The sequence below is a fragment of the Megascapheus bottae genome, chromosome 36 (genome assembly GCF_031878675.1).
Source record: "Megascapheus bottae isolate mThoBot1 chromosome 36, mThoBot2.hap1, whole genome shotgun sequence".
In the NCBI taxonomy this organism is placed as follows: Eukaryota; Metazoa; Chordata; class Mammalia; order Rodentia; family Geomyidae; genus Megascapheus; species Megascapheus bottae.
In genome coordinates, this window is record NC_143544.1 from 188300 (window position 1) to 332478 (window position 144179).

At 40.5% G+C, this 144179-nt stretch overlaps 1 long non-coding RNA gene and 2 pseudogenes across 1 annotated transcript; 2 read left to right on the forward strand and 1 right to left on the reverse strand.

Moving 5' to 3' along the window:
* Positions 1-25726: 25726 nt before the first annotated feature.
* On the forward strand, positions 25727-33360 carry LOC150042156 (uncharacterized). Its single transcript, XR_016533629.1, has 3 exons — positions 25727-25837; positions 28558-28660; positions 33198-33360. It is a non-coding gene; the product is annotated as an uncharacterized LOC150042156 (long non-coding RNA).
* Positions 33361-37265: 3905 nt separating this feature from the next.
* LOC150042157 (histone-lysine N-methyltransferase SETD2-like) lies at positions 37266-111570 on the forward strand (annotated as a pseudogene).
* A 22557-nt stretch (positions 111571-134127) lies between these two features.
* Positions 134128-135005, reverse strand: LOC150042158 (histone deacetylase complex subunit SAP18-like; annotated as a pseudogene).
* Between the last annotated feature and the right edge of the window lie 9174 nt (positions 135006-144179).

A 144179-nucleotide genomic window follows, 5' to 3' on the forward strand; every position in this document is an offset into this window, starting at 1 on the left:
AAGCCAGGTCTGATTCTGCTCAAAAAAGCCAAGAGAATTTCCACAAAGAAAGTGATGCTTTTAGTAAGTCGTGCTGTAAAAGAATCAGTATGGAAATGACTGCAACTATGAAATCCATAATTAATCTGAGAATTATGCAAAGTCCAATATTAGAAAGCAGAAGGTGAGAAAAAGTGATGTGGCAACTGTAGAGTCAGAATTGGTTGTCTTGTTTCAACTATTTCATCAGCTAAATCAAGATATAGTGGTTTAAATACCAACTCAATTTGAAGTAGAGGTAAGTAACATTCAAGGAGCAATCGATATGATTTTAATTGTCTACTGGGAAAGAAGAGAAAAAATTGAAATTAAGGGTATACTACTTGTTCTTTCATAAAGTGTTACCATCATCCAAGATATGAAATAAAGGGAATTGGAAGGAAATAGTGAATTTTATTTTTACCATTTTAAGTTTTGACTCAAAGAATTAGGTGCTCTGAATTACACTGAAGTGAATCCCAGGAGATGGGTGCGGGGCAGGGGACATGTGGTTGGAAGAAGCAGCTCAAGATGATCATTGAAATTTTGACAGTACCATGTGGGAACAAGGGCCGAAGAGGAGGAAATGGCAGAAGAGAGAACCAAAGATACTAAAGGTTGACAAATAGAGAGAGATCACAATGTGGAAAGGAATGAAAGGTGTAGAAGAAAGGAAGAGACAGGAAGTAGAATTGTTTTCTGAAAGGCAAGAAATAATTCCTTCAAGCATAAAAGTGAAAGGGCTTCTTCAGACTGTGAAAAACGGAGGGAAGTTAATTCAAAAGAGATACTAAAATTGGTCACTGGATTTAATCTATAAGCCACCAGACATGCATTGATGGCTGAATAGTGCGAAGGAAGTGGTGGTGTGGAAACTATCATACTGCAGCGATGGAAGATGCTGGCTAAAGGAAGCCTGGCCAATCGTGTTAAATATGAGTGGAGGTTTTCTGTTAAGCTGTTCCTTTTTTCCAAAGGACAGATAAATAGGAACATCGTAGTGTGCTTGTAAATAAACATGATTTTAAACAAAATGACTACAGAGAGAAGTAGAACACATAATGCTTTAAATAGTCAACAATTGATGCTTCATCTTAGGAAAGATCCAGCACTGTCACTTTTGCTACAGTGACACACTGAAGGTGAAGTGTATTTGAAAAGAGGGAAAAGGCAGAACTTGTATTATTACACCCTCTAATTCCCTATAAATTTGAGTCTCTTCTGGGTGGTAGAGATCAAAATATGAGGAGGAGAGGAATCATATGGCAGCAATGTGATTTCCAAATCTAGCAATTAGAATTCAAGGATAAATTGTTTGCTATTTGGGTTTGGAAATTTGTAATATTCAAATTTACCCAGAGTAACACAGTTAAAGGTGCATGTCAACACTTGTGAGTTATTTCCTCATATCTAAATGGTTGCCATTTGCAACCACTTTCAAGTGTATTTGCTCAACAAATGCATGCTATTTGAGGAATCTACAGTGCCCAAACCATTCAAATCTGAGAAATAGGAGCTGGCTCAACCTACTGAAAGACCGCCAGGTACTAGGTTGTATTTGTAGTCATGTGGTACTTAAGAAAATGAACCTTATTTAACCAAGAAGTCTCAGTAAAATCAAGAGCTGTTGGCTAAAATTTTGCATACACACTAGTCTTCTTTTTAATCAATGTCTTTTCATCCTTTTAGGTGCTGTGATCTTTCCCATAAAGAAAACTTGGAAAACTATTCCCACAAAGCAGAATTAAATCACCAGTGAGAAGAATTATTCATGGAAGGAGTAAGGGTGATTACTGGAAATCATTCTGGGCCATGCTCCATACTGTCTAGTGCACTCTGGAGGGATTATTACATCCATAAGCTGACTTCTTACTCAGCAGGCTATCTTACAGTTCTCTAATGGCAAAAGCTAACTTGAGAACATCTGATGGTAATGCAAATTACACCATAAATAACAATGCAAATGAATTTTAGTTAGTGGAGAATCAATTGATTCTCCTTGTAGAATTCATAATAACCAAGACATTCATGTCATATTTGATATTGATAACTTTCTGAATTGATTAGTAAATTATTTCTTCATTTTTACATGTACTGCAGTCATATGCAGACACACATCAATTTTTCAAGTTGAATCAGACCTCATTTAAATTTTATACTGTTCCTCCATTACCAGTAAGGGAAATGAAGAATTTGATATATTATTATATGTTAAACTTTTAACACAGTCATGAATTCTGTTTCTAAAACACTGAGTAGTTGGGCAATTGAAATAAGCACACTTTTAAGACCAGCACACTTACAATTAAACCTCATTTTAGTAACATCACAGTATTAGTGAAAAAAGTCTTAGTCTCTCTTTCAGATAGATATACTAATTAAGTATATTCACTTCATCAAACAAAATAGTGGGATTAGATCAATGCTGTGCATATTTGTACAAATAATATAACCTTCACTTTTTGTGAGGAAAGGAATGCTCTACCAAATGAGGACTAGTTAAAATGTGGGAGAATATACCCTTGGTCGTGGTGTAGCTATTTTTACAATGAAAACTGAACTTTGTCTAACAAGTTCCCTGGGGAATTAAGAGAAAAACACATTGAAATAGAGAATATAAATTTTAGCACAAAATTACATGGACTAACTTTAGACTTTATAGTAAATATTCACATTGTATACAACAGGACTGAATTTCTCATGAATAAAATATACAAAGTTATCAATACTTAATTTTGTCTAGAAAGTAAAATGCATAATTGCCCAAACATTTCTCACTGGTCTTTTAAAATGTACATGATACTTCAGATGATGACAGTTTTTGGTATTGGAAATGATTATACAATAAATTCTAACTGGTCTGAAAAAAAAAGAAAGTAAAGTGCAGAGGAAAGCAATTCATGAGGGGCCGAGAGCATGGCCTAGTGGTTGAGTGTTTCTCTAACACTCATGAAGCCCTGGGTCATTGAGTCATTGCTGGTGTAGTGCTTGGATCTAATATCCATATATTAAGGATACCATATGCCTTTTGTTCCTTTGGTCTTGACTTATCTCAATCACAATGATTTGCTCTAATATGTTTCTTTTTTACTATTTTTATTGTAATTGATAAAAGGGTTACATGATATTGTGCATTAATTCACATACATTGATACCCTTTCACATGTCTTGGTCCACATTACCCTCCCCCCCACACCCCATCTTGGTTTTCCCCCCTTCCCTATCCAATTTCAAATAACCAAATACAAATATATCCAATATATCAGATTACAAAGTGAGGTACTATAATAATATGATATAACCAAGGGACAGCAAAAGAGATGAGAGATAACATAGTACATTAAGGACAACAATCATTCATTATATGGCTTTTGTTTCAATATCATGGAGGTCCTTTCAATTAGCTTCATACTATATGGCCTTTTGTATCAAGGTTTTGCTCTATTACAAATCTCTGCTAGTAGAGCCCAAGGTTTCTACTGATTATGACAAATGAGGGAAACCATTGAGCCTAAGTTCCTTTGAGTCTGGCTTACTTCACTTAATATGACTTTTTCTAAGTCTTTCCATTTCATAACAAATAGGTCTAATCTGTTTCTTAAAGAGAAAATAAACGGGTTTACTGGGCTGTTGTTTTCAGTTTTTTAATAGGTGGGTCCTGCTTGAAGTAAGGCCTGGTTGCTGTCTATGAGCTTTTCATTCAAGGTTAGTGCTTGAGCCACAACCCCAGTTCTGGTTTTTTTTCTGGAAGAGATAATAGTCTTATGGATTTGCTGCTGGGATGGCATTTAACCACAATCCTCAGATCTCAGCTTCCTGAGTAGCTACGATTACAGGTATAAGCCAGTGGCACCTGACTTAAACAAGTTTTAATCTAAATTTTACGTATTTTATATAACTAAACATAATGGCATTTCCAACAAGAAAAGTCAAAAGTCTTATTAAGCAATGCTTTGCATACTGTTACATCTATAACTAACCATGATTTAATTTCAGGTAATCATAGTCTCAAAAGATCAGTTACTTTATAAATATTGCTGTAAATTAAAACAAGTGGGAGTCAAAGAAGAGAAACAATCCAATAGTCAAGGCACAGAAACCGTAAATTCTCTTTGTTCAATTTAAGAGAACCTGGAAAACATGCAATTTTATAACATAAGCCCTCCTGAAAAAGTTAACATTTTTGAACCTACTAATTAACGCTGATACTTAGTGCAAGCTGTATAAAATTGTTAAGAATTAATTAACTAATATAGTCTAAATAGGATCTCATTATGAACTGTAAAAACACAGGGAGGCACCTGCAAAAATTGCCTGAGGCTTTTCAAATGTAAGAGTGATAATAAGTAATCAGAGAAAGAAAGTTTCCTTAAATTAGTCGATTTATATTTTAGATTTGGGCAAGAAAGTTATTTTTAACATTATTCTAAAAGCTTCAATATTTTAAAATAGAAAGAAGTCAATGCATTTTAATCATCTACTGTGAAATGCCCAGAAGTGAAGTTGTTCATAGATATCTGCAAAAAAATTAGACTCCTGAATATGCTAGAAGACCAACAATGACATGAGGCAAGAGGTATTCTTAACAGAGCTGCCAGGTCTTTGCAAAGGCTAAGTCAGATGCTACCATGGCTGTGTCCAAAATCCAGGCATGCATAGTCTCTCTTCATTCAGTCAAAGCCAAACTCCCGGAAGAGAGTGTCAAGACCTTCTGTTATCTGCAAGCATAGCAGCAGCCCTGCCTGCCTCCTCTCTGATCCCATCTTCTCCTCGCCCTTCACTCCCACCAAGTGCAGTGGTGTACATACTTGATGTTACTTCAGGGTGGCAGGTGATCTCTAACATGAAACAGCTCAGATCATCACTTTCCTCTGCCTGTGTGTTTCTCCCTGATGGTCACCAAACCCCCAACCTGGACACTTTGCTCATAGGTCACTTTCTCAAAGACCACTCAGCCACTGCTACCCTGCCTCATGCATTTTCAATCCTTATTCCTGTTTGAACTTTTCTCCTTTTATCCTTCTGATGTCATGTTCCTATGTGCAATATAATTTACTACTTTATTATGCTGAGTATTTATTATCTGGTTCCCTCTACAATATAAGCACTGGAGACTGTCCTAAAAGCTGGATGTAAATTTACAATGAAGTTTTTAAATTGTATTTTATTATCAGGATAAAGTATAGAGGGATTGCAGTTACATACATCGGGTATGGGGTACATTACTTCTCAAACCATGATAACCCCTTCTCATATTTTTGTACCCCTTTCTCTTCCTCCATCCCTTCCCAATCATCTCCTAACCAGGAATTGTTAATGCTAACTGATATTTAAAGGCTATGATATAACTACTCTTTTTAGACAACTGATGTTTTCAAATCATTTGGAATAAATATAATTCATTCAACTTCTTTTCAGACTTCCGGTGAGTACCAGAAAGGATTTACTAATGGATATTTAGCTTCCTAACATGGCACAAGCATTCAATAAGGTACCAACTAAACTGGAATTATAGTAAAATCACCTTCAGTAGCATGAATCATAAGTAATGATTGACAACAGATAACTACCAAGGCTTTTTTTCTACAAGAGCCTATAAATGATCTCAATCTGTCTCTTAGAAGAAACAAACACCAATAATATCAGTGGAGATAGGAAGGTTGGGGCAGAAAAGCAACCCAGAAAAAAACTCAAACTCTTAGAAAGGAAAAAAAAATAACTAAAGCAGAAAGGGCCAGGGACATGATTCAAATAGTATAGCACACACAACTCTGTCCTCAAAAATCATGAGTACAGTATTTATCTTTCATTAATTCACACAATAGAGTTGCTAAAACTTTTTATAGGTACTGGCTTTATGAAAATTATTTAGTACAAAATGAGGGTCAAGATTTAAAGACATTGCCTAAGCTACCAGAGCTTTGAAAATATCTGAACACTGCACAGATAAATATTAAGGTTATTCTGTGAAGGATAAGGGGATACCTGGTATGCTATGACAGCTCATAAGTGATGATGAACCTTCACTGAAACACTGATTCATGAAGACACTTTGGGCAGTAGTGCTCCCTGTAACTACTACTCTGGCTGTTTCTTTCACTTCTTTCTAAGGCTAAATAATTCCTAGAATTTCATGCCCTGTCTTCAAGTGAAATTAAATGTAGAATACTACAGCAGTGCTTTTACTTGGGAACTTGTGGCAAACACATTTGTCCAGCCTTGTCCAACAAACAGAGGAGGGACACTGGCATAGCAACTCAGGCTTAGGGAGAACCTAAGCATGACATTTAGAAAAATATTTGTGAAAAAGAAGGGTTTTGTTTCCACAGCAACCAACTTTCTCAGTCTTCTGAGCTCTACTAAAAATAAAACAAATGAAAGCTGGTAAGAGAAACAGAGTAAGGTCTAATGTAGAATGGCACACAAAGCAAAAATAAAGGACGCTGAAGCCAAGTTCATTGGAAGAAGCATAGCAAATCCTCAGTTAATCATGAGTGTCCTAATCTGGTCATGACCCTTTAAATCTTCATTTCTTTATTTTTTGGTAACTACTGGCCGTGAGATTCTTCTCTCTCCATAAAGCAGAGCCTCCAGAATTTATTCATCTTGTACAATTGGGTTTCAGTGCCCAGGATCAGTAACTCTCTTGCCTCTGTTCTCGGCTACCCATCACCGCAACACCGTGAGGCTATTTTAGGTAACTTGTACAAGTCTTTGTTGTCTTGTGATGAGGTTACTTTGCTTAACACAACATCTTCAGAATTCATCCCTACAGCTGCCTGTGGTTGAACTCCCTTCTTTTCTAGGGTTCAATAATACCCAATTTTGTGTATATAACACATATACTTTGTCCATTTACCTGTGGTTGAGCCCTTACCACTTCTTGAGTATGGTGCACAGTGCTTCAATCAACATTGGGATTTGGGTTTTCTTTGAGGTATCTTAACTTACCCTTTAGTCAATGCCTGGCCTCATAAAATGAATTTCTTTTAGTTTTTGAAATAACTAAAGAGTCATTATTGATTCTCCTTTAAATGTTTGGTATGGTTCATCAGTGAACTGTTATGGTTTAAGCTTTTCTCCTAAATGACTGTATGTCATTCTACATTCCATTTCTTCATGATTAAATGCATAAGTGTTTTATGTTTTTAGGACTGTTTCCCAGTTCCCCTAGGTCAATTATTTTTCTTTCAGATAATTGTTATAAATTCTAATGGTCCTTTCTCTTTCTGAAGCATCCATTGTAATACCTCCTCTCTTTTTATCTAAATTTATTTATTTTTATATTGTTTATTTCTTAGTATAGATGAAGAACTTTAATTTTTCTTTTTTTTTGCCAGTCCTGGGCTTGAGCTCAGGGCCTGAGCACTGTCCTTGGAGTTTCTCAAGGCTAGAGCTCTACCACTTGATCCTCAGCACCACTTCCGGCTTTTTCTATGTATGTGGTACCGAGGAATCGAACCCGGGTCTTCATGCATGCTAGGCAAGCACTTTAACCACTAAGCCAAACTCCCAGCTCCTGAAGGAGTTTAATTTTTATAAGTTCACTGATTTTTGTCTTTACTGATTTTCCATTTTCTTTGTTTCTATTGCTGTTTTGGTTCTACATTAAATACTAATTTCTGCAAACTAGACTTCATTTGTCCTTTTTTTTCAATGTCATTATAATGTGTAATGTATAATATTAGGTTACTTATTTGAAACACTTCTTGTTTCATTTTGACTGTCCTGGGTTTTGAACTCAAGGTTTTATGTTTGCTAAGAAGGTGCTCGGTCACTTGAACCAAAACTCCAGATCTATGTTGCAGTTATTTTTAAGATAGAGCCTCAGTGATGGACCTTGATACTCCTGTTCACTCTTCTCAGACTAGCTGGACTACTAGCACATGCCGCCATTCCCAGCACCTGTTGAAGTGGGATCTCATGAAAGCTTCTGCCTATACTAAATTCTGATTTTCCAGATCTCTGCCTCCTGTACAGCTGGGGTGATAGGTGTGTGCAATTGGTTATGAGAGATCTTATGACCTTTCTCCCTCCAGGATGACTTTCAATGGCCTGGGCAGTTTTGCTTTATATATTTACTCTTATGATAGTGATTATGTATTTACCACTATTATGATTTCTTGGTGAATTGGAACTTACATAACTACATATTGTTTCTGTTTATGTCTTAGAACAATTTTTACTGAAATTCTACTCTGTATGATATAAATATAGCCACTTCATTCTTTTTTTTGATTGCCTTTATCATGGGATGTCTATTCTTTTCCTTCACTTTCATCCTACACATGCCCTTAAATGTAAAGTAAGTTACTTATAGCCAACATATAGTTTGATTTTAAGCTACACGTGCACATGCACAAATACATATAAAATTTTTGAACTCAGGCACGCTTACTTGATTTACGTGGTTGGCCAGAACTCTACCATTTAAATCAGTACAGCCCTGCTCTTTGCTCGTTATTTTACAGATGTGGTCTAGAAAACTCCTCACTGACCGGCTTGGACCACAATCCTTCGGATCTCAACCTGCTGAGTAACTATGATTACAGGCCTGACACACCAGTCTCCAAACTCATCCTGTTTTCCATGTAGCCTCTCTAAGACAATAGTAATTTAAATGTCTCTTGTGCCATGAATATTTCATACTTTCTTATTATCACATTTCTCTACCTTCCAAGGTAACTTTCTTTGTTTTAAAGTTCATGTGATCAAATGGGGTCTACCTAAATTTTACAATGGAGGAGAGTTTCCTTATTTTAAAACCTGGTCTACAAACTTAATCCTATCTGTAAGGCCCTTTTTCCTATACAATTCAAGATATTCATAACTTGTAGAGATTAGGAATCATTATCATACCTACTACAGTCACAAATCCAAGAAACAAATACTCATGAATACTACTTACGCCAAACAACACAGATCTGTTGTCCTAATCATAACTCAGGGATCTCTAGGAAATAAATGTCATCAACAGAATATTACTCTTAAAATAAAGCTCTTAAATTAACTTAATGAAGATAAATACATTATTTAGTTTTACAATCTTTATCGCTGTATGCAGTCGCTAGTACTACACAAAGGTCAAGGTGCTGTGGTGTGGGATATATGAATAGTTAATAACCAACATTTGTTCTCAGTCTTCCTCCATTTGGAAGAATAGATGGAGTCATTACTATTGTGTACAGTGCCTTGAAGCCAGTTTAAATAAGTCACTTTTTTACTGGGCTTGATTTATATAAACTATTAAACATTTTCAATGGATCAAAAGACAATATTGCCCCACAGAGTCATCTGTCATTTGTTTATTCTCATTAGCTGTATGAAAAATAAACCATGGAACTGCATAAAAATATATTGGAATCAAAGCTTTCTTTACTGTTTAAATTATAATTCAGAACTCTGAATTTAAATGCTGGCAATGTAAAAAAGCAAGCACACAATGGCATTAAACAAGGCTGGAAAGTCACTACAACCTCTTTAACAATTTGCCTTTGGAGTACATGGCTGTCTGTAAATATCTCCTAATGTAATAGTAGACAAGGGTCAAAAGTACTAACCCCTGAGATTCACTATTCTCCTCTGAATAACAACCTGTTTTTCATGGGATGTTTTAAAGATAGAGGCAATTCACAAAAGTGCTTTAACAATGTATTTGCCTAGGATACTTTCAAAATATTAACCTGACTCTGGTTTCAGATTTGGTATTATATCTGATTCATACAGTTTACTACTATTTATTCATTTTATTTCTAATTTCTAATACACAGTCAATAGTACTGATGATGAGTTAGGCAAGGAATTAGGAAACCTTGTGTTTGAGAATGATGTCTCAGATGTTAATTTTAAAAATTTTTACATATCGGCTACTGACATTAGCAGAATGGATTGTGATACACAGCATTGTCTTACTGACTCCCACAATCCTTGCAAAATCTGTTTGTATATCCAAGGGTAAACACTATTCCCCAAAAATTCTGTCAAGAGTTCATGAGATACAACCCATTCTACAAGAGTTAATAACATAAAATAGTGTCCAAACCTCCTCTTCTTGAAAGGAATCTACTAGTATTATCACTGCTATTTTTTGCTTCACTTTATTTTGACATTTTAGCACTAGGAATTGAACCTATGCCTCCCACGGGATAGACAATCATTCTACCTAGTAATTCTTGGTGTTCTTTGATTTGCATTTGTATTTGGTGTTTGAGAAAGAAGCTCACTAACTTTCTTTTGTTTGGCTCCAGACAACACCGTCCTGCCTCCTGAATAGCTAGCTGAGACATCAGTCATGTGCCACCATATTGGGCACATCGCTTAATAAAGCCACACTAGGTATGATCAATGGCAAATAAAATTTCAGTGGCTGTGAACTACGAAGTCACTAAGCTAGGCAAGTCTTACCCTGGACACAGAAGTGCTCTTAGTGGTCCTTTGAGGCACCCTGGTGCAATTACAAAGCCTTCTTGTCATGCTATGTAGAACAACACAGCCAGGCACCGGGCTTCACCTATGCTGTCTCCACTGGTACAGTCTCATCTACATATGGCTCATATATGTTTAAGTTCAGTTTCAAAAAATGTGTGTCCACTACTTCAGGAAATAAACAGCAAAATGCAAATTCAAAATTCCTTCACATGAAAAGACCTGAAACAAATAGCGCATGTGAACTCCTGCGTTTCTGATATGGAAAGACATGTAACAAATAGCACATGTGAACTCCCACGTTTCTCAGCTGTCTTACAGTTTAGCTTGCCGAGCAGAGATGGGAAAGAGAAAAGGGTTAATGATTGCATCTTGTTCTTGAAATGGGAACCAAAGGGGGAATGTGCCACTTTGAGACAAGGAAATCAAAAGCTAGTCCAGAATTCTCCAGATTCTCATTTTTCCAAATATGAGGTAAATGGGCAAGACTGTGTCATATGGGTAGAGCCCCAAGGAGGGAAGCCTCCATCTTCCACTCCCTGGGAGGCTGTGAGAGAAAGCCAAGGCCTCTGCTAACCCACACTGGACATGCAAAATGTATGCAGTGGATACTTTAGTTACATTGTGTGTAAACACAAGAAGGAGTCTGGGCTATACACAGTATAAGCAAACAGGTCAAGGTTGCTGAGATGAGAAGGTAACCCCCAGTCTCCTGACATGTAGACCTAAGTTCTCATTACAGTCACTACTCTGGTTCCATTGACCACAGCAGAATAATAAACAACATCCCTGAAAATGGATTTAAAGACCACTCAATCCAAATTCTCTAAGTTCAAGGTGACAGCCCACCATCCAGAGGCTATTAAAAGCCAGTGGTGGGCTCAGTACCCAAGACTCACACCTGTAGTTCTGGGTACTCACTCAGTAGACTGCATCTCAGTTAAGCAGTGACTGGCGTCTGTGACCTGGATCAGTATAATAACAAGCTATAGGATATAAAGGTACCAGGAACATGAGTTTGGGAAGCCGACTCTTAGCCACTAGCCATTTGGCTACTTTATGTCCCTCATTGTAGTTATCTACCTAAACAGGCTTTTTGTGAGGTTTTGTAATCTGAAGCAAGGTCACTGTCATCTAGTTATCACCTTGTCTTGGGTCCGAAAAATAGAACACAGTCCTGTAACAAGTTCTACAAAGTAGGTTTATTAGTTACAAGAACAGGAGTCCAAGATCCACTGCAAGCTGGTTCCTAACGCTAAAGAAAGCTCTCCACAGCAGTCGCCTCACTTGCACCACAGGTGAAGGATTCCCCAAAAGTTTCATCTTAAGTTTTACACGAGAACAGATGAGTTTCTGTGTTAAAGGGCATCTGTCTCCTAAATGGGACTAGAATGAGCACAGATGTTTTCATCATGACAAATTTATCATCTTGATAAATTGCATTCCTATACAATACAACCTACAGTTAATTTTGAGCATTACAAATGATGCAAAGGAAAGAAATGGGTCTCTCTAAGGCCACTCAGAAAAATGTTCCACAGAAATGAATTTAACTAATTGAGAATTTATTTACATGTGCTTTTGAAAGTTTAATACCTTCATAACCCATTATTTTATATAGTATTTTGTCTCTTCAAAGTAAAGGACAATATAACAGCTTCCATGTACCAGCATGGCCCTTAGTGTTTATGAATATCTGCTCATCTAATGTTCACAGAAATTTGAGGCATTTACTCTTAATAATCTCGGAGGTTTTTCAAAGAAAACAGTGAAGCACAGAGTGGCTTGTTCAAGGTCATCTAGGTTGTAAATGAATGTAGTAAGTTTTGAAGCTAAGCAGCAGCTTTCAGAACCCATATTTACATCCATTAAGCTACAATGCCAAGGATGAAAGCCTAAAAAGGGGTAGATATACCCCTGTACTCCAACTACCATTTTTAAGGTCAGTATAAATGTTTGGAGGTGTGTAAGCAAAATTGCAATTGTGCCTTTCTTCAACTACACTAGATATAAAGTGCATGCTATAAGTAGAAATGGCAGAGAAGGGTAAGAGATGACAGGAGATTAGGAAGAGGAATGAATATTTTGACTAGTTAGACAGGCTGGTAGCGCTAAGAAATGTCTGAAACACAATGAACTATATATAATCCCGGAATTCTAGCTCTGCTGCTATTGTGGGGCACATCTTCAACTAAAATAAGAAGTGGAATCTAAAACCCAGACTAAATTAGACTCATAGTTTCTAAAGATTATCTAATTTAATTGTATTATTATATAAATTACAGAAACACTGCCTTTGGCCACAAAGTCAATTTACTATTTTTTTCATCTTTTTAACAAGATTCTCTTAAATGAATTTTTTCATTAAATTAATGAATTCATGTAATTTTACTCAAGCCAAGAAAACTGAATAGATATTATCATCTAAAGCAGGGAGTCTGGGACCACAGTGTCCTGGACCAGTCCATTCTTGTCTGTAAAATTCAGTGTTTCAACCAAAAGGGATTATTTCCACATTCCATTCTGATAGAATGTTTTGCTCAGGGTCCAGTAAGAATTTCTGGGAAAAGGTATTCTGTTTAGCCATTTATTAAGCACCTTAATTCATGAATAAAAACAACCCCCAAAGGATCAACAGTTGGTGAAATTATGTAGGACAGATATATAGACACGAAGACTCTGGGCATTACATCTTTTGTAAAGGCTCATGGATAAATAGTAGCTAAAATCTCCAGGATTTAGCTTCCTGTGTTTCTGATTTCTCTGGATGGGGAACTTTCTATGACTAATAGCACCCTCTGGCATCTGTTTCTCTAGGGGGAACAATACATTAGCCATAGAAAGATTAAATATAATGATTATGATTTCCATTTCTGGGACAAGGCCTTTTCATCAATAATTATGATTCGGTGCCAAACTGGCAATCTTTAAGCACTGGCCCTATCGTTCATAATAATGAGCAGATTCATAACCCATGCTCCTTAGCTGTAGAAGGCTAATTAGGACTTTAACCAAAAACACCACTCATGTGAACTGCTCACAGAGGTCACTGGCTACAGAACACCAGTTCTGGCCAAATGAACTCCATGTGCTGACCAGGAGTAAAGAGTACCTGCACTAGAAAAGGAAGTTACAGCTCAGAGTGTAACCCTGAGAGACAGGCAAGTTTTAATTCCTGCAGGAGTATGTGCTTAAACATGCAAATGGAAATCATAGCCAAATCAAATATTCCAAAGGGCAGTGAACAACTATGGATAAAATATGAAATTATTGTCCTTAATGTACTATGTTGTCTCTCATCTCCTTTGCTGTCCCTTGTTTATCTCATATTGTTACAGTATCTCACAATTCGTATCTTTAAAGGGCATGTGTTCTAGTTGGAAGACAAAGAGGTGGACTGGAGACTTTTCTGTTTGCTAAACATAATACAATTACATAGGAGTTACCTAAAATCCTGTGAAGAGCCTAAGGTGATTTGTCCAGGTATCCAAGTTAGGCAAGAAGAAGATTTGCTTTTACCAGCAAAACCAGTCTTTGTATAAAGCCTAGCATTATTTCCTACATAAAAATTATCTCAGGAGTTCTCCCCTCTTAGGTCCGCCTGCATTATTGCCTCAGAGTCCCTCTCTGTACACAAGCACTATTCAGCCATGGTTCATAGGAATCATTGGACATTTAAACACTCAATGTCCTTATGTCTTCAGCCACTGAGGAAACTGAAGTACAAGTCTTTACTGCCCTTCTCTATATAGACACTTGAGGAGGATTTAAAAAGCCTTGGGTGGTCATGTTAGGATATGTAAGTCTCCATTAACTGGTCTCATGACTCCATACAGTGTGGTCAGAGAGATTTCTATGGGATTATGCAGCACTTTTCATTTAGAAGCAGCTGCTGTTTCCTGAGATAGAGAGAGAGCCAATCACTTATGTATACTACCAAATGCTTTAAACACTTGAAATCTTCATACAGGGATGATGTTTCAGGGTATCCTGCCAACACCAATTTTTGCAGTACTTTAGACAACAGCAAAAGAAAAAGGAAATTCAGTGCTCTTGGCTATTCACACATCAAGGCACAATGATTTCAAGTTCCAATTATTTGTGGGGTATCTGAGACGGCAGTCTATGTTGCACCGTGTTCTCAGCCTGTGTTCAACACCCAACTATAGCTGTTATCCTTTTCCACAATAGAACTCTTTGCTATTTCCATAAGTGATTCTCCTCTCTGATTAAGTAGAACAATATACATAAGAATCTCCTAGCAGAGATTTGCAATAGAGCAAAAAAACCTTGATACAAAAGGCCATATAGTAGGACGCTAAATGAAAGGATCTCTAGGATATAGAAACATAAGCCATATAATGAATGCTTGTTGTTCTTAAGGTACTATGTTATCTCTCATGTCTTTTGCTGTCCCTTGGTTATCTCATATTGTTACAGTATCTCACTTTGTTACCTGATATATCGGATATATTTGTATTTGGTTATTTGAATTTGGATAGGGAACGGGGGAAAACAAGATGAGGGGTGGGGGTGAGGGGAGGGAAATGGGGACCAAGGCATGTGGAAGGGTATCAATGTATGGGAATTAATGCACCATCTATCTGGCAAATATCATGTAACCTTTCTATTAATTACAATAAAAATATATGAAAAAAAAAGAATCCCAACTTGTGCCACTAGTTGTTACACAAACAAATACCAGTTCTGCTATACTCAGCTGGTATTTGTCTGGTATACTCAGCTTTTGCACAGCTCATTTTCCAACCTAAAAAGAGCTTCTCTTGCAAGCAATCTAAACACTGATAACAGATTGAAGCCTAATCTGTCTCATGCCTAACCTCTGCCTGCTTTCACTACCCTCCAAAAACACACTTTCATATGAGGAAAAAGTAACTTTAATTTTAGATGATTCCAACTGTCTTAAGGTTCCACCAGGTTACTGCTGGCTTGTTTTGAAGCTGATTGCTTCATTACTGCTTTCAGGGGAATTAATATCAACTGCCTGCTTGCTGTCCTTGTTAATATCTTTAAAACTTCTTGATTTGGGCCCCTGATAGAAAGACACCCAATGATGGGGCAGTGATTTCTCTATCTTCCCGTAAGTGTCTGATCTCATTAATTAATGAGGTGACCAGGGAGCTGGACTCACTTGTCACTATTAGACAGCTAATATAATAATCAAGACTCGTGCGGGCAAAGTATGAGAACAAAAACCTTTCTGCTCCCCTCCTTTGTCAAGCTGACAAATGACCTATCCTAATGTGGGCCTCTTTTAATAGTAAATATTTTATAAACACAAATGCTAAGGAAACAACAAGACAAGTTTATTCCACTCCAAACAATTTGGAATGACATATATACAAGGCCAGAAACCCAGCTCTAGGAGTTCCAACAAGTGGAGTCTTGCCACTTACCTCAATTTCCCAAATAAAGGGCAGAATGGTGCTGAAGGGCAAGAAGAGCAGACTTACTATGCAATGTGAGTACAGAGTAATGTAGGAAGAGACAAAGTAAACACTTCAGTTAACCTTTACAGAGATGAACTTTAGGTTTAAAAATAGGAAGAACTGAGGCAGAACACTAGGGGTATGTATAATTATTCAACTGTCTCAGATAAAGTTGGGGATAGTATCTCAGGAACTACCAGGGAGGACCTGGGCTCAATAAAAAGTAATTTATATATGAATGTATGCTTTATTTTCTCCAGGGGTTCACTCTCCTAGGAATTAATGTAAAAGAAATAGTAGTAAATTTCAACAAAATAAAGTTAGATTGAGTGATGTGTATCTCAGTGTATATAAAGAAGCAAAGGAAGACAGCAAACTAAATGTCCAAAGAATAGGACAGATATAAAATGGCATCTGAAATACTAGTTTAAAATTTTATTCATTTATATGTTATTTTTCATTTTTTGTTGAGTTTATTGAAGTTTTGTTTTTGTTTTTGTCTTGCCAGTTCTAGAGCTTGAACTCAGGGCCTGAGCCCTGATCTTGGGCTTTCTCAAGGCTAGCACTCTACCAATTGAGCTGCAGCACTACTTCCAGCTTTTTCTGTGTATGTCATACCAAGGCTTCATGCATACAAAGCAAGCACTCTATCACTAGGCCATGCTCCTGGCCCTAATTAGTTCTTTACATGTTGTGGTTACTAACTTTTGGTCTGGTAATTCACAGACGGTATCTACCTAGAAGAAAGGGGATGCTAAAAACACAACAAACACAGGCCTAAAGGTCAGTAAGAGGGACAGTACAGTGGGAGAAGGGAAAGATCGTTGTGGTATATAAAAACTGAGAGAAGAAAAAAGATATTATAAAGGGGTATCATGGAATTAGAGAGCTCTTATTCATACATAAATCCTTCCAAGGGTATCCTGTAACATCACTTCCCATCATCTTCAACATCCTTTCAGTCTCTGAAGGATACAGGTTTACAGAATGAAGCATGGGTGTCCACCAGGGAGATGTGGGAATTTTATTTCACCTCTGTGGACTTCAGCAAGCTGCTAGATATTCCAGAGATGTAAATTCCACGTGCAAGCCACTTCATGCACTAAGCATGCATTCGTAGGCATTAATTAAGCTGCATTAAGTCAGTCAGCTCAAATAAGGCTGGACATTAACAAGGTGGACTGGATCATTTTCAGAAGTTGCTTTCTGCTCCCATTAGCAGACTGATTATACTCTAGCTCTCATTCAGGGGCATGTCACCAAACTGTCTACCAAAAGGTACATTACAAGAATGCAAAATTTTAAACACTGAATATCTGAGGAAAACAATAAGAATATTGAACACTGGAGTCACGCTTTTTTACCTCTTCAGCAAAAGTAGTAATCAACACAAATGTTTACTGTTTGGAACTGCTGAACCTAAAATATGTATGTGGATGGAAATGCAATGTCCACAGGATCTGTTTGCAATGTACTAGCTATTACACTGCAAACAAAATTACTTCTTATTTAAAATGTATCCCACATGCTCAGAATCCATCCCGATCAACACACTGAAGTATAACTTATGATCCAGAAATGAAATTATGTATCTGACTTGGTTACCTGGTGTATTGTATATATGTTTATTTGCTTATTTGAAATGGGGAAAGGAATGGAGAAAACAAGATGATTGGGAGGGGGTAGGAGAAGGGAAAGGGGGCAAAAACATGAGAAAGTGTATCAAGGTTGGAGAAGTAATGTCCCCACTACCTGACAAATATAACTGTATCCCCTCTGTACCTTATCCAGACAATAAAATATAAAAAAAAATCTTTAAAGAATAAAAGAAGAAATTATGGACACACTCCAATTAAAAATAACATTTCATAGAACATAACTCTTATTCATTATGCATCTACCAATGCTTCAGAAAAACACTGACAACTCTTCACAGAGAGCCTTGATCTACTTCACCAAACAACACAATGTAGGTGAATTAAAGAGAAACTATAGGCAACCTTTTATGACTTATATAACAACTTCCTGGAATAACTTCAAAAGTTAACTGTACAAAAATAAAATGGTTAATGTTAAATACTAGCTCTAAGATTTAAAAGATTTTAAATTACTTAATATTTCTGATTCATATTTTTTTCATTCATATATGTATTATTTGCCTTTTATATATATCAGACACTATTTCAGGCTCTGGGACTACAGAAATGAATAAAAGATACTACAATCTCTGCCTTTATATTGTTTTAATTTTATTCTTAATTAGAATAATATAGTAGCTATTGAAGATGAAGGCAAAAGATTCATTGCCTATGTAAGTATTCTGTCACAAAAATTAATAACTGAACTTCAAAGAAAAAGACAACACATGTCTTCAAAACTTTACAAGAAGTGAAATACATGGTATTTCTTCCAGTAAACAATAGCAAGTTTTAGCCTGGAGCCATGGCTCGTGCCTGTAATCCCAGCTATTCAAGAGGCTGAAATCTGAGAATCCTGATTCAAAGTAAGCCCAAGCACAAAAGCCTGTGAGATTCTTATCTCCAATTAACCATCAGAAAACAGGAAGTGATGCTATAGCTCAAGTGGTAGAGTGCTTGCCTTGAGCTGAAGAGCTCAGGCCCAGAATTCAAGTCTCACGACTGACAAAAAAAAGAAGCAAAATTAGTAAGTATTAATAACTTAATAATTTAAAGATATATCCTGGCTTTTCATTAAAATTTCAAAAAATCAGATAAACTAGCATCTACAGTAAGGAAAAGGCAAACACTAATGAGTTATTTAAAAAATACAAGAGAAAAAAATATTAATTAGTGCCAGTTAGGTCAAAGAAGTGACCAAAATTCAAATGCTATTAATATTCCAACTGGACTTCTCTTTTCGTATTATTAGGAATTGAACTCTGAGCCTCGTACTTGTTAGAGAAGCACTCTACCACTTCAGCCAAGTCTCCAGCTGCTTTTTATGTTCACAGTTTTCCAGGTAGAGTTGCGTTGTGCCCAGTTAGATCTGAGCTGTGATTCTACTTGTACATCCTCATGTCCTGGGCCACCAATCCCCATTTAGCCTGTGGGCTATGGAGAGGGAAAGCAACAGAAAACTATCTATTGGAGTTCCTATAAGTATCACTGTGGATGTCAATGATTTCAAGAAAATTCATCAAATATGGACTTCAGAATTTTGTTTGAGAAAGTGGTCTCATAGTACCTTACATTCATATTCTTATTTCCAAAACAGAAAGCTATCCATTATGCCAACAATGATGTAAGAAACAACCCTGGTACTTTTCTCAAATGTCCTACAGGCTTAAGTCTTCTCTGTTTTGATGGCTACTTGCCGCAGGAATATGTGCTACATTATAAGATAAAAACAGAATCGGCCAGGCATCGGTTAGAATTTATTATTGTAATCAACATGATAAACACATTGTTGATAACAAGCACCATAAACAATCTGTTTTACACTTAATGTAACACTAAAAACATATTTAATTGCGTCACTATTATTCTAGGTGTTGAATTGTTTTCAATTTATTTTGTAGAGCCATGACAATGAAACTGAACTGCAATCACAGATGCAACTATGAATTTTTAATTTTTCATAAATCATAAGTAATATGTCCATAAATGCATAGCTGTCCTTGAGATGATGGATTTTTTTATTCTAGAAATATAGTGGAATCTGTTTAGAGTGCAAACTTAGCTAACTCAGCAGTCCTGTGCAGCTGAGTGACAATGGACATGTAGAAATTTTATTTTCTGTAGGACAATTTTTTGCAAATTATCAGATGCTTATTTTTTTCTCTTTTCATGGTATTCTGACAGCACACTCATTGAAAATGGTAAAGTAGTTGAGCTCCAACCATTTAGCTTCAGGATCAATTTCTCAGAGGAAAGCTGAATTGGAATGAAAGAATACTGATACTGAATTTCTCACTATTAGCATATATAAGCTAATTTCCATTCATAATGACCAAGAATGTTTTCCTCCCCATTTCTGTAACTAGGGCAACAGCCATTTTGAACTGTAGTAGAGGGCATAATGGAAACAAAAAAAAGTAGAAAATTCTATTTAAGTAGAAGCTGCAGCATTTGAGTATAAACTGTATTTGCCTGGCTATCTATCTACATAAATATTCTCTGAAGGAGGAACAGAAACAGATCCCACCACCAGCCATATACAAGGACGTTACAGAAGTCAATAGATGGAGCAAGCAAGGTGATACACTTTATAAAAAGAACCCATGGCTATATAACTGTCTGTTCCAATATATTTTCTTATCTCTGATTTTTATATGTGGGAGGAAGGCAAGGAGGAATCAAAGCTTGCAAGGAGAATTTTAGCTAGTTATTTTGCTAATTTAACGTTCAGCATCTGGTCCACCTGCTGCTGAGCACAACTACAAGCAATCCAACACTGACCATGAAATGCTTACTGAAAAATAATGAAGACTTGACTTTTGACTGAAATTCTTTGCAAGTGAATTAACAACATTCAGGCTTATTAAAACCAGTCAATAACTAACCACACTTTTGCTTTTGAACTATTTTAACAGATAGCTGCTTTATGTGGTTTCATATATCTCCTAAGCTCACAAACATTTGCATTTTCTTTATGTCTTAAAAAATAACTGCTGTGGGTTTTTCATTCTTATCCTCTTAAGCACTGAAGTTTCCCATATGAAATTTTAGTCTGGACCTTTTCTGTTTTACAGTGGTAAGAGAAGAATAAGTTACTAATTAACTCTAAAGTAGAGGCATATATATTTTTCAACATATTCTTTGGAAATTCAAATTGACTGAGGAAAACACTACACTTATTTCTTGGGCTGAAAAATGTGAGACTTTGCCAAGGTAAGTGCTTGCTTATGCATGAAAAATTTAAGTTAGAAAAATTTGATGCAATGACGGGTCGTCTTCCAATAGCAACATGACTTTTTATTATTTTTCTGGAGGTACTGTAGGATAAAGTTTTCTAATATTCCCTGCAATATGCACACAATCCTAAATCTAGGAGTCCTTGAAGAATGCCATAGTTCTATATGGCACATCATACCCATATGGAATTTATGCCAATTAGTAGATATTTTCTTTTCCTTTGTCTACCAAAATCCACTTCTAGAAATACTGGAAAGAAGTTTTTCCTCTCATTCAGAGGCTTCCTTTTAATCAAAGACAATAACTTCTATATGAAAGGAAGAATAAGGTTTGGCCTATGAGAAGAAATATAAAGGCTTGTATTGGGGAGAAGTGCCAAAGTAATTACAATATTCATACAACTTCTCAAAACATTGGTGACAGGTCCAAAACTAATTACCGATTGAAGAAGCAAACTAGACTATATACAAACTAGTTTGATAGTTCTATGGGCAATCAATAACACTGCAACCAATGTGGCCTGAAGTCTTCAAAGACAGAGCCTATTCTCATGGTCCCTAAATAAACACAAAAGTCTGTTTTAGTAGATTAACTGCATTAAAGATTCTAAATTCCAAATAGCGGTTATATCACATCCATGGTGTTTCCCCAGAACTGTGTAGTCCTCTCCCATTCGGACTGTAGGCTTGACCATGTGACTTGCTCTAGCAAATAAGATACTAGTCTATGTATCCCAAGTACAGGTTTTTTAAAGTATGCATATTTTTGCTTTCTTTCTTTTGTTAATGAGCTGACTCATTCCTAGATCCTTACTATGACCAAAATAAAGTGAGCTAATCTTGTATGAGTGAGGGATATGAAAGAGATGGAGTGAAGCTGAGTTGTCCAAGCTAATATCATTCTAGTCTAGGCTCCTTTGTTAAACTGTCAACTGACAACAGATATGTAAGCTAGCCCAACTTGGATTACCTTCATCCTACACTGTTATATAACCACTGAGATAACACATAGACTCATGATAATAATGTGAATATTCTAAATCTCTTCATTTCATGATTATTTGTTACACAGTATTTTAACAGCAACAAGTAATAGGATTGCATTTGGTTACATTCTGAAAACTTTGTTAGATTCTTATGAAAAACACTTTTTTTGACTGAATAGGCTGAGTAACTGAACACAATAATCTTACCCGTTCTTTTCTCCCCTCAGTACTTGTAAAGGAAATGCTTTATAGCTTTGATAATTTCCCTATAATTATGACTGCTTGCATTTAGGTATGATATACATATTAATCAAACTTACTTACGGCCCTTATTCAACTTCCATGTCAACATTTTAAACTGTTACTTAAAAGTAGTCTTTAGACCAGAAAAGAAACAGCATCCTAAAAAATTAATGTTTCATTTGGAAAGTAAACTATCCTTAAGTGATGGGTAAGCAATTTAAAAGGCAAATCCTACTCCAGCATATGAAACAGCTTACTCAGGCAGTCTTTGGCTACTAAATTTCTCTTTACATATTTTCAGTAATAGCTAGGTGGAAAATGAGAATCAGTCAATCTAATTATTTATTGTGTTAGAACTCAAAGATCATTCTATAGGTATCCTTCATTTCTTTTTTTTCATATATTTTTATTGTAATTAATAGAAGGGTTACATGATATTTGCCAGATAGATGGTGCATTAATTCCCATACATTGATACCCTTTCATATGTCTTGGTATCCATTACCCTCCCCCTCACCCCCACCTCTCATCTTGTTTTCCCCCGTTCCCTAATCAATTTCAAATAACCAAATACAAATATATCCGATATATCAGGTAACAAAGTGAGATACTGTAACAATATGAGATAACCAAGGGACAGCAAAGGAGATGAGAGATAACATAGTACCATAAGAACAGCAATCATTCATTATATGGCTTATGTTTCTATATCCTAGAGATCCTTTCATTTAGCGTCCTACTATATGGCCTTTTGTATCAAGGTTTTGCTCTATTCCAAATCTCTGCTAGTAGAGCCCAAGGTTTCTACTGCTTATGATAAATAAGGGAAACCATTGAGCCTAAGTTCCTTTGAGTCTGGCTTACTTCACTTAATATGATCTTTTCTAAGTCTTTCCATTTCCTAACAAATGGGGCAATGTCATTCTTTCTGACAGCAGCATAGAATTCCATTGTGTGCACCTGCTATCTGGCAAATATCATGTAATCCTTTTACTAATTACAATACAAAAAATTTTAAAAAAAGTTTAAAAAAATGGCCTATAGACACATGAAGAAATGCTCAACATCTCTGGTCATAAAAGAAATGCAAATCAAAACAACTCTAAGATTCCACCTCACTCCAGTTAGAATGGCCAGGATCAGGAAAACGAATAACAACAGATGCTGGAGGGGATGTGGCCAGGAGGGATCACTACTACACTGTTGGTGGGAGTGCAAATTCGTTCAACCACTATGGAAAGCAGTGTGGCAGTGCCTCAAAAGGCTAAACATAGAACTCCCCTATGACCCAGCCATTCCACTACTTGGCATTTATCCAACCAACCAGAAACAAGGACATACTAAACCCACTAGCACAACAATGTTCATTGCAGAACTATTCACCATAGCATAGATATGGAACCAACCTAGATGTCCCTCAGTGGATGAGTGGATCAACAAGTTGTGGTATTTGTACACAATGGAATTCTATGCTGCTGTCAGAAAAACGACATCGCCCCATTTGTTAGGAAATGGAAAGACTTAGAAAACATCATATTAAGTGAAGTAAGCCAGACTCAAAGGAACTTAGGCTCAATGGTTTCCCTCATTCGTCATAATCAGTGGAAACCTTGGGCTCTACCAGCAAAGACCTGCAATAGAGCAAAATCTTGATACATAAGGCCATATAGTATGAAGCTAAATGAAATGAACTCCAGGATATTGAAACAAAAGCCATGTAACGAATGATTGTTGTCCTTAATGTACTATGTTGTCTCTCATCTCCTTTGCTGTCCCTTGGTTATCTCATATTGTTATAGTATCTCACTTTGTTATCTGATATATTGAATTTATTTCTACTTGGTTATTTGAAATTTGATAGGGAAGGGGGGAAAACCAAGACGGGTGGGGGGACGGGGGGGAGGATAATGAGTACCAAGACATGTGAAAGGGTATCAATGTATGTGAATTAATGCACCTTCTATCTGGCAAATATCATGTAACCCTTTTACTAATTATAATAAAAAATTTAAAAAAATAAAGAATGAATTCTTGTTCTACCTACATCATGACTCTCTTGGCATCTTCAAAAGCAAATGCCCTAACAAACTGGTCAGAAGCACATGAGCCAAAGAGCAAGGAGGGAAAAAAATCACCTTTACAGCAGATCCAATGTTTTTAAGCAGCCTTTGTACCAAGTGTTGTTGTGAAGGAACCCTCGCTCTCTGAAACAGCTAATGAAAATTTAAAACGGTATAACCACGTCAGAAAACGTGTTTGCTGTTTCTCCAAACCTTAAACACCCACCTACTGTATGATTAAGGTATTCATGCCTCGCAATGCATTCCAGAAAGAAAGAAAAAAAAACAGCATATACTGCTACAAAGACTTGTGCACACATGTTCACAGCAGCTTTATGTGTGGGGAAACATAAAAATAAAACAGTAATAGCCAACGGAAGCTCCACATTTGTGCACCAGTCTTGAGCACGGACACTCAGGCTGCCGGCCCAAGTGCAAGGGCCAGGAAGGCACCGAGCGGCTGAGCTGTGGTTATAACTCTTCCTTATCTGACAGCTAATGAAATGTAAACAAAAGCCGTCTCACCGTGACTCCCGCAAGACACAGACTCAACAATCTTCACGGCAAAAACCAAAAAATGAAAAATCCCACTGGAAGGCTTCACGCATCGCACGCTTCAGGCCTGGGAAATGCGCCCAGGGGCAACTTCGCGCATGCGCAGATCCTCCCGCCTGAGAGACACGCGCAAGGCGCAACTTCGCGCAGGTGCAGATCCTCCAGCCTGAGCTGCACAAGGCACAACTTCGCGCATGCACAGATCCTCCCAAAACCTACCAGCCCAGTCAAGGCCCCTCGTTCCTCTCAGACCATGAGGCCCCAGCCCCATGCAGGCCCCGTGCAGCCCCTGTGTCGCCCCAACTGGGGTCTCTACTCCCTGGTTCATTCACCTGCAAGCCCCGGCACAGATACCTGAAAGACCTGGTCTCTTTCTTCCTCAGGGTCAGGGGTGTTAGGGGTGGGGAAGAGGACGCCCTTGTCCTTCCTGGGGTTCTTTCTACTTTGAGCGGCTAAACGCGGCCCCTGGTCACTTACCGGGCTCCTCAGCTCTGGGAGACACGTTTGAGGCAATGGCGGGTGTTGAGCTTCGCGTGTTTGTGGGGAGAACGGCATCAGGGCCACCTGCTCGCGGCTGCCATCGTGGGCCATGAGCTGGGGGCGTGGCCTTGGCAAACACGCATGCTCACTGAGCACCGAGGGCCGTGGCCCAGCGAAGAGCACGCATGCTCAGTGAGCACGAGGGCCAAGGCCCAGTGAAGAGCACGCATGCGCAGAGGGAAGGAAGATGGCCCGAGACAATAGGGACGCTGCGTAGCTCTCTCTCACAAAAAGAGAGAACTAAGGAGTCCCACGAGCCAATTATCTTAAGAAATCCACAACAACAAACTCAAAAGGCAACGGAGAAGGACTCAAAGTGGAAAAGAAATCCAGATAAAGCTCACATCCAACTTTCTCAAAGAATTCGGAACGCGAGGACCCCTCCCCCACCTCCATCCGCCAGTTCCAAGCCACAGAAAGCGCCGGCGGGCCGGGGGGGGGGGGGGGGGGGAAGCGGCAGCAGGCCGGGAAAAGCGGCTGCGGGCGGAGGGGGCCAGCCTGGGAGCCCGATTGCTGCAGAAACCAACATACAACCGGGCCAGCGAACGGCGGAAGCAGCAGAACCCAGACGCGGAACCAGAACAGCAAGCAGCGGAACCCAGACTCGGAACACAGGCGACAGCGGAGACCCGAGGGGAGTGAGAGACTCCCCACCACCGTGCAGCACCCGCAGAGGGATGCAGAGGCGTGAGTAATACAGCGCGTCCCCAAACACAAAGGGAAAGCAGAGCGGTGCCAAGCAATAGAACTTAACTCAGACCCCTCCACCCCGCCCACACAGGCCTAAAGGCAAAAAGAATACAAGGACGAATCCTAAAGTTGGCTGTGCCTCCACTACCAGATTTTTGTAGACTCCAACTTACAGGCCAGAAGTTGAGAATTAATGGCCCAGTAGATCAAATTAGTCCCATTCCATGTTGTTTAAGCAGCATAGTATTTCTACACATTTGAGCCATCATTTAACAAAACAGAAGACCTATATCAGGCACCAGTATCTCACACTTACAATCCTAGCTACTCAGGAAGCTGAGATCTGAGGATCACGGTTTGAGGTCAACTTGAGCAGGAAAGTCTGTAAGATTCTTAAACCTAATTAACCAATAGGAATTCAGAAGTACGGGTATGGCTTGAGTGGTACAGCACCAACCTTAACACCAACCCTTAAATTAATTAACATACATGTGGGTCTGTGTATATGTGCACACATATATATTATTGTATATATATATATACATCTATTATGTATGCTGTATACATGCACATGTGTGTGTGTTTGTGTCAGAAGACTTAAGTTTAAAATTTAAATTTCCTTAAAACAATGAAACAACTGACCATTCTAGGCTTACAGTCCTGCCTCATGATGATAAGCTGTAGCAGAGTAGAGGCTTCCCCTCCAGATAAACTACTCAGCTGATCACAGCCCCTGTTACTCCCACTAGTCCCCACTCTAGCCTGTTTTCCTGCCTTAATCCTGTTGAAATCTTGGCTCTTCCTAAGGTGGTTCTTCAATTACTCTGTGTCTGTGTCTGCACAGTAATTAAAGACTAAACTCAAGTTGGGCATGGTAGCACTTGCCTATAATCCCATCCTTAGGAAATGGAAACTGAAAGATCTTAAGTTTGAGGCCAGCCTGGAGTACATATGTAGTTATTTCCAAGCCAGCCTAAGCTACATAGCCAGATCTTGTCTCAAAAAGGAAAAAGGAAAAAAAAGTCAAAAATCAGAACAGAAAAGAACAAAACCGATTCGGCTCATTTTGGTGCTCAGAATGAGATTTCTACGTTTGGACCTTTTTCATTTTCTTCTCATATTTTATTATAATATTCCAAAGAAACTCTCAGAAGGCAATGATTATATCATATATTTTGCATTTCCCACAGCTCTCCATATAAAACGAAGTACAAAGTAGATAATTAATGATTGTTAAAAGAATGCATGAGTAAAGAATACATATATATATAAAAAATAAAACAGGAATTACTTGAAACATGAAAGCAAGATTATAACAACTGCTTGTTGCTCATGTTTTTAAAAACATGAAATGTCAGTAGTAAAACTATTTGCTTTTAGAGGGGTGGGGGCGGGGGGAGGGAAATGGGGACCAAGACATGTGAAAGGGTATTAATGAATGGGAATTAATGCACCATCTATCTGGAAAATATCATGTAACCCTTCTATTAATTACAATAAAATATATGAAAAAATATTCATTTTTGAGCCAGGTTTGAGAGCTCATCTTTATAATTTTAGCTTCTTGGAAAGTGGAGATCAGGGGGTTGAGCAATTCAAGGCCATTCCAGTCAGAAGTACTCCCAACTCCATATCAGCCAGGGGCCCTGATGGCAAGCACCCGTCATCTCTGGCTGGGCGCACATGGCTTTTGCCTTCATCCTCAGTGACACATGGGAGCACAGCTAACAGGAATGTAGCCCAAACCTGTCCACCCCAGGCTAGTCCCAGCCTCAAAAATAACCAACATTGAAAGGGCTTGGAATAATATCTCAGTGGTAAAGCACCAGCCACCAAGCATGTGGCCCAGAGGTGAATTCAACACCTCCAAAATGAATGCACACACACCTTACACAGAACAATACTAGTAGCCTGCTTTTCAGTGCATTAGCTTGGGGAACGATTGTGCCTGAGGTTATTTTCTAATTGATCAGTAAAGCTTATCCTTATCACAGTTCTATCTAGTTGATTCTTTTTGAGCTTTCTTTCAGAACTGCAAATCAGTCATTTCAGGACCAGACTAGAGGTACAGCAAAGATTATCCTGAGGCATGTAATTTGTTTTAATTTCAGTGAATCCTCAAGAAAAATTTCTGAGACACCTTCAGTACATTTTGACAACCCCTATTATTCTCAATGCCACAAATCATCAGGAAAATTCTAATATTAATATAGTGTGGAGTTATGAAATATTTGCCCAGAGAATAGTTCATATTAAAATTAATATTTAAAATGGCTTGTTTTCTACCAAATGGATTTCATTAATATCCTACTAACATACAAACATACAGGCCTTTTTCCTGTCTTAATTGTTTAGTAACTAGCATTTCTTCTAATCAAGTTAATCTTAATCCCTTTAAAGCACAACTTACAGTAATTCCACAACAATGCAGCTAACTAGTAGGCGAGTTTTAGAAAAGATGGAAATAATGGCTCTGTGAGGGTTTTTTAAATCATTTTTCATGTATTTTAAAGCCTGCAGGATTCCAAAATTTTTATGACCTTAAAATTATCTCACTTTTTAAACATATAATATTAAACTTGAAATTGTCTATGAAAGAAGAAAAATATGTAGGAGGCTGCAAAACATAATAGTATCCCAGAATCAGAGAAAATGTGGACTGTCTGAGCTTAACAGAAAGGCCATCGCAGTGCTAAGTCTTTTCCTCTTACCTACAGAGACCATGCAGTGAATTTTAAGAGTGCAATCTGATGAAAGAGGAAAAGGAAAGATGCTTAGAGAATATAAACTACTCAGAGCATCAGAGTTTCATGGGAAAAGGTACTGTGTTTTAAAATCATATTAATAACACATATGGTCTCTCTAGGTAACACAACATGCATAAAGCTTACTGAGTGTTGTACATCTAATAATCCATATGCATAACAATTGGCATTGTTCTTTACATGCCTCTACAAAGTGCCGCTCGGGTTCATCTTTCTCTGTAAGCTTTTTACTACCCCACACCGAGGAAAGCTGCAGGAAAAAATAATAAAATAGCATATAGGATAGTTGTGATGGACAGCAGTACCTTCCCACAGAACTGGATGTCTGGTCGACCTCGGTGAAATAGATATTGTTACTTCAGGCCAAGGTGTTAAGTAATTTTGCTCTGTGTGTTCTGAGTACTGGGGAATCAAGTCTCAGTCCCTGATGGCATTGTAAGTTAAGGTGTAACTGATAAATCCAACAAAATCCAGCCGAAAGAATAGGCATTGTTGATCACACATTGCCTGCCAAACAGCCAACAGGCTTGATCCGTGTTCTGTTATTTAGTCTGTTGAGTTTTGTGGATGAGTGGTTCAAGTGAAGTTTCCAGTGTTGTTTCTCAGTCTTGAGAAACGTGGATGGTACCATCAGTCTCTTCCTCACTCAGTAGTCAAGGGCACATCTTAGAGACACCATTCTGGTTTCTTTGGCAACAGAACAGCATCAAAACAGGGAAGCAACCAGCAGGACAGGAAGAGCTCTTTCAAGTTCACATCTAAAAACACCACTCCCAGTCATACATCTGGAAAACAGGCCAAGGAAGACACATTTGAAAGATACTCTGCCTCAATGGGAATTTTGAAAATTATGTAAAGGAATAGGACATTTCCCTTTTGTGGGAGGACAAATTAATACATCATACAAAATCCACTAGCATAACAATGTTCATTACAGCACTATTCACCATAGTAAAGATATGGAACCAACCTAGATGTCCCTCAGTCGATGAGTGGATCAACAAGTTGTGGTATTTGTACACAATGGAATTCTATGCTGCTGTCAGAAAGAATGACATCGCCTCATTTGTTAGGAAATGGAAAGACTTAGAAAAAATCCTATTAAGTGAAGTAAGCCAGACTCAAGGGAACTTAGGCTCAATGGTTTCCCTCATTCGTCATAATCAGTAGAAACCTTGGGCTCTACTAGCAGAGATCTGCAATAGAGCAAAATCTTGATACATAAGGCCATATAGTATGAAGCTAATTGAAAGGACCTCCAGGACATTGAAACAAAAGCCATATAACGAATGATTGTTGTCCTTAATGTACTATGTTGTCTCTCATCTCCTTTGCTGTCCCTTGGTTATCTCATATTGTTATAGTATCTCAATTTATTATCTGATATATTGAATTTCTTTGTATTTGGTTATTTGAAATTTGATAGGGAAGGGGGGAAAACCAAGACGGGTGGGGGGTGTGGGGGGGAGGGTAATGGGTACCAAGACATGTGAAAGGGTATCAATGTATGTGAATTAATGCACCTTCTATCTGGCAAATATCATGTAACCCTTTTACTAATTACAATAATAAATAAATAAATAAATAAATAAAAGAAAAAGCATGTGCACTGTTTTGCTTGCAGGCATAGAAATTACATTATTCACAAATATTTTCTACATAGTAGGTAGGGTAGCTACACTGGACATGAAAGGGCGGGGACAATTAATATGGATGAAACAGTCCTGTTTCATTAACTTTCTACCTTATTGTTCATTTATTTCTTCAAATTTTGGGTTTGTCTGAGAGATGAGAGATTCTCTTCTCTCTTTGATTATATCAGAATAAAAATAGATATTGGTCTGGAGGTTTGGCTCAAATACTAGAGCACCAGATGTGCAAGCAAGCTCAGCAAATATGAAGCCATAAGTTCAAACCAAGTATTTTCTAAAATCATCATCATCATCAATAAAAATAATAAATAGCATAAGCTGGGGACAAGGCAGAAAAGTTCATGAAATGTTAATTTCTAATTAATCAGCAAAAAGAAAAAATTCAGAAGTGGAGATGTGCCTCAAGTGGTAGAGCATGAAATAGTTGAAATAGCCAAGTGAGAGCTCAGGGTCCTGAGTTCATGTCCCAGTGGTGCTTCTCTTAATCAAATATGAATGCACACATACTGAAAATGTACATGGTATACACTGCCAAATACACAGCTCACTCCCTCCAGCAGCTCCTAAAACCTGTTATTAGGTTGCAGGTTTGAAGTTTAGCAACTCCACATATCTTAGGCACCTTATTTCAACGAGGATTGAACAGAGGGACCAGGAAAAGACTTAATTAACTAGGGCAGTATTTCTCGAGATATTTGTTGTTGACATTGCAAAAGGGACAACATATTATATTTGATTTCCCATTTTCAAAGCAGAAGGAAAGGCAATCCACAACATAGGAAACATTTCACTTTCCTTCCTATTTTAATCAATCTTCAAAGAAAGACTGGGGTGGGAACACTTAAATCATAACTCTGCGGTTATTGAAAACCCCAAGAATGATGAACTTCATGCATATGATGTTGAAATAACACACAATGAATTGTAGGCACTCTGAACGGCAGTGAAATTTACAACTCCTTTCCTCTGTTCCAAAATAAAAAAAGAATTTCTATCTTCCCAGCAAGTGGTCTCCAAAATAAATGCTGTTCTCACACCCATGAGCAAAGAAATAACTTGGGGCAAGAAAGCACAGTGTGTTTTCATTTACAAATTATATACATCACATCACTTTACTAACATGCTGCCAAATATAAAAATTGAAATATAAACTGTATGAGATATAAAATGCAGTATTTTTCCCCACATTGCCTGACATACTGTTCCACATAACTCAAATACTGACTATGATGATGTCTCGTGCATAACTATAAATATCTACCTCCCTAAATATCCCTTCCACACAGCTCAAAACAAAAAACTTGAAGACAACTCTTGTTGCTGGCATGCCTCTTTTAGAGAGCCTAAAAGGACAGAAAAAAGTTGAGACCATAAATGATGCTCTCAATTTGGGTAGGTACGATACTAACTGAGTGCTTTCCAGGTGTGAGGCATTGTAATGTCTTGTGTTTAATTTTCCCCAAAACTCCATGTGGTAGATCATCTTCCCAGTTAACAGCTAAAGAAACTGAGGACTAATGTACCTTAGAATTGGCTAGTTAGAAAACAGTAGCAAACTGTGTAAGAATCCTTTCTTGACTGAATTTATTCTGGGTCCATGGCCCGCCAGAGAGAAGCTTTGGATTCCCAAGGGGATCCTTAGCAACATGGGAAGGAGGGGGAAATTTGGGTTGTCTGGAGGCACAGGGAGATGTCAGGGTTCCTCTCATCTTTTGGTAGAAGCGAGGGATGCTAATATTCTGACGTGGACAGGACAGTCCAAGAACATACCCACAGTGCTGTGGAGGGAGAATCAAGAGGTATCAGAGATGAATGACGAACCAGATATGTTCATCACAGTGCAATTTGTAATAGCTGAGTAGTCCAAGACTCAATAAATTACAGTGTATCTATTTATCAGAGCTCTGTGGCTACTAGCATGACGTTTTTTCAAAAGAATAACCATATGAAAAAAATTCACACTTCCTATTTACATGTGCAAAAGCAATATTCGCCAAAACATTCATATTCACAAGTCCTAAAAGTAATCTGGTTAGCAGGGTTGTTGTGTTAGAAAAGTATTTATATGTTTATGTATGCACATGGGAAATACTTTGAAAGACATCAGCCAAAGTATTAATTACTATTTGTTGCTGAAGTATAGTAGAGAGTCCATATAAAATATTTTATGACAGAATCATTATAAATAGCCACACATACCACTGTAAGAAGGAAACACTCATAAGTAATATAATCTATTATCTCAAAGTCCTTATGAATTCCGTAAGCCAAAGATTTGATACCCATCTTTTCAGAATGTGTCACTGGCAGCATTTTATTTCATTTTATTTTCTGACATCAAGTTCTTTAATAATAGAAAAGAAAAGCACCAGGTATTTCTCACCAGGTGCCTTTGCAATGGCAGCAGAGTTCACTGGTATATTTTTTTCAGAGCCAAAATAGCACCTACTATTCACATGCCCTATCTTTAAAGCCTTCATTGTTTCACTATGATTCAAAAGTGAAGTTACTCACTCCCGCCCACACAGCAAGAACAATACAATCACAACACTGAACTGAATAAATGCTTGAAACTTCATAAATACTAAGTATCTCATCTCAGAATGTCTTATGAGTAGAAATCATTATGATGCTGTCTGCCATATAATTTATCTTTATCTTTATCATCATCATCATCATCATCATCATCATCATCATCGTTTGGGTTTTTGTTCTGGTACTGGTGATGGAACTCCATCACCTGAGCCACACCACCAGTCCAACATTTTGCTGGTTAATTGGAAATGAAGAATTTTCTGTTTGGACTCGCTTCAAACTGATCCTCCAGGTCTCAGCATAGTGAGCAGGTAGGATTTCATATGTCAGCCACTGGTGTCTTGCTCAGAAGTCTTACTTTATTAGAACACAGTCTAACAAATTACCCTTTATTTTACTGACCAGTACCTCATTGTGACCTGGAAAAAAAATACAACTAACATGGCAGCAAACCTTCAAAAATACCATGAGATTTATATCGGCCAAAAAAACTGCTAAGAAAAAGTTTATTCCCCAATACAGATGAAAAATTTGACCTACAGTAGCAAGAAAAACAACAAAAAAGAAAGAGCTGGACAAACACAAAATGGAGAAAGAAGATAAGAATTGTGATTTCTTTCAAAATTGTAATCATTAAATAAAATAAAATTTGCTTATTTTCATCTTCAAGGAATCCAAATGGTTTACATTATATCTAGCATACAGACTATTACTAAATAATAACAGTTAACAATATCACAAAGTATAAAGGTTTTCAGAAACATAAAAATGTTAGAAGGTATTTCAGATACTTCTTTGATTCAAATTAGAGAAGATATATCTAATTATGACATGATATCAAAAGGAATGCTGTATAAACTAAGTAAGCAAAGATATTGGCCAGTAATATTAAAAGTAATTCCTGAATGTTTCTCAAGTATGTGAAATACACAGAAAATCAATGCCTAGCATGACAGTGCCACTTGTCAAAACAGTCTGTTAATTATCTTTATCATGCTCATGGCAAAATAGGATACTGTTGGATAAATAACATCTTCACATAATTGAAATCCATGCTATGTTTTATTAATTTAGATCCTCCGTTTACCCCAAGAGGGGGTGAAGATGACTGGCTACATCTTCTGTTGCAAATATACACAAAGCCTTATTTGCAATGGAACAAAAACACAAATTTAGAATTGGATTGACGAATGTCCAAAACCCAACTCTACTACTTCAGTGCCTGTCTTTGCACAAATTATATCATACTACTGACCTACCGTGTCTCTATACATTAAAAATAAACAGTGCCAATAATCAGATCCCTCATAGGGTCCAGTAAGAAAAACAATGAGATGTTATTTGTGAAGTTCTGGCAACACAGCAGGGATTTGATTGCTGTGAATTTTTTTTATCTCCTTCCCATTTTTACCTTTCTTTCCTTGCTTTCATACCTAGATCTTCACAAGGAAAGTTGATCTGGAGGGAAAACAGAAAGAAGGAAGAAATAAAGGGGGGAGAAGGGAAGGAGGAATAGAGAGAAGGAATGGAGGGAGGGAGAGAAGAAGACAAAGAGGAATTCACCTTACCAGAGGCTTACACCTGTAATCCTAGCTACTCAGGAGATTGAGATCTGAAGATGGAGGTTGGAAGCTAGCATGGGACAGGAAAGTCTGTGAGACTCTTTAACCACCAAAATTCAGACGTGGAGCTGTGGCTCAAGGGGTAGAACTACAAGGAACAGAGCTAGGTCCCTAAGTTTAAATCCTAGTGCCAGCACCAAAACAAAGAAACTCACCTTAAATTCAAAGAATGTTCTAGGGAAAAGGAACTATAAACAGCAACAGGCTCAAATCCCCTGATTATACAGATTGTGAAACTGAGACCACATCAGGATCATTCTATAGAAACATGCATGCACAGGGACCATTTCCTCTTATCCTCCAGAAATGACTAAAACTAGAGGCCATTGGGGAAAAAAAACCCTTCAACTTCCAGGGCTCAAAGGGCTGATTGTTCCATGGCCACAAAGTTCCCTTTTACCCAGTTTATACAAGATGTGGAAGGTGGTAAACTAGGAGTTAAAAAATATAAGCAACATTTCTTTTCTGGACTGTCCTATGTCCTTGTGAGAATTGCATAAACAAGCTTGAGGAGTGACTGCAGAGAACACCCCTTGGACACAGCACAAGGGCTCCACCTTCAACCTCAGAATGAAGAGGAACTTTTCAAAAATGCTATCTGAATCTTTAAAAAGCAGATCAGAAATGCAGTCTCTTCTTACAAAACGTGAACCATATAACATTTCACTTTGCAAGCTTTCATCCCAAGAATTTTATTCTTCACTGGTGAAATCACACAGGTAAAATTTTAAAATAGGGTTTTAAAAAAAACTATTCCATTTCCTTTTAAGTTCTTCATCATTCATGCTGCTGTGTCATTTTCTTTATAGTTGCAACAGAAGCTGATGAGCTCTTGCATTCTAATTCTCCTAGAGCTTCACTCCAGTGGACTTAGGGTTTTGCAACAAAGAAAAAGGTTAATCTTTGCTCAGTAGATCTATTCATAAATTATTCTTTATATTCCAATAAATACTTGGCAGTTTGGGGAAGAGAAACTTCAATCATGACAAAAGAAAAGAAAATTCAGTGCTATTCAGAGCCATTACTTAGACTTTGAAGATTAGTTTTTACCAATCACATTGGTGAGTGATATAGTTTATATTAAAAACCACATAAAATATTCTCTTAATTCACAGAGTAAAACTCCCAAATATAGGTTAACTCCTAAAGAAGGTGATATCGTGACATCCCAGAATGGAAGGCCATCTTTCTTCTATCATATACTTATAGATGTTGGTATGTGCACCCTGTTTTTTCTTTCTGACTCTACCACATTCTCAGATGTCTAAGTCTTGATAAAAAGTAGTCACAGATACTCAAAGGAAAGGGACTATCTAGCTAAGGAAAACTAGAAAAAATTATATCCAGAGCTCTTACCTTTCCTTTATTCTGATTACAAACCTGAACTCAGAAATGTGAGTTTGGTGAGTCCCAAAAATGTTGGAAAGGGTTGATTACCCCCATCGGAGCAAGGATTAAAAGCAAGTCCTATTTTCGTTGTATTTTTTTATTCAGCACCCAAACTTTTCAATGTGCCTTGCTCATTTATAATCTCCTATATTTGAAATTCAAAGAGCAGTTGTTAAAAGCTTAGTTCCATGGTAGGTGTTCTTAAAATGTATTCTATCCTCTATAATGATGTGGTGGCTTAGTTATTCTATTATGGTGTGTTTATCATTGAGAAAACAGAGTCTAAAGAAATTAAATAAGCCCAGAGTTGAGTCAGTGGACCAGAAAACCTGAACTCTTAATCCCTCTGCTGTATACCACAACCCTCCCTATAATCCATATGCAAATGAGTACCCAATTCAATTCAACAAATATTTCAGAGCAATTTATACTTAACAAGACATTGTACTTTATGAGAATGAAGGATAGAAATATTAGAGGACTTGCCTGAAATCTCAGAACACTTTCACAAATGTCCATACTAGAACTCAAGTACTAAACGTTGGGCCTGAAGAGAAAGCAAGAAGACAAGTTGAAAGAGAACAACCTCTGGAAATGAGACACATTGGTCCTCAGAATCCAGGCCCATCACATCCAATGTATGACATAGGTCTAAAGTGAACCTTACTTATTTTACATCCCCACCAATTAACTAAATTAAATATTAGGTACTGCTCTGCAGTTTTATAGAACTTTTTACTTTGTTTAACACATTCTAGTCTTCTTCACTGCAAATGAAGTAGATACTCCTCTTAAAAACAATGTGAACACAGTAGTGGTACTTGCCTGTAAAACAACCTTTTGAAAGGTGAGACGGGAGGATCATGAATTCAAGGGTCACCCTGGACTACATTTTGAAATCCTCTCTAAAAACCACAAAGGAAAGAAAAAGAAAATATGGTTTCAGAAATATAAAAGCCACATATAGTTTTTCAGATAAAATAAGGGACACTCAACTAAATTGGAATTTCAGAACCAATTTTTCAGTACAAGGATGTCTTAAATATTGCATGTTTATCTAAAATTAAAACTTTACTGGGCAGTTCATATATGTTTGCTAAATATGGCAACCTAAAAATGGCTGTGCTTGAAATAACTAAGAATTTCTTGGAATATCATTCAAAACAGAACAAAAATTTCTTCCTCCTAGAAATTAAAATATCTTAAGATGTCAATAACAAAAAAACCCATAAGGAAAAGAAAGGAAGGACTGTGAAACTAATTTCCCTTGGAACACATAGCCACTGTAATTATCAGAAGCATTTGGAAATGACCCATATATTGCTTAGAAATTTTGATCAATAATACTTCTAATCTTTTGCCCATTCTCCTCAAGATTTAATTTCTGGAATCCTATTTATTCAAAAGATGTTAGACATTGTCATTTGATTGGTTTATTTCCACCTGTGAACTTTGAACCATAATGGAGACTTTTGTTTTGTACGGTCTGCTCTCCTCCCTTGACCTACAAAGGAGACCCTTTGGACTGGACATGGAGATCAGAACAGATGCTCCAGTGCACAATATCCAGACTCGGAACACAGATTTATTTCCTCCAAATCAGTTTTGTTCAGTGAAGTTTCCCCAGACTCTCAACCACTGCCAAGGTTAATGTAGGCCCTGACTCTGCCTGCTGATTCATATTAATTAAGACAATCAATGCTCTTGTTTCATACAGTGTCTGTTTTTAATATAACCTATTTGATGAGGCTGTATTAATTTAGGAGAAATATGCACTGGCATTCTGGCATGCACTTTTCCTAATTATCTCACAGCTCTCATTCCGCAGTGAAATTAGACTGTGGTTATCACGGTTAATGGAAGCCCATAGCTCTTAGCTAAGTGATCTCCTCCAGTGGAAAGTCATCGTTTCTTGCTCCTGGCTACATAAACATGATTGTTCTATCTAAGCAATCCCCTGTGGCTGTGGATGTGAATGTTTTAACAAAATGTTCTGCTTTAGAGCTAAAGGATGGCACCTCATTTCTATAAGTAGGAGGATAACAAGATTGGAATGGGAGGACTGTGAAAGGAAAAGTTACCCAATAACAGAAGTGAGACAGGAGAAGCAGTTTTCAAGGGTGTGCAGGAAATAGGAAGCCTGACCTGGTAGTTATGTGTTCAGGTTCAAAAGAAATCCTTTATATGTTCCCTTATGCTTCTCTTGAGTTCTACATCACCTATCTCGCACTGCCCATTTTTCTTTTAAGAACTCAGTAGAATCTTGGTCCAAATGAGGACTTACTCTTCTGTGTGCCTATCCACTCTTTTCAATCATTCACTTACTAAGTGCCTACATCCCTCACTAGAATGAAACCAGTCACTTCCTGCATGAAACATGAATCCATGAGGCAGGCAGCTCCACAAGATAATTTAAGTCAATCATTACAAATTGTAAATACACTAAGAATTTTTAATGGATTGATTTGATACAAAATGATCTGGCAAAACAATTTTTGAAAGAGGGACAACATCTGGGCTGAAACTGTTGTGATTACAAATATTCAGTTATCGGAAGAACCAAGAAAAGAAAATGAGCCCGTGAAGGAATAGTACTCATGAAATCCTGAAGCAGGACCCTTTCTTATTCTAGAAACCAAGCCAAGGCTAGAGTATGAGGAGTCATGCAGAGAATACAAGAGAGACTGATTATAAGCTTCCACCAAAGGAGCCTTTTGCCTTCCCATGTTCCTTCTACCAGTGGACCGTGAAAAGGGGTTGACAGCACATCATTCCCCTGGCCTACTGGACAAATATGTAACTTAAAAGGAAGTAATGACACAGTGCTCATCTTGTATTACTGACTATGCCAGTGAGGATGCCTGGATCAAATAGAAATGTTAGAAAGTTGAGCCAACTGTACTTGCATTTATTTAAATGGACTATGAATTCCAGTTTTATCTGTGAAAACAGGAAGCCAGTCCATTTCTGAAAGACTTGCTATTTACAGTAGGCAGTGTTTGTTAAGCTATTTTCACCAACAAGACACTGCTCATATATTTCCACTTCTTTAAGGCTTACAAACATTCAGAGTAGATTTATTTGTTTTCATTCTAAAGATAAAAGACTCAGGAACAGATATAGCAATGAACTAAAATTGGGAGTATTAGTGTTTGAACCCAAGGCAATCAAGTCCAGAATACATATCCTTAATCATGATTACTAGCAGCCAAAATTCATCTTGGGAAGCTAATCAAACCATTAAGATGCATCAGTATTTAATGCACTGAGATGTCAGCAAGATATTTGACATGTCAAAGAGTATACTTGCCCTGAATATGCATTAGGTAGACGATATGAAATATATCTTTAATGAATTTCCATATCTCTGCTTTCTTAGTTATAAGAAAAGATTATCTAGTCACACTTCAAATGGTTCCACTGTTGCTATAGAAACTGCTTTCCTTTAAGTTTTTGAGGTGACTGTCAGCTTGTAAAACACTCAGTGCTAGCAGCAACACAGCACTAATGGATGCCTTTAGGAAATTCTAATTTCCCCCAATGTTCTCCATTCTCTTACTTTTTTTCCCCAAATCAACTTACATACGGAACCTAATGAGAATCAGTGTACTTGCTAGGCAAACATAGTTGTAAATCAAACTGTGGGTCTCAGGCCAGGGCATAACCCTGGGAAGACCTCCCAAGATCCTTCTGTAAATGACCTATTTCCCCTGAAGTTTCTGGGTCTCTGAAGGAGAAAGAAGAGGAGAAGGAGGAAGGGAGGGAGGAAGAAGAAAAGGAAAAGGAGAGGCTTCAGCGTGGAGGAGAAGGAGGAGGAGGAGGAAGAGGAAATGAAGAAAAAAAGAAGAAGAAATTTACCCACGTTTATTCAGCAGTGTTAAGAGCCTATTCGCTACCTTCTCTTTCTTCTGTCTTCAATCCTCCACTTCCAGCACACAGGGGGACTTTACCTCTCTCCTCACATTTCTATTCCAGATCCAGAACACTATTTCTTCCCCCCCTTTTTGCTTTTCCTGCCACCTCATTTTTAATATAAGCATTGATGATTTTAATTCCTAGTGTATCCTACACATGCCCAATCTCTTACTTTTCTATTCTTATTATTGTTTCTGATATTTATTTACCATACTTAAATGTATAGTTTGTCTTTGAAGTACTGTCATTGTAACCATGGTCTTCTCTCTTCTGAGTGGTAGTGAGGAAATGGAGATTTGTGTGTGGCACATAAACAACAGGCTTGATTTTGCAAGGGTAGTATTTTGTGTTCTCATATAAAATCTGAGATTAGAGAAGACATAGAAAGGGAAAGGGGAGTTAAGAAAGAGGTTGATACATAAAGTGGCAACTCCTTTTTTGTACAACTACTTAAAGATAGTTTTTAAAAAAACACAAAAATTAACTAGATCTAAAATACTTGGGCATAAGAAATTATACAGGTCTCTAGGCATTCACATATAGTGAAACCAAAGGAGGAGACAGGAGAAGAACAGAAAGGCACACTGCCTATGTGCATCTGATCATCCAAAATAATATATATCCACATGAACTCCAGGAAATGAAAGTGAGGGTTTTTTTTTCTTTTTAGTTTCTCTTGTCTTTCCATTTTGTTCTGTCTGTTTATCTGTCTGTGGGAGTTTGAAGGGAGGCACAGAAATGGAGAGACAAAGGATAAACAAATGCAGCAGTGGGGCTCACTGGACACTATGCTGAAAATTGTTGAATACAAGTGGTGTACAACTTGTGAGTGGGGGAATGGGAGGGAAAGCCTGAGAGAGAGCAAGGGAAGAGGTGACATTACCCAAAAAAGAAGTGTACTTTTTACCGAACTGTAGTCCCTCTGTACATCCCCTTTACAATAATTTTTAAAATTACAATTACTTTTAAAAGGGAGTTGACATGATATGAACATTCAGAATGTCACAGCAGAACCCATTGCTTTGTACATTAATGTGTATCAATAAGAAAATGACAAAAGAATAAGCTCATGATAACTAAATGAAACTATTCTTTCTGGAGAAAGAAGCTAATAGGAGAAAAGTGAACTTAAACGTTATATGCAGGAGGAAATAAAAAGTATTTTCAAACTTATGGTAAGAAATAATACTTTGAAACTTTTTTTCACTGCTAACAGAATTCTGAAAGGCCATGGGGAAATTAAAACATCATCCACATTTTGCTGGGGGGGGGGAATCTTTTATCCAGACAGAATACTGCAAATGCAAAAATTTTAATTGCATTGTCATCATATCTAATCGAGGAAGGTGTTCCTTTCTAATTTTTTTTGTCTAAAGCATCCTCTCAGAACATTTTTGAGGAGAAAAAACTGCATTTTTAGATGCTCAGCTGGAAAGTCATAGGAAAGTTTTTGTTAATAAAAAATGCAAGCGGTGATTTAAGAAGCCTCTGTGGGGGCCAGGAGTTTGGCCTAGTGGTAGAGGGCTTGCCTAGCATGCACAAAGACCCGGGTTCAACTCCTTGCTGTCACATACATAGAAAAATGCTGGATGTGGTGCTGTGGCTCAAGCGGTAGAGCTCTAGCCTTGAGAAAGTCCAAGGACAGTGTACAGGCCCTAAGTTCAGTCTCCAGAACTGGCAAAAAAAAAAGAAGCCTCTGTGGCACCCAGATCATCCTGATCAAACAGGGAAGAAAGCACCAAAGGTTCAAACACTACTGGCAGAACTTGACATAGAACTGTAGCGTAAGACCACATACTCAATAACCAATGTGTACAGGGGAAAACGACGTCAGGGAAAGCTTGATTTTATTTTCATGTAAATTGCAATGTCATTGAAAAACTATTTCAAATAACTAAATTAAGCAAGGGAAGAAGTGGGCTGGGTGGAATAGGTAAGACACATTGAAAGGGATGACATTGATTAAGATGCCCTGAATTTATAACTGCTTTTAAGAAGAGGAACAAAATACAGAATGGTCAAGTCTGAAACATAGGAGTATAATAGGAAACCATCCCCATCTCTTTGAATGACTCAATGAGTCTCTAAGCAAAGTCTGCCAGCAGTTGTGAGATGTGCAGTATTAACTTGCAGTATTAACTTGCAGTATTAACTTTCAGAATTCTACAAAAACCTATTTCTTGAAGTCAAATATGATTATACGTTACAAGCATAGAAGTTAAGGTCAGATTGTGTCAAATTTATTCACTTTTCCAATTATCTTTCAAATTAGGTTTATCATTCATTTTGAAGCTTTCTTCTGATTTTTACATAATAAAAATTAGTTTGAAAAAACTTCATTTAATTTAATAAAATTCCAACTCAAAATTATTTCATTAGCTGAGTAAAAATTTTTTTAAAAAATTTATTAACATTGATTTTTAAATCATATTTCAAATGACATGTTTAACAAACAAGTATTCAAGAAAGGAATCTCTATATCACTGGCACTTAGTGTTTAGAACATAATCAAAATTAGGGTAAGGGTTCATATATCGTAGATACATATTATTATGTAATAAAACATTATGTCTATAGAATCATAGGTTTTTATATCTATGTAGTTGTGTTTACAATATCATGTCCATAGCATTGGGTATGCAACTATTGAGTCTTTACTCTTGTACTGTTTGGATCTAATAGCCACATATTGAGGATACCATGCGCCTTTTGTTCCTTTGTTCTTGACTCGTCTCTGAGTAAAAATCTTTTATCAATTTTAAAATACTGTGTAACAAAATAAAATTCCAAGCTACTGAAATACAAGTAACATTTCTTCATGCTTAAATAGATAGCTTGTGCAAAAACATAAGCTACTGCTAGAAAAAGCCAGAGGGTTATCAAGGAGTATTGTTTATTGTTTTTCTCCGCCCTGCTGAGCTCTTCTCAAAACCTCTACTAAAGGGTGTTCAACCCTTAGATTCTGAGTGCTTTTAGAAGGTCTCATGTACATTTTCTCACTGCAATTTATTATTAATTCTGACCTTCAAAAGACTTTCGCAAGCAGGATGTAGCCCAAGAAAATAATGGGGGAAAAAAAGCAAACTGGTCTTCAGCATTACTTATATAATTTTCTTCAGGATTTGCTAGTCAAAGCTCTCACCCAAATTTCTGTTTATCTAGAATCCTGTTCACTGTTTAGGTCATTGCTCTGGTTGAGATTAGCCTAAGAAAGTGGTTTGGGGCCATGACTCAATACTTGTAATGTACTTGAGCATGGAGGTCTCCCAGCAATCCTGCTAAGAGCAGGTATATAGCCTCTCAATTACTCAAATTTCTTCATTCATAAAATGGGAGGGGGAAAAAGCTAGCAAACTATTTCAGAAACAGAGAAACTACTTAAAATTACTTCCCAAGGAAAAGTCTGATGAAATCTACTCTGTAAATAGCTATTTGAAGGAGTTTAGACTCACTCATGATGGGCCTGTTTCCAGGTACAGCAAGTTTCTATACATCACACAGAAGCAGAAACTTGAGACTTTGTCATAGTTCAAGCTGAAAGAAGATATTTCTGAGGGCTATTAATTCCATTTCTCAGGTGACTATCCCTATATTCAAAATACCTTGAATAAAAATGGCCATCTGTATATGGAAAGTTTTATTTTCCCCTCAGAATCCACTGGATATGGCAGCTGCTTATTTACTGCACAGCTCTGGCTTTGCAAAGCAGATCTGATGATCTGTTAACACCTAAGTTTCAGCTTCTCTCAGAGGAAAAATACCACACTACCCCAGTCTCATTAAATTCATCTTCTTTTGCATAGGTGCTGCAAATAGTATTCCTCACCTTTATTTGTCAGCTAATGAGAGAATTCTTATGATTAGAAGGTGGAGGAATTATTTATACTTGCAGAAGGTGTTAAGTAGTTTTCCCAATGGCAGTAATTTCCATTTTTAGGACTGTTCTTTCACAACATTTTCCTTGCAAATGTATTTTTAATCTTTACTTTCATTCTTGATTGCTTTGTTTTAAATTAATCATTCTTTTAAAAAAAATCTGTGGACTACTTTTCAAAACAATGGAATGCCCACAAGCTGGCAGTTATGCTATGGTTTTACTGATAAGTAAAATGAGGTGAACATGGTACCTTCTACATTTCTATAGCCAAATATAGGTCATAAGAATACCAGAGAGGTTTATTTTGCATTTTCCAGTGTAGAGACAAATTTCAAAGGACTGATGCAAGAAGAGATTCAGAAACAACAATTATTAGGTAAGTTAAATAGCCCAGTCACACTTAGACTTTAGCAGCTGAGTACAATAACTTCTAATACAACATGATAGAGTAACAATTAGTCATTTTGCCTAAATAAACAAGTGGAATAAAATTTAATACTCATGAATGCTGAATCTATAGAAATGACACCTGTTTCAAAATGGTTTGGCTAGGAACATTTATATTGAGACCTGTTTTTGCAAGCTACTTTAATTGTTCTTAGACTGTTCTGAGGAAGTTGTACCATCGTCTCCAGTATCCAAACCCTTCCTTCTTTATAGAGTACATTGGTATTCTTACTGGCTTCATAATCTAGTCCTGGGTTCCATATGCTGTGTCCTTTCAGCCATTTATCTCATCTACTGAATCTGGGTGGGGCCTCAGGGCCCAAGGGAGAGCGGACATCATAGTAAAGAAGCAAGCTACTTGGAAGTCTGTTCTCGCTGCAGGGGTAACAGAAGCAATCAGTCATCCCAGGAGGTTTAGTAAGGTCCTTGAGGTCTCTTGTTGATATAAAGTTTCTTGGAATGAAAAAAAAACAACTCTACAATATTTAAGCACTGAATCTATTTCCAGAGAAAAGTTGGTATGGCAAAGGAACATAATGTATTCTTAACTGGAGCCAAACTTCTTAGCTCATCATTTTAGTATACATATAAAACAGATTCCTATTATACCCAGAGACAGTTTAAAGGGTATTTTAGCCAGTAAACACTAACTCCTCACAAAAACTCTATTTTCAGCAGCTTGCTAGGATTCTATCATTTACCAAGAGGCCTTGAGGAGTTCTGTAACTGGGTACTCTGTGGGAGCCAACCAATCAATAGCAAATGCAGTGCTCCGCTCACTCCTCCACAAGTCTATTAGCAGTCCCGAGTCATTTCAAACTCATAGTATTTACTGAGCTTATAATTACTGCTCATGATTTGTGGCCACAAATTTCTGTCAAACCGCATTTCCTCCATCAACCATTATATGTATCTTTATGATGGGCCTGGTGGTTCACACCTGTAATCCTAGCTACTCAACCTTCTCTCACTGAGCATAAGAAAGTAGACCTGAAGCATTTCTTTTCACAAGCAGAATGTACAGTTATTCCCCTCTCTGAGCAAAGTCTTGCCCAACCAAAACATTTTCAGCCTCTCTTATTATGAAGCTTTCTGTTAAGGATTTTGTGGGGGGAGAGGAGTCAAAATGTGTCTTACACAGCCACTGCAGTATTCACTTTTGAATGAATCCAAGGAAATTTTATTAGGTTAAAATTTATTGAGTATATCCAAAGTAATGACACTGCATGCTTCAAGTACTTCAGAGGAGTTAGTAATAGTTCCTACATCCATCTTATTACTGGAGACATCAATCCACAATTTGTTTAAATTAAAGCACGGTGTTCCAAATAGCATTGGCTCTGACTGATGTGAGAAGCCAATAAGCACATCAAGAAAGGTCAAGGGTATTTTGGGCGCCAATCTTAAGACTTACTAGAGTTTAAAAGATGAGTCTCAAGGCCAGAATTGCTCCCCAATTAATCCAGCCATAAATTTTAAGTCTAAACCAAACACCACAATTTTTCTAAGACTAAATAATCAAGTCATAGAAATATCTGGAACTGAGTTGGATTTTCCTTGTGAATAGCACTCCATATATACCAAAGAGAAACTAGTTAATTCTGCATTTTAAATTAAAAACAAGTAACATTTTATGATATGTATGTCTCAAGTGTTACCTGCAACAGCCACACTAAACCAATCATCATTTATAGGTAATTCTGGTTTGACTGCATTTTGTGTGTCCTCATTTGCCAGAACCCTAAAGCCTATTATAATACCCAGCATTTGCCATTTCAGGAATGTTAGTAATATTTTTAGAGCCCTGATTAATTATTCAAAAATTTTTTAAGCGGTAAGACATTTGAAATATCCAGTGTACTCACTCTGAATCTTAATTACATATATGTGTTTTTTTCTGAAATTATATATTTTTCTCCATAGCACCAGTTGTTTTAAAAGCATTAATACCAATCATTTATGTGAGAATGCATTCCTTTGAAATATTTATGTATCTTTATGAAGTAGTGGTGTAAAGGGGCTTCAATTCCAGAAGTCAGGTTCTCAATTATCAGTGTGCTGCCCAAGCTCCATTTTCAACTTTGCTTCATGGGATTAGGTTCTGCTTCCTTTCTGCTAACATAATATTTTATTGATATATTTATTTTAATGTATCTTAAGTAGTTTCACAGAAAGGTTTCAATTCTCCATGTCAACTTAGGAATACGAGGCATCCTGATAAATGTCACACCTTCCACCATTCTGCCCCGACCTGCTCCAACCCCACGTCTTCCCCTCCAGTTATTTCATACGGTTTCCAAACATGTACATTAAATGTGAGTACTGTTACTACTGTGACTCTGCTACCATCTTAAAAGTCAAAACTAAACCTTTAACTCGGTAGGCTTCCTATGTTTTATATAGCTTATCCCACTGTTGGTCTTCTCACTAAATGATATGCGTTGAGAAAAACAAGTGTTGGACCTCTGCACCTATTCGTGTATGCATTCCCCCTTTCCAGTTAATCAGACTCAGAAGGAAGCTGTGGTGGAAGAGCAGCTACACCCGAAGGCAGCAATCATTCTGAAATGGCAGAAGGTAACTATGCAGCCCAATCCCTTAACAGTCTCTAACTGCTTGTTCGGTCAAGACCAAAAATAAATGGAATAACAGATGTTCAAGTGAAGCCTTTTCCAATTTATGGGGCCTTTGGGAAAATATGTATTTTTTTCTAGGCCATGGAAAGTAGTTGAAATTGCCAAAGTAGATGATATTATCATTATAACAATGTCTTCTAAAAAACTAGGGGAAACTTTGGGGCCTGTTGACTCTACTCAGATGATAACCTTTAAATATTTTATCCTCCCTTTATTTGAATTTCAAGAATGAAACGAAGAACTGAAAATGGCTGTTTTTAAATTTTCACATAACTCATAGGTATCTATAGTAAATAAACTATGTTGAAAATATATTTTCTGTGCACTAATTTTCAGACTTTTCTTATTCTGAAACAGATGATTGGCTGTTCAGTACCTGAACAAAATTCAAATTTACTTTGAATTATTTCAAACGGTGTTAATTTTTGCCAAATGTTTTATACCCTATATATGGGTCATGTATAATATAACCCAAGTTAATTACCAGTATGAAATAATAAACTTAAACTGTTTTACATCGTCTCTATTTAACATCTGTTAGTTTTTCTGGTTAGGAAATATTGATTTTTTTTACTTCATTTTAGTCTTTATCTAGAATTTTCGTTAAACTGTAACTTAGTGTCCTCATTCTTCTCCCAGGGGATATAAGTTCTCTACTTTTGAATGAGTGTAAAGGAGATACACAAAAAACTGAAAATACTTTTGAACCTCTTAGTTTTATCTTCCCAAATCCTAACACCTTTCTATATTCCTGTAGGAGGATAATACTATGAACTTTTTCTTTTATTTGAAGTTATATTTATTATATTCCAGCATAATTATTTAATTGAATGGAACAAAGTTGCTTGAAACTAAAGACCTTTGAAATACATGCTATATACATTCATTGAAACTTAGGAAGAAAAAAAGAAGATGTAGACAGTATGAGTTGGCTGCCATGACAATTCTTGGCACTAGGTGACTGAGTTCAGGGGTGTTCAGGACAATTTTCCTCTGAGGCCTCATTTTAGTTTTATAGACAATTTCTGAACCACATGGTCTTCCTCTGTGTGTGTTTATGTCCTAATTTTCTTCTCTTATATGAATAACAGTTATATTGGAGTAGAGCTTATTTTAATGACCTCATTTTAACCTAATTATCTCATTAGAGACCATGACTTCAATTATAAAGGCTTCAAAATATAAATTCAGAGGGGGAGAAATACAGAGATAAAAGAAAGCTAAATGCTGCTGCATGACCACATTACTGGAGACTTTGAGAAAAGGTAAGAAAATTCACCATGACAAAAGTGGTAGATAAAAGTTGAGGTGTAAGAAGACAGCATGTTCTGAAATCTATACAGAAATACAGTAATTTTTGATATTGCTAACAAATTTAGTAACGCATTGTAAGAAAAGCTTGAGAATGTCTTTATATAAGTAACATGTACATTCCTAGATATGTAATAAAATAGCTCTTATTCCTTGGCAATTGACACACGGTGCATTCCCGGGGGGAAATCAAGATGAGCGGTGGGAGGGGAGGGAGGGAAATGGGGACCATGACATGAGAAAGGGTATCAATGTTTGTGAAGTAATGCACCTTCTATCTGGTGAATATAATGTAACCCATCTATTAATTACAATAAAAATATATGGAAAAAAGCTTACAGAGATGCCCACCCTATGGGATTTTTCTATAATTACTCTGAAACATTTTTAAATGTGACCCTCAGTAGGCAATCATTTCACATCACAATTCTATGATGTAAAACCAAATTAAAAGTTTAATGAGACAACGTTCGCTCTATTTATACATGATGTACTATTCTCATTTGTCTTTGATGGAGTTCTAATTTATTTTCTTAAAACTTACCATTATAATGTAAAGTGACTTCATAAAAACACTAATAGGTCACAATATGCAGTTTGAAAAATACAGCAAAAATGGCAGAAATGGTACAATCATGTATTTATTGCAAACTGTCATTTTTCTCATTATCTGTAAGGTTCTTCTGTCCTCTGAAACATCCCACATATAGATAATCCTGAGAGAGAAGCCATATCCCAACTACATAATACTCCCATATAAACTCTGATAGAAATCATACAACAACATCCCCCTGGATCTATTTGCAAGTTCTAATATCAGGATTGTCTAATAACACTTCAGCAATAGTAGAAATGCTTTTAAAAACATATTGTCTAACATGGCAGTCAAGGGAAACATGTGGCTGGTCGATATTTGACTAGGATACATACGCACCACGGGGATGTAAAGTTTTAAATGTAATTAATTTTTACTATAATTAATCTTGAACACAATTAATTATTTAGTGCTTAGTAGTTCCTATACTATTAGAGGGCACAGTGACAGGGATTACTGGACTGCCAGAGGGCACCAACTAACATGCTAACTGACAGGTAAACTCTCGTCAGTCTCCTAACACAGAATTACAAAAGAAATATCTTACTTTTCCTCTTCTCCAATATACATCCTTGAAATATTGGCATATGTTTAGTTTAAATGGATGTATCCATGGTGTGTGTGTGTGTGTGTGTGTGTGTGTGTGTGTGTGTGCGTGCGTGTGTGTGTGTGTGTGTGATGTGTGTAGGCATGGGGCAAATTTTAATTTTTTCTTTCATGTGTAGATATCAATAGAAAAGGTTAAAAGAAATAAAGTATGAGATTAAAATACATCCTATTAATCTTCAGAAATTTGAAGGAAAATCCCAAAGCAAATGAGGGCCATAGATCTAAACTGGCTTAGAAGAGATAAGAAAGAGTAAGTTGCTAAGATGGGGGACACACAAAGCATGAAGACAGTCATCATGCTGGGAAGAGGACAGCCTCGGAGGAGGATACAAAACTCATGGAAGTCGCTCAGTTTACATCGGTATGTCATCATTTTAAACATGGTGTAATTGGTTATTGAAATATACCCTTTCCTGATGTTGAAATTGAAATAAGTTTAGGCAACTACCCCAAAGTCACATTTGTTACTGAGGTGAGAATCTTGAATTCTAACTATGCAATAATGTTATCTTCATAATCCCAACCTTATGTGAGAACTTCGCCTTTCTTAACAAAATTAAACAAATGACCAAAAGAAACAAGGAGTAGACCGCACTCAAACATCTGGTTTCAGTGGACAGATCTATTTACCCACTAGACTGAGACCTATATTTTCTCATCACACTATTGTAGTGTGGACTGAGTTGAGCCTTCACATTTCAGCCCCATGCTCATTTCATCTTATGATCTATCTGTGGACCAATATTCTTGATCGTCTATTGTTCTCCAGGCATTGTTCTCATAGGCCCATATGATGGGTTAGAAGTTAAGTCCTTGACTCTTAGAAGGATTCTGTGTCATGTACCTTTGACATCCTGCTGCAATGGTCCAAGCTGCTCTTTTGACCCTATCCCAGTCACACTGCATTAGAAGCCAACCAGTGTGTTCAAAGTATAGCTGAAGTTCAGCAAATGTCTTCTGAGAGAAAAAAAAGAAAGCATACCGTATCAACATTTGCCTTGGGAGTCAGGTGATACATTTTCAAATAATGTAATGGAAATTTTCTAATGAGTATAAAGCCAAGACAGAAAAGCTTAATAATAGATAAATATGAATAGTTGCTTGTCACACATAGAGTATACCACTGTCAAGAAGCAACTGAAGTTCATGGATGAATAGTAATTAATGTTTATGGAAAACTCCACAAAATCAATTCCTTTCCTACAGTCTCCCAGGAAGAGTTTGGCTTCAACTCACTATTGATGGATAGGCTTTTTGAACTTGAAAGAATTGCACTGCGATTATGTGGGCTTTTGAAACTGAAAATGTTTCCCTGGGGATCAGCTATACTATCACCATTTTCCTGTTAGGGAAACTACTTTGATTTTGATTAATCATTGCAGAGACATAGAGCCTACAGTGAGAAAAAGGCTGTATGTGACATAAAGCTCAGGGAGTCATTGCAGGATATGAGATAAGTCTAGAAGAAAGTGGTGACTAGATGCCCTCATGACCTAGTCACACTTCTGTGCCTCAGTATCTCCAGTGATTTCAATAATTATTCTGTGTGGTAGCCTATGATCTCTCATTTGGATATCTTGGATACACAAAATATCTAAATACTGGGTAAGGGATTTCAGTGTCTGAAGGAGCTTTTGCGTAAAGTGTCTTAACACTCCATCTCTCTGCCCTCAAGGTGAAGTAGGAAGAAAATTTTGTAAGCAGAAATTCTTCCCAACTGCAACTCTGCTAATGCTCTGAAGGGATTCTTGGCATTTCCCACATTCCAGGCATTTGGAGTTCAACTTTCCCTTTTGTCAGACTGAGTTTGTGTGAAAGTTATTGAGGATGGTTCTTGTTTTTGGAGCCTAGTTTGGCATTTTCTGTAGAAATCTATTATGGCATGGCCAAAGGCTCTATACTTCAGCCTTCAATTTTTCATGAGTACAGATAGAGTCATAATTAAAGTTAGCTGTAAAATATCACATAAATTGGCCAAACTCTTATCTATTAGGCTTAGGTTCCTAGAACAATGTATTTTTGGTTTATAATATGTAAGTCATTAAGAAAATGGAAAAGAATGAAAAGAGGGTGTGACTGTAACTCATTTATATTTTATAAGACAAGTGTTTCAGCACTTACATTTTATGTAACTTAATTAAATCATGCATACAGTTTTATACAACTATTAATAAGTCAAAGTATTTCTATGCAGAATGATTATCCCTCTTCATTTTTTTTGTGGGTCCTGGTGCTTAAACTCAGCCTGGGTTCTGTTGCTGAGCACTTCAGCTCAAGGCTACTGCCCTACCCCTGGGCCTGGGTGTTGTCCCTGAGCTCTTCAGCTCAAGGCTACCACCCTACCCTTGAGCTAAACCCCACTTCCTTTTGTGCCTGGGCTGGCTTTGAACCTTGATCCTGAGATCTCAGCCTCCTGAGTAGCTAGGATTACATGTGTGAGCCACCTTGCTCTGGTGTCTCTTCAATGTTATACTATTAATACTCTCAAACTTTTACTAGGACAGGTTCCCTAAGATGATTTTGCATATAAACAATATTACCCTGACGGGCCTAATTCTTTTTTTGTTTGTTTTGCTAGTCCTGGGGATTGAACTCAGGGCCCAGGTATTGTCTTTGAGTTTCTTTTGCTCAGGGTTAGCACTCGACCACTTGAGCCAAACCACCACTTCTAGCCTTTTCTGTATATGTGGTACTGAGGAATTGAACCCAGGGCTTCATGCATGCTAGGCACGCACTCTACCACTAAGGTACATTGCCACCCCTGCCCAAATTTTATGCTTTAAATTCTAGTCCCATTTGGCTGGTAGTCAACTCTACTTTCCATTACCAATTACAAATAATCTAAGCTTTTCTGTTTAGTTTATAGGGTACCTTATAGCCTAGCATTTATTCAGCATGTTTTCAGGTGACACAATTAGAAACAGAATGAGAAAAATAGAAAAAAAAAAGAACAGGCATAGACGGAGGAAAAATAGAAAGCAGGAAATAAGTGGGTGATATTAGATGCAATTGGGTCCAGAATTGTAAACTGTTTAATCAACTTGCTTATTTTCCTCATCCCCCCAACTTACAGGGGTTTGACAATAAACTGTCTTAGGTAAGTCACTGAAAGAATGACTCAAAAGTAGCTGTATGTATTAGTGACGAGAGTACTCTACTTAACATAAAAAATATACTGCTGCATTTTGGCAGTATATATTAATGTTTTGATGATATAACTCCTTATAGATGTTTCTGACCAGTAGATGCTATTTCCTTCCTTAGTCTAAACTTCAATTATGTAGCTCTATTCTTTTTCTGTCTCTTTCTCCCTCTCTTTCTTTCTCCCTCCCTCTCTCTTTCTTCCTCACTCTCCCTGCCTCCCCCTCCTTTTCCCCCCCTGGCATAGCTTAGAATCCTTTGTGTTAGACAATCAGATAAATTATGAAGAAATGTATGGAGAGGGTGCGACTTACTTTCTTAATTTACATTTTTCAATTAGAGAACTGAAACATCACAACAGTTCCCACTCCTTTGGCAACAATCAGTCATGTAGGCCCACTTATACAAGAGGAAAAAAGGGAAACATGGCTTATAAGCAGCCAGCAACTGCCCAGCCTCAACTACTGTCCAGCCCCCACTACTTGCAGCACCAGCAGTCTGGAATATAAGAAAATGTTTATATACAGCTAGTAATGACTTTGTCCCCATCACTGTATCTGATGCAATTCCAGCAAGTTCATTTCTAAGATTAAAAAGCCCTGATGCTTATTGTGAATAGCACTGGTAGCTACAGGAACAATTTCAGCAGCCAATTATTTTTTCTTTAGTGAAAATGAAATAAAATAAGCTGCAGAACACCAAACCCACTGACCTATTTTCTTTTCTTGTTTCTGGCACCAGTTTATTACAGTTTAGATTAATTTCTGTTTTAAAATTGTGCATGTGGAAGGGTATCAATATATGTGAATTCATGCACTTTCTATCTGGCAAATATCATGTAACCCTTTTATTAAATACAATAAAAATTATTAAAAAAATAAAATAAAATTGTGTGGAAATACAGTCTCAGCTAGGATTGTATAGGTGATATTATAGGCTTCTGTGATTTTTGATTGTTTTTATTGTTTAAAATATTTTATAGAATTTAAAGCTAAGTAGGAATACTGATGTTTATGCTGTTAGGTAGGAATAAATATGTAAAGTAGGATAATTACAAATAGAAAGACTGGATTTTTCAAAAGGATAAAAGAAAGAATTATGAATGCTTTTTATCATACACAAAGATAAATTTTAAGACAAAAAGGTTTAAATGGATTTAAAATTACATAATATATGTGTGAAAGTACCTTAGTATTATATGTAATTTAATGTGTTTTTAAAAATAAATGCAACGTAACTTAAAATTATTTTAGTGATCAATTTAAAAGAAGTGATGGTAATGAGCAGACATAATAAAAATGCCAGGATATTGAAACAAAAGCCATATAACAAATGATTGTTGTCCTTAATGTACTATGTTGTCTCTCATCTCCTTTGCTGTCCCTTTGTTATCTCATATTGTTACAGTATCTCACTTTGTTATCTGATATAATGAATTTGTTTGTATTTGGTTATTTGAAATTTGGTAGGGAAGGGGGGAAAACCAAGACAGGTGGGGGGTGTGGGGGGGAGGGTAATGGGTACCAAGACATGTGAAAGGGTATCAATGTATGTGAATTAATGCACCTTCTATCTGGCAAATATCATGTAACTCTTTTATTAATTACAATAAAAAAACCTACAAGTAAAAAAAATGCCTGTATTTACTACACTCTAGCTTGTCAAGGTGAGGCTAATTAATTGCTTGTTTAATTCATTTATATTAACATTGACGCATACTCACAAAACATGAGGCTAAAGGGTGAGTGTTTCATCAGTGGGAGACACAAAAAGCAGGTGGCAATTACCACAATAGTGTGTCCAGTGCTAGAACCCTGGAAAATCAGGACAACTCATCAGCAGATACCACATTATGCTACTTCATTCCATTTTGGATAAATAATGAGTCTAACCTCTCTCAAACAAGCTGCAAATAGAAAAGAATATGAACACATATACATATATTTAATTTATTGGGATCTATTCCTAAGGGACACATGATGCAGAATACAAACAGCAATAAAGTAGAGAATTAAAGTCATAGAGTCAGTGCTTTCCATAATTCATGCCTGTGCTTTTGGTCTAGTGATTAAAATGCAAATCAAAGACATCTTCCAGGGGACCTGACTAGGCAGCAATCCCTCAGGTTCACAAGAGTGTCTTTCAGACAGCACCATCCTTTGGTGAAATAAGCGGCTTTTTGGCAGGTCTGTAAGAGTATGAGGAAAATGAGAGGATCACTCATTATAACTGCCCTCCTGGAGTCCTTTCAAGAATATGCCTCCCTACAGACAAAGGGAATTCAAAGGCTAAGAGGCATTCCACTAAAATTTACAGGAGGCTTTGGCATAGATCCACATGAAAGATAAATACAGAAGTGCAAAGGATAAAAGATGTGTCAGGTTGACAATATCCTTCATGTGCTGTGGAAAGCAGTGGTTCTGAAGATGCAAATCCAGCCTCTTGAACAGTCCTTGGCAATGACATTTTAAAAGAACATCAGGAAACTAGACGACCTATAGGGAAAATGGCTTAGAATCCAAAATTAGAGAAGCTGAGCACTAAAGCAAAACATGCACTGCCTTCTAAACCTTATTGTTCAAAGATCACTGCCATTTGTGGTGTAGAAATTACAAAGTTGAATCACTTCCAATAATTTCTGTGCTAACAAATGATGTATAACCAAAATTTATGGTATCACAATATTCTGCTCTCCTTTCTAAGGGGTTCTTTCTCTCACATTTAACAGGATTTTACAAAGTAAAATAGATACTTTTCGGTAGTGCAAGCTAAAGATTCCTGTAATTATCAAGTATCCTGAAATCAGCCATATTTTCCAATGTAGAAGAGAGAACTTGAATTGGAAATACAGCCAATAAAAATATAAACTACTGGCAGACTACAGAAGAGTTGGATCATTTCAGAGATGCTGCCAGCAGATGGCAAATGCCATAGGAGATAATGCCAGGAGCCAAGCAATGGATGTATGCTGGGAAATCATCACTGCTTTCAGTGCAAAGAAAGAGAACTCTCTCTCTCTCTCTCTCCCTCTCTCTCTCTCTCTCTCTCTCTCTCTCTCTTTCTCTCTCTCTCTCTCTCTCTCTCTCTCTCTCTCTCTCTCTTTCTCTCTCTCTCTCTCCTGGAAAAACCAGCCATGAAATCTTTAGAAATAAGGAGTGATCATGAGGATGAAAATATTCTATTGAAAGTAATAAAAATAGGAAAAGTATTGCAGATATGACTAGAATAAATTTATCAGTAAGTCAGTATTAATAATGCCTAGCTTTAATAGCATTCAACACATAAAAATGGCATAAACTTGATTTTATTATAAATCTCATTGTACAGAAGAAGAGATTGGAAGATTATGAAATTAAGTTCTCTTCCCAAGGTCACACAATTTTTAAGAGATAGAACAAAGAGCTGTAGACATTCTAATCACAGAGTCCTCACTCTTAAGCAGTACACTAAGATTTGGGCCAAATGTTGCATGTAAACATCTGACAAGCAACTTAAATGTATGTTTCAAGACAATCCAACTACCCAGTACTCATGCTGTGATAATAATGTTACTCTGTATACAGAAGCTCAAAGACCCATGGATCCAAAACTTTACTTCATATCTTCTCTGCCAAAAGCATCATACTAACCTCTAAAAAAGAAGACTTTAATTGCAGCACAGGAAGGGTTCACAGTGCAGTAGGGCATAAAATATGCAAGCAAGTAATCATAAGGCCAAGTAGAAGGGGTCATGACAGCAGACACATTCACAGGGTCTAAGGTGGAGATTTATCACACAATTCAATCACATGATTTACTACATAAATTCTTTCATAGGCAAGGATTAAAAGATGAGTAACAAAGACACTTGTAAGGATTAAACATAATGGCTAAAGACATTCAACTGAAAAACAAATATGGAAGGTAGACTATAACAAGTCCATCTAACTGTACTTAAAATCGTATTTAATGCTACTTTGTATTCAAAATGTCAAATTTTTCAAATAAAATGAGTGTGATATTCTGTTAAAAATACGGCAAATTTTACCATGATGTATCAGCAGTGTATTGTGTGTACCGAATTGTTGATTAATGTCAGGGTTTCATGAGCCACAATTTTCAACAAATCCAATAGGAAGAAAAGCTTTCAGATAACATCATTTGAAAATCTCTCAAACTCAGTTCATAATATTAAAAATCACAAACTCTTAGGTATTAATCTTTTCTTAAGCAACATCATCATTGAGAGGTAAAATGCATGCTTATGTATGGTTTCAAAAGACTTGCCTGCTCATTTAAGGTATCGTGACTAATATATTTTCCTACATGATACTATATTTAAGAATATTTCCACCTTTAATTTTAGTCATTTTGATGCTCAAATTCTCCAAAGTATGTATGTATTGTTAATATATAGTCAAAAGTGATGCTCTTTATAATAAAATTCCCACTTATTTGTTAAACATGTCATTTGAAATATGATGTAAAAATCAATGTTAATAAATTCTTTTAAAAAATAAAATTGTATTTAATAATTTGATTGAGAAGTGTGAGGACAACCTGTACACAACTAAGTAACTTTAAAAATGAGTGAAGACTGTTAATACATGCAACAATAACTTGCCATTACACTATATTGTTGACAAGGTTGTTTCCCATTGGTTATCAGTTAACAATTCATGAACCATTTTACACAATATATTAAACAATAAAATTATGTATGGTAAATGGTAGAGGCTGTGTGCTTTGCCAGGAGGCAAAATTAGAGTGATTCATGTGGTTCATTAATTGTGACAAATGTACCATACAAAAGTAAAATATTAATAGTACAGGAAAGCAGCTGTAGACTACTTGAGAACTCTCTGTACTGTCTTCACAACTTTCACAAAAATCTAAAACTACATGGACTTTAAAAGTTTATTACAAGTAAATATATATCACATGGAGTTAAAATAACTCAAAGCCTGTAGGAAAGAAATGGTCAGAAACAGCAATATGAACTTCCATACATCTTAAAAAACACATGGAAATGTGTCCATCCATGCAAAAGATACTATTTTTCACCTTGTTCTCTCAGCTACAAAGAGCAACACACAAAAACGTAATAAACATGCCTAATTTCCAGATCTGGGTTTATACCATTCTCCAATACAAGGAGACAATAATCCTCAGGGAATGCCTGTTTCTAACATTGTGACCATAAATAGTTTGTACTAAAAATAAAAACTGAATTTTAAAAGCAAAAATATATTGGTAATCATGTGACAGAGTTGTAGCACAGAGCTCATAGAGCTCTAGAGGCAACTAGGTAGTAATAGATTTGTGTTAGGTTATCACCACAAGTATAAAACGAATGTCCATCAATTCATTCTCATCTAAAGGGCAGGTTGAACAGAAGGAAAGAACAGAGAATCTCTCCTTCATAGAGATTTCCAAACAACTTATGAAGGTACTCCAAACTCAATGAGGTTCAGAAACAACTCCCTACATGTGCATATACATTTTGCATAATGATTTCCTTCTAAAGAAATACATAATACCAACAGTGATAACATATCAACAGTATGTCCTTATAACATGGCATGATAACAACAGTGTCTTACTTCTATGTTCTCAGAATGCTAGATATTCCTTCTGATCATCAGAGAAGAATTATGACAGTGGAACATACTATCTAATTCACAAAGCATGCTCCTTAAAACCAGGAAGGGTAATCAAAACTGAAACAGAAGTCTAAGAGTCTATACAGACAGGAGGAGTCAATGTCAGTTGCAGGCTTGAACTCAGGGCCTGAGCAATGTCCCTAAGCTCTTTTGCTCAAGGCTAGTGCTCTACCACTTTGAGCCACAGAGCCACTCTGGTCTTCTTGTGGTTGATTGGAGATAAGAATTTCAGAGACTGTCCTGCCTGGACTAGCTTTGAACCATGATCCTCTCTGATCTCAGCCTCTACAGTAGCTAGGATTACATTCGAGAGTCACTAGCCCACAGCATCAAGTGCAATCCTAAGTACAACTCTGAAACAGAAGAGAATTAGGGGGAAAAAAGGAAATGGAGTAAAATATATGGGCTTTTGTTAAACATAATATATCAGTGTTGGTCTATTTCATATAATAAATGTATCATAGTGCTATAAGATATTTATTAAGAAGGAAAACTAGGTGCAGTGTATATGAGAATCTTCCCTAGAGTCTTTGCAACTTGTGAATGAGTCTAAAGCTACTCTGTCTTGAAAAGCTTGTTAGAAGTAAATACCTATCACAAAGAGCTAAAAGTGATTCAAAGAATGTGGAAAAACTGAATCTTTTTACCTTTCCGAGCTTTTAGAAAAGAAAAAAAAACTATCCTACAAATATGCACCTCTGACTATTAAGAAGTTAAGCAACTTACAAACATATATGACAAATATGTGTCTCTCGATATAAGAGATTCCAAGAAAAGAACAATTCCTTCACAAGTTCCAGGAAGTAGAACTTTGGAAAACAAATAGACTCCAAGTGTTGAAGGACAGAGTAATCTGACCTTCCTAAAGTGGAGAGAATTGGTATCATTAAGGAATAAGATTGTCTCACTGAATGGCTCTCTCTCAATTTCAAGGAGATTCTTTCTCATTTCTCTTACCAAAACATCCAAAAAGATGAGTCTGAAATGAACTACTAAAGACTGAATAAACTGTGGTCAATTTTCGCAGCAATTGAACAAAATAGGTTCAAATGGAATCTTGAAACTAGGCAAAATCACCAGAGTCAGCCCCTCACTGTGAGGAAACTGAGACCCAAAGATATTATGAAAGTGTTTTGTTCTAGAAAATATGTGCAGCTGCTGGCTCGGTTGGCCTGAGCTAAGTTACCTCTAACTCCAGAGTCCTGAATTACCAGTGACCAACAAATGACTATTCTATAAGACTTACTGTTTTTCAACGCCATTTCAGTTTCCCTCTCTCCATCTCTCGGTCACCCATCCTTTTCTATCAGTATCAATAGTGCTGCTCTATCACAAAACATTTTCTTACTATGACTATATAGGGCTTAAAATAGTAAAAGTAAGGAGGGAGTCAATCTGATTCAAAATGTTGTATTCACCATTAAGTGTAATACTAGCAGTAGGTTTCTCATACACAGCCTTTATTACATTGAGGAATGTTCCATGGATTCCTAGTTTCTCCAGAGCTTTTAACATAAAGGGGTGTTGGATCTTGTCAAATGCCTTTTCCGCGTCTATTGAGACAATCATGTGATTTTTGTCCTTGCTCCTGTTGATGTGTTCAGTTATGTTAATTGATTTGCGTATGTTGAACCAGCTTTGCCTCCCTGTGATGAATCCAGTTTGATCATAGTGCATAATTTTTTTGATGAGTTGCTGTAGACAGTTGGCCAGTATTTTGTTGAGAAGTTTTGCATCGATGTTCATCAAAGATATAGGTCTATAGTTCTCTTTCTTTGATGAATCTCTGTCTGTTTTGGGGATGAGGGTTGTACTGGCTTCATAGAATGAGTTTGGTAAGGAACCTTCATTTTCAATTTCGTTGAAGAGCTTGAGGAGTATTGGTGTGAGCTCTGCTTTGAAGACCTTATAGAATTCAGCTGTGAATCCATCTGGCCCTGGGCTTTTCTTAGGTGGAAGTTCTCTAATTGCCATTTCTATTTCAGAGCTTGAAATAGGCCTGATGAGTTGGCTTAGTTCTTCTTGGTTCAGTGTGGGTATGTTAATATTGGCTAGGAATTCATCCATTTCATCTAGATTCTCAAATTTGTTGGCATAAAGGTTTGAGAAGTATTCCCTCATGATATTCTGGATCTTGGTAATTTCTGTCGTGATATTACCATTTTCATCTGCGATTTTGTTTATTTCGATATGCTCTCTTCTTTTTTTGGTAAGATTTGCTAAGGGCTTGTCAATTTTATTAATTCTTTCAAAGAACCAACTCCTTGTTTTGTTGATTCTTTCTATAGTTTTTTTGGATTCCAAATCATTTAATTCTGCTTTGATTTAATTATTTGCTTTCTTGTACTAGGATTAGGGTTGGTTTGTTGCTCTTTTTCCAGGAGCTTAAGGTGAGACATTAACTTGTTGGTTTGCATTTTTTCCAACTTGTTGTTGTAGGCACTCAGCGCTATAAATTTTCCTCTGAGTACTGCCTTTGCTGTGTCCCAAAGGAGTTGGTATTTTATGTGCTCCTTACTGTTAAATTTCATAAACTGTTGGATTTCTGTTCTGATCTCTTCAATGACCCATTGGTGATTCAACAATGTGTTGTTCAGTCTCCATGAGTTACAGGGTTTTTGTTGGTGGAGATGTGTGTTCAGTTCCAGTTTGATGCCTTTGTGGTCTGAGAGTGTGCATGGAATAATTTCTGTGTTTCTGAATCTGCCCAGGTTTGTTTTATGGCCTAAGATGTGATCTATTTTGGAAAATGTTCCATGTGCTGCTGAGAAAAACGTATATTGTGTTGTTGCTGGGTGGAATATTCTGCATATGTCTGTTAGATCTAGTTGTTCTATGTAGTTGTTCAGTTCTAAGGTTTCTCTGTTGAGTTTTTGCCTTGTTGATCTTTCCATAGGTGAAAGTGGCGTGTTAAATTCACCGACAATCACTGTATTTCGATCTATGTATGGTTTCAGTGTAAGTGAAGTTTGCTTGATGAATTTCAGAGCTCCGGGATTGGGTGTGTAAATATTTAGGATCGTTATGTCTTCCTGGAGGAAAGATCCCTTTAGTAGTATGTAGTAACCTTCTTTGTCTTTTCTTACTAATTTTGGTTTGAAGTCTATCTTATCTGATATGAGGATGGCAACTCCAGCCTGTTTATGGGGGCCGTTAGCTTGATAGAGTTTATTCCAACCTCTCACTTTCAAAAGATGCTTGTTTTTTGGGGTAAGATGTGTCTCTTGAAGACAGCAGAACGATGGCTCTTGCTTTTTGATCCAACTAGACAGCCTATGCCGTTTAATTGGAGAGTTGAGTCCATTGATATTGAGAGTTAGGATTGAGAGATATTTATTAGGTCCTACCATTTTTAAAGGCTTTTGTTTGGGCCTGTGTCTTGACAGTTCTTGTGGTCCTTAGGTCGTATGCTGTTTAGGTGCCATTTCTTTCCCTATATTGCATTTATTTTGGTTTTCTATGTATAGAACATCTTTCAGAATTCTCTGTAGTGTTGGTTTTGTTGCGACATATTGTTGCAGCTTTTCCCTGGAATGGAATGTTTTTATTGTTCCCTCAGTTATGAATGAGAGCTTAGCTGGGTACAGTATTCTTGGTTGGTAGTTATTTGACTTAAGGGCATGACATATATGCTTCCAGTCACTTCTTGCTTGCATGGTCTCTGCTGAGTAATCTGGAGTTATTCTGATTGGTTTTCCTTTATAGGTTACTGAACCCTTTTCCCTGGCTGCCTTTAGAATCCTTTTTTTGGTTTCTACTGATCCAGTTCGGATTACGATGTGGTGGTGAGATGTTCTTTTCTGGTCAGGTCTGTTTGGGGTTCTAAAAGCTTCTTGTATCTGGATGGGTCTGCCCTTCTGGATATTTGGGAAATTCTCTGAGATGATTCCCTGAAGTATATTTCCAATACCATTGACCTCTTTCTCCAGACCCTCCTCAATACCAATTAGCCTTAAATTAGGCTTCCTAATTGTATCTTGGACCTCCTGAAGCGCTCTCTCATTTTTCCTTGATTTGGATTGACTCATTTTCTGTTCTTTCTCTATAATAACTAAATTATCTTCAGCCCCGGAAATTCTCTCCTCTGCATTGTCTAACCTGCTATCAAAGCTATCTACTTTATTTTTCATCTCCCTTGCTACTAATTGCTCATTTTTGATGCCTTGCATCTCTTCTTTTAGATCATGTATGGATTTCTTTAGCTCCTTGATTTCCATTTGAGTGGTTAGCTCAGTAGCTTTATTTTCTTTGAACATTTGCTGGAGTTCGGTCACCTTTTTATTTGTTGATTCTATGAAATCATCCATCTTTCTTTGAACAGCTTTTATTATGACCTCCTTTATGGCGTCTTCTTTTTTACTTATCACCTTGTTTATGGTTTCCTCTTGTTCAGCTATGGCTTCCTCCCTTATCTCTTTCTTTATATTTTCACATTTTTCATTAATGATGTTTATCAATTGCATTTGTACAGCACTTGGAAGACTCTCCTCTAGGTTTGCCAGTGACTGTTCCATTGGCTGTTTACATTGGGTGGGGGAGATGGGAGATGTTGTTTCTTGATTTGACATTTTTCTTGAGTTTCTTGTTCTGCCCATTTGAAAATGGGAGCAAGATTAATACTAAACACTATTATAGTTTTTCAGATATAACCAACCTAGACCTCTGTAGCTGGCAGACTCTAGATGTTCACAAGTTTTGATTGGTGTTATCACTCTTTCTTTTTGTGCAGTTACCGACTAGTCTAATTATTCACTGATAAGCGATTTATATCCAAAACAATAAGCCTCTCAATCCAATCTCTATTGTCTTTAAGTCCCTCTGAGCCTAGAGAATGAATAAACACCTAGAAATAATTTATTATACTTCAAATCTGCTCAGCATACACCCACACACACTGTTAATATAAATGGTTGTGAGATACGATGGAAAAGACAAGGAGGACATTGAACAGACTAAGAGTAATCTGAGACATTGAAGATCAGTAACTTCAGAAAGGAGAAACATGATAAACTAGGGGGAAAATTCCTTTTTCAAGCAAATCTAAAGGCAGGAATCCAGAATAATGAAATAACATAAGTCAATCTCATAGCACGAAATAGCTAAAACTGCAGTTTGCACACAAGGAACAAATGGAATGCGTCACAGTGGATTAGGTGTATAAGGAACTGGGAATTCTTATAACAATCGCTACTTGTATATATCAGAAAGCATTTTTAAAGGAGAAGGTGCTGTGAACCTGTGCAGTCTTTCCTTGAAAAAGGTAGTAAAATAAAAGTTAGGAGCTTACAACTTATGGCTAGAAAGTGCTGTACATGATTTTAAATACACTTTTATATTTTAAATGTAATACTTCGTCCTTTTAGAGAACAAGAAAAAGATATGCAAAAGAATATTGTCTTACTTACTTGGATCTAATTCTTAAGCTTGTTTTTTTTCCTGAAATAACATCTCAGATATCTGAGTAATAGAATGTCCTGGAGTTACAATTCGTATCTTTATATTTTTTCTGATAGAAGAGTGAAATTACTTTATTTTTTTTCAAAATCGTGATACATAAGGCCATACAGTATGAAGCTAATTGAAAGGACCTCCAGGATATTGAAACAAAAGCCATATAACGAATGATTATTGTCCTTTGGAAGAGTAGTAGGCCATAAAATCAACCCTCAAAAATCAACTGCCTTCCTTTACGCCAACAGTGAGAGGAACGAGGCAATAATCAGGAAAGAAAATCCTTTCACAATACCCTCAAAGAAAATAAAGTACCTAGGAATTAGCTTAACTAAGAATGTAAAGGACCTTTTTGCTGAAAACTTTAAAACCCTAAAAAAGGAAATTAAAGCAAAACTAAGGAAATGGAAAAACCTCCATGCTCCTGGATTGGAAGAATCAACATTGTGAAAATGACAATCTTGCCAAGAGCTATCTACAAATTCAATGCAATACCCATCAACATCCCAATGTCATTCTTTAAAGAAATAGAAGAGGCAATCCAAAATTTCATATGGAATAATAAAAGACACCGTATAGCCAAAACACTTCTTAGCAGAAAGAACAGCGCTGGAGGAATTTCAATTCCAAACTTTAGACTCTATTACAGAGCTATAATTCTCAAAACAGCTTGGTACTGGCACAGGAACAGGCCTGAAGACCAATGGAATAGAACTGAGGACCCAGATATTAAACCACAGACCTATGGCCACCTAATCTTTGACAAGGGAGCCAAAAAAATAGAATGGAAGAAAGACAGCCTCTTCAACAAGTTGTGCTGGCAGAACTGGTTAAGCACCTGCAGAAAACTAAAGCTGGATCCTTCTTTGTCACCTTGCACTAGAATTAACTCCAAATGGATCAAAGACCTGGAGGTAAAGGCTGACACACTGAAAACTTTACAGGAAGGAATAAATTTTTTTAAAAGAAAAGAAAAGAAAAATCCAGAAGTGGGGCTGTGGCACAAGTGGTAGAGAACTAGTCTTGAGAAAGAACGAGGATGGTGCTCAGGCCCTGATTTTAAGCCCCAGGATGGCCAAAAAAAAATCTCACCTTCCTCCCAGGTGCAGTGCTTATGCCTATAATCCTAATTACTCAGGAGGCTGAGACCTGAGGATCGCAATTCAAAGCCAGCCCATGAGAATCTTATCTCCAATTAACCACTAGAAAATTGGAAGTGGCACTGTGGCTCAAGGGGTAGGGTGGTAGCCTTGAGATGAAGAGCTCAGGGACAGCACCCAGGCCCAGACTTCAAACCCCACGATGGCAAAAAAATAATCTAAAGCAAAAAGTACCTGAACGTGTAGTTCAAGTGGCAATGTCCAAGACCCCTAAATTTAAAGCCATTATCACCTCAAATATACAATACAAAACAATGGACCTCCGTTTAGAAAATACCAACCCAGTTATTAGTAGCCCATGTGACAGGAACAGTTCAGATTATCTTTGGTGAAAAAAACACAAGAAAGTAATTTACAGAAAACAAATTTAAAGAGAATCCCAATTGTTCATGTGCAGAAATTCCTCTGGATTTTGTGGATAAGAAAGGTAGATCTGATGCTCCTCAGTTGATGAGTGGATCAACAAGGTGTGGTAGTTGTACTTGGTTATTTGAAATTTGATAGGGAAGGGGGGGAAACCAAGACGGGTGGGGGGGCGTATCAAGACATGTGAAAGGGTATCAATGCATGTGAATTAATGCACCTTCTATCTGGCAAATATCATGTAACCCTTTTACTAATTACAATAAAAATTTTAAAAAAAAGATGTGGTATTTATACACAATGGAATTCTATGCAGCTGTCAGAAAGCATGACATCGGCCCAATTGTAAGGATATGGAAAGACAGAAAAAAATCATATTAAGTGAAGTAAGCCAGACTCAAAGCAACATAGGCTCAATGGTTTCCCTCATTTGTCATAATCAGTAGAAACCTTGGGCTCTCCTAGCAGAGATTCACAATAGAACAAAATCTAGATACATAAGGCAGTATAGTATGATGCTAAATGATAGGACCCGCAGGATATAGAAACAAAAGCCATATAATAAGTGAATGTTGTCCTTAATGTACTATGTTATCTCTCATCTCTTTTGCTCTCCCTTGGTTACCTCGAATTGTTATAGTATTTTTACCTTGTTATCTGATATATTGTATATATGTTTATTTGGTTATTTGAAATAGGATAGGGAAGGGGGGAAATCATGATGAGCAGGGGGAGGGGGGAGGGAAATGGGGACCATGACATGAGAAAAAGTATCAATATTTGTGAGATAATGTACCTTCTATCTGGTGAATATAATGTAACCCTTCTATTAATTACAATAAAAAATATACGAAAAAAAGAAAAAAATGGTTTCACGGAAAAGTGACATTTGAAGTAAAGATGATAAGTCAACGTGGATTGAAAATCACTTTAAACAAATTTTGGAAGACACAGATCTGCACTGCAGAGATAGAAGAAAAGAAAATAGAAGATAGAAGACCTAAAAGGCAAAGTGAAGGCCAGATCATAAAAGACCTGAGGGGCTACGTTAGAAGCCACAGTTTTGAAAGAAGGGTAATGAAAACCCCTGAAGGCATTTAGAAGAGAGAATATGTGGTGTGTTCTGATACACAACACATCTTACATGGATTGGTGTAAAGAAATACAGGAGCAAGAAATCCTCATCAGAAGTCATAAGGGAGGTGGACAAAGAACTCTAGTTTATACTAAATAATCACTTAAGAATTTAAACATAGATGAACTGTTATAAAATTGTGTTTTGGTTGTTTGCTTATTAGTTGGTTGGTTTGTGACAGGTTCACGCTATGTATCCCAGGCTGCTAATACCCAAGGTATTTCTGTCTCAGCCTCCTGAGCACAGGGATTACAAAAGCATGCACCACCACAGAAAATTGTCAGGATATAGCAATATATTCGAAATAAAAAAGAGGATTTCCATGAAGATACTTACATTTCTACTTGTTGCATTTGCAAATTCATTCTCAAAAAGAGGAAGATATATGTGCACTCCTATACTATTACATAGTATAGTATAGTATAGTGTACTATGTAATAGTATAGGATCATAGAACATATTTGGATTTTTTTGATAAATATTAGAAAGAGTCTTAGATAGAGGATATTCTTTCTCTATGGACATGCCTTTGAGACATCCAGGTAAAGATGTGTAAGCATGCAGAATAGTAAGTCTATTCCTGCAAGGAGGGTACTGTCTGCAGAAAGGAATTGGGAATATTCACATAGACTTGGAAAGTAAAATGCTGGACATGCCGGAGATTGCCTGGAAAGAGAAGTTAGTATGAGAAGACACTCTGGCAGAACTTAATGGTTCACAAATTAAATCTAATGTATAGCTGCAAATCAGTCTCTACTAGGAATGGAATGTATATGCAAATTATCATAATATATTTTATATTTTTATATAAGTGAATAAGAAATACAACAATTTGGGTATTGTTTATTTATTTGTTTTGTGTTTTATACTGTCTTGATTTCTCAAACTCTCAAGAGACAATTTTGGGTTTTTCACAGTAATACTTTTCATCAAGACACAAACACACCAGTGGTTCTCACATTTTAATTGTCTATGGTAAAGCTCGACGTAGATCATGCTTTTATAAATAAGAAAACTATTCAACAGTGCTCTCAAATGGCTTTCTTTAGCTTTTAAATTTTCTACAATGCAGAGTTAATTATGTAGTGGGCCATAACAGCAAATAAAATTAAATGGAAAGCAGACAGTAAGGTTGCCAGTAGATAAAATCCTAGAAACAAAACAACTGCTTACTTATCAGTCAATAACGCAAAGCAAATAAAACCTCTTTTTTAAGGGTCCTTTTAAAAAGACAAGAAGCACAACAGCATATATTTTATCTCTAACAATACTATAAATATACAGATGAGCTTTTAATCTCTGGAATTGCACAACTACATCAACTAGGTTAAAAAACAGTGGCTAAATGCTCTTTATAGAGTTTCTAAAAAGCAAAATAAATGGAAATGAGAAATTCTTACTTCAAACTTTGTTTTCCCTGACTTAGGTTCACGTGATATTGGGTAGAGGATAAATACTATCTCAGTTAAATGATATCCCCCAATCCAAAAAAAAAAACTAATGAAGATAATGTCTGGTATTTGGATTATGGTGTGTCTTAGACCAGGATTAGAGTGTGTCTCTTCACTTTACCACATTCATCCATTTTTACCTTCCTGTGAGAGTTCCTCTGTTAAAATTAGTGTCCCTTGTATTAAATAGATTCACCCAAATGTCATGATTCTAAAGCAAATGAAGTATTATGTTGAACTTAACATTGAACTTTACGGAGTCATTGAACTGAAGAGAAAATGATGAAAACAAAAACCTGGGGTCCCTAAGTCTCGTACACATGTAAATCTGTCCATCAGCCTTAAGCTATCAGGGATGATTTGACTACCACTAATGAAATACCCACATGGGGGTAACAAGTAACTGACAGTCTTACTGCATCTGGAACTAAAACTATACATGACAAATATCAAAAATCAGAGCCATTTAATTTTATATCTTAAGGAAAATATAGTTTTAAATTCTGATATATAAGTAAAATCACCATAAGTGGAGACTGATAGCATGATTTCAGAGCAACAAAATTAAAATGTGAGGATTTCTGTTTCCAGAAAACTCATTACTTTGGTTACCTAGACTGAAAAATAAACATTTCTCTGCTTTCTCTATCAGTATCTCTCCCAATTTTTTCTACAAAGATAATTATGCTAGGACATGACCATGCTTTATGTAGTAATACTTAAATACCTATGTATTTGTCTACCAACATACTAACATACAAGTGTAGACTTGCACATGAAATAAATACAGGAAACACTGACTTCATCTGAGTTCAACAGGCACATAATTGTCTATCTTCTCAGAGCCTTAATTTGTGAATATGATAATAAGTTTCCAAATTGGAACACACTACTTAGTACTTCTAAACCTATTTGATCCCGAAGTCCTTACTGTATTATTATCTTAGCAAAACATTATTCTACAGAGCAGAGTATAAACAAGGCTTGTCTAGAGAATATGGAAATGTAAAAATTCAAGAATTTTTTAATTGTAGCATCAGACCGTCTCAAGAGAACATCTCACCAGCCTCTTTATCAGATGCCACAGCTCAAATTCATCTATATGTCTCTCAGGTAATATAAATGGATTGGTCAAGATACATGGAGACAATGATAAACTGAAAAGCATGTACCCAACACAAAAAATAATGGCCTACTTTCAGCTTCAATGTCAAGTAATGACATTGGCAGAACTGTTATGCCAGGTATTTGATTTTCAAAAAAAATAAACAATCAATACACTTGGAATTTATGTTAAAGTTTCATACAACTAGATACTCATAAATGGTTCCAAAAATGCTTATTGAACACTGTGCTGACCAAATAAATACACCTGTAGACCAAATTCACTCCCCTGACTCACAGAGTGCAATCTGATTTAAAATACCCAACAAAGACATTTTCCCCTCTCATGTTTGGTAATTGTGCTCTCAGTGATAGTACGAACACCATCACATTTGTGCCTGACTTGCTTTTCCCTCTGGGTCTCTCTAAGTTCTCCTGTATGGCTCTAGAAAGAAAAAAACTAATTTCAGAATACTCAAATGTCCTTGGCATATATCACTAAGAAAGGAATAGATAAGTGTAAGATATTGCAGTTGCTATGAATATTACTATGGAGACACTTCAAAAAAATAAAAACATATGGTATAACAATCCCTCTTCTAGGTATTTTTATGAAATAGGGGCAATAAATTATTGAAGACATTAGCATTCTCATACTAATCAAAGTGCTACTTGCAGTAGCCAAGACATAGAAACAACCTAAAGAACCACAAGTACAAAAATTCAGTTTAAAAAAATAAAAACTGCAAGAAGAGCTACGTATATATGTCCATATAGGATGAGACTAACGAACTCTAGGATATGGATACAAGAGGTTTATCTTAGTGATTGTTGTTTTAATGTACTTTGTGAAGTTATTTCTTTTTTCTTTTTTCCCCCTCGTGGTTAATCTCATGTAGTTACCATATCTGACTTTGTTACCTGGTATTTGTATATACATTTATCTGTTTATTTCAAATAGGAAAGGAAATGGTAAAAACAAGGTAACTGGGGGAGGAGGGAAAGGGGACAAAAACATGAGAAGGGGAATCAATGTTCAAGAAGTAATGTACCCACTACCTGATGAATGTAAATGTCACCCCTCATTGCCCCGACAATAAAATACAACAAAAAAACTGCAAAAGAAATAATAAAATGTGTGTATACATAACCCATCTTTTATGGGCTAGATGATTTTTAGCAGGAATTTTCTCATCTCTTGATGTCAAGTTTTCATAAATAATTAAGAAAGATAAAAAGGACTTTTCCAAAATATTACTGACAATTTCTTTTCTATAGCCTGCTTAAGGACTTTTCCTTACAGTAATTAGAAAGAATCCGTGTTGGCAGAGGGTTAAGATGGAAGCATGAGACTGGGGGTAACACGCAGGGATTTACAGGTCAGGGATGGCACTGTTATTGTGAGGATGGAAAAGAGCAACTGGTACACAGATTTTACAGAATTACTTCTTTTCAAAGCCTAGCTTCCCTTGCCACTGACTGTCACCAGTCCCTTGACATTATCTTCAGGATCATCCATTACTCAAGTTCTTGCTTTACTTTAAAGGGTTGCATAATTTACTATAAATGGCAAACTGAACTACTCCATCTTTATGCACTTTGCTATTAATGATGTTTGAATACATTGAGGTGACCAATAGCTACGATACATTATAAATAGCTTTTTATCTAATTATCTATTTTAATTCATCACAATGCTTAAGCAAGAGGCAAAAATAAATTGTGATGAATTTTTGTGGACAAGTCAAAAAGACTTTCTAATGAATATAAATGTTCTTCCCGAAAACCCTGTAACTCATGGAGACTGAACAACACATTGTTGAATCACCAATGGGTCATCGAAGAGATCAGAACAGAAATCCAACAGTTTATGAAATTTAACAGTAAGGAGCACACAAAATACCAACTCCTTTGGGACACAGCAAAGGCAGTACTCAGAGGAAAATTTATAGCGCTGAGTGCCTACAACAACAAGTTGGAAAAATTGCAAACCAACAAGTTCATGTCTCACCTTAAGCTCCTGGAAAAAGAGCAACAGACCAACCCTAATCCCAGTACAAGAAAGCAAATAATTAAAATCAAAGCAGAATTAAATGATTTGGAATCCAAAAAAACTATAGAAAGAATCAACAAAACAAGGAGTTGGTTCTTTGAAAGAATTAACAAAATTGACAAGCCCTTAGCAAATCTTACCAAAAAAAGAAGAGAGCATATCGAAATAAACAAAATCGCAGATGAAAATGGTAATATCACGACAGAAATTACCAAGATCCAGAGTACCATGAGGGAATACTTCTCAAACCTTTATGCCAACAAATTTGAGAATCTAGATGAAATGGATGAATTCCTAGCCAATATTAACATACCCACACTGAACCAAGAAGAACTAAGCCAACTCATCAGGCCTATTTCAAGCTCTGAAATAGAAATGGCAATCAGAGAACTTCCACCTAAGAAAAGCCCAGGGCCAGATGGATTCACAGCTGAATTCTATAAGGTCTTCAAAGCAGAGCTCACACCAATACTCCTCAAGCTCTTCAACGAAATTGAAAATGAAGCTTCCTTACCAAACTCATTCTATGAAGCCAGTATAACCCTCATCCCCAAACCAGACAGAGATTCATCAAAGAAAGAGAACTATAGACCTATATCTTTGATGAACATCGATGCAAAACTTCTCAACAAAATACTGGCCAACCGTCTACAGCAACTCATCAAAAAAATTATACACTATGATCAAACTGGATTCATCACAGGGAGGCAAAGCTGGTTCAACATAGGCAAATCAATTAACATAATTGAACACATCAACAGGAGCAAGGACAAAAATCACATGATTGTCTCAATCGACGCGGAAAAGGCAGTTGACAAGATTCAACACCCCTTTATATTAAAAGCTCTGGAGAAACTAGGAATCCATGGAACATTCCTCAATGTAATAAAGGCTGTGTATGAGAAACCTACTGCTAGTATTACACTTAATGGTGAAAATCTAAAGCCATTCCTTATGAAATCAGGAACGAGACAAGGATGCCCACTCTCTCCACTCCTCTTTAACATAGTACTAGAATTCCTAGCCAGTGCAATAAGGCAAGAAGCAAGCATAAAGGGGACCCAAGTAGGGAAAGAGGAAATAAAACTATCCCTCTTTGCAGATGACATGATTCTGTATTTAAAGAATCCTATAGACTCTACTCCCAAGCTCCTTGAGCTGATTCAAAGCTTTGGAAGGGTAGCAGGCTATAAAATCAACCCTCAAAAATCAACTGCCTTCCGTTACGCCAACAGTGAGAGGAACGAGGCAATAATCAGGAAAGAAACTCCTTTAACAGTAGCCTCAAAGAAAATAAAGTACCTAGGAATTAGCTTAACTAAGAATGTAAAGGACCTTTTTGCTGAAAACTTTAAAACCCTAAAAAAGGAAATTAAAGCAGAACTAAGGAAATGGAAAAACCTCCCATGCTCCTGGATGGGAAGAATCAACATTGTGAAAATGACAATCTTGCCAAGAGCTATCTATAAATTCAATGCAATACCATCAACACCCCAATGTCATTCTTTAAAGAAATAGAAGAGGCAATCCAAAATTTCATATGGAATAATAAAAGACCCCGTATAGCAAAAACACTTCTTAGCAGAAAGAACAGCGCTGGAAGAATTTCAATTCCAAACTTTAGACTCTATTACAGAGCTATAATTCTCAAAACAGCTTGGTACTGGCACAGGAACAGGCCTGAAGACCAATGGAATAGAACTGAGGACCCAGATATTAAACCACAGACCTATGGCCACCTAATCTTTGACAAGGGAGCCAAAAAAATAGAATGGAAGAAAGACAGCCTCTTCAACAAGTTGTGCTGGCAGAACTGGTTAAGCACCTGCAGAAAACTAAAGCTGGATCCTTCTTTGTCACCTTGCACTAGAATTAACTCCAAATGGATCAAAGACCTGGAGGTAAAAGCTGACACACTGAAAACTCTACAGGAAACTCTACTAGGCCTCCTTGGCACAGGTCGAAACTTTCTTAATAAGGACCAAGAATCACAACAAATCAGAGAAAGGCTGGATAAGTGGGACTGCATTAAACTGCAGAGTTTTTGTATGGCAAAGGACATAGCTAGTAAACGAATCAGGAAGCCTACAGAGTGGGAGAAGATCTTCACCAACCAAACAACAGACAAAGGCCTCATATCTAAAATATATCAACAACTCAAAAAATTGAATCACTCCAAAACTAAAAGTAACAACCATCCCATTAAAAAATGGGCCAAAGACGTAAAGAGAGCCTTCTCTGAAGAAGAAACAAAAATGGCCTATAGACACATGAAGAAATGCTCAACATCTCTGGTCATAAAAGAAATGCAAATCAAAACAACTCTAAGATTCCACCTCACTCCAGCTAGAATGGCCAGGATCAGGAAAACGAATGACAACAGATGCTGGAGGGGATGTGGCCAGGAGGGATCACTACTACACTGTTGGTGGCAGTGCAAACTCGTCCAACCACTATGGAAAGCAGTGTGGCAGTGCCTCAAAAGGCTCAACATAGAACTCCCCTATGACCCAGCAATTCCACTACTTGGCATTTACCCAACCACCCAGAAACAAGGACATACTAAACCCACTAGCACAACAATGTTCATTGCAGCACTATTCACCATAGCAAAGATATGGAACCAACCTAGATGTCCCTCAGTTGATGAGTGGATCAACAAGTTGTGGTATTTGTACACAATGGAATTCTATGCTGCTGTCAGAAAGAATGACATCGCCCCATTTGTTAGGAAATGGAAAGACTTAGAAAAAATCATATTAAGTGAAGTAAGCCAGACTCAAAGGAACTTAGGCTCAATGGTTTCCCTCATTCGTCATAATCAGTAGAAACCTTGGGCTCTACTAGCAGAGATTTGCAATAGAGCAAAATCTTGATACATAAGGACATATAATGTGAAGCTAATAGAAAGGACCTCCAGGATAATGAAACAAAAGCCATATAATGAATGATTGTTGTCCTTAATGTACTATGCTGTCTCTCATCTCCTTTGCTGTCCCTTGGTTATCTCATATTGGTATAGTATCTCACTTTGTTATCTGATATATTGAATTTATTTGTATTTGGATATTTGACATTTGATAGGGAAGGGGGGAAAACCAAGACTGGTGGGGGGTTTGGGGGGGGAGGGAAACGGGTACCAAGACATGTGAAAGGGTATCAATGTATGTGAATTAATGCACCTTCTATCTGGCAAATATCATGTAACCCTTTTACTAATTACAATAAAAAAAAGAGAGAGAAAAAAAAGAAAAAACAAGACAAAAAAAGAGTTAGGGTAAAGTTTAGGGTGAGGGCGAGGTTTAGGATGAGGGTTAGGGTGAGGATGAAGGTGTGGATTAGGGTTAGGTTTTTGGTTAGGGATAGGGTTAGGGTTATGGTTTTAGGATTAGGGTTTTAGGGTTAGGTTTAAGGTTAGGATGAGGTTGCCGGTGAGGGTGAGGGTGAGAGTTAGGGTTAGGTTTAGGGTTAGGATTAGGGTGAGGGTTAGCGTTAGGGTTAGGGTTGGGGTTAGGGTTTGGCTGAGGGTAAGGGTAAGGTTGAGGGTTAGTGTGTGAATGAGGGTTAGGTTTCCGGTTATGATTAGGTTTATAGTTAGGATTATGGTTTGAGTGAGGGTTAGGGTAAGTGTTAGGGTTAGAGTTTTGGTAAGGGTTAGGTTTAGGGTTAGGGTTAAGATGATTTTGAGGTGAGGGTGAGGGTGAGGGTGACGGTGAGGGTGAGAGTGTTGGTTAGGGTTAGGTATAGGGTGAGGGTGAGGGTGAGGTTGAGGCTTAGGTTGAGGGTGAGTGTGAGGTATATTGTTAGGGTTATGTTGAGCTTGAGGGTGAGTTTGAGGGTTTGAGTTAGTGTGAGGGTGAGGGTGAGGGTGAGCATCAGGGTGAAGGTTAGGGTTAGCGTTACAATTAGGGTAAGGTTAGTTTTAGGGTGAGGGTGAGGGTGAGGTCGATGGTGAGGATTAGTGTTAGGGTTAGTGTTTATGTTAGGGTTAGAGTGAGGGTAAGGGTGAGGGTGAGGGTTTTAGGGTTATGGTTAAGGTTAGGGTTTTAGGGTTAGGTTTAGGGTTAGGCTTATTGTGAATGTGAGGGTGAGGGTGAGTGTGAGAGTGAGGGTGAGACTTAGGGTTGGGTTTATGGTTAGGGATAGTGTTAGGGTTATGTTTTTAGGGTTAGGGTTTTAGGGTTACGTTTAAGGTTAGGGTGAGGTTGACGATGAGGATTATTGATAGTGTTAGGGTTAGTGTTAGGGTTAGGGTTAGGGTGAGGGTAAGAGTGAGGGTGAGAGTTAGTGTGTGTATGAGGGTTAGGGTTTGGTTTTGCATTAGGTTTATGGTTAGGATTAGGGTTTGGCTGATGGTTAGGGTGAGTGTTAAGGTTAGGGTTTGGGTATAGGTTAGGTTTAGGATTAGGTTAGGGTTAGGGTTAGGGTTAAGGTGATTTTGAGGTGATGCCTAGGGTGATAGTGACGGTTACGGTGAGGGTTAGGGTTAGGAAAAGGATTAGGGTGAGGGTGATTGTGAAGTTGAGGGTGAGGGTGAGGGTGCGTGTGAGGATGATGGTGAGGGTTAGAGTTAGGTTTAGAGTTTGGTTTACGGTTAAGGTTAGTTTTAGTTTTAGGTTTAGGGTTAGAATTAGGGTTTTCTGTGCGGGTGAGGTAAGGGTGAGGGTGAGTGTGAGGGTGAGGATGAGCGTGAGGGTTAGGGTTAGAGTTAGTGTGAGGTTAAGTGTTAGGTTTAGGGTTAGGGTTACAGGGAGGGTGACGTGAGGGTGAGGGCGAAGGTGAGGGTTAGGGATAGGTTTAGGTTTAGGGTTGGGGTGAGGTTGAAGGTGAGGGTTAGGGTGAGGGTTAGGAATAGGGTTAGGGTTAGGGTATTAGGCTTAGGTTTTAGAGTTATTTTTAGGGTTAGGTTTAGTGTGAGGGTGAGCCTGAGGGTGTGTGTGAGGTTGAGGGTGAGGGTTAGAGTTAGGGTTAGGGTGAGAGTAAGAGTGAGTATGAGGGTGAGGGTGATGATGAGGATGAGTGTAAGTGTGAGGGTTAGCTTTAGGTTTTGGGTTAAGGTTAGATTTAGGGTTAGGGTGAGACAGAGGATTAGGCTTCGGGTTAGGGTTAGCGTTAGGGTTTTAAGGTTAAGTTTATTGTTAGGGTTTTACGCTTAGAGTTAGGTTTATGGTTATGGTTATGGTTTAGTTGCAGTTACGGTTAGGGTTAGGGTTTTAGTGTTAAGGTTATAGTTAGGGTTTTAGGGTTTGAGTTGGGGTTAGGGTTACTGTTAGGGTTAGGTTTAGGGTTAGGGTTGGGTAAGTGTTAGGGTTAAGGTTTAAGGGTTAAGGTTATGTTTAGGGTTTTATGGTTAGGGTTGGGTATACGGTTAGGGTTAGGGTTAGGTATACGGTTAGGTTTAGAGTTAGGGTTATGGTTAGGGTTAAGGTTAGGGTATTTGTTAGGGTTATGGTTAGGCTTAGGGTGAGTGTAAGTGTTAAGGTTACGGTTAGGGTTATGTTTACGGTTACGCTTAGGGTTAGTGTTTTGGTTATGGTTATGAGGAAGGTGAGGTGAGGGTGAGGGTGTGGGTGAGGATTAGGGTTAGGGTTAGGGTTAGGATTAGGTTGAGGTTTAGGATTAAGTTTAGGGTTAGGGTTAGGGTTTGGTTTGCCATAGGTTATGGGTTAGGTTTAAGATTAGGGTTTTGGGGTTAAGGTTATGGTTAGTGGTTAAGGGTTAGGTTTAGGGTTAGGTTTAGGGTTAGGGTTACAGTTAATTTGGGTTAGGTTTAGGTTAGGGTTAGGGATTTACGGTTAGGGTTAGGGTTAGTGTTATGGTGAGTGTTTTTGGGTTAGGGTTTTAGGGTTAGGTTTAGGGTTAGAGTTAGGCTTAGCGTTAGGGTGAGGATTAGGGTTAGTGTTAGGGTTGGGGTTAGGGTTAGGTGTAGGGATTGGGTGAGAATGAATATGGGGTTTATATTTAGGTTTCGGGTTAAGCTTAGGGTCTGGTGAGGGTGAGTGTGAGGGTGACGGTGAGAGTTAGGGTTAAGGTTACATTTAGTATTATAGTTAGTGTTAGGGTGAGGGTTAGGGTGTGTTTTAGGGTTAGGTTAGGGTAAGTAAGGTTTAGAGTTAGGGCTATGGTTTTAGCATTAGCTTTAGGGATATGGTTTTAGCATTAGGGTTAATGTTAGGGTTAGTGTTAGGATTAGAGTTCCGGTTAGAATTAGGTTTAGTTTTAGGCTTTGGGTGAGATTTAGGGTTAGGGATTTAGGATTAAGGATTTATGGTTAGAGTTATCGTTAGGGTGAGGGTGCACGTGAGGGTGTCAGTTAGGTTTAGGTTTAGGGTGAGGGTGAGGGTGAGAGTGATAGTGAAGGTGGCGGTTAGGGTTATGGTTAGGTTTAGGTTGGGGTTGATCGTGAGTGTGAGGGATAGTGTAAGGGTTGGTGTTAGGTTTAGGTTTAGGGTTAGGTTAGGGGTAGGGTTCAGGTCCAGTTAGGGTTATGGTTAGGTTTAGGGTGAGGTGAGTGTGAGGGAGAGGGGTAGGGTTAGGGTTAGGGTTAGGGTTATGGTTAGGTTTAGGTTGAGGGTGAGCTTGAGAGTGAGGATTAAGGTAAGTTTTAGGGTTAGGTTTAGGTTTAGGTTTAGGGTTACGTTAGGGTTAGGATTCAGATTAGAGTTTGGTTTAGGGTTAGGGTTTGGGTTAGGGTAAGGGTGAGGGTGAGTGTGAGTTTGAGGGTGAGGGTTAGAGTTAGGGTTAGGGTTAGGTTTAGTGTAAGGGTGAGAGTGAGGGTGAGGTTGAGGGTTAGGTTTAGGGTTAGGGTTTTGATTTAGACTTGGTTTAGGGTGAAGTTGAGGGTGAGGGTGAGGGTGAGAGTGGGTGTTAAGGTTAAGGTTAGGGTCAGGTTTAGGTTGAGGGTGAGCATGAGGGTGAGCGTTATTGATAGGGTTAGGTTTAGGTTTAGGATTAGATTAGGGGTTTGGTTCTGGTTAGGGTAAGGGTTAGGGTTGTGGTTAGTATTCTGTGTGTGGTTAGGGTTAGGGTTAGGTATATGTTTAGCGTTAAGGTTAGGGTTAGGGTGATTGTGAGTGTAAGGCTGAGGGTGAGAGTGAGGATTAGGTTTAGGGTTAGGGTTAGGGTTAGGGTTAGATTTGGGTTAGATTTGGGTTAGGATTAAGGCTAGTGTGAGGGTCAGAGTGAGGGAGAAGTTGAGCTTAAGGGTCAAGATGAGGGTGAGGGTGAGTGTGAGTGTTACGGTTAGTGTTAGGGTCAGGTGAGGGTGAGGTTGAGGTTTTGGGTGAGGATGAGGGTGAGGACGAGGGTTAGGTTGAGGTTTTGGTGATGGTTAGGGTGAGGGTGAAGGTGAGGGTGTGGTTGAGGTTGAGGGTTAGGGTTAGTGTTCCAGTTAGGGTGAATGTGAGTGTGAGATTGAGGTTGAGGGTGAGAATGAGGGTTAGGGTTAGGTTTAGATTTATGGCTAGGGTTAGGATTAGGGTTACGGTTAGGGTTAGGGTTAAGGTTTTAGGGTTAGGGTTAAGGTGAGGATGAGGGTGAGGGTGAGGGTTATGGTTAGGTTTAGGTTGAGATTGAGAATGTGGGTGAGGGTTAGTCTAAGGGTTACGGTTAGGGTTAGGTTAAGGGTGACGTGAGTATGAGGGAGAGGGTTAGGGATAGGGTTAGGGATAGGGTCAGGGTAAGGGTAAGGGTGAGGATGAGGTTTAGGGTTAGGGATATGTTTAGTGTTAGGGTTAGGGTAAGGTTCAGAATTAGATTTTGGGTTAGGATTCGGGTTAGGGTGAGCATCAGGGTCTGGATGAAGATGACGGTGAGGTTTAGGGTGAGGGTGAGTGTGTGGCTTAGGGTTTGGGTTAAGGTTAGTGTTAGGGTGAGGGTTAAGGATAGTGTGAGGGTGAGGGTGAGAGTGAGAGTGAGGGTGAAGTTTGGGCAAGGGTTATCGTGAGGGTTAGGATTAGGGTTAGGTTAGGCTTACGGTGAGGGTGAGTTTGAGGTTAAGTGATAGAGCTATGTTAGGGTTGGGTTTAGGGTGAGGGTGAGTGTGAGTGTGAGTTTGAGGGTTAGTCTTGGGTTAGTAGTAGAGTTAAAGTTATAGTTAGGGTTAAGGTTAGGTTTATGGTTTGAGAGTTAGGATTAGGATTTTAGGATTCAGGTTTTAGTGTTAGGGTTAGTGTTAGGCTTAGGGTGAGGGTGAAGTTGAGGGTGAGGGTGAGGTTGAGAGTGAGTGTGAGGTTTTGGGTTAGGGTGAGGGTTAGGGTGAGGGTGAGGTTTAAATAAGGGTGAGGGTCATGGTTAGGGTTAGTGGGAGGGTTAGGGTAAGGGTTACGTTTAGGGTTAGGGTTAGGGTGAGTGTGAGGCTGATGGTTAGGGTGAGGGTGAGAGTTTGTGTTAGGGTTAGGCTGAGGGTGAAGATTAGGGTGAGGGTGAGGCTGAGGGTGAGTGTTAGGGTTAGTGTGAGCGTTAGGGTAAGGGTTAGGTTTAGGGTTAGTGTAGGGTGACTGTGAGCGTTATGTTTAGGGTGAGGGTTAGTGTTAGGGTTAGAATTAGGGTAGGGTTAGGGTGAGGGTGAGGGTAAGGGTTAGGGTGAGTGTGAGGATGTGGGTGAGTGTTAGTGTGAGGGTGAGTCTGAGGGTTAGGTGTAGGGTTCGCTTTAGGGTTAGGATTAGTGTTATATTTAGGTTGAGGATTAGGGTTAGGAGTAGGGTTAGGCTTAGGGTGAGGGTGAGCGTGAGGTTGAGAGTGAGGGTGAGGGTTTGGGTTAGTGTTATGGTTGTGGTTAGGGTTAGTGTTAGTGTGAGGGTAATGTTTAGGGTTAGGCTTAGGATTAGGGATAGTGTGAGGGTGAGGGTTATGGTTATGATGAGGGTGAGAGTTAGTGTGAGGTTGAGTGTTAGGGTGAGGGTGTGTGTGAGGGTAAGGGTGAGAGTGAGGGTTAGGGTTGGGATATGATTAGGATTATAATTCGTGTTAGGGTTTGGGTGAGTGTGAGGGTGAGTTTGAGGGTTAGGGTGATGGTGAGTGTGAAGGTTAGGCTAAGGGTGAGGGTGAGTGTAAGGTGAGGGTGAGGTTTAGGGTTAGGGTTAGGATTAGAGTTAGGTTCAGAGTTAGGGTGAGGATGAGGGTTACAGTTAGGGTTAAATTTCGGGTTAGGATTAGTGTTAGGGTTAGGGTTACTGTTACGGTTAGGGTGAGGGTTAGGGTTTTAGGATTTGGGTTAGGTTTAGGGTGAGGGTGAGGATGAGGGTGAGAATGAGGGTTAGGGTAAGGTTAGGTTTAGGTTGAGGGTGAGTTTGAGGTTGATGTTTCGGGTAAGGGTTTTGGTTTGGTTTATGTTTAGGTTTAGGTTTAGGTTAGTGTTAGGGTTCGAGTTAGGTTTTGGTTTATGGTTAGGGTAGGGTTAGGGTGAGGGTGAGGGTGAGCATGAGGGTGAAGGTTAGGTTTAGGGTTAGAGTTAGGGTTAGGGTTAGGGATATGGTTAGTGTTATGGTTAGGGTTAGGGTGAGTGTGAGGATGAGGGTGAGGGTTAGGGTTAGGTTTAGTGTGAGGGTTAATGTTATGGTGAGGGTTAGGGTTAGGGTTTGGAGTAGGGTTAGGTTGAGGGTTAGTGTTACGCTGAGGGTGAGGTTGACGGTGAGGTTGATGTTTAGGGTCCGGTATAGGGTTAGGGTAAGGGTTATGGTTTGATTAGGGTTAGTGTTAGGGTTGGAATTATGGTTACATTTAGATTTAGCGTTTTAGGGTTAGGGTTAAGGTTATGGTTCGGGTTTTAGGGTTAGGGTTTTAGGGTTGGTTTAGGGTTAGGGTTAGGGTGAGTGTGAGGGTGAGTGTGAGTGCTATGGTGAGGGTTTGGGTTATGTTTAGTTTTGGGTAAGGGTGAGGGTTACAGCTAAGGTTTTAGGGTCAGCGTTAGGAGTAGGATTTTAGGATTAATGTTTGTGTAGTGTTAGGGTTAAAATTATGTTTAAGTTTAGAGTTAGAGTTAGAGTTAAGGTTACGGTTAGTGTTAGAGTTTTAGGGTTAGGGTTTTAGGGATAGGGTGAGGGTTAGGGTGAGGGTGAGGGTGAGTGTGTGAGAGTGATGGTTAGTGTTTGGCTTAGGGTTGGGTTCTGGTTGAGGTTTATGTGAGGGGGAGAGTTAGGATTAGGTTTAGGTTTCGGTTTCGGTTTAGGTTAGGGTTAGGGTTAGAGTTCAGGTTAGGTTAGGGTTAGGGTTAGGGTGAGGTGAAGGTGAGGGTGAGAGTTACTGTTAGGGTTTTTGTTACATTTAGGATTATGGTGAGGGTGAGGGTAATGAATGATAATGTTAGGGTTACAGTTACGGTTAGGTTTAGGTTTAATGTTAGGGTTTTAGGGCTATGGTTAGGGTTAGGTTGAGAGTTACGGTGAGGGTAACGATTAGGGTTAGGTTTAGAGTTAGGGTTACAGGTACGGTAAGGGTTAGTGTTATGTCTAAGCTTTTATGGGTAGCGTTCGGTAAAGGGTTTTATGGTAAGGGTTACGGTTATGGTTAGTGTTAGGGTTGCGGTTAGAAAAAGGGTTAGGGTTATGGATAGGGTTATGGTTAGGGTAAGGGTTAGGTTTTGGGGTTAGGGTTGGGGTTAGTGTTTTAGAGTTAGGGTTAGTGTTGGGTTAGGGTGAGGGTGAGGGTGAGGGTGAGGATTAGAGTTAGGTTTAGAGTGAGGGTGAGATTGAATATCAGGGTTAGGCTTAGGTTAGGGTTAGGGTGAGGTGAGGGTGAGGGTTTGGGTTAATGCTTATGGTTAGGATTAGGGTTAGATTTAGGGTTAGGATTAGGGTTAGTGTTAGGGTTAGTTTAGGTTTACGTTTAGGTTTAGATTTAGGGTAGGGTAAGGTTAGGGTTACATCTATGGTTTTAGGGTTAGCGTTAAGGATAGGGTTTTAGGGTTAGTGTTAAGGTTAGTGTTAGGGTTAGGGTTATGATTAGAATTAGGTTTAAGGGTTATGGTTTAGGTTTAGGGTCATGATTATGGTTAGGGTTATGGTTAGGGTTTTAGGGCTAGGGTTAGGGTTAGGGTTAGGGTTTTGTGGTTATGGTTTTAGTGTTAGAGTTAGGGTTATGGTTATGGTTAGGCATATTGTGAGGTTGAGGGTGAGATTTAGGGTGAGTTCTATGCTTAGGTTTAGGGGGAGAGGGAGGGGGAGGGGTTTGGTGACAATGATGGTGAGGGATAGGGTTGGTGTAAGTTGATGTTAGGGTGAGGGTGAGGGTGAGAATGAGGGTTAGGATTATGGTTAGGCTCAGGTTTAGGTTGAGGTTGAGCGTGATCGTGAAGTTTGGGGTAAGGGTTAGGGTTAGGTTTAGGTTTAGGTTTGTGATAGGTTAGGTTTAGGGTTCAGGTTAGGGTTATGGTTAGGTTGAGGAATAAGCTTAGGGTTAGGGTTAGGGTTAGGGATATGGTTAGCCTTATAGTTAGGGTTAGGGTTAGGGTGAGTGTGAGGGTGAGGGTGAGGGTTAGTGTTATGTTTAGGGTGAGGGTTAGGATTTGGATTGGAGTATGCTTAGGGTGAGGGTGAGGGTGAGGGTAATGGTTAGGGTGAGGGTGAGTGTTTGAGTTAGGGTGAGGATTAGGTTTATTGTTTGGTTTACGGAAGGGTTAGGGTTAGAATTAGGGTAATGGTTAGGGTTAGGGTTAGAGTTAGGTTATGTGATAGGTTGAGGGTGCGGGTTAGGGTTACATTGAGGGTGAGGGTGAGGGTTAAGGTTAGGGTTAGGGTTAGGGGTTAGGGTTCGGGTTAGGGTAAGGTTTAGGGTGAGGGTTAGGGTGATTGTGAATGTTAGGTTTAGGGTTAAGGTTAGGGTTATAGTTATGGTTTGGTTTAGGTAGTGGGTGTTGCTGAGGGTGTGGGTTAAGGTATAGGGTTACTTTAGGTTTTGGGTTAGGCTTAGGGTTAGGGTTAGATTTATTGTTAGGGTGAGGTTGAGGGTGAGGTTTAGGGTTAAGATTAGGTATATGGTTATCGTTAGGTTTAATGTTTTTTGAGTGTTATGGTGAGTATGAGGGTTATGGTTAGGGTGAGGATGACGTTTAGGATTAAGGGTGTGGTTAAGGTTAGGGCGAAAGTGAGTGTGAGTGTGAGGGGGATGATGAGGGTGAGGTTTAGGTTTAGGGTTAGGTTAGTGTTAGGGTTAGGGTTAGGGTAAGGATTAGCATTACTGTGAGGGTGCTGTTGATGGTGAATATTATGGTGAGGGTTAGGGTGAGGGTGAGGTTGAGGGTGAGGTTGAGTGTGAGGTTTAGGTTTAGGTTTAGTGTCAGGGTTGGGTTTAGGATGAGGGTGAGGGTTAGGGTGAGGGTGAGGGTTAGGTTTAGTGTGAGGATTATGGTTAGGGTTAGTTTTAGGGTTAGGGTTATGGTGAGGGTGATGGTTATGGCTAGGGTGAGGATGAAGGTTAGGGTTAGGATTAGGGTGAGGGTGAGGGTGAGGGTGATGCCGAGGGTTGATGCTCATCATTAGGGTTAGATTTAGGGTTAGGATTAGGATTAGGGTGAGGGTTAGGGTGAGTGGTGGAGTTTTAGGGTGAGGGTGAGTCTGAGGATCAGGTTTAGGGTTAGGTTTAGGGTTATAGTTAGGGTTAGATTTAGGTTTAGAGAATAGGAATAGGGTACAGTTTAGGGTGAGGGTGAGGGTCATTTTGAGGTTGAGGGTGAGGTTTAGGGTGAGGGTGAGCTTAGGGTTAGGGTGAGGGTTAGGGTTAGTGTTAGGGTTAGGGTGAGGTTTACTTTTAGACTTAGGGTTAGGGTTCGGTTAGAGTAAGGGTGATGGTGAGTATGAGTGTGAGAGTTAAGATGAGGGTGTGGGCGATGGTGAGGCTGAGGGAAAGGGTTAGTGAGTGTTAGGGTTAGGGTTAAGGTTATGATTAGGGTTAGTATTAGGTTTAGGGTGAGTGTGAGGGTGAGGGTTAGGGTGATGGTGAGAGTGAGGGTGAGGAGGTGGTTTAGGTTTAGGGGTAGGGTTAGGGTTACAGTTAGAATTAGGGTTAGGGTTAGGGTTAGGGTTTCGGTTAGGTTTAGGTTTATGGTTTTAGGCTTGGGATTAGGATTCAGGTTAGATTTAGTGTGAGGATTAGTGTTACAGTTAGGGTTAGTTGTAGGATTAGGGTGAGGGTGAGGGTGAGGGTTAATGTTCGGGTTAGGTTAGGTTTAGGATTAGGTTGAGGGTTAGATTGAGGGTGGGGGTGAGGTTAGGCTTAGGGTTAGGTTTAGCGTAGGGTAAGGGTAAGGGTTTGCCCTATGGTTTTGGGAATAGCTTTCGGGAAGGGTTTTAGAGTTGGGGTTATGGTTAGTGTTAGGGTTAGAGTTACAGTTAGAATTAGATTTAGGGTTAGGGTTAGGGTTAGGGTTTTAGGGTTAGGGTTAGGGTTAGTGTTTTGGGGTTAGGTTTAGGTTTGGTTTGGGTTTAGGGTTAATATTAGGGTTAGGGTGAGTGTGAGGGTAGGGTTAGGCTTAGGGTGATGGTGAGGGCAAGAATGAGGGTTAGGGTTAGGTTTAAGGTTAGGCTTAGGTTGTGGGTGATCCTGAGGGTGAGGGTTAAGGTAAGAGTAGGGGTTAGGTTTAGGATTAGGGTTAGGGTTAGTTTAGGGTTAGGGTTCCGGGTAGGGTTAGGGTTAGCGTTACGGTTAAGGTTAGGGTGAGGGTGATGGCGAGCATTATTGTTAGGGTTAGGGTTAATGTGAGAGTGAGAGTTGGCATGACGGTTAGGGTGAGGGTGAGATTTAGGGTTAAATTTAGGGTTAGGTTTGGGTTAGGGTTAGGTTTAGATTTAGGGTTAGGTTTAGGGTTAGCATTAAGGTTATGGTTTGGTTATGGGTGAGGGTGAGGGTTAGATTGAGGGTGAGGAGAAGGGGAAGGGCAAGACTTAGGATTAGGTTTAGGGGTATGGTAGGGTGAGGGTGGAGGATGAGGGTGAGGGTAAGGGTTAGGTTCAGGGTTAGGGTGAGGGTGTGGGTGAGTGTGAGGGTGACAGTGAAGTTTAGGTTTAGGGTTATGCTTAGGTTGAGGGTTCATGTTAGGGTTAGGGTTAGGGTTAGTTTTATGGATAGGGTTAGGGCAAGGGTGAGGGTTAGGGTTAGGTTTAGGGATAGAGTGAGGGTGAGGGTGAGGGTGAGGGTGTGGGTGAGGGTGTGGTTGACTGTGCGGGTTAAGGCTATGTTTAGGGTTAGTTTAGGGTTTGGGTTAGGGTTAGCTTTAGGGTTAGTGTTAGGGCTAGATTGAGGTTGAGGGTGAGGGTGAGGGTGAGGGTTAGCTTTAGGGTTAGAGTTATGAATTTATTTAGTGTTATGTTTAAGGTATTTGTGAGGGTTATGGTGAGGTTTGGGGTTAGGGTTAAGAGTAGCATTAGGCTGAGGTTGAGGATGAGGGAGAAGGTGAGGCTTAGGGTGTGGGTGAGGGTTAGGGTGAGGTTTAGGGTTAGGGTTATGGTTAGTGTAAGCGTTAGGGTTAGGGATAGTGTGAAGTTGAGGGTTAGGCTTACAATGATGGTGAGGATGAGTGTGAGGGTTAGGGCTATGCTACGGGTTAGGTTTAGGGTTTGGGTTATGGTGAGGGTTATGCTGAGTGTTAGGGTGAGGGTTTGGGTTATGGTTTTAGGGTTAGGTTTAGGGTTAGGGTTAGGGTGAGGGCGAGGGTGAGGGTGAGGGTTAGGGTTAGTGATAGGGTTAGGGTGAGTGTTAGGTTTAGGGTAAGGATTAAGGTTAGGGTGAGGTTGGGGGTTAGGTTAGGGTAGGATTTGGGTAAGGGTTAGTGTTAGGGATAGGATTAGGGTTTGGTTTAGTGTGAGGGTGATGGTTAGGGTGAGTGTGAGGGTTAGGGTGAAGTTTAGTGTTAGGGTGAGGTTATGGGTTAGGGTTAGGTTTAGGTGTTAATGTTAGGGTTAGGGTGAGGGTTGGGTTTAGGATGAGGGTTAGGATTAGTGTTTGGTTTAGTGTGAGGGTGATGGTTAGGGTGAGGGTGAGGGTTAGGCTTAGGGTAAGAGGGTTAGAGTTTTAGGGTTAGGTTTAGGTTAGGGTTAAGGTTTAAGGATTAGGGTTTTAGGATTAGGTTTTTAATGTTAGCATAAGTTTTAGGGTTAGGGTTACAGTGAGGTTGAGGGTGAGGATGAGGATGAGGGTGAGGGTCATGGTTAGGATGAGGGTTAGGGTTAAGGTTAGAGTTAGGATAAGGATTAGAGTTAGGGTGAGGGTGAGGGTGAGGGTGAAAGTGAGGGTGAGGGTAAGGGTGAGGGTGAGGGCGAGAGTGAGGGTGAGTGTGAGGATTAGGATTACGATTATATTTCTGGTTACATTTAGTGTTAGGATTAGGGTGAATGTTAGTGTTAGGGTTAGAGTTAACGTTAGATTTAGGATGAGGGAGAGATTAGGGTGAGTGTGCAGGTTAAGATTAGTGTGAGGGTTAGGGTTAAGGTTAGGTTTAGGGTTAGGGTTATGGTGAAGGTGAGGGTTATGGTTAGGGTTAGTGTGAGTGTTTTGTTAAGGGTTAGGGTTTGGGTGAGGGTGAGGGTTAATGATCATGTTTAGGGTTGGGCTTAGGGTTAGGATGAGGGAAGGGTTAGTGTGAGGCTGAGGGTGAGGGATAGAGTGAGTTTAAGGGTGAGGTGAGTGTTAGGTGAGGGTGAGTCTGAGGGTTAGGTTTAGGATTAGTTTTAGATTTAGGGTTAGGATTAGATTTATGTTTTGGATTAGGGTTAGGAGTAGGGTTAGGGTGAGGGTGAGGTTGAGAGATTGGGTAAGAGTGAAGTATAGCGTTAGGGAGAGGGCTAGGGTTAGGGTTAGGGTTGAGGTTTGAGTTAGGGTTAAGGTGATGGTTAGGGTTAGATTTAGGTTTAGGGTTAGGGATATGGTGAGAGTGAGGATGAGGGTTAGATTTAGGGTTTGGGTTAGGTTTAGGGTCAGGGTGATGGTGATGGTGAGGGTGAGTGTGAGCGTGAGGGTGAGGGTTAGGTTTCAGATTTCGGTTAGGATTATAGTGTTAGGCTTAGGGTTAGGGTTAGGGTGAGTGTGAGGGCGAGGGTGAGGGTGATGGTGATGGTGAGGGTTAGGGTTCTGGTTAGAGTTAGATTTAGGGTGAGGGTAACGGTGAGGGTGAGAATAAATGTTAGAGTTTTGTTTAGGTTTAGGGTTAGGGTTAGGGTTAGGGTTAGTTAAGGTTAGGGTTCAGTTTAGGATTCGGTTTAGGGTTAGTGTTATGGTTAGGGTTAAGTTGAGGGTGAAGGGGAGGTTATATTTAGGTTTAGGTTTAGGTATAAGGTTAGTGTTAGGATTAGGGTTAGATTTAGATTTAGGGTTACCATTATGGTTAGGGTGAGCTTCAGGATGACGGTGAAGATCATGCTGAGTGTTAGGATGAGGGTGAGGGTGAAGTGGAGGGTTAGGGTGAGGGTTAGGATGAGGGTGAGGTTGAGGGTGATGTTTAGAGTTAGATTTAGGTTAGGTTTATGGTTAGGGATATGGATATCATTAGGGTTCGGGTTTAGGGTGTGTCTGAGAGTGAGGGTGTGGCTAAGGGGGAGGATGAGGGTTAAGGTTAGGTTTAGATTGGGGTTAGTGTTAGGGTTTGGGTTACGGTTAGGTTAGGCTTAGGGTTTTAGGGTTACGGTTAGTGTTAGTTTAGGATTTGGGGATTAGGGTTTTAGGGTTTGGGTTAGGGTTAGGATTAGGGTTAGGGATAGGTTGAGAGTGAGGGTGAAGGTGAAGGTGAGGGTGAGGAGTAGGGTTACGTTTAGGGTGAAGGTGAGGGTGAGTGTGAGGGTGAGTTTGTGTGTTAGGGTTAGGGTTAGGGTTATGATTCGGTTTAGGTTGAAAGTGAGGGTGAGGGTTATGGTTTGGGTTTGGGTTAGGGCTAGTTTAGGGTGAAGGAGACGGTGAGGTTGAGAGTAAGGGTTAGTGTTAGGGTTAGGGATAGGTTTAGGTTGCAGGTGAGCGAGAGGATGAAGGTGAGGGTATGAGTTAGGGTTATGGTTAGGGTTAGGGAGAGGGTGAGGTCTATGATTAGTGTTAAGGTTAGGGTTAGGTTGAGGGTGAATGCCAAGGTCAGGGTTAGGTTTAGAGATATGGTTAGCATTAGAGTTAGGGTTAGGGTTAGGGTTAGTTTTAGGGTCAGGATTAGGGCTAGGGTGAGGGTCAGGGTGAGGATGAAGATGAGAGTGAGTGTTAGGGTTTGCATGATGGTGAGTGTGAAGGTTAGGGTTAGGGTTAGGGTGCGGGTTAGAATTAGGGTGAGGGTGAAGTTTAGGGTTAGAGTAAGGGTCAAGGTGAGGGTGAGGGTTAGGGTTAGGGTTAGGATGAGGTTGAGGGTGAAGTTTAGAATTAGGGTTAGGGTGAATGTTAAGTTGAAGGTGAGGGTGAGGGTTAGAGTGATGGTTAGTGTGAGGATGAGAGTTATGGTTAAGTTTAGGGATTGCGTTAGGGGGAGGGGGAGGGGCAGTGTTAGGGTGAGGGTGGAGGTTAGGGTTAGAGTTAGGGTGGGGGTGAGGCTTATGATTAGGGTTAGGTTTAGGCTTAGGATTAGGGTTTCAGTGAGAGTGAGGATGAGGTGGATGGTGAGACTTAGGGTTAGGATTAGGGTTAAGGTAAGTGTGAGGTGAAGGATAGGGTGAGGGTGAGAGTGAGGGTGAGTGTGAGGGTGAGGTTTGGGTTATGGTTAGAGTTATTGTTATGTTTAGGCTTAAGGTTAGGGTTAGGGTCAGGGTGAGGTTGAAAGTGGGGGTGAGGGTGAGTTTGAGGGTTAGTGACAGGGTTAGTTTTAGGGTTAAGGTTAGGGTGAGGCTGAAGGTGAGGGTGAGTTTGAGGGTTGGTGTTAGGGTTAGTGTTGCCATTAAGGTTACGGTTATTGTTAGGGTTAGGGGTAGGGTATGGGTAGGGTTTGAGGGGTAGGGTTAGGATTTTAGCCTTAGGGTTTTAGGGTTAGGGTTAGGTTTAGAGTTAGGGTTAGGTGTGGGTGAAATTGAGGGTGAGGGTGAGGGTTAGGATTAGTGTTAGGGTTAGGGTTAGGGTGAGAGTGAGGGTTGGGTTAGGGTTTAAGTTAGGGTTAAGTTTTGGGTTAGCGTTAGGTTTGGGTTAGGTTTAGGTTTAGGGTATGGATAGGATTACGGTTAAGGTTAGGGTTACTTATATATTAGGGTTAGGCTTAGCGTTAGGGTGAGGTTGAAGGTGATCATAAGGGGGAGTGTGAGGTTTAGGTTTAAGGCTGTGGTTAGGGTTAGGGTTCGTGTTAGGGTGAGGTTGTGGGTGAGGGTGAGGGTAAAGTTTAGGATTAGGTTTACGGATATGGTTAGCGTTAGGTTTAGTGTGACAGTGAGTGTGAGGGTGAGGGTTAGGGTTAGGGTTTGGCCTACTATTAGGGTTAGGGTTAGGGTTTGGGTTAGGGTTAGGATTAGGGTTAGGGTTAGGGTTAGGGTGAGGGTTAGGTTAGGGTTAGAGGTAGGATTGGGATTAGGGTTAGGGTGAGGTTGAGGGAGGTTAAGCTGAGTGTGAGGGTTAGGTTTAGGGTGAGGATGAGGTTGAGGGTGAGTGTTAGGGTGAGGGTTTGGGTTAGAGTTAAGTTAGGGTGAAGTTTAGGGTGAGGGCGAGGTTTAGGGTGAGGGTTAGTGTGCAGGTGAGGGTTAGGGTGAGGGAGAGGGTTAGGATATGTTTAGGGTTAGGGTTCCGTTGAGTGTTAGGTTTATGGTTAGGGATAGATTGAGGGTGATGGTGAGAGTGAGGGTTAGGGTTAGGGTGAGGGTGAGGCTGAATGTGAGGTTGAGGGTGAGTGCAAGTTTGAGGGTGAGGTTTAGAGTTAGTGTTAGGATTTGGGTGAGGGGGAGGGGAGGAGGGGGAGGGTTAGGTTTAGGGTTAGGGTTGGGGTTTGGGCTTAGTTCAGGGTGAGGGTGAGGGTGAGAGTGCAGGTTAGGGTTAGGGTCAGGTTTATGTTGAGGTTGTTCATGAGGGTGAGAGTTTGGGAAAGGGTTAGGGTTAGGTTTAGGTTTAGTTTTGGGATTAGGTTAGTTAGGGTTAGGGTTAGGGTTAAGGTTCAGGTTAGGTATATGGTAGGTTTTGGGTGAGTGTGATGATGAGATTGAGGGTGAGGGTTAGGGTTAGGTTTAAGGTTAGGGTTGGGGTGAGTGTGAGGGTTAGGGTTAGGGTTAGGGTTAGGTAATGATTAGGGTTAGAGTTTTAGTGTTAGGTTTACGGTTAGGGTTAGGGTTTTAGGATTAGGGTTTAAGGGTTAGGGTTAGGATTAGGGTTATTGTGAGCGTTAGGGTTAAGGTGAGGCTTAGGGTTATGGTGAGGGTGAGGTCGGGGTGAGGGTGAGGGTGTGACTTAGGGTTAGATATAATGTTAAGGTGCGGATGCGGTGAGGGATAGGGTGAGGGTGAGTGTGAGGGTGAGGTTTGGATTAATGTTAGGTTTAGGGTTATTGTTATGCTTGGGGTTTAGGTGAGGGTTAGGGTTAGATTTAGGTTCAGGATTAGGGCTGGGTAAGGGTCAGGGTGAGGATGAAGATGAGGGTGAGTGTTAGGGTATGCGTGAGGGTGAGTGTGAAGGTTAGGGTTAGGGTGAAGGTTAGGTTTAGGGTGAGGGTGAAGTTCAGGGTTAGGATGAGGGTGAGGGTGAGGGTGAGGGCGAGGATAAACCCCCCCAAAAAATAATTTAAGCTAGCAATATATAGATAGATAGATAGATAGATATAGATAGATAGATAGATAATCTAAACTATTCATGAACTCAAGGAATGAGGATCAATAATTGCAGCATTGCTTATTTATCTTGGTTTCATACTGAATTTTATTGTGATCACTATCCTTAAGAGAAATCTGAGAACCTGGAGAACAACAGAGTCTTGACAGAATGAATTTCTTCTTCCAGCACAGTGAGAACAATAACGTGGAATTGAATGATGATAAGCATGGCCACCAGGACCCTGCATGACCTAAAAGGTCTTTCATTAGTAGACTAAGTTCCTCTCATAGAGCTTATGTTAGAAATTTTGGGGCTGGGAGTGTGGCCTAGTGGTAGAGTGCTAGTATGCATGCATGAAGCCCTGGGTTCGATCCCTTGGTATCACACACAGGAAAACCCTGAAGTGATGCTATGGCTCAAGTAGTAGAAGACTACTAGTAGAACACAAAATTCGAAGACAGTGCCCAGGCCTTGAGTTCAAGCCTCAACACTTGAAAAAAAAGACATACATTTGGTCCATGATGGTATTTCCTGTACACACTTAACTTGCTCCCTCCTGTCTTCTATTGCCCTTGTCTAAGTACCCAGCTTCTGTGTGGTACAGTAATTCATTGGATCAGGACCACTTTTATATCTGCAATAGTTTAACCAATGGTTTATGGTGAGGGTGAAGTAGAGGATAAGGTTTAGGGTTAGGGTTAGGGTTAGAGTTGTAGGGTTAGGGTTAGGGATAGGGTTAAAGTTAGGGTTAAAGATAAGGGTTATGGTTAGAGTTCGTGTTAGGGACCATTAGGCTTAGGGGTAGTGTTAGGGTTAGGGTTAGCGTTAGGGTTAGTATTAGGGTTAGGTTTCGGCTTAGGGTTTGGGTTAGGGTTAGGGTTAGCGTTAGGGTTAGAGTTAGGGACGCTTAGGGTTAGGGTTAGGGTTTGGGACCCTTAGAGTTGAGGGTAGGGTTAGTGTTAGGGTTAGGGTTAAGGACCCTTATGGATAATGTTAATGTTTGGGATCGGGTTATAGTTAGGCGTTTGGATCAGGGCTAGCTTTAGGTATAGGATTAGGGTCAGTGTTAGGTTTAGGGGTAGGTCTAGGATTAAGGTAAGGATTAGGGTTAGGGTTAGGGATAGGGATAGGTTAGGGTTAGGGTAAGGGTCAGGGTGAGGCTTAGGGTCAGGGTTAGGGTTAGGGTTAGGCTTAGGTTAAGGGTTAGGGTTTAGGTTTAGGGTAAGGTTTAGGGTTAGGGACCCTTACGGTTAGGGTTATGGTTAGGGTTAGGGTTATGGCTAGGGCTAGGCTTAGGTTTATTGTTTGGGTTAGGGTTAGGGTTAGGGTTAGGCTAAGGTCAGGGTTATGGTTAGGGTTAGGGTTAGAGTTAGGGTTAGAGTTAGGATCAGGGATAGGGTTAGGTGTTAGGGTTAGTGTTACGGTTAGGGTAGGGGTTTGGGTTATGGTCATGATTAGGGTTAGGGTTAGGGTTAAGATGAAGGTGAGGGTGAGTTTGAATGTGAGTTGAGGCTTATGATGAGGGTGAGAGTTATTGTTAGGGTTAAATTTAAGATTAGGTTTAGGGTTACTTTTAGGGTTACAGTTAGGATGATTTTAGGGTTGGTGTTAGTGTTACGGGTAGCCTTAGCTTTAGCGTTACCTTAAGTGTTAGGGTTAGGGTTAGGTTTTGGGTGAGGGTGAGAGTTAGGGTAAGGGTTAGGGTTAGTGTGAGGGTGAAGGTTAGGTTTAGAGTTAGAGTTAGGGTTAGGGTTAGGGTTAGGGTTAGGTTTAGGGTGTTAGTGTTAGGGTTGGGTTATGGTTATGGTTTGGGTCGGGATATGTTTAGGGTTAGGGTTTGCATTAAGGTTAGGGTTAGGTTTAGGTATAGGGCTACAGTTAGGTTTAGGGATTTAAAGTTAGGGTTTTTAGGATTAGGTTTGGGTTAGTGTTAGGTTTGGGGTTAGGAATAGGATTAGTGTTAGGTTTAGGGTTAGTGTGGGCGATGGGTTAGTGTTAGAGATAGGGTAGTGTTCGTTTTAGGGTTAGGGTTAGTGTGAGGGTGAGGGTGAGGGTTAGGGTTAGGGTTAGGGTGAGTTTTAGATTTATGGTTAGGGTTAGTGTTATGGTTAGGGATAGGGTTAGAGTTGTAGGGTTAGTGCTAGTGTTAGGGTTAAGAGTTAGGGTGAGGGTGAGGGTGAGAGTGAAGTAGAGGACAAGGTTTAAGGTTAAGGTTAGTCTCAGTTTTAAGTTTATGGTTAGGGTAAGAGTTTGGGTTTTAGCCTATGGTCAGGGTTAGTGATAGTGTTAGAGTTGTAGGGTTCAGGTTAGGGTTATGGTTATGGTTTGGGATGGGGCTAGAGATAGGGTTAGGGTTAGGGTTAGGGTTAGGGTTAGGGTTAGTGTTAGGGTTAGAGTTATGGACCCTTAGGGTTAGGGAGAGTGTGAAGGTGAGGTTTGGAGTTAGGTTTAGGGCGAGGGCGAAGTAGAGGATAAGGTTTAGGGTTAGGGTTAGGCTCAGTTTTAGGTTTAGGGTTAGGGTTAGGGATAGGGTTTTATGGTTTTGGTTAGGGTTAGTGATTGGGTTAGAGTTGTAGGGTTTGTGTTAGGGTTAGGGATAGGGTTAGGGTTAGGGTGAGGGTGAAGTAGAGGATAATGTTTAGGGTTAGGGATAGGCTCAGTTTTAGGTTTATGGTTAGGGTTAGGGTTAAGGACAGGGTTAGATTTGTAGGGTTAGGGTTAGGTTTAGGGATAGGATTAAGGTTATGGTTAGGGTTAAGTGTTAGGGTTAGCGTTAGGGTTAGGGTTATTGTGAGGGTGAGGTAGAGGATAAGGTTTAGGGTTAGGCTTAGGCTCAGTTTTAGGTTTATGGTTAGGGTTAGAATTAGGGTTTAAGGTTAAGTTTAGGGTTAGGGATAGGGTTAGAGTTGTAGGATTAGTTTTAGGGTTAGGGTTAGAGTTAGGGTCTGGATTAAGGGTTACGGTTAGGGTTAGGGTTAGGGTTAGGGTTAGGGTTAGGGTTAGGGTTGGGTACCCTTAGGGTTAGGCTTAGGGTTTGGGTTAGTGGTAGCATTAGCGTTAAGGTTAGGGTTAGGTTATGTTTAGGGTTAGGGCTATGGCTATGTTTAGGGTTAGGGTTAGTGTTAGGGTTAGGGTTAAGGGTTAGGGTTAGGGTTAAGATTAGGGTTATATTTAGGTTTATGTTTAGGTTTCGGGCTGGGGCTAAGGTTATGGTTAGGTTTCGGGTTAGGGTTAGTGTTAGGGTTAGGGAGAGGGTGAAGTAGAGGATACGGTTTAGGTTTAGGGTTATGCTCAGTTTTAGTTTAGGGTTAGGGTTAGGGTTAAGGTTAGAGTTAGGGTTAAGGATCAGGGTAGGGCTAGGGGTAGGGTTATGGTGAGAGTTAAGGTTAAGGTTAGGGTTAGGGAACCTTAGGGTTAGGGTTAGGGTTAGGGACCCTCATGGTTAGGGTTAGGGTTAGGGAACCGTAGGGTTAGGGTTAGGGTTAGGGTAGGTTTAGGGTTAGGTTGAAGGTGAAGTAGAGGATAAGATTTAGGGTTAGGATTCGGCTCAGTTTTAGGTTTATGGTTAGGGATAGTGTTAGGGTTTTAGGGTTAGTGTTAAGATTAGGGATAGGGTTAGAGACGTAGAGTTAATGTTACGGTAAGGATTAGGGTTAGGGTTAGGGTTAACGGTTCGTGTTAGCGTTAGTGTTAAGGTTAGGGACCCTTAAGTTTAGGGTTAGTGTTAGGGTTAAGATTAGGGTTAGGTTTAGGGTTAGTGTTAGGGTTCTAGGGTTATGGTTTGGGTTTAGAATAGGGTTATATTTGTATGGTTAGGGTTAGGTTTATGGTTAGGATTAAGGTTAGGGTTAGGCTCAGTTTCAGGATTATGGTTAGGGTTAGGGTTAAGTATTTAGGGTTTAGGTTAAGGTTAGGGATATGGTTAGAGTTGTAAGATTAGTGTTAGGGTTAGGGTTAGGGTTATGGTGAGGGTGATGTAGAGGATAAGGTTTAGCATTAGGTTTAGGCTCAGTTTTAGGTTTATGGTTAGTGTTTATTGTTAGGGTTTTATGGTTAGCGTTAGGGTTAGGGATAGGATTAGAGTTGAAGAGTTAGGTTTAGGGTTATGTTGAGGGTTAGGGTTAAGGGTTAGGGTTAGAGTTGTAGAGTTAGTGTTAGGTTTATGGATAGGTTTATTTTTAGGGTTGGGGTTAGGGACCATTAGGGTTAGGGTTAGGGTTGGGGTTAGGGTTAGGATTAGGGTTAGGGTTAGCATTAGGGTTATGGTTAGGGTTAGGTTTTGGGTTAGGGTTAGGGTTAGGTACCCATTGGGTTAGGGTTAGGGTTGGGGTTAGGGTTAGGGTTAGGAGTAGGGTTAGCGTTAGGGTTAGGGTTTGGGTTAGGGTTATGGTTAGGGTTATGGCTAGGACTAGGGTTATGGTTAGGGTTAGGGATATGGTTAGGATTAGAGTTAGGAGCCTTTAAGATTGCGGTTAGGGTTAGGGACACTTAGGGTTAGGGTTAGGGTTACTGTTAGGGTTATGGTGAGGTTGAAGTAGAGGATAAGGTTTAGTTTTAGGGTTAGGCTCAGTTTTAGGTTTATGGTTAGGGTTAGGATTAGGGCTTTAGGTTAGGTTTAGGGTTAGGGATAGGGTTAGTGTTGTAGGATTATTGTTAGGGTTAGGGTCAGCATTAGGGTTGGGTTAGGGTTAGTGTGAGGGTGAAGAAGAGTATAAGGTTTAGGGTTAGGGTTAGGCTCAGTTTTAGGTTTATGGTTAGGGTTAGGATTAGAGTTTTAGGGTTAGCGTTAGGGGTAGGGTTAGAGTTGTAAGGTTAGGGTTAGGTTTAGTGTTAGGGTTAGGGACCCTTAGGGTTAGGGTAGGTGTTAGGGTTAGATTTAGGGTTAGGGTTAGGGTTAAGGTTGGGGTTACTGTTAAGGTTAAGGACACTTAGGGTTAGCGTTATGGTTAGGGTTAAAGTTAGGTTTAGGGTTAGGGTTAGGTTTAAGAACACTTTGATTTAGCTTTAGGGTTAGGGTTAGGGTTAGGGTTGGGGTTAGGTTTAGGGTTAGGGTGAGGGTGAAGTAGAGGTTAAGGTTTAGGGTAGGGTTAGGCTGAGTTTTAGGTTTATGGTTAGGGCTAGTGTTTAGGTTTTAGAGTTAGGGATAGTGTTAGTGTTAGGGACCCTTAGCTTTAGGGTTAGGGTTAGAGTTAGGGTTAGGGTTAGGATTAGGTTTAGCGTTAGGATTAGGGTTTGGGTTAGGGTAATGGTTAGGGTTAGGGGTTGGGCTAGGGTTAGGTTTAGGGTTATGGTTATGGTTATGGTTAAGGATTAGGGATAGGTATGGGGTTAGTTTAGGGACCCATATGGTTAGGGTTAGTGTTAGGGTTAGGGTTAGGATTAGGGTTAGCATTAGGGTTAGAGTTTGGGTTAGGGTTATGGTTAGGGTTAGGACTAGGGTTAGGGTTAGGGTTAGTGTGAGGGTGAGGGACCCTTAAGGTTACAGTTAGGTTTAGGGAACCTTAGGTTTAGTGTTAGGTTTAGGGTTAGGCTTAGGAGTTACCAGTTAGGGTTAGCATTAGGTTTAGGGTTAGCAGTTAGGGTTAGTGCTAGGGTTAGGGTTATGGTTAGGGTTAGGGTTAGTGTGAGGTTGAAGTAGAGGATAAGGTTTAGGGTTAGGTTTAGGCTCAGTTTTAGGTTTATGTTTACGATTAGGAATTGGGTTTGGGGGTTATGGTTAGGGATAGGGTTAGGTTTGTAGGATTAGTGTTAGGGTTAGGGTTAACGTTAGGGTTAGGGTGAGGGTGAAGTAGAGGATAAGATTTAGGGTTAGGGTTAGGCTCAGTTTTAGGTTTCTGGTTAGGGTTAGGGTTAGGGTTTTAGGGTTAGGTTTAGGTTAGGGATAGGGTTAGAGTTGTATGGTTAGGGTTAGGGTTAGGGTTAAGGGTTACGCTTAGATTTAGGTTAGGGTTAGGTACCCTTAGGGTTAGTTTTAGGGTTAGGGTTAGGATTAGGTTTAGTGTCAGCCTTAGAGTTATTGTTAGGTTTAGAGTTAGAGTGAGGATGAGGTGAGATTGAGGCTGGGGATGATGTAAATCGTTAGGATAAGGCTTAGGCTTAGGCTTATGGTCAGGTTGAGTGTGAGGGCGAGCAGAAGGGTTAGGGTTATGTTTATTATTATGGTTAGGTTTAAGGTGAGTTTCAGGGTTAGGTTGGGGGTGAGAGTTAGGGTGAGGATTAGTGTTAGGGTTAGTTTTACGGTTAGACTTAGGGATAGGTTTAGGGTGAGCGTGAGGTTGAGAGTTAAGGTTTGGGTTACCGTGCGTGTGAGGGTGAGTGTGAAGGTGACAATTAGGGTGGGGGTTAGGGTAAATGTTAGGCTTAGGGAAAGGGTTAGTGTGAGGTTGAGTGTGAGGGTGAGGGTGAGGGTTAGGGTTAAGGTTAAGGCTAGGTTTAGTGTGAGGATGAGGGTAAGTGTAGGGTTACAGTTAGGTTTAGGGTGATTTTGAGGGTGAGTGTTACAGTGATGGTTAGGGTTAGGGTGAGGGTGACTGTGATGGTGAGGGTGTGATTTAGGGTTTTGGTTATGGTTAGGGTTAGGTTTTGGGTCATGGTGAGAGTTAGGATTAGGGTTGGGGTTAGTGTGAGGGTGAGGGTTAGGGTTAGAGTTAGAGTTAGGGTTAGGGTTAGGGTTAGGGTTAGAGGTTTAGTGTTGGAGTTGGGTTATGATTATGTTTAGGGTCGGGATAGGTTTAGTGTTAGGGTTTGCATTAAGTTTAGGGTTAGGGTTAGGTTAGGTATACGGTTAAGTTTAGGTTTAGGGATTTAAAGTTAAGGTTTTAGGATTATGTTAGGGTTAAGTTTAGGGTTAGGGTTAGGAATAGGGTTAGGGTGAGGGAGAAGTAGAGGATAAGTTTTAGGGTTAAGGTTAGGCTCAGTTTTATGTTTATGGTTAGGTTTAGGGTAGGTTTTAAGGTTAGGGTTAGGGTTAGGTTAGGTTAGGATAAGGTTAGAGTTGTAGGATTAGTGTTAGGGTTAGGGATAGCATTAGGGTTAGGTTTAGGGTTAGGGTGAGGGTGAAGTAGAGGACAAGGTTTAATGTTAGGGTTAGGCTCTGTTTTAGGTTTATTGTTTGGGTTAGGATTAGGGTTTTAGGGTTAGGGCCAGGGTTAGGTGCCGGGGCCAGCCGGCAGCAAACCAGGGTTCGCAGATTGGGATTCCTGAAATAGGGGCAAGGACTAGAAAAAATTAAAAGAGTGACAAACAGATGGAGTCCGGGAGGTCTGCAGCCCAGGTAAAGACTGCAGCCCAGTTTATTTCAAGTTCTGACCTTAAATACTCTTCTTAAAACTAGGGAACTGCCAGAGGCTACATTCATACAAAATACTAATCAAGTCACAAATAGGATAAATGAGACGTGATTAACATTGCTTAAAGTCATCCTAATAAGAACTGATTGACATTGCTTAAAGTTATCCTGATAAGAGTTAATGATTGTTGTCCTTAATGTACTATGCTGTCTCTCATCTCCTTTGCTGTCCCTTGGTTATCTCATATTGGTATAGTATCTCACTTTGTTATCTGATATATTGAATTTATTTGTATTTGGATATTTGAAATTTGATAGGGAAGGGGGGAAAACCAAGACGGGTGGGGGTTGTGGGGGGGGGAGGGAAACGGGTACCAAGACATGTGAAAGGGTATCAATGTATGTGAATTAATGCACCTTCTATCTGGCAAATATCATGTAACCCTTTTACTAATTACAATAAAAAAAATAAAAAAATAAAAAATAAAAAAAGAACAGCAAAAAAATAATAAATATATCATCTTTACAAGGGTAAAAAAAAATAACTGATTGATAAAAAAAAAAAAGAAAGTAGCCGGGGCTTTGGGAAGGGCAGTGGTTTTCAGCGGCTCATGCCTGTAATCCTAGCTACTCCAGAGGCTAAGATCTGAGGATCAAGAGTCAAAGCCAGCCCAGCACAAAAGGACCTGAGAATCTTAACCTCCAATTAACCTCTAGAAAATGGGAAGTGGGCTTTAGCTCAAGGGTAGGGCAGTCGCCTTGAGCTGAAGAGCTCAGGGACAGCACCCACACAGAGTTCAAGCCCCATGACCCACACAAAAAAGAAAGAGAGAGAGAGAGAGAGAGAGAGAGAGAGAGAGAGAGAGAGAGAGAGAGAGAGAGAGAGAAAGAGAAAGAAAGAAAGAAAAAGTAACAAAGTAGATTAGTATTCATCTTGAGATAAAAGGAGCTTTACAAATTGTGTTTTTCCTGAGTGGTCCAATCTTAATCTTCCATGTCAGTTCTGAGTGTAGAACCCAGTTCTCAGTAGCCTCCCCAAGTGAGTGCTGAGCAGAGACCTGTGGTCTGCTCCTCTTCCATTTCAGTTCTCAGTATATGTAGCAGGGAGGGAGGGTTCAGTCTGGTGGGTGTGACAAATGAGTTAACATGAAACATTTTCTAAAATAAACATTACTCTGCTGGGGGTATGTATGGGTCATGGGGCTCAATCTCGGCCTGATTGTTTTCCCTGAGCTCTTCAGCTCAAGGCTGCCCCCCTACCCCTTGGCCTGGTCATTGTCTCTGAGCTCTTAGGCTCAAGGCTACCACCCTACCCTACAGCCAAGGTCCACTTCCCATTTTCTAGAGGTTAATTGGAGGACCCTTGAAGCACAGGGTCACTTCTGGTTTTCTGGTGGTTAATTGGAAATAAGAATCTCATGGACTTTAGTGCCTGGGTTGGCTGTGAACTGCAGTCCTCAGATTTCAGCCTCTTAAGTAGCTACGATTACAGGCATGAGCTGCCGTGCCTGGCCATTAAAAGTTTTTGTTAAGCTCTAGAGCTTCAAGAACCTAGAGGAAGCTGGCAGCTCTGTAGATAACTCTTTTCTTTTTAATTTTTTGCCAGTCCTGGACCTTGAACTGGGGACCTGAGAACTTTCCTGGGGCTTTCTCAAGGCTAGAGCTCTACCACTTGAGCCACAACACCATTTCTGGCTTCTTTTCTGTGTATGTGGTACCGAGGAATCAAACCCTGGTCTCGCATGCTAGGCAAGTACTCTACCACTAGGCTAAACTCCTGGCCCTGAAGATAACTTTTTTTCTGATGTTATGTATTGAACTTCTATGTAAGATTTAATTTCAGAGTGGATTCTATTTCTTAAAAATACTTAACCATGCTAGGCTCAGTGGCTCACACCTGTAATCCTAGGTACTCAAATGGCTGAGATCTGAAGATCAAGGTTCAAAGCCAGCCTGGGCACAAAAGGACCTGAGACACTTTTCTCCAATTAACCAATAGAAAACAGTAAGTGGGTCCTGGCTCAAGGGCAGGGCGGTAGCCTTGATCTGAAGAGCTCAGGGACAGCACCCAGGCCCATAACCCACAAAAAACCATAACCCACAGTTCAAGCCCCATAACCCACAAAAAAAAACAGAAAAACAAAAAAGGATTGCTCTTTAACATATGAAAACTTTGACTTTTCCACTTGAATATTATTGTATACTTTTGAATAATGATTTCCTATTTGATCACATTCAGAGAAATAATTACTTATACAGCCAAAGTTGAATAAAAACCACTTACAAAACTTCTGTAAGTGGCAAATAAAGGTTTCTTTCTTTAATTTATGCTTTTATAAATTTTATTTTTGCCAGTCCTGGGCCTGACCTCAGAGCCTGAACACAGTCCTTGGACTTACTCAAGGCTAGAGTTCTACCACTTCTGGCTTTTTTCTCTGTATGTGGTACTGAGGAATTGAACCTGGGTAGAATGCTAGGCAAGCATTCTACCACTAGGCCAAACTCCCAGTCCTTTTGATTTATGCTTTAATTTCCCACATATACAACTGTTTTTTATTGGTTGGTTGGTTGGTTGGTTTTAATTTTTAGTTTTTCAGTTGTGGGGCTTGAACTCAGGGCCTAAGCACTGTCCTTGGGCTTTTCTCAAGGCTAGAGGTCTACCACTTGAGCCTCAGCACCACTTCCAGCTTTTCTCTGTGTATGTGGTACCAAGGAATCAAACCCCAGTCTTCCTGCATGCTAGGCAAACACTGTACTACTAGGCCAAACTCCTGGCACCACACAACTGGTTTTGTGATGATTTTGTTGATCATTAATACTTCTTAGAACACAGATTTTTAGTATTTTATTTTTGCCAATCTGGGCTTGAGCTCAGGACCTGAGCTTTTAACTTTCTCAAGGCTAGAGCGCTACCACTTGAGCCTCAGCACCACTTTTGGCTTTTTTCTATGTATGTTGTACTGAGGAATCGAACCCAGGTCTTCTTGTATGCTAGGGAAGCACTGTACTAGTAGGCTAAACTCCTGGACCTTTTTCTTTTCTTTCTTTTTATTTCAAGTCCTGGGATTGAACTCAGGGTCTGAGCTTTCCTCAAAGCTAGAGCTCTATCACTTGAGCTATAACACCATTTCCACTTTTCTATGTATGTGGTATTGAGGACCCAACCCGGGTCTCCATGCATGCTAGGCAAGCACTCTAACCACTAGGCAAAACTTGGCCTAGATTTGGGGGTTTTGTGTTTTTTGCCAGTCCTGAGACTTGGACTTAGGGCCTGGACTTCTTTTGCTCAAGACTAGTACTTTACTACCTGAGATACAGCTCTACTTTTTTTTTAATGTGGTACTGAGTAGTGGAACCCAGGTTTTCATACATGCTAGGCAAGCAGTCTACCACTAAGCCACATTCTCAGTCATATAGTTTTGACTACAGTAATCTTCACCTATTGAGTTAGTTCCACAGACCCCCATAATAGGTGAAAATTCATGAAGCAGCAGCCTTATATAGTCATGCCTCACTATGTTGTGGGTCACTTATTGCTACTCTGAGAATTTTCACCTGTAGTGTGAGTCTCTGGAATATAATTACCATAATAGATAAGGGATCACTATTTACTTTTTTTTCCAGTCCTGAGGCTTGAACTCAGGATCTTGGCACTGTCCCTGAGCTTTCTTTGCTCAAGGCTAGCACTCTACTACTTAAGCCACAGTACCACTTCTGGTTTTTTCTGTTTATGTGGTACTGAGGAATGAGGAATTGAACCCAAGACTTCATGCACACTTGGCAAGTACTCTACCACCAAGCCCCACTCTCAGCGCATATTTGTTTTTAAAAACCTGCAATACAGTGAAGCCACAATAAGTGGACTGTGGCATAGAGAGAGACAACTATACTAAAATATTCATTACTATCCTTTATTGTTGTTCTTGGTCCTAGTTGCCTCAATGCTTTCCCTGAGTTCTTCAGTTCAAGGCTAGTGCTCTACCACGTTGAGCCACAGTGCCACTTAGGGTTTTCTGGTTGTTCATTGGAGATAAGAGTTTCAGCGACTTTCATACCTGGGCTTCCTTTGAACCTTGATCCTCAGATCTCAGCATCCTGAGTAGCCACTGGCACCTGGCTGTAAATTACTTTCTATGATGTAATATATTTGCATGTATGAAAATAGAACAATGAGCCAGGCAGTGTGGCTCACACCTGTAAGTCTAGCTATTCAGGAGACTGAGATTTGAGGATTATGGTGCAAAGCAAAGCAGCACTAAAGAACTTGAGCTTCTTCTCTCCAGTTAATCATTAGAAAATGAGAAGTGGGGTTGTGGCTCAAGGGGTAAGGCTGTAGCCTTGAGCTGAAGAGCTCAGGCACACCACCCAGGCCCAGAATTCCAGCCCCCTCGACCAACCAAAAAAAGAAAGAAAGAAAAGAAAATAGAACAATGATTTGTGTAACCATAACTCATGCCTTTAATCCTTGCTGTTTAGGAGGCTGAGGTCTATCTGGTGGCAGATAACTTCCTAACTCCATTTCCAAAATAGTCAAGAAAGAGCAGGTGGGCTCATGGGTAGAGCACTCACTGTACAAACAAACACATGAGGTCCTGAGTTGAAGCCCCTGTACCACACCAAAAGAATTAATTAAAAAACAGAAGAGTACTGAAATTACTTTAAGAAGAGGATAGGGAGTAAGTTTAATCAGAATACATCGTATGTCACAATAATCTCCCTTGTTCAAGAAAAACATTCCCTAGAAAATAATTATCAGGGCTGGGAGTATGGCCTAGTGGTAGAGTGCTTGTTTGCATGCATAAAGCCCTGGGTTCGATTCCTTGGTACCACATACACAGAAAAAGCTGGAAGTGGTGCTGTGACTCAAGTGGTAGAGTAGTAGCCTTGATAAAGCTCAAGGGCAGTGGCCAGGCCCTAAGTTCAAGCCCCAGTCTGGTAATAAATAATAAATAAAACAACAAATAAATAATAAATAATAATTAATAAAACATTGGAAGATACTCTTTATGTAACAGAAAACAATAGAAAAATATAGGTGGGAGTTGATGGTTAGGGGTGTATTATACTATTCTCTATACAATTGAATGTATGAAATTTCCTTAAGAAGGAGCTTATAAAATCTGTAATATAGTGAGATTTACACCACTGTTTAAAACAATTTCTCTGCCAACACATGTTAAACTGTGATGCTCGCATTTGAAAGTAATTATCAGTAATTTGTTTGTATTGTATTCCTTTGTAAACAAAGATTGAAAATGTGATTCGAGAAAGGGATTTGCTTCCTGGGAAAACAGGCACAATAATGGATTATCGGGACATGGTCTGCAGGAGGGTCAAGATGAAGGGAATTCCCTATTGCCTGATCAAAAAGGTAGACCAGACATCTCTTTGGATGATGAAGAAAGAGGGCACGCAAATACTTCTGATGATGTTGTATTTTCCTGTTACCGGGGCCTGCCGGCAGCGAACCAAGATTCCTGAAATAGGGGGCAAGGACTGAAAAAAATAGAAGAGAGACAAACAGATGGGGTTCGGGAGGTCTGCAGCCCAGGTAAAGACTGCAGCCCCGTTTATTTCCAACTCAAGGCTTATATCCTTTCTTGAAACCAGGGAACTGCCAGGTGTTACATTCAGATGGTAAATCAGGGAACTGTTGGGGGTTACATTCATATGGTAAATCTCAGGTCATTTAAACAGAACAAGGCCAGAAAACAATAAGACAATAAGTAATTGTCTGATGCAAATCAAAGTATGGTTTGATTCCACTCTGGCTCCCAACATATCCCCTGTCTTTATTTTAAAAGAAACGCAAGTGCAATTTCTACTCTTTCCAATACCTCTAATTTATCCTGTCTTACTTTCCAAAAATGACTCTGGTCCCTTTATCTAAAGGGGATTGATGGGTGGAGATTCAGCTTTTGTGACATCTTTAAGCTGAGTCAGGGGCGTTGTCTCTGTGCTTGACCAAGGACCTTAAAAAGTCTAGCCTGTTTTATCAAGGGGTTGCAAGGATTCGATATCAGGAACAATAATTTGCTCCAAACTAGAGATCATATTTAACATTTAACAACTGCACAAACCATCTTTGGCTAGAATAGTGTAGCTTACTTAGCATCCATTTGCAAAGGCATTTTCTTGATTGTCTGGGGAACTAAATCTCTGTAACCTTAACAATGCTTCAGTTGCCAGATCTAAACAGATTAATAGAGACACAAGCCCCAGATCCACAAACTTTCCTGAATTTGTGGCTGGTGTCAAATCAAAAATTCGCGCAGTTAGGACTTTAAACTACCTACTATCTTGCCCAGTTATGAAAGGCATGGGCATTAGTAAGGCATGCTTACCAACTATTCTATGACCTCCTGGCTCTGATTAATATTGAATGGCCAAGCACAAGTGACTCTAGGCTCTGACACCATCTCTGCCATCCAAGCAGAGGCTTTCTGCATCTGGATGCTTTATTTCTTTTGTCCCAGTAGTGTCTCTCCACACAGGGATGAACAACCCATTGGCATTTCACTTTGTTGGTTGCTGGACTTGAACTCGGGGCCTGGGTGCTGTCCCTCAGCTCTCCAGCTCAAGGCTAGCACTCTGCCACTTTGAGCTCCAGAGCAACTCTGTCCCAGCATTTTGCTGGCAGATTAAACACCACAGTCTCACATGGACTTCCCTTTGCCCAGGTTGGCTCGAAACTACAGCTTTCAGATCAATGAGTCCTACAAAAGCCCATGATACTCCAATTAAAGCAACAAGGTGGTCAACACAGAAATAGTCTCTAAGCATGATCTTACCTGGAACCTGGTAAGAGCCAAAGTTACATCTGAATAAGGATTGCTGTCCTTCTCCATGGCCCAGCTGGAAATTGCTATAAGGAGACTTGTAAGAGCAGGCTATATAGCAATTAAGCAATCATTTTGGTAGTCCTAATTTTTCCTTTTTTTTGAGGGGGGGTTTGCTTAAACAATTAACACTATAGCCTTTATTTGCATTTGAAAAACTTTTAAGGGTTCAAAGAACTCCTTTTGTTTCCAGGCCCCCTAGGGATCAAGGCACTCCCTTTGCCTTTTAGAAGAGGCTTTTTGTTTTATCCTGCAGTTTAGATTATTACTGCCTAGGACTCCAACAACAGTTTAAACTCAAATAACAGTTTTTCCCTAATGCAAGAATTACAGACATCAGTGCACCAAAAGTCTAAGTCTGGACTTAGTTTCCTTCCTTTTTTAAAATACACCCAATTGTGAAGTAGTATGAAACCAAATCATAAGGAGATAAACCTTTAAACATTCACATTATCCACATTTTATCAGATTTTCAGTGTCAGTCTGTAGGAAAAGACAGATAGGCAAAGTTTCTGACATTGATAAACAAATTCACATTTAAATCTCTAATACATGTCTCCAAACTTTAACTTAAGGAAATAAATTCCAAATTCCCTAATACCTCTAGGCTAAACAGGATACAATGTTCACAATGTAAACAGCTGTATGCATTGCAATACCAGATTTTTAAAATGCAGATTTCAGGATCTTTAGAAAAAGACTTTTTACCAGTTTCTCTTTAAAATAATGCAATAATCCTTTGAGACATAGGAAGCATTTAAACCTAATACTTTTATTGAAGTTTAAACTTAGAATTACCCAATTGCCTTTGTGTTTAAGTATAAATTTATCCATTGTTTTACATAGCATGTTGACCATTTAACCTTGAACATATTCATTCACACCCAATTACACACATTCATACTCAAGGATCTTAAAGCACACAAAATTAATATTGGGCGTACATTATCCAGAAGTTTGTGTCAAGAGAGCTTTGCCAATTTTACTCTTGCAGGTGAGAGCCAGGTACAAAATAAAACTTTTTTTTGCCAGTCCTGGGCTTGAGCTCAGGGCCTGAGCACTGTCCTTGGACTTTCTCAAGGCTAGAACTCTACCACTTGAGTCTCAGCACCACTTCCGGCTTTTTCTATATATGTGGTACCAAGGAATTGAACCTGGGTCTTCGTGCGTGCTAGGCAAGCACTTTAACCACTAGGCCAAATTCCCAGCCCCACAAAATAAAACTTTTTACAAGGCAACTTAGCTGGAATTTATTTTTTCAGAGCTAGTTCCTGATGTTAGACATATTACCATAATACCTTTTACAGATGAAATTTGGGTGAGAGTCTTAAACTTAGGAGAACTAAGACTGAAGTTTGAGTCCTGCCACGAACTGTCTCCAGACTGTCACTTTAGCAGGTTGTTAGGAAACAGGAAACTAGACTAAGTCTGCAGCTGCTTTGTCTGGCCTTTGCTTACCTCAACTGTAGCCGATTGAGAGGGGCCATACCAGGCCCAAGTGGGGCCAAAACTTTTACTTCCTAGAAATATTTAAATTGATAACAAGGATGTGTGCTTGAGTACACACAGAAAAACCATAAGGATCCATTTTTAGAACTGGTACCAATTTTAAAGACAAAACTAGACAAGGAAAGATACCCAACGAAAAATATGTAACACAAACAAGACAGAGAAGCAGAGACTTTTAAGTAACTCCTAAACTTTTGATGGCATGCCTGGCCTTAAACTACCAGAATGATGGAAAGATAGATTTCCATTCCCTGGTAGCTGGCAGATAGAGGCCATCCTAACCTACCTACAAAAGACTCTGAAACAAAATCAGACATTGACATATAACAAAAAAATTGGACTCAATCAAATACACTTAACACAAAAACATGAGCTCAGATGAATGTTTTCACAAAACGACAAGAAACTCAGAAGGAGGGGTCAAGGTGTCCCTTGACTACCCAGGCCTTAGAGAGATTGCTGCATCCAGCTTTTTCCTCTCTGTTTTAGGCCCATAGTGCACCTTTTTTTAAAACAAAACAAAATAAAACACAGACATACAGGGGGTTGGCTGATTTCTACTTACCTCCGGAGGCCTTTGCATTTCACCTGGGCATCTTTTACAAAATAGGTTGTCAAGAAGAGGGATGGTAAAGACAAACTACTGCTTATCCAATGGGTGAAGGGGAATAGGGGAAAAAAAGAACAAAAACAATCCTTTATCCCAATAGCATGCAATTTGTAAAAGAACAATTATAACATGTTACATTAAATTGTGTAGAATCAATGAATATGTTAAAAGGTACATACATAATAGCAAAAGGAGGAGAAACACAGCTCATGCTGTTCTCTTGATAGGAAGAGCTGGGTAGAATTGGCTCCTGACCAGTCTAGTAGCTGTGAGGAAGTCCCAGTAATATTGGTGATTGACACACTGAGGAATCATGTGAATGTGTTGAACAAACAGATCAGGAGCAGCCCCATTGACATGTATGAATAACTCAAGTCCTTCCCACATTGCAGGATGCACCACTGGAGGGTTGGGGGTATAGGCCCAGTGAGTCTCTGCTTGGATGGCCACTGTCACTCTCCACAATCTGAACACAGCGTTCAGGCAGCCAGTGGGCGTCATTTTCTTCCTGTGAAAAAACACATACATGCCCTCGACCCCATGTTAGAATGGGATCGGGTCTGTGCCAAGCACCGGTTAGGGGATCCTTCCACTTTACTAAGGCAAAAGCACGCTGCTCTCTTTTTTCCCAAATCGCTGAGCAGCGGATAAATTATTTAAGTCCAAATTCAAAAAATGTAAAACAAATAGAGCATGATATTCACAGGGGTAGCAGGATACAATTCCCCTTTCTTTATTTTAAAAATTTGATGTTTTAATAATCCATTAGCTCTCTCCACAATACCCTGGCCCTGAGGATTATAAGGAATGCCTGTAATATGAGTGATATTATAAGAATGGCAGAAGGATTGAAATACATGTCCTGCATAACCAGGACCATTATCTATTTTAATTTGTGAGGGAATCCCCATCACAGCAAAACAGCCAAGGCAGTGGGAAATACAATGCTTAGTAGCTTCCCCAGCAAGGGGGGGGTGGCCAGGATAAAATTAGAATAAGTACTGTAACATGAACATATTTTAGCTGGCCAAATGATGGAATGTGTGTGACATCCATCTGCCAAATGTGATTGGAAAGCAGACCCCGTGGATTTACACCTGTATGGGGGGCTGGTGAAAAAGGGACACAATTGGAGCAAGTCTTAACTATTTGTCGTGCTGCTTCTCTAGATAATTTAAACTGTCAGCACAAGGCTCGACTGTTTTGATGGTGGATGGCATGTGACTGCTTTGCAAGTTCAGTCTGAGTTAAATAAACTCTGGTAGCAGAGCCAGTAACTGCATTGCCCTCACTTTAAGGGCCAGGAAGATTCGTGTGAGCTCAAACAAAGCCAAAAAAAACAGGGGTGATTATGAGAACAAAGCAAAGTTTGTACTTGGTGGAACTGAATGTTGGAGTTAGTAGTTTCAATAAAAGGAACAGTTTCTATGACTTGAAGAGAACGAATTACATATTGACTGTCTGAGTATAAGTTAAAGGGCTCACCTTGTAACAGGACAAGTGCCTGTAAAACAGCCTCTAATTCTACCTCTTGGGCAGAGGAAAAACCTGTAACCCAAGATTGAGTTTTTCCATTAATGGTTAAAGCAGCCATTCCATTAGAGGATCCATCTGTAAAAACTAAAGCAGCAGAAGACAAAGGCAAGGTCTGTACTATGGACGGAAAAAGAAATGTATGGCATGCAGCAAATTGGAGAAGTTTGTTAAATGGGTAGTGATGCAAAATTTTTCCTGTATAATTGGCCCAAGCAATAGCCCAAGAATTCCAATGGACGAATAGCCAATCTTGTTAATTTTTTAAGTATCCTTTGGGATTGCCATGGGTGAAGGCAAGCCGGACTGTAATGTCCTCATCAGTGTCATAGTTGCATTTACTTTTCTTAGATCTTGTAACAGCCTCCATTTACCTGATTTTTTCTTTATAACAAAAATTGGAGAATTCCATGGAGAGTTAGAAGGGGTTACATGTCCCAAACCAGCTGTTCCTGCACCGGCTGCTGAGCTGCAATGATTTTTTACCCTAATCCTTGTCTCGGTGGGTGAGACTGGGGTTGGAGTGGCTCTGGCCCTCCCTGTGCTGCTCAGCCTAGTCACCCAGAAGGGAGGAGGCCTTGATCAAGCAGCTGCTTAGTAACTGCAGCACTAGGACTAAACATATCCATGATATCACGACCCCATAAATTAATTGGCAAATGATCCAGGACAAATGGTTGAAAATGACCAGAGTGCTCTTCCTCATCTCTCCAAGCAAGGATTGCATTGCTCTGCTGTGGGTCAGTTGCATTCCCAATCCCTCATAGTGAAGTCATAGAGGTTGTCAGGGGCCATTGGGCTGGCCAATGTTTTTCAGATATCACAGACACATCTGCTCCTGTGTCTAATATTAAAGGGCTTTTAGTCATCTCAGGCCTCTCTTGTTTTATGCTTAGTACCCAATAGAGATCAGAGGATCCAAATCCTCTCTGTCCACGTGGGGTAGAGGAATTAGCAGTCCCCATGGGAAGTATAGCACCAGCTGTGCTATTCTCTGTCCTGCTGGGATTGATATTACATGCCTTTTAGCAGCATGAGCCGGGTTTAGTTGTGATGTACTGTGCCTGGTTGTAGTGCCTGTTAGGAGGCACTTGTTGCTAGGACCTTTAGACATGCATAAAGGTTGAGAAGGTGGTTGGGGCTGCAAGGCTGCAGCCAGAGGCAGTGTGAATAGGGGATAAGGATTAGAATAGGCCAAGATAGTGGCTGGGGGTTCATATCTATTTCCTACTTCTGGGGGGATCTCTGCTCTATCCCCATCTTAGATAGTAGATAGAGGATTTCTCTAAACATCTCCTCCACCATAGCTGGCCGGTCCTCATCATATCTTCCCTTCTTGTTATCCAAACCTGAATTCTTATACTCAATATCTACTGGCTGTTCCCTTCTCAAAATCTCATTTAGACTCTCTCGGGCTGTGGCACATGGCTCAGCCTCAGGTTTCTCAGAAGGGTTCTCTAATTCAAGATTAAGTTCAGCATTCTCATGTTGACGATCTAAACATTCATTTACTAAATTCCATAAAGTAATAGCCTCTGCAGGGGTCTTTTCAGGGCCATTTACACCATAATAATCTTGAATTCCTTTCCCTATCCTTAGCCAGGTTTCTAAATTTAGGGTTCCCTCCTCTGGAAACCACGGGTATGCCTCCTCGATAAACTGTAGGAAGCTCTCAAGCTGCCCTTGTCCCACCCGTTTCAAGTATGTCTCTTAGGACCGGCACATATAGCCTGCGGCCATCTTGACCCATAATTTTTTACTCCCGACAATACAGCCTCCCGCTCTCTCACTCTCTTAAGATCCTCTCTTGAGTCCTATGACGTGTCACTCACCACAGCGGGGTCCTCCACCGTTGTCCCAGATTTTCAGAGTCCCTGTTCGGGCGCCACTTGCCAGGGCCTGCCGGCAGCGAACCAAGATTCCTGAAATAGGGGACAGGGACTGGAAAAAATAGAAGAGAGACAAACAGATGGGGTTCGGGAGGTCTGCAGCCCAGGTAAAGACTGCAGCCCCGTTTATTTCCAACTCAAGGCTTATATCCTTTCTTGAAACCAGGGAACTGCCAGGTGTTACATTCAGATGGTAAATCAGGGAACTGTTGGGGGTTATATTCATATGGTAAATCTCAGGTCATTTAAACAGAACAGGCCAGAAAACAATAAGACAATAAAGCAATTGTCTGATGCAAATAAAAGTATGGTTTGATTCCACTCTGGCTCCCAACATCCTGTGACCTGGAATCCAATGGCAGTGCACCTTACACCTTAAAATGTGACAGTAGTGGTCCTGCTCCTGAAAATGTGTCAATCGTCCTTGAAGATTATTCTGGTTCTTCAGAAAGTTCAAGTGATGGCAGCAAATTGGAAGATGCAGAGTCTGATGATAGCAGTATTCCCAGAAACAGCCTCCTGTCTGTTGTGGTTGTGCCATGATTGTGCCAAAGAATGCCACATTACCCATGGATGAAACAATTCCTTGTTCTTCTCGGAGCAGTCAGAGTTTAGACATTATTCTGGTCATTGGGAAGATGAGAGATTAGCGTCAAGGAGACATTCCTACAACGAAAAGTTCGAGACTATGACAAAAGCTGTCCTCAAACCAAAAAGTTATTCCTTCATAAAGGAGTGGAGAAGAATCCCAAAATTTCTTTTACACAGTTCAGCAGAACACAAGTAGACAAGCAGTATCTGCTTGAAATGGCTCATCATCCTCAGAGCGATGGAGTGGACAGTACCAGTCATGCTGATGGAAAATCTGACTCTCTAGCTCACCTAACTTCAGAGGATCTAGTAAAAGCCAAAACATCTAGACAACACAAATAGCTGCCAGTGTATTCTTCTGATGATTTTGAAGAGGTCCCACATAAGTCCCAGGAACTGATCACTTTTCCTAATTGGCCAGATAGTAGACTGGGCAAAATAGCGCTCAGTTTCTTTTTCCTCTTTAGATATCTCCCATCTGGACAGTTTGCCTTCCTCAGAGGAGTTCAGAAACCTGGGATGGGACTTCCCTCAACAAGAAAGACCTACTACCACCTACCAGCAACCCAACAGCAGCTTTGGGTCTTATGGTGCACACAAATATTGCCAAACTGTGGAACGGTATGGTGGGACCCATAATTACTGGCATGGCAATGGCTACTGGAACCTTAGATCAGCCGGCAGGCCTCCCAGAGCTGGAATCACTTACGATCGAATTCAAGGTCAGGATCCAGATTCCTTAACAGATGACCGAGAAGGAGAAGAGAGTTGGGATCAGAGAGGTGGATCCCACTGTTCAAGCCAGTCCAATAAATTTCTTCTCTCCCTTCAGAAGGATGTGGGATCTGTGCAAGCCCCCCCCCCAAATAAGCAGCAATTCCATTAAAGACCCCATAGCTGTGAATGAAAAAAAAGAGTTTTCCAAAACCTTGGGGAAAAAATGATATCAAAAGTAGAGGGCCTCCCAAAAAACGGAGGCAGGAATTAGAGAGTGACTCTGAAAGTGAAGGCGAGCTTCAAGACAGAAAGGAAGTCAGAGTGGAGATAGAGCAGGAAGAGACATCAGGGCCTCTACACTCAGAGCTGATCGGGCCTTCCTGCATTATGGATGACTTCAGGGACCCACAGCAGTGGAATTGCCAAGCAGGGAAAGATGCCTTGTTACTTTGATCTTATCAAAGAAAATGTTTATTTGACAGAAAGGTGAGTCAAATCAAGGCTTGCATGACACATTTTTAGATTCTTGTTAAGTGATGTAAAGTAAAAATCTATAAAATGTTTACCTATTTGGATATATTATATGTTCTCCACCTACCTTGCCCCACCCCTGGAAAAAAAATAATATGCCTAATTTTTTCTCTCATTTTGTCTTTGAATCTACAAGTATAATAGTTAAGTTTCTCTCAAATTCTTTTTTTGGTTCGTCATGACACTTGAACTCTACCTGGGCTCTGTCCCTGAGCTCTCCAGCTTGAGGCTACTGCCATACCCCTTGAGCAACAGCACCACTTCAATTTTCTGGGAGTTAATTGGAGACTTTAGTGCCTGGGCTGGCTTTGAACCTTAATTCTCAGATCAGCCTCCTGAGTAGGATTACAGGTGTGAGCCACCACCCCCAGCCTCCAGTTCTTTTTCATGACAAAGTGACAGAAGGAGTTAGGGACTGCTTGTTCACATCTGTAATCCTTGCTACTCGGGAAGCTGAGATCTGAGGAGCATGGTTCAAAGCCAGCCTGGGCAAGAAAGTCTATGAGACTTACCTGAAGTGGCGCTGTGGCTCAAGTGTTAGAGTACTAGCCTTTAGCTGAAGAGCTCAGGACAGTTCCCAGGCCTAGGACCAAAACAATGGGGGCTGGGGGGAGGTGACAGAAGGACTAAGAAGGGCCAGGAGTTTGGCCTAGTGGTAGAGTGCTTGCCTAGCATGCATGAAGCCTTGGATTCGATTTCTTGGTACCACATACACAGAAAAAGCCAGAAGTGATACTGTGGTTCAGTGGTAGATCTCTAGCCTTGAGAAAGTCCAAGCACAGTGCTCAGGCCCCAAGTTCAAACCCTAGGACTGGTTTAAAAAAAAAAAGGTGTGGGGCCATAGGAAATGTGGTAGAGTGTTTGCCTAGCATGCACATATACAGAAAAATCACATATACAGAAAAAGTCAGAAGTGGTGCTGTGGCTCAAGTGGGAGAGCAGTAGCCTTCAGAGAGCTCAAGGACAGTGCAGAGGCCCTGAGTTCAAGCTCCAGAACTGGAGAAAAAAGTGACAAGAAAAGGAAATAAAACTTCAGCAACAGAAAAGTGTTTAGACTGGGTACTGGTGGCTCATGCCTATAGTCCTAGCTACTCAGGAGGCTGAAATCTGAGGTTTGAAGATTGCCCAAGCTTGGAAAAGTCCATTAGACTTGTATCTACAATTAACCCCCAGAAAACCAGAAGTGGCACTGTAGATCAGAGTAGTAGAACACTAGCCTTTGAGCAAAGAGCTCAGGAACAGAGCCCATGTCTCAAGTTCAAGCCCCATGACTGCCCCCAAAAACACTGTAGTAACTCTGTCAACTCTTTTTCCTCATAAGGTCCAATTCTTAAAGTTTAACCAGACAGCTATGTCATTATTTGTAACTCATGAATTCCTGTTTTTCTCTTGTGTTTGAATATGACCATGACACTTGAAAATGCTCACAATCTGACACTTAGCTCATCTGAACTAGGAAATATGGGGTGAGTTCCAAAATGGTGATCTTGAGTTCAGTCTTTTTGGGGGAGGGGTAGGGGTAGTCCTGGGGCTTGAACTCAGGGCCTGGGCACTGTCCTTGGACACTTTTCTCAAGACTAGTGCTTTACCACTTGAGCCACAGTGCCACTTCCATTTTTTTGAGTGTGTAAGTAGTACTGAAGAATCAAACTCAGAGTTTTCGTTCTACCACTAGGCTATGCTGTCAGTCTTTGAGTTCAGTCTTTTTTATCTGTCAAGGTTAAGAATGTCTCTGAGTGTGTGTGTGTGTGTGTGTGTGTGTGTGTGTGTGTGTGTGTGTGTCTTCCTGGAGCTTGAAGTCAGGTCCTGAGCATTGTCCATAAGCTTCTTTGCTCAAGGCTAGTGTTCTGCCACTTAAGCCACAGAGCCACTTGCGGAATTTTCTTTTCTTTTTTGCAGGTCATGGGGCTTGAACTCTGGGCCTGGATGCTGTCCCTGAGCTCTTCAGCTCAAGGCTAGCGCCCTACCCCTTGATCCACAGTGCCACTTCCAGTTTTCTAGTGGTTAATTGGATTCTCAGATCTCAGTCTCCTGAGTAGCTAGGAGTACAGGCATGAGCCACCACACCTGGCTAGCTTCTGGAGTTTTCTGTGTATGTGATACACAGAAATCTAACCCTGGGCTTTGTTTGTGATAGGTGAGCACTCTGTCACTAGGCTATGACCCTTGCCCTAGAAATTTATTGATAAAAGTCTGACAGACTTTCCTTGCTGGGCTGGCTTTGAACCATGATCCTCAGATCTCAGCCTCTTCAGTAGCTGTGAGCCACTGGTGTCCAGCTCTGACTTCTCTTTTAGTTTTAGTTTTATTTTATTTCTTTAGTTTTTGATTGGTCCTGAGACTTGAACTCTGGGCCTGAGCACTGTCTCTGAGCACTCCAACTCAAGGCTAGTGGCCTACTAATTGAGCCACGGGGCCACTTGCAGTTTTCTGGTGGTTCATTGGAGATAAGAGTCTCAGACTTTCTTGCATGGGTTGGCTTTGAATTATGGTCCTCAGATCTCAGCCTCCTGTGTATCTAGGATTATAGGTGTGAGTCACCAGGTCTTCACTATTTTTATTTATGTTTTATTTATTTTGTTAGTCGCAGGATTTGAACTTGGGGCTGGGCACTATTCCTGAGCTCTTCAACTCAAGGACTTTGTACATGCTAGGCAAGCACTTTACCACTAGGCCATACTCCCAGCCCCTAACTTCTTTTTTATAGCACAGCACTTCAGAGTTCTTCATGGAGCCAGGAGTTTGGTCTAGTGGTAGAGTGCTTGCCTAGCATGCACGAAGACACGAGTTCGATTCCTCAGTACCATATATATAGAAAACAGCTGGAAGTGGTGCTGTGGCCCAAGTGGTAGAACTCTAGCCTTGAGAAAGTCCAAGGATAGCACTCAGGCCCTGAATTCAGGCCAGGACTGGCAAAGAAAACAAGTCAAAACCAAAGGAACAAAAGGCACATGGTATCCTTAATATGTGGCTATTAGATCCAAACAGTACAAGAGCAAGGACTCAATATTTGTGTACCCAGTGCTATGGACATGGTACTGGAAATATAAACACAACTACATAGACACAAAAATCTATGACTCTATAGACATAATGTTTCATTACATAGATTAATATGTATCTATGACATACAAAACCTCAGCCTAATTTTAATTATGTTCTAAAATCTTAAGTGCAAGTGATTGGATATAGAGATTCCCTTCTTGAATACTTGTTTGTTAAATATGTCACTTGAAATATGATGTAAAAATCAATGTTAATAAATTCTTTAATAAAAAAAACAACAAAAAGTTCTTTATGTCATCCAGAGATGTAGCTCAAGCAGTATATACCCTGTCAAAGAAACACAAAACCCTGATAATCCCTAGTATAGCCTGAACTAGACTAGACTACAACAGGTTTTATTTCCCAAATAGCCTTATTTCGAATTATTAATATATAGCAATTCTTTAAAGTAAAAATACTTGCTTATTATGTCATCTGCTGAATAGTTAACCAATTTTTATGAGATTTTACCCAACAGGAAGAAGAATACATCCCATCGGGATATTAAATGAATGTAGTGTGAATGTGTACCTCTTTCCAAAGAGGAAAGAGCTCAAGGTGAAATAGTATGTGGAGAAGAGTGTCTTAATCATCTCCCCATGATTGAATGGTAAGTAGATTAAAGTACTGTGTTTTTATTAAACTCCTAAATTTCTGTAAATTCCAAAAATAATTCAAAGTTAATGTCTTTTTCTACCTGTGGATGAATATATTGAAAAATTATTTTACTGGGTCCTGGTGCCTCAAGCCTGCAGTCCTGTCTACTTAGGAGGCTTAGATCTGAGGATCGCTGTTCGAAGCCAACTCAGGTAGGAAAATCCATGAGACCTTTTTTTTGGGGGGGGGAGGTGTCATGTGGCTTGAACTCACCTGGGCGCTATCCCCTGAGGCTTCAGCTCAAGACTACCACCCTAATTCTGGGCCTGGGTGTTGTCCCTGAGTTCTTCATCTCAAGGCTATGAGCTACCTTTGAGCCAAGCCACACTTCCTGTTTTCTAGAGGTTAATTGGAGATAAGAGTCTTAAGTCCTTGTGTGCCTGGGTGGCTTGGAACCTTGATCCTCAGATCTCAGCTTCCTGAGAAGCTAGGATTACAGGCATGAGCCAGCGCCCAGCTTTAGTTCCCTTTTTTCTTTAGTACATTGGTGTCCTGGGAAGAAAAGATAGTAATTTTACCTTTCACTGTAAAATTAGGTAAAACCCTAGCATCTCAAAAATGCTCCAAATTGGGCTGTGAGTTCTGGCTTAGTGATAGAGTGCTTGCCTAGCATGCATGAAGACCAGGGTTCGATTACTCAGTATTACATACATAGAAAAAAGTCAGAAGTGATGCTGTGCCTCAAGTGGCAGAGCTCTAGCCTTGAGGAAGACCAAGGACAGATCCCCGGTCCTGAGCTCAAGCCTGGGACTGGCAAAAGAAAAAAAATGCTTCAAGTGAAATGTGTTTCTCTTCTAAACCTCAACTTCTTTCTTCTATTACTTTGTTTTTTGCTAGTCCTGGAGCTTGAGCTCATGACCCGAGCACTGTCTTTGAGCTTTCTCAAGGTAAGTGGTCTACCACTTGAATCACAGCACCACTTCCTACTTTTTCTGTGTGTGTGGTACCAAGGAATCAAACCCAGGGTTTCATGCATGCTATCTGCAATCCCGGCCCTAAACCTCAACTTCTTGTACTTACTAGGTAGATGCTCTACATTGGAGCCACACCCCAGCCAATACCTAAAATACAGCATTTCTTCATGTTATTTTAAACCATAGTCATTTTCTGTTCACTGTTTCCTCAGGATTATGGTCATATTTAGCTTTGTACTGATGAGAGTGCTATACTGTATGTCTTTAGTGTGCTGTTATTCTCTCACATTTAAAAATATTTTTTGATCATTTATGAGGCTTGAACTCAGGGCCTAGCCACTGTCTGTGAGGCTTTTTGTGTGCAAGGTTTATAATGCTTTTCCCCTGGAGCCACAGAAGTGATAATGTGTGTCACAGAAGTAACAATGTGGCTCAGTGGGAGAGTGCTAGACCAAAAAAAAAAGGAATTACCTTTTACTAACTTAAGACATAAAAAAAGAATTAATTTATACCAACCTCTCATATCAGTTCTTCCCGATGCCCAAATGGGGATTATTGTTCCAACAGACGGTTTCAGAGAAAACAGCATGCAGATGTAGAAGTCATCCTTACAGAAAAGAAAGGTTGGGGCTTACGAGCTGCCAAAGATATCTCTTCGTAAGTTCTGTTGCAATCACCTTTTCATTTTGTTTCATTGAATAAGGTTAGATGTTTCACAGAAGATGAATTTGCTGTACTGAGCTTATTTGTAATTACTGTACAGATTGACTACATAGAAGCTACTTTGTTTAAAGAAGTATTGAGTGAGAGAATAAAGAAAAATTCTATCTACAAGAAGAGAAGTTTGTTATTGGTGACAGGTGTGCATACTCTTTCTTTCTCGCATAGTTTTGTTCTCTTGAATTTGAAGTCATTACGAGTTTTTGCTATGGCTCCTTAGTCTCTGGAGCCAAAGTTACAGGTATAGGGGCATACCTGTAATGTCACTTATTGGGGAAGTGGTGGCAGGAGAATCTTGAATTCAAGGCTAACTCTGGCAAAGTTAGCAAGACCTTGTCAAAGAAACAAAAGTGTTTAAAAGACTGTGGCTCGAGATGGTAGAGTGCTCACCTTGTATGGGCTTATCCCCCAATACCATTTAAGAACAAAAACCAGAAAGCAGTCCCCCTCCCCAAAGGAAAAAAGTGGGTCAAAATGTTATTAGTACATATCAGATTACATCAAGGTTCAACTGGGTAAGGATAGATGAGTATCTAAGATAGTCAAAGAATAAATTTAAAGTATACATGATAAATCACTCAAGCATTTGTTTAATGATGCAGCATGACCCCCATCTAACACGTGACTTAATGCATGACATTGAAAGGCTTGTTGTTTCTGTCATATTTCCTTTAAATACCAAATGTCTTTGTTTTTTTACTTGTGGAATACTAGAATTTGAACTCAGAGTTTCATGTTTGCTGGGCAGGTGCTCTACCGATTGAACCATGTTAGGAGAGCACTCAACAACTAGGCTACACTCCTGGTTTATACATACATTTTTGGGGAGAGGAGGTCATGGGGCTTGAATTCAGCCTGGTGCTGTCTCTGAGCCCTTCAGCTAAAGGCTACTTCCCTGCCCCATAAGCCAAGCCACACTTCCCATTTTCTAGAGATTAATTAGGGATAAGAGTTTCAGGTCCTTTGTGCCCAGGCTGTCTTGAACCTTGATCCTCATATCTCAGCCTCCTAAGCAGCTAGTATGACAGGCATGGGCCACCAGGCCAGGTAAAGTGTATTGTTTCTTTTTTGTTTTTGTTTTTTTATTTTGGGGCGCCATGGGGCTTGAACTTGGGGCCTGATCACTGTCCCTTGGATACTTTTTTGCTCAAGGTAAGCACTCTGCCACTTGAGCCACAGAGCCACTTCTAGCTCTTTCTGAGGATTCAAATCTAGGGCTTTGAGCATGCCAGGTGAGCACTAGCACTAGGCTACGCTTCTGGCCCCATACTTTTTTGTTTGAGTCAGTCATGTGGCTTGAACTCCATGCCTGGGTACTGTCCCTGAGCTCTTCAGGTCAAGGTTTTTGCTGTAGTACTTTGAACCACAGCACTATTTCTGGTTTTCTGTGGTTAACTGGAGATAAGAGTCTCACGGGGGGCCGGGAGTTTGGCCTAGTGGTTAAAGTGCTTGCCTAGCATGCATGAAGACCCGGGTTCTATTCCTCGGTACCACATACATAGAAAAAAGCCGGAAGTAGTGCTGAGGCTCAAGTGGTAGAGCTCTAGCCTTGAGAAAGTCCAAGGACAGTGCTCAGGCCCTGAGCTCAAGCCCAGGACTGGCAAAAAAAAAAAGAGTCTCACGGACATTTGTGCCTGGGCTGGCTTTGAGCCATCATTGTCAGATCTCACCCTCCTGAGTAGCTCATATTAAAGGCTCACATGAGCCACTGCCACCTGGTCACTTTTGTAAATCCTTTTCTGTATGGCTTAGTAGGGATCAGCTAGATTGCCTGTAGTAACCAGCAAGTTCTCATATTCCCCAAGTAATTTGGATACATGCTCAAATTTTCCCAGGTACTGCATTGTGACAGTGACCATTCTTCTAATAAAGTATTACAAATATATAAAATAATATTGGAACCCCGTGATATGTAATTCCCTGCGAGAAGTAAATGAGAATCACAATGACAAATGCAGTTACTATTTTGCCATAATTTTTTGCTTATGGTAGGATTACTGGAGCTGAACTCAGGGTCTAGTCTTGCCGCACATATACTACCGCCTTCCCTGCCCCGTTGTTATTTTTTTTACTTTAATTATTTTTCAGTAAGTCTTATATTTTTTTTTTGCTGGGCAAGAATCTAAACATTGTCTTATCTATCCAGGTTCCCACAGGCATGGATCTCCATGTAAAGTGGGTTATTTGATGGGAACTTAATAACATTTTGTCCCAGATGCCTCCTGAGTAGCTAGAATTATAAGTGTGACCTACTGTGCCTGGTACTCCAAAAAAAAATTTGGGAGGGAGGGAGGTGTCAGCCACAGGGCTGAAACTCTGACCCTGGGTGCTGTCCCTGAGATCTTCAGCTCAAGGATACCACCCTGCCTCTTGAGCCACAGCCCCACTTCCAATTTTCTAGTGGTTAATTAGAGATAAGAGTCTCCTGGTCTTTGGTGCCTGGGATGGCTTTGAACCACAATCCTCAGATCTCATCTTCCTAGGTAGCTAGGGTTACAGGTGTGAGCTACCGTAACTGCCTCCAAAATATTTTTAGTTAGCCAATTTCCCAGAAAAAAAGAAACAACAAAAAAAAAACAGTTGGGGGGGCTGTGAGTTTGGCCTAGTGGTAGAGTGCTTGCCTGGCATGCACAAAGACCCAGGTTCCATTCCTCACTACCATATACATAAAAAAGCCCAAAGTGGTGCTGAGGTTCAAGTGGTAGAGCTCTAACCTTGAGAAAATCCAAGGACACTTCTCAGGCCCTGAGCTCAAGCCCAGGACAGGCCAAAAAAAAAAAAAAACCAAACAAGTGGATGTTTGTCACTTTGATGTGGGAAGTGGTATGAGAAAAGTTGTGCAGATCAAGCTAGGGGGCTTCAATTTGCCTTAATATTTTTTACCTTTGCAAAATGTATGAAGTTTTAAAGATCTCACTTCAGAACTCTTCTTTCCCCAGATAAAATAGATGCTACTCAGAAAGGAAATTGTTCTCATTTCATGAATCACAGCTGTGAACCAAACTGTGAAACCCCAAAGTAAGTTGTGGTAGATTTAGTGTTTGAATTAGGCAGTATATTAAAGGCACTAATGAATTTAATTTCTGTTATATTTTCCTATTTGCTGTGTTTCATTTTAAAATAAGATTTATAGAATATAGTAAGTACACCCTTTACCTACATTTTCCCAATGGTAACATCATTTGGAATCATAACATAATGAGTGTATCTGGGGAATATTATTGATTAAATTTAGATTTTGACAGCTGTAATTTTCCTGGTTCAACCCTGGGTTTTACATCACAACTAATTGTTCCTTTGCCTATACTTATTTTATATCCTTATTTCAGAGATGCCAAAATATAAGACTAAATTTTGATGGTGTCCATTGGGTAGTGATATATTCAGGGTTTAGGATTTGTTGTTGTTTTTCCAGTCCTGGGGCTTGAACTCAGGACCTAGGTACTATCAATGGTCTTTCTCAAGAGTAGCATTCTACCCCTTAAGCCACAGCACCACTTCTGGCCTTTTCTGTGTATGTGGTAGCAAGGAATCAAACCCCGGAGCTTTATACATGCTAGGCGATCACTTTACCACTAGGCCCATTCCCCTGCCTTTTTTTTTTTTTGGTGTGTTGTGGGGTTTGAACTCTGGGCCTGGGCACTGTCTCTGAGGTCTTTAGCTCAAGGATACCTCCCTACCCCTCAGACTGGATGTTGTCCCTGAGCTCTTCTGCTCAAGACTATTGCTCTAATCTTTAAGCCATTGCACCACTCCTGGTTTTCCAGTGGTCAATTGGAGATAAGAGTCTGAAGTTCTTTAGTACCAGTACCCGGGCAGGGGCTGAATTTGAACCACAATCCTCAGATCTTAGCCTCAGTAGGTAGGATGACAGCCATGAGCAACTGGTGACTGGCCTTTAGCCACATTTTTAAGAATGAAATTCCCTTGTATCTTATTTAAGTATATCTGATTTTTTATGCCAGTCCTTGGGCTTGAACTCAGGGCCTGAGCACTGTCCTTGAGCACAGGAAGTGGTGCTGTGGCTCAAGTGGCAGAGCATTCTCCTTGAGTACAAAGCGTCACAGGGACAGAACCCAGGACCTGAGTTCTAGCCCCACAACTGACCAAGAAAAGAAAATGGCTTTCATCAGTCTTTCACATAGTACAGCACCAATTTTAGAAGTTGTTTTTGTTTTTCCATTCCCAGAGCTTGAACTCAGTTCCTGAGCATTGTCCCTGAGCTTCTTTTGCTCAAGCCTTGCACTCCACCACATCTTTGGTAAATGTGGTACTGAGGGATGGTACTCAGAGCTTTCTGCATACATGCTAGGCAAGTACTCTAACACTAAACCACATTTCCAACCTCTGGGTGAGGGTTTTTTCATTTATTTTCTCCCCCCACTCCTCACCCGGGGCTAGAACTCAATCTGCATGCTGTCCCTGAGCCTCTTTAGTGTGTAAGGCTAGCACTTTACCACTTGAGCCATGGCTCCATTTGCAGCACTTTTTGTTTCTAGTCCTGGGGCTTGAACTCAGGACCTCAGCACTGTCCTTGAGCTTTCTCAAGGCTAGAGCTCTACCACTTGAGCCACAGCCCCACTTAGGGCTTTTTCTATGTATGTGGTACCGAGGAATGAAACCTGGGTCTTCATGCATCCTAGGCAAGCATTGTACCCCTAGGCCAAACTCCAGGCCCACTTCCAGAACTTTGATTTTCTTGTGTGAGTCATGGGGCTTGAACCCAGCTTGGGTGCTGTCCCTTCAGCTCAAGGCTATTACCCTATCCTTGAGCCAAGCCCCACTTTCCAGTTTCTAGAGGTTAATTGGAGATAAAGAATCTCAAGTCCTTTTGTACCAGGCTGGCTTTGAACCTTGATCCTCAGATCTCTGCTTTCTGAGTAAGTAGGATGACAGTTGTGAGCCACCATGCATGACCACTTTCAGGACTTCTTTTTTAATTACAGAATTTATTAACATTGATTTTTACATCATATTTCAAATGACATGTTTATCAAACAAGTACACTAGAAGGGAATCTCTATGTACAATCACTGGCACTTAGATTTTACTACATAATCAAAATTAGGCTGTTTTTGTATATCATAGATTCATATTAATCTATGTAGTAAAACATATCTATCGAGCATAGGTTTTTATGTCTATGTAGTTGTGTTTATATTTCCAATACCATGTCCAAAGCATTGGGTATGCAAATTTTGAGTCCTCGCTATTGTACGGTGCATCTAAAAGTCACATATTAAGGATGCCATGCACCTTTTGTTCATTTGCTGGCCTGTAAACAAGCAGGCACCACACTGGCCTTCTCCAGTTCTGGATGAATAGAAGGAATTTTGAGTTAGGAAGGAGACTGATAGTTTGGAATCATAAATGGCTGGGTATTGAAAGGCAAGCAGGATCATTCGAGCCAAACCCAGGTTTACAGAGGGAGAGGATGATGTTTAGGAGAGGTGAAGGGTCATTGACCCAGCTGAGCACGACATACTTCCTACTGGTCTGGCCTGATCTCTGGTATCTGAAGGACCTGATCTGGTTGGGGAAGGGGAGAGGAGGGGAGAAGATCCCCAGCTTTGTGCAGTGGGAGAGAGGGGAGGGAGCAGTCTTGGACCGCTTCGCTCTAGTCCCAGGGCTGTCTGCCACAGTGGACTGGCCTGGATCACTCCTGAGTGTCTGGGGGCATCTTTCTGCATGCACAATTACCTCTCATCCCCAATCTGCACACTTCTCTGTTAACCAAGCTTCTAGCCCCTGTGCTGCATGCAGATGACTTGCGTGGCCACCAGAGGGCAGTTTGGGCCACCAGACAAAAGGTCTGGCCTGCACCTGGCACCTCAAGGCTGGAGCTGGGTCTGGAATCCAGGAGCTGAAGGCTCCAGGGAACCAGGGAGTTGTTGGTTGGTAAGTCCTAACAGGGTGCGACCCAGAAAGGAGGGAGTCCCCCTCAGGGCAAACCTGGGGGACCTGGCATGGTGACCACTGTGGTGTAACATCCAAGGAAAGTGATAGGTGGCTGAGTGAGCAATCAGACCCGCACACATCAAGTAGACTCCCCAGACCTGCTGACTCTCTCTAGGTCCCTAAAATCCCCAGCACTAAGGACAAGGGCTCACACAGTGACAGAGGATGCAGGAGTCAAGTGACACACCTAAAATTCCAGTCCTAGCCCTCTCATCACCATGGCTTTTTTATCTTGAAATTTTTGAGTGCATGGCGCAGGAAGTTTCTCTGGGTCTCATTTTCTCCAAGCAGGGGCTGGCCAAGCCCCTACCCAGACCCCCTTGGCCAGCTGATTGTGTCCTGACCTCTGAGGTCAGGTCAGCTCCATAACAGCACATGTGCCAGTTGAGGCTGGGGTGGGACTAAGGAAGCTAGTGACCTGGTCACACAGCCAGCTCCTTAGAGGTGGTGGACAGGTAACTTGATGGACATGGCCCTGGCTATCCCTGATATGAGAGAACCTAGGTGGGGTTTGAGGGCTTGAGCTGTGTGTGGAAGGAAACAGGAAAGGGGTTTGGGGAGCAGAGCGTGAGGTGGCTAGGCTGCTGGAGGTTGGATATGGATCAGCTCCAGGTGGTCACCTGCATCCTCCATGGGCCAGGTCCTTCCCAGCCTTGCTATAGGAGCCCTGCCTTTCTCTGTGTAGAGATAGAAGCTAGGGGCCACGTGGCACCAGACAGGTGGCCTGGGATGCACCTGGCTCTTCAGGGCTGGAGCTGGGACTGGGATCTAAAGGCTGAAGGCTCCGTGGAGCCAGCGTCTTTCCTGCTGAATCTCAGTAACAGCTGGAAGGGGCAGAGCAGTTAGTTAGGAATACACAGGTGGCAGCTCCCGCACAGACAAACCCAGACATCATGGAGACTCTGGGACCCGGTGACCCAGTGGGGTCAGCGCCAGGTGCGGTGATCCAGGTGTAGGACACTGCCTCTTCCTCCTGGTGACCTGCAATGCCTGCTTAATTTATTTTTATTCCCTTTTGTGCTGGCCCCAGGGCTTGAACTCTGGATGTGGATGCTATGTTTGAGCTGGTTTCAGTCAAGGCAAGTGTGTCGATCCCTTGATCCACATGGCCATTTGTTTTAGGTGGTCATTAGGAGATCACAGTCTCATGGACTTTCTTGCCTTGGTGGGTATTGACCCGAGATCCTCAGTTAGGGGCCATCTGAGTAGCTAGGATGATAGGTAGGGAACTTTGTTGGGCAGGCCAGGGTTCCTGCCCCTACCCCTCCCTGTGGACTTAGCCTAGCCACTCCATGCCTCCGAAGCCTCAGTTTTTGTGAGGCCTGGCTGACCGTCTCTGTTTGCAGCAGTGGGGAGGGGGAAATGAACTGGTGGTAGGAACCCTGGTGTACATCAGGAATGGAGAGGCCAGCAGTGGGAATGGGTTGTGTAATGGATTGGTAGCGGTGACATTCGTTGGTAGGTCTTAATAGGGTGGGACCTAGAAGGGAGGGAGGGAGGTCCCACCGGCAAACTTGGTGGAGCTTGCAGGCTGATGGCTGTGGTGTAACATCTGAGGGAGGGGATCGGTGGCTGAGTGAGCCATCGCACACATCCAGTAGACTTCCCCGGACCTGCCGACCCTCTCTAGGTCCCTGCAAACCCACAGCAATATAAGGACAAGGGCTCACATGGTGACTGAGGATGTGTGGAGTCAAGTGACACACCCGAGATTCCACTCCTGACCCTCTCATCACGCGTGAACATTTTTTCCTTTTAGACTCTTGAGTGCATGGTGAAGGTAGTTTCTCTGGGTCTCATTTTCACCAAGCAAGGGCTGGCCAACCCCTATCCAGACCTCCTAAGCCAGCTGCTTGGGTCCTAGACTCTGAGGTCACATCAGCTCCAAAGCAGCACATGTGCCACTTGAGGCAGGGGTGGGACTCAGGAATTGTGACCTAGTCACACAGCCAGCTCCTTCGAGCTGGGGGACAGGTGACTTAGTGGACAGTGCCCTGGCTATCCCTGATATGATGGAACCCATTGGGGGAGTTGAGGTCTTGAGCTGTGTGTGGAATCAAGCACAGAAGGTGTTTGGGGAGCAAGGGGAGGGTGGCTAGGCTGATGGAGGTTGGAAATCTGGAGGAGGGCTGAGCTCCAGGTGGTCCCCTGCATCCTCCATGGGCCAGGTTCTTCCTAGCCTTGCTCGCAGGAGCCCTTCCTCTCTTGGTGTAGAGCTAGATGCTGGGGGACAGGTGGATGCAGCTGTCCCCATGGGCTCAGGTGGAATGTCCTGTAGAAGAGTTGGGATAGCAGAACACCTTGTTTGCCTGCCTTTGGTGGGTCTTGGCTCCAGGTTGTGTGTGTGTGTGTGTGTGTGTGTGTGTGTGTGTGTGTGTGTGTGTGTGTGTGAGAGAGAGAGAGAGAGAGAGAGAGAGAGAGAGAGAGAGAGAGAGAGAGAGAGAGAGAGAGAGAGAAAGAAAGACAGTATGTGTACGTGTGTGTACAAGCCATGTCCCAGAGCCTCTCTGGGTCTCCAGTTGTCTAAAGCATGGACTCCTATCAAGATTGCTGGGCCTCTGCTCAACCCACTCTCACTCATTTGCTGGCCTGTAAACATGCTGTCCTTCTCCTGTTGTGGATGACAGGAAGGATGTTTAAGTGAGGAAGGAGACTTGAAATCCTGGCATTGTCAATGGCTGGGTTTTGAGAGGCTGGCAGGATCATTCTGGGCAAAACAAAAAATCACGGGAAATGAAATCAAGCAAGACGTAATTACGGAAGACAAAAACTAAGCGAGAAAAAATCATGCGAGACAAAAATTCACATGAGAAAACAATCAGGCGAGACCAAAATCACACGAGACGAAATCATGTGAGACAAAAACACGAGAGACAAAAATCACGGGAGAAAAAAATCAGGCGAGACAAAAATCATGCAAAAAAATCACGCGTGATTTTATCATGTGACATTTGGTCTCGCGTGATTTCGTTATGCATTTTTTTTCTCACCTTGATTTTTGTCTGGCTTGATTTTTCCTTAGGTGATTTTCATCTCGCATGATTTTCGTCTCGCGTGATTTTCGTCACACGTGATTTTTTTCCTGCCGTGATTTTCGTCTCGCGTAACTTTTTTCTCCTGAGTTTTTTTCTTACGTGACTTTTTTCTCCCGTGTTTTCTTCTCACTTGATTGTTTTCAGGCGTGATTTTCATCTCGCCTGATTTATTTCTTGTGTGACTTTTTTCTCGTGATTTTTGTCTGGCATGATTTCGTCTCGTGATTTTTGTCTCGGGTAATTTTTTTTCTCCCGTGTTTTTTGTGTCACGTGATTTTTTTCGCGCGTGAATTGGTCTCGCGTGATTTTTTCCCCTCACGTGATTTTTGGCTTGCGTGATTTTGTCTCTCGTGATTTTTGTCAAGTGTAATTTTTTCTTGCGCATTTTTTGTATCGCGTGACTTTTGTCTCACGCGTTTCTTTCTCCCATGATTTCATCTCAAGTGATTTTCGTCTCACGTGATTTTTGTTTCACGCAACTTTTATCTCGGGTGATTTGTTTTTGCGGGATTTTTTTTCTGGCATGTTTTTTTGTCACGTAAATTTTTCTACCCGAATTTGTGGTCGTTTGAATTTGTCTCGCCAGATTTGGTCTCGAGTGATTTTCTCATGTGAGATTTCATCTCGAGTGATTTTTGTCTCACGTGATTTTTGTCTCACGTGGTTTTTTTCCTCCCTTGATTTTTGTCCCGTGTGATTTATTCTCACATGAGTTTTGTCTCGCGTGATTTTTTTTCTCATGAGAATTTGTCTCACGAGATTTTTGTATCACGTAATCTTTGGATTATATCTTCTATTTCCATAAAGAATGTCTTAGGGATTTTGATAGGGATTGCATTGAATTTGTATATCAATTTTGGCCATTTTCACCATGTTGGTTCTCCCTAGCCATGAGCATGGGATGTCTTTCCATTTCCTAGTGTCCTCTTTAATTTCTTTCATTAGGCTTTTATAGTTTTCTTTTTTTTTTTTTTTTGCCAGTCCTGGGCTTGAGCTCAGGGCTTGAGCACTGTCCTTGGACTTTCTCAAGGCTAGAGCTCTACCACTTGAGCCTCAGCACCACTTCTAGCTTTTTTCTATGTATGTGGTACCAAGGAATCGAACCCGGGTCTTCGTGCATGCTAGGCAAGCACTCTACCACTAGGCCAAACTCCCAGCCCCCGGCTTTTATAGTTTTCATTGAATAATTCCTTTACATCTTTGGTCAAGTATATTCCTAAGTATTTTATTCTTTTGGAGGCTATTGCAAATGGGATCATTTTCTTGATTTGGCCTTCTGTTTGTGTATTGTTGGTGTACAAGCAGGCTACTGACTTCTGGAGGTTAATTTTGTATCCTGCCACTTTGCTAAAGTAGTTTATTAATTCTAGAAGTTTGGGAGTGGAGTATGTTGGGTCACTCAAGTAGAGGATCATGTCATCTGCGAATAGGGATAGTTTAATTTCTTCTTTCCCTATGTGGATCCCTTTGATGTCCTGTTCTTGCCTTATTGATCTGGCTTAGAGTTCCAGCACTATATTGAAGAGAAGTGGAGAGAGTGGGCATCCCTGTCTAGTTCCTGATTTTAAGGTGAATGGTTCCAGTCTTTCACCATTTAGTATAATACTGGCTGTAGGTTTTTCATATATGGCTTTCACTATTTTGAGGAATGTACCTCTTATTCCTATTTTTTCTAGTGCTTTCAACATGAATGGATGTTGTATTTTGTCAAATGCCTTCTCCGCGTCCAGAGAAATTATCATATGATTCTTATCCTTAGCTCTATTGATATGATGTATACATTGATTGATTTGTGAATGTTAAACCAGCCTTGCATCTGTGGGATGAAGCCTACTTGATCATAGTGTATGATTTTTTTAAATTTGTTTCTGGATTCTGTTGGCTAATATTTTATTGAGGAGTTTTGCATCTGTGTTCATTAGAGAGATAGGTCTGTAGTTCTTTTTTTATTGAGTCTTGCCCTGGTTTGGGGATGAGAGTAATATTAGCTTCATAAAATGGGTTTGGTAAGGCCAGGAGTTTGGCCCAGTGGTTAAAGTGCTTGCCTAGCATGCACGAAGACCCGGGTTCGATTCCTTGGTACCACATACTTAGAAAAAGCTGGAAGTGGTGCTGAAGCTCAAGTGGTAGACCTCTAGCCTTGAGAAAAATCCAAGGACAGTGCTCAGGCCCTGATCTCAAGCCCAGGACTGGCAAAAAAAGAAATGAGTTTGGTATTGCTCCTTCTGTTTCTATTTCTCAGAAGGGTTTCAAGAGTATAGGTGTTATTTCATCTTTAAATGTCTTGTAGAATTCTGCAGTGAATCCATCTGGACCCAGGCTCTTTTTGGTTGGCATTTCCCCGATTGCTTCCACAATTTCGTTGTAAGAGATTGGTTTGTTCAATTTGTTTACCTCATCGTTATTCAGTGTGGGTAGCCTATATTTATTTAAGAAATCATCCATTTCTACTAGGCGTCTGGGTGGGCTTGGGGGTTTCCGGCCAATGTACCAAATGTTGTACCCGAATTCCTATAACCCCAAAAAGACCACCAGAAGCCACAGTCAAAGCTAAAAAGCAAGGGTTGTTTATTTCTAATCTAGATGCGGACCTCCATGTACCCTTAGCCGGCAACGCTACGAGGTCCTGAACAAGGATTTTACACAGCTTTTATAGGGGAATTCCATAGTTAGAATCACCTGATTGGCTGTTTGGTAACTCAAACTACTGGTCGCTTTAAGATTAATCAGAGCTCAGGTGTCTAACCACTGAGCTGCAAGCTGTTGCCACCTGGGGTTCAAGTACATGGGCCCTGAGCAAGGGGAGAGGGGGTCATTCCCAGAACATGGGACAATCTTGGCACAACATTTTTGTCTCACATGATTTTTGTCTCGTGTGATTTTTGTCTCTCTTGATTTCATCTCGCATGATTTTGTCTCGCTTGTTTTTTTTCTTGCATGATTTTGTCGTGCATGATTTTTGTCTTGCATGATTGTTTTCTCACCTAATTTGTGCCTCGCGTGATTTCCTCTCACATTATTTTTGTCTCACGTGATTTCGTCTCACGTGATTTCGTCTCACATGATTTTTGTGTAGTGTGATATTTGCCTCACGAATTTTTCCTTACTTGATTTTTTTTCTTGCGTGATTTTGTCTCATGTGATTTTTGTATCGCGTGATATGGTCTCATGTGATTTTTTTTCCCCCAAATTTTTTTCTCACATGATTTTTTCTCCCGTGTTTTTTTCTCACTTGATTCTTTCTTGCATTATTTTTTCTCGCGTGATTTTTATTGTCACGTGATTTTATTTTCTTGCGTGATTTTTGTCTCGAGTGATTTTTTCTCGCGTGATTTCATCTCGTGTGATTTCATCTTGTGTGATTTTCATCTCGCGTGATTTTTGTTTTGCGGGATTTTTTGTCCCGTGTGATTTGGTCATGCTGGATTTTTTCTCACGTGAATTTTTCTCTCGAGATTTGAGATGTCGTGTGAATTTGTCTCACCGGATTTGGTCTCACGTGATTTTATCATGCGTGATTTCATCTCCCATAATTTGTGTCTCACGTGATTTTTTTCTCGCGTTTTTGTCTCGTGTGATTTTTCCTCACGTGATTTCATCTCGCGTGATTTTTTCCTCGTGTGATATTTGTCTCACATGACTTTTGTCTCGCATGATTTCTTCTCACATGATTTTTGTCTGACATTATTTCATCTCGCACAATTTTTCTCTAGCGTGGTATTTGTCTTGTGTGATATTTTTCTTGCGTGATTTTTGTCTAGCACGATCTCATCTCACATGATTTTTTTTCATTGTAATGAATAAAATGGTTACATGATATTTGCCATATAGAAGGTGCATTAATTCACATACATCTTTCATCTCACATGATTTTTGTCTCAGGTAATTTTGTCTCGCGTGATTTTTTTCTCGCGTGTTTTTTCTCGCATGATTTTGTCTCGTGTGACTTATTTCGTGTGATGTTTTTTCTCACGTGATTTCTAGTTTCGCGTGATTTTAGTCTCGCATGATTTGGAGCTCCGCCATTTTGTCTCGCATGATTTCAACTTGGGTTATTTGTGTTTCGTGTGATATTTGTCTCGCATGATTTCTGTCTCAAGTGATATTTTCTCGCTTGAGTTTTATCTCGCATGTCCCTCTAGCATGATTTTTTTTTCTTTTTTGTTGTGAAACTATTTTTTTCATATATTTTTATTGTAATTTATAGAAGGGTTGCATGATATTTGCCAGATAGATGGTGCATTATAGCATGATTTTTTTCTCGTGTGATTTTTTTTGTCTCTCATGATTTTGTCAGGCGTGATTTTTTTCTCGAAGGTTTTTTTCTTGGGTAATTTCATCGCGCGTGATTTCATTTAGCATGATTTTTTTCTCTCATGATTTTAGTCTCGTGTGACTTTCCCTCGCATGATTTTTTTCTAGACTGATATTAGTCTGGCGTGATTTGGTCTCTCACAATTTGGTCTTGTGTGATTTTGTCTCGCGTGATTTTGCTTCACGAGATTTTTTTTCTCACAGGTTTTTTTCCAACGTAAATTTTTTTCTCACAAGAATTTTTACTCACATGATTTTAGTCTCACAGGGTTTTTTTCGAATGATTTTTGTCTCGCGTGATTTTGTCGCACGTGATTTTGTCGCACGTGATTTTTGTCTCACATGATTTTTGTCTCACGTTATTTAGTCTCATATGATTCTCGCGTGATTTGGTCTTGCGTGGTTTTTTTCTCACGTGATTTTCGTCTCGCGTGATTTTTTTTGTCTTGCGTGATTTGGTCTCCCGGGATATTTCTTGCATGTTTTTGTCTTGCTTGATTTTTGTCTCTCCTGATTTCGTCTCGCGTGTTTTTTTCTCATGTAATTTCATCTCTCGAGATTTTTGTCTCCCATTTTTTTCTCGCGTGATTTCTGTCATGTGTGATTTTGTCTCGTGCTTTTTTCTCACGTGAATTTGTCTCACGAGATTTTTGTATCGTGTGATTTCTTGTCTCCCGTGATTTTTGTCTCTCTTAATTTCGCTGGCGTGATTTGGTCTCGCGTGATTTATTCTCCCGCCGTTTTGTCTTGCGTGATTGCCTCTTGCGTTATTTTTGGCTCACGTGGTATTTGTTTCGCGTAGTTTTTGTCTCACGTGGTATTTTCTTGCATGATTTTTGTCTCGCGTGATTTCCTCTCGTGTGATTTTGGTCTCGCATGATTTTTTTTCTCATGTGATTCTTTTTGTCTCACCTGCTTTTGTCTTCTGGGATTTTTTTTTTTTTATTGCCAGTCCTGGGCTTGAACTCAGGGCCTGAGCACTGTCCTTGGACTTTCTCAAGGCTAGAGCTCTACCACTTGAGCCTCAGCACCATTTCTGGCTTTTTTCTATGTATGTGGTACCGAGGAATCGAACCCGGGTCTTCATGCATGCTAGGCAAGGACTTTAACCACTAGGCCAAACTCCTGGCCCTTCTGGGATTTTTTTTTCTAGCGTGATTTATGTCTCGCGTAATTTCATCCAGTGTGATTTCATTTCGCATGATTTTTTATGTCATGATTTTTGCCTCACGTGACTTTGCCTCGCATGATTTTATCTCGCATGGTATTTGTCTCACATGATTTGGTCTCTTGCGATTTGGTCTCGTGTGATTTTGTCTCGCTTTTTTCTTGGTGATTTTTGTCTCACGTGATAGTGCCTCAGGAGATTTTTTTCTCACATGGTTTTTTTCACCCATAATTTTTTTCTCACGTGATTCTTTTCTCACATGATTTTTGTCTTGCATGAATTTTTTCGAGTGATTTTTTTCTCACGTGAATTGGTCTTGCGTGATCTTTTCTCGCTTGATTTTTTTCTTGTGTGATTTTTTTTCTCACATGATTTCTGTCTCGTGTGATTTTGTCTCACCTGATTTTTGAGTCACGTCATTTTTGTCTCGCGTGAGTTAGTCTCATGTGATTCTCGCGTGATTTTGTGTCACGGGATTTTTCTCGAGTGTTTTTTTCTCACGTGAATTTTTCTCCTGAGATTTGTGATGTCGTGTGAATTTGTCTCGCCGGATTTGGTCTCACGTGATTTTTGTCTTGTGTGATTTCTTCTCCGGTGATTTTTGTCGCACGTGATTTTTTTCTCGTCTGTGTTTGTCTCATGTGGTTTTTTTCCTCGCATGATTTTTTTCTCGTGTGATATTTGTATCACGTGATTTTTGTCTCGCGTGATTTTTTTCTCGTGTGAATTTGTCTCACAAGATTTTTGTGTCGGGGTTTTTTTTTCTCATGTGATTTTTATCTCACGTGATTTTTGTCTTGTGTGATTGTTTTCTCCCATGATTTGGTCTCACATGATATTGTCTCGTGTTATTTTTTTTCTCGTGTGATTTGTATGTCATGTGATTTCTTCTCTCATGATTTTTGTCTAGCGTGATTTCGTCTCGTGTGATTCATCTTTCATGATTTCGTCTCTCGTGATTTTCTTCTCGTGTGATTTTTGTTGTGCTTTTTTTTTTGCAAGTCCAGCTCTTTATTTAAAAAAAAAAAAACAAAAACAAAAACAGTTGTCGTTTTTGTGAATTTCCAACCTGATCTGACATAGTTCTTCCCCCCCCCACAACATAAACTTTGCTATCACACATGTCTGGAATACACAGACACAACTGACAACATTACTAGAGTCAATGACAAGCTTAGCAGTCCCAGTTATATACTGTAACTCAGAGCCCAGGGGGAGCTTTCAATACCTATTAGACAGTTGGGGCAGATGCTAAAGCACTGAGCAAGTGCAATCATGAATCACATTCGGGAAATGGCTATCAATAACTCAAACTCAGAGGAAAACAAGGCCTGGGTATACGATTCTTAGCCTTATAACAAATTCACTAGGTACTCTGTACTTTCAGTGGTACAGGCCTTAAAAGGAGAAATTCCATGTTGACTCAGACAAGGGGGTGAAATAACTGGCCAAACCACTTTAGTGAGATAATAAATTGAAATTACACAAGAGCCTTTCTAAGAGTTCATGGCTTTTTTTTTTTGCCCAGTCCCAGGGATTGAACTCAGGGCCTGAGCACTGTCCTTGGGCTTTCTCAAGGCTAGCACTCTACCCCTTGACCAACAGTACCACTTCTGGCTTTTTCTATGTATGTGGTACCAAGGAATCAAACCAGGTCTTCGTGTATGCTAGACAAACATTCTTACCAATAGGCCAAACTCTTGACCTGACAGCTTATTCTTTACAATAGCCTTTAGTTCTCATTCTCAACCTACAAAGAACATCTTTTTCCAAGCAGGAAAATCATTCTCCAAGAACACAATTTTATAGCCTACAGAACACTAAAGCCCATATAGACTCAGTGGGTAAGCAGTCTAAGGGAGACCCACAGTAATAGATCCAGGCTCAAGGCCTTGCTACCACCAAGAGACACCAGGTCCACAGAATCAGCAGATTCTCAATGGCTGTTTCTATATACATAGGTAAAATGAGTGGGCTTTTACTTTAAGAATCACTAATATACAGCTGGAGGCACCCCAGAATTATTGATACATAATTTTAGGCTTTAGGGCATAGTTTCCATTTTCTACTGTAACAGACTACAACTAAAAAGGCTTTTACCAACTGTCATGTTTATAAATTTCAAAAAATAAAATAAAAACCAGAACTGGACCATGAAACCCTGTTCCCATGCCCCATTAACTTTCATACTCTGACTGCACACATATATTTCACAACACAGTTTCACACGGAATGCTAAGAGCACTTTTCATATTTTACAGAAGGGCTTGAAATGTGGACTTTCTAATATTCATACTATAGTACATCCAAATCTAACTCCTAAGTAGATGTGTTACAATTTTTCAGAATTTAAAGGCTTAATGGCAAAAATAGGGGGAGGAAGAAGTATCTAAGTATCTTTTTTTACATAAGCGGCTGAAAAGCAAGTTGGAGAAAGTGGATTTAGTAAGATTTCATTCACCCTGAAGGAGGTGGTGCTCGATTGGGAGGGGTGATGGCTCTGTCTAAATAATCACCTATCTGGAACTTCTGCGACTGAAGTGTCATGGGGTCGTCTGTCCCCTTTCTACCAGACATGGTGCTGCCAATCTCCTTCAGTCGATAGCCAGGTCTTTTAAGATCCATAAAAACAATTGCAAAGGGGCGGGGAGTTTGGCCTAGTGGCTAAAGTGCTTGCCTAGCATGCACAAAGACCCGTGTTCGATTCCTTGGTACCACATACATAGAAAAAAGCCGGAAGTGGTGCTGAGGCTCAAGTGGTAGAGCTCTAGTCTTGAGAAAGTCCAAGGACAGTGCTCAGACCCTGAGCTCAAGCCCAGGACTGGCAAAAAAAAAAAAAAACAATTGCAAAATTGAAGTGTGTACCCTTCTTTCTAGCTTCTGGATAGGCTTCTTTCACTGAACTAGTCAGTTCTTTTAAGATTGCATCCATCCAGGTGTAGATCTGCAGCTCGCTGGACGGCACATTTCCACGGGAGAACTGGTCGATGCGGTGGTGGCGGCCGTTGGTGGTGGTGAAGACCCGCAGCAGCAGCGGGCACGTCTTCGCACGGTGGATTGGCTTCTCAGGCTCCTTCTTGATTTCCTCCTGGGTAACGCGCGACTCCACCGCCATCTTCCCTCCTCGGCCTGCGAGCTTAGCCCTTTGTCGTGCCTTTGTTGTCATGCGTGATTTGGTCTCACCGGACTGTTTTGTCGCGTGTTTTTTTTCTCCCGTAATTATTTTCTCCCCAGATTTGTGATGTCGAATTTTTTGTGTGACTTTTTTCTCGTGTGATTTCTAGTCTCGCGTGATTTTAGTCTCGCATGATTTCTCGTCTCCCGTGATTTTTTTCTCGCGTGATTTAGTCTCACACGTTTTTGTCTCACGTGATTTTTTTTCTTCCGTGATTTGTTCTCGCCTGATTTTCCTTGCGTGATATTTTCTTGTGTGATTTTTCTCTGGCGTGAATTTTTTTTTTCGCGTGATTTTTTTGTCTCGCCCCTGATTTGGTCTCATGGGATTTTTTTTCTCGCGTGGTTTTTTTTCAAGTGATGTTTATCTCCGAGATTTGCGGTCTCGCGTGATTTTGTTACACGTGTTTTTTCACGCGTGATTTTTTTTCTCAAGTGATTTTTTTTCTCGAGTGCTTTGGTCTCCCACGATTCTGTCTCGCGTGATTTTGTCTCTCATAATTTTTATCTCGCGTGATTTTTGTCTCACGTGATTTCGTCACACGTGATTTTGGTCTCGCCTGACTTTTTTCGCCTGATTTTGTATCTCACGTGTTTTTGTCTCGTGTAATATTTTCTTGCGCGATTTTTGTCTCCTGTAATTACGTCTCGCTGGATTTCATTTCGCGTGATTTTATCTCTCATGATTTCGTCTCGCATGATTTTTGTCTCGCGTGATTTGGTCTCGCGTGATTTTGTCTCGCTTTATTTTTTCTTGCGTGATTTTTGTCTCGCGTGATTTTGCCTCGTGATATTTTTTCTCGTGTTTTTTCTCATGTAATTGTTTCTCACGTGATTTTTTTTCTCATGTTATTTTTTCTCCCATGCTTTTTCTCGCACGATTTTTGTCTCACGAGATTTTTTTTCTCCCATGTTTTTTTCTCGCGAGATTTTTGTCTCACATGATTTCGTCTCACATAATTTTTGTCTCATGTGACTTTTGTCGTGTGATTTGGTCTCACGTGATTTTGTCTTGCTTAATTTATTCCTTGCGTGATTTTTTTTCTCCTGTGATTTTTCTCGCTTGATTTTTGTCTCGCGTAATTTTTTTCTAGCGTGAATTTTGACTCACGTGATTTTATCTCCCGTGTTTTTTCTCGCGTGATTTTTGTATCTCGTGATTATTTTCTCGCGTGATTTTTGCCTCGCGTGATTTGGTCTCACCTGATTGTTTTCTCGTGATTGTTTTGTCTCCCGTGATTTTTTCACACTCTATTTCTGTCTCCCGTAATTACGTCTTGCTTGATTTCATTTTGTGTGATTTTTTTGTTTGGCTCGGAATGATCCTGCCAGCCTTTCAAAACCCAGCCATTGACGATGCCAAGATTTCATGTCTCCTTCCTCACTTAAACATCCTTTCTGTCATCCAGAGCAGGAGAGGGACAGCATGTTTACAGGCCAGCAAATGAGTGAGGGTGGGTTGAGCAGAGGCCCAGCAATCTTGATAGGAGTCCATGCTTTAGACAACTGGAGGCACAGAGAGGCTCTGGGACATGGCTTGTACACACACGTACACATACACACTCTCTCTCTCTCTCTCTCTCTCTCTCACACACACACACACACACACACACACACACACACACACACCTGGAGCCAAGACCCACCAAAGGCAGGCAAACAAGGTGTTCTGCCATCCCAACTCTTCTACAGGACAGTCCACTAGAGCCCATGAGGACAGCTGCAGCCACTTGTCCCCTACCTTCTAGCTCTACACAGAAAGAGGTAGGGCTCCCAGAGCAAGGCTGGGAAGGACCTGGCCTATGGAGGATGCAGGGGACCACCTGGAGCTCAGCCATATCCAACATCCAGCAGCCTAGCCACCCCACGCTCTGCTCCCCAAACCCCTTTCCTGCAGGCTTCCACAAACAGCTCAGACCTCAACTCCTCCAATGGGTTCCATCATATCAGGGACAGCCAGGCCACTGTCCACCAAGTCACCTGTCCCCAGCTCAAAGGAGCTGGCTGTGTGACCATGTCACCAATTCCTGAGTCCCACCCCTGCCTCAAGTGGCACATGTGCTGCTTTGGAGCTGACCTGACCTCAGAGTCTAGGACCCAAGCAGCTGGACAAGGAAGGGTGGGAAAGGGCTTGGGCAGCCCTTGCTTGGAGAAAATGAGACCTAGAGAAACTACCTTCACCATGCACTCAAAAGTCTAAAAGGAAAAAAAAAGCCACGCGTGATGAGAAGGCCAGGACTGGAATCTCGGGTGTGTCACTTGACTCCACGCATCCTCAGTTACCGTGCGAGCCCTTGTCCTTCTATTGTTGAGGGTTTGCAGGGACCTAGAGAGGGTTGGCAGGTCCAGGGAAGTCTACTGGATGTGTGCGGGTCAGATGGCTCACTCAGCCACAGATCCCCTTCCTCAGATGTTACACCACAGCCATCAGCCTGCAAGCTCCACCAAATGTGCCGTTGGGGGGGGACCTCCCTCCCTTCTAGATCCCACCCTGTTAAGACCTGCCAATCAACGTCATCACTCCCAATCCATTACACAACCCATTCCCACTGCTGGCCTCTCCATTCCTGATGTACGTCAGGGTTCCTACCACCAGTTCATTTCCCCCTTCCCACTGCTGCAAACAGAGTTGGTCAGCCAAGCCTTGAAAAACCTGAGGCTTTAGAGACATGGAATGGCTAGGCTTACTCCACTGGCAGTTGTAGGGTCAGGAACCTTTGCCTGACCTTCAAAGTTCCCCACCTTTGTGTCAGCTGCAGCCTATCATCCTAGCTACTCAGATGGCCCCTATCTGAGGATCTTGGGTCAACACCCCCCAAGGCAGGAAAATCCATGAGACTCTGATTTCCCAATGACCACCAAAAACAGGTGGCCGTGTGGCTCATTGGATAGACACACTTGCCTTGACTGATACAAGCTCAGACATAGCATCCACGCCCAGAGTTCAAGCCCTGGGGCCAGCACAAAAGATAAAAAGTAAATTAAGCAGGCATCCCAGGTCACCAGGAGGAAGAGCCATTGTCCTATACCTGATAACACTGGGGCATGGTGCTGGAGAGCAGGGAAGGTAGGATTGGTCTACAAACTCACTTCCCACAGGACCCTGACACCTCCCTCCGTCAGTCACCGGGTTCTCGAGTCTCCATGATGTCTGGGTTTGCCTGAGCGGGAGCTGCCACCTGTGCATTCCTAATCAACAGCTCTGCCCCTTCCAGGTGCCACCGAGATCCAGCAGGAAAGACCCTGGCTCCCCGGAGCCTGCAGCCCCTGGATCTCATCCGGCTCCAGCTCTGAAGATCCAAGTGCAGCTCAGACCAGCTGTCTGGTGCCCCGCACTGTCCTCTGGTGGCCACGCAAGGCGTCTGCACCCAGCACAGGGGCTGGAAGCCTGGTTTACAGAGAAGTGTGCACAGTGGAGAGGAGAGACACTTTTGAGTGCACAAAGACGCCCCCAGACACTCAGGAGTGAGCGAGGCCCAGTCCCCTGTGGCGGGCAGCCATGGGACTAGAGTGAAGCAATCTAATGCTGCTCCCTCCCTGTGGTGTTCCTTCGTCCCTGGTCCCTCTCGACTAGTAGGAGGGATGGGGAAAAACATGCCTTGAGAGGAGAGGGCCCACTGTCCTCCTGCACTCAGCCTTCTTGCCCCAGGGCACGAACGGAGACGCCATGCAGCTTCATCAAAGCAGGAAACTCTCTCCCTATTCTCCAAATCCCTCCTCCTTATATTCAGTGCCATAGCCTATCAGCACAACAGGTGGGCAGGACAAAGAGGTCCACGTGTTTTCCCCTACTACAGCAGAAAGTTATTAGACATGGCGTTACTCAGCCCAGAACACCTCCCCCTCTCCTTCTTCACAAAGCTGGGGATCTTCTCCTCTCCTCTCCCTTTCCCCAACCAGACCAGGTCCTTCTGATACCAGAGGTCAGTCTAGTAAGTATGTCCGACTCACCTGGATCAATGGCCCTTCACCTCTCCTAAACCTCAACTTCTCCCTCTGTAAAACTGGGTTTTGCCTGGAATGATCCTTCCAGCCTTTCAAAACCCAGTCATTTACGATGCCAGGATTTCAAGTCTCCTTCCTCACTCAAACTTCCTTCCCGACATCCAGAACAGAAGGCCAGCTTGTTTACAGGCCAGCAAAAGAGTCAGGGTGGGTTTAGCAGGGGCCCAGCGATCCTGATAGGAAACCATGCTGTAGAGAACTGGAGGCCCAGAGAGGCTCTGGGACATGGCTTGTACACACACACACACACACACACACACACACACACACAACCTGGAGCCAAGACCCACCAAAGGCAGGCAAACAAGGTGTTCTGCCATCCCAACTCTTCTACAGGACATTCCACTAGAGCCCATGGGGACAGCTGCAGCCACCTGTCCCCCAGTGTCTAGCTCTACACGGGGAAAGGAAGGGCTCCCCCAAGGAAGGCTGGGAAGGACCTGGCCTATGGAGGATGCAGGGGACCACCTGGAGCTCAGCCCTCCCCCAGATTTCCAACCTCCATTTGCCTAGCCAGCCTCCCCCTGCTCCCCAAACACCTTCCGTGCTTGATTCCACACACAGCTCAAGACCTCAACTCCACAACGGGTTCCATGATATCAGGGACAGCCAGGGCCCAGTCCACCAAGTCACCTGTCCTCCAGCACGAAGGAGCTGGCTGTGTGACCAGGTCCACCAACTCCTGAGTCCCACCCCTGCCTCAAGTGGCACATGTGCTGCTTTGAAGCTGACCTGGACTCAGAGTCTAGGAACCAAGCAGCTGGATTAGGAGGTCTGGGTAGAGGCTTGGCCAGCCCTTGCTTGGTGAAAATGAGACCCAGAGAAACTACCTTCACCATACACTCAAAAGTCTAAAAGGAAAAAAAGCCATGCGTGATGAGAGGGCCAGGAATGGAATCTCGGGTGTGTCACTTGACTCCACGCATCCTCGGTCACCTTGCGAGCCCTTGTCCTTCTATTGCTGAGGGTTTGCAGGGACCTAGAGAGGGTTGGCAGGTCCGGGGAAGTCTACTGGATGTGTACGGGTCCGATGGCTCACTCAGCCACTCCTCCCTTCCCTCAGATGTTACACCACAGCCATCAGCCTGCAAGCTCCACCAAGTGTGCGGGTGGGGAGGGACCTCCCTCCCTTCTAGATCCCACCCTGTTAAGACCTGTCAATGAACGTCACCGCTCCCAATCCGTTACGCAACCCATTCCCACTGCTGGCCTCTCCATTCCTGATGTACACCAGGGTTCCTACCACCAGTTCATTTCCCCCTCCCCACTGCTGCAAACAGAGACGGTCAGCCAGGCCTTGCAAAAACTGAGGCTTCGGAGGCATGGAGTGGCTAGGCTAAGTCCACAGGGAGGGGTAGAGGCAGGAACCCTGGCCTGACCAACAAAGTTCCCTACCTATCATCCTAGCTACTCAGATGGCCCCTATCTGAGGATCTCGGGTCAATACCCACCAAGGCAGCAAAGTCCATGAGACTGTGATCTCCTAATGACCACCTAAAACAAATGGCCATGTGGATCAAGGGATCGACACACTTGCCTTGACTGAAACCAGCTCAAACATAGCATCCACATCCAGAGTTCAAGCCCTGGGGCCAGCACAAAAGTGAATAAAAATAAATTAAGCAGGCATTGCAGGTCACCAGGAGGAAGAGGCAGTGTCCTACACCTGGATCACCGCACCTGGCACTGGAGAGCAGGGGAGGTGGGGTGGGTGTACAAACTCACTTCCCACAGGACCCTGACCCCACTGGGTCACCGAGCCTGAGCGGGAGCCGCCACTTGTGCATTCCTAACCAACTGCTCTGCCCCTTCCAGCTGTCACTGAGATGCAGCAGGAAAGACCCTGGCTCCCCGGAGCCTGCAGCCCTTGGATCCCATCCCAGCTCCAGCTCTGAAGATCCAGGTGCAGCTCAGACCAGCTGTCTGGTGCCCCCACTGCCCTCTGGTGGCCCCACAAGGCGTCTGCACCCAGCACAGGGGCTGGAAGCCTAGTTTACAGAGAAGTGTGCACAGTGGAGAGGAGAGACACTTTTGAGTGCACAAAGATGCCCCCAAACACTCAGGAGTGAGCGAGGCCCAGTCCCCTGTGGCAGGCAGCCATGGGACTAGAGCGAAGCAATCTAAGACTGCTCCCTCTCCTCTCTCCCTCTGCACAAAGCTGGGGATCTTCTCCTCTCCTCTCCTGTTCCCCAACCAGACCAGGTCCTTCAGATACCAGAGGTCAGGCTAGATCAGTAGTAAGTATGTCCGGCTCACCTGGGTCAACGGCGCTTCACCTCTCCTAAACCTCAACTTCTTCCCCGTAAAACTGCATTTCACCCGGCATGATCCTGCCAGCCTTTTAAAACCCAGCCATTGATGATGCCAGGATTTCAAGCCTCCTTCCTCACTCAAACTTCCTTCGCGACATTCAGAACAGGAGAAGGACAGCTTGTTTACAGGCCAGCAAATGAGTGAGGGTGGGTTTAGCAGAGACCCACCAGTCCTGATAGGAGGCCATGCCGAAGACAACTGGAGGCCCAGAGAGGCTCTGGGACATGGCTTGTACACACACACACACGTACACACACACAGAGAGACACACACACCAATGTGGAGCCAAGACGCACCAAAGGCAGGCACACAAGGTGTTCTGCCATCCCAACTCTTCTACAGGACTGTCTACCTGAGCCTATGAAGTCCAACTGATGGTGTGTGTGTGTGTGTGTGTGTGTGTGTGTGTGTGTGTGTGTGTGTAATCGCTTATTTCTTCTCTTTTTAAAACATTTCAGTGGACTGTGAATGGACAACAATGGGTTGGTGATTTTTTTTTTACCACCAAACTTGTTCCATCAGGCTCAGAATTAACATTTGACTATCAGTTTCAAAGATATCGGTAAGTATGGATCCTTTCAACCACCCTTTCTGGTGATTCTGGAAACAGGCTAGAATTTATCTGTTCTATGCTATATTGTTTGTACATGCAGTCTATTTTCTTTTCCTTTTCCTTTTTTTCTTTTTTTTTTTAGGTCAGTTATAGGGCTTGGACTCTGGACTTGGGCCCTGTCCCTGGGCTCTTCAGCTCAAGACTAGCACCCTACCACTTGAGCCACAGCGCCACTTTATATTTTCCAGTGCTGAGTTGGAGATAAGAGTCACAAAGACTTGGGCCAGGAGTTTGGCCTGGGAGGGTGCTTGCCTAGCATACATGAAGACCTGGGTTCAATTCCTCAGTACCACATATACAGAAAAAAGCTGGAAGTGGTTCTATGATTCAAGTGGTAGAGCTTTAACCTTAAGAAAGCCCAAGGACAGTGGTCAGGCCCTGAGTTCAAGCCCCAGGACTAGCAAATGCACACACACACACACACACACACACACACACACACACACACACACACACACGAGTCTCACAGACTTGTGCTCAGGGCTGGCTTTGAGTGGTGATCTTCAGATCTCAGCTCCTAAGTAGCTAGGATTACAGGTGTGAGCCACCAGCACTCAGCTTTATTTTCTTATGTTGGTATATTTCATAAAAAGGAGAAATTGTTCCATATTGGCTAATTTTGTTTAATAAAGTAAGAATGAGGAAAGAATAAATTATTAAGCTCGGTGCCAGTGGTACTTGCCTATAATCAATCCTAGCTACTCAGGAGGCTCAGATCTTAAGAATACCAACTGGAAGCCAGCTGAACCAGGAAAGTTCATAAATTTTTTTTTTAATCTCCAGTGAGCCACCAGAAATTTGGAAGTGGCACTGTGCCTCAAAGTGGTAGAGCACCAGTCTTCGGCAGAAAAGTTCAGGGACGTTGTCCAAGCCCTGATTTCAAGCCCTGATTTAAAAAAAAGTAAAATAAAATAAAACAGAACATTGCAGTCTCTCATTTTATTGTGACTTCCCCCCCCCCCCCCAGTCCTGGCGCTTGACTTACGGCCTGGGCACTGCCCTTGAGCTTTCTCAAGGCTAGTATTCTACCACTTGAGCCACAGCACCACTTCTAGCTTTTTCTTGTATGTGATAGCAAGAAATTGAACCCAGGGCTTCATGCATATGAAGCAAGCACTCTACCACTAGGCCACACTCCCAGTCCAGAGTATTACTCTGAATAATTGTTATATTCCTGACGTTTTAAAAATCATTTACTTGGACATAGTTGGCTTCTTTCCTATGCTCACTGAACAGAAAAGAAGCTCAGAAAGGTTTCTGCGGGTCAGCCAACGGCCAGGGTTACCTAGGAGAAGAAAACTGAGTTAGCATCCGAGCGGCAGGGGGGGAAAGTGAAGAAAGAGCGTTCTCGAAAGAAGGATTCAGTAAGTGATCCATTTGGTTTTCAACTTATACATTACAAATTTGATGATGGGAGATAGCTTTTCTGGTGGAAGTATTAAAAAAGAAGTCATACCATTCAACATTTGCACAATCTTCTGCTTAAGGCTAGTGCTCTACCACTTGAGCCACAGCTTCACTTTTGTGTTTTTAGTAGTTTATTAGAAGAATCGGACAATGTTTCCTGCCAAGCTGACTTCGACTCACAATCATCAGCTTCCTGGGCAGCTAGGAATACAATGTGAGCCACTAGTGCCAGGCAAATATGTGGATTTAATAGTGAGATTCATTACTATTCTTCTGTTTCTATGAGGTCGGACAGTTTTCCTATTTATTGACTATTTGGATTAATCAGCTGTTTCTGGAAAGGTGTCTGTTTTTCCTTTGTGTTTTAATTGATTTAGTATATGGTGTGTAAATATAGAATGTGTGTATATGCATATATATGTGTGTACATTCATATATATATACATTTATATATCTGAATGGTGGTGATTGGTTTTAACTGTTGAAATAATATATTTCTTCTCCTTCATGGACCTTTTTTCCCTTTGCTAACTTCAGCATTGGAAATAATGAAAGCTGTATTATAGTACTGTGGATTAAATGTGCTTTTGTGAATGTTACAATACTCACATTACAAAAAAAATAATTCAGGCAAGGCACTGGTGGCTCATGCCTATAATCCTTAACTCTTCAAGGGGCAGAAGTTTGAGGTCAATAAAAAGAGTCCTAGAGGGGCTAGCAGTGTGGTCTACTGATATGCACAAAGCCCTGGGTTCGGTTCCCATAGACGCAGAAAAAGTTCAAAATGGTGTTGTGACTCCCATGGTAGACCACTGCCTAGGGCCTGAGTTCAAGCCCCAGTCCTGCACCCCCTGCCTTTCCCCCACCCCCCACTCCCAGAAGAAAATTTTAAAAAGTCCTCAACACTCCATCGCAAACCATGGGTACTTATTCACCTCAAGTGTTAGTAGGCTATGCAAGCAAGTATGAGGAACTGAATTTA